Source organism: Spodoptera frugiperda, chromosome 5, assembly GCF_023101765.2.
Source record: "Spodoptera frugiperda isolate SF20-4 chromosome 5, AGI-APGP_CSIRO_Sfru_2.0, whole genome shotgun sequence".
Lineage (NCBI taxonomy): Eukaryota > Metazoa > Arthropoda > Insecta > Lepidoptera > Noctuidae > Spodoptera > Spodoptera frugiperda.
The window spans coordinates 8,254,171-8,398,349 of record NC_064216.1 but is presented as its reverse complement, the minus strand read 5'-3'; the positions used below and the strand labels follow the sequence as shown (position 1 = coordinate 8,398,349).

General features: G+C 36.8%; 9 protein-coding genes across 12 annotated transcripts; 4 read left to right on the top strand and 5 right to left on the bottom strand.

Moving 5' to 3' along the window:
- Positions 1-21,642: 21,642 nt before the first annotated feature.
- LOC118272013 (enhancer of split mbeta protein-like) lies at positions 21,643-22,695 on the top strand. The gene has a single exon (XM_035588303.2). It carries the CDS (start codon positions 21,706-21,708, stop codon positions 22,315-22,317), a length of 612 nt encoding a protein of 203 aa, XP_035444196.1. The 5' UTR covers positions 21,643-21,705; the 3' UTR covers positions 22,318-22,695.
- An 18,381-nt stretch (positions 22,696-41,076) lies between these two features.
- LOC118271814 (probable ATP-dependent RNA helicase DDX46) lies at positions 41,077-53,325 on the bottom strand. The gene is made up of 18 exons (XM_035588044.2): positions 53,165-53,325; positions 52,824-53,072; positions 52,511-52,649; positions 51,597-51,786; positions 51,108-51,220; positions 50,299-50,425; positions 49,805-49,974; positions 48,740-48,954; positions 48,053-48,287; positions 47,446-47,607; positions 46,921-47,040; positions 46,420-46,627; positions 45,349-45,511; positions 44,871-45,082; positions 44,429-44,592; positions 43,706-43,906; positions 42,958-43,125; positions 41,077-41,352 (listed from the first exon to the last, which is right to left on the bottom strand). Exons 1-18 carry the CDS (start codon positions 53,176-53,178, stop codon positions 41,110-41,112), a joined length of 3,093 nt encoding a protein of 1,030 aa, XP_035443937.1. The 5' UTR covers positions 53,179-53,325; the 3' UTR covers positions 41,077-41,109.
- Positions 53,326-53,562: 237 nt separating this feature from the next.
- On the top strand, positions 53,563-54,755 carry LOC118271869 (U6 snRNA-associated Sm-like protein LSm3). Its single transcript, XM_035588119.2, has 3 exons — positions 53,563-53,779; positions 53,960-54,067; positions 54,524-54,755. Exons 1-3 carry the CDS (start codon positions 53,759-53,761, stop codon positions 54,701-54,703), a joined length of 309 nt encoding a protein of 102 aa, XP_035444012.1. The 5' UTR covers positions 53,563-53,758; the 3' UTR covers positions 54,704-54,755.
- Positions 54,739-60,679, bottom strand: LOC118271868 (U3 small nucleolar RNA-associated protein 14 homolog A). The gene is made up of 3 exons (XM_035588118.2): positions 59,889-60,679; positions 56,492-56,684; positions 54,739-56,045 (listed from the first exon to the last, which is right to left on the bottom strand). Exons 1-3 carry the CDS (start codon positions 60,539-60,541, stop codon positions 54,762-54,764), a joined length of 2,130 nt encoding a protein of 709 aa, XP_035444011.2. The 5' UTR covers positions 60,542-60,679; the 3' UTR covers positions 54,739-54,761.
- A 2,226-nt stretch (positions 60,680-62,905) lies between these two features.
- LOC118272173 (uncharacterized) lies at positions 62,906-83,322 on the bottom strand. Its single transcript, XM_050693808.1, has 7 exons — positions 83,009-83,322; positions 82,040-82,155; positions 66,146-66,289; positions 65,199-66,053; positions 63,957-65,147; positions 63,317-63,429; positions 62,906-63,056 (listed from the first exon to the last, which is right to left on the bottom strand). Exons 1-7 carry the CDS (start codon positions 83,193-83,195, stop codon positions 62,906-62,908), a joined length of 2,757 nt encoding a protein of 918 aa, XP_050549765.1. The 5' UTR covers positions 83,196-83,322.
- A 1,775-nt stretch (positions 83,323-85,097) lies between these two features.
- On the bottom strand, positions 85,098-98,548 carry LOC118271783 (protein insensitive-like). Of its 3 annotated transcripts, none has more exons than XR_007705326.1 (6): positions 89,568-89,718; positions 88,154-88,422; positions 87,884-88,002; positions 87,670-87,813; positions 86,084-87,228; positions 85,098-85,272 (listed from the first exon to the last, which is right to left on the bottom strand). XR_007705326.1 is itself a non-coding variant. In XM_050693761.1 (6 exons), exons 1-5 carry the CDS (start codon positions 89,659-89,661, stop codon positions 87,108-87,110), a joined length of 747 nt encoding a protein of 248 aa, XP_050549718.1. In that variant the 5' UTR covers positions 89,662-89,719; the 3' UTR covers positions 86,965-87,017; positions 87,087-87,107. The 3 variants fall into 3 exon arrangements, 2 of the variants coding, with proteins under 2 accessions (XP_035443883.2, XP_050549718.1); XM_050693761.1 differs by lacking the exon at positions 85,098-85,272 and having other exon boundaries at positions 86,965-87,017; positions 87,087-87,228; positions 89,568-89,719; XM_035587990.2 differs by lacking the exons at positions 85,098-85,272; positions 89,568-89,718 and adding an exon at positions 98,405-98,548 and having other exon boundaries at positions 86,956-87,228.
- On the top strand, positions 92,665-95,332 carry LOC118267134 (piggyBac transposable element-derived protein 3-like). Its single transcript, XM_035580940.2, has 2 exons — positions 92,665-93,009; positions 93,210-95,332. Exon 2 carries the CDS (start codon positions 93,225-93,227, stop codon positions 95,007-95,009), a length of 1,785 nt encoding a protein of 594 aa, XP_035436833.1. The 5' UTR covers positions 92,665-93,009; positions 93,210-93,224; the 3' UTR covers positions 95,010-95,332.
- A 272-nt stretch (positions 98,549-98,820) lies between the features above and the next one.
- LOC118271781 (probable ribonuclease ZC3H12B) lies at positions 98,821-110,595 on the top strand. Of its 2 annotated transcripts, none has more exons than XM_035587987.2 (4): positions 98,821-99,196; positions 107,030-107,200; positions 107,583-107,815; positions 108,110-110,595. In XM_035587987.2, the coding sequence occupies exons 1-4, from the start codon at positions 98,972-98,974 to the stop codon at positions 109,290-109,292; spliced, it is 1,812 nt and encodes a 603-aa protein (XP_035443880.1). In that variant the 5' UTR covers positions 98,821-98,971; the 3' UTR covers positions 109,293-110,595. The 2 variants fall into 2 exon arrangements, with proteins under 2 accessions (XP_035443880.1, XP_035443881.1); XM_035587988.2 differs by lacking the exon at positions 98,821-99,196 and adding an exon at positions 101,191-101,505.
- Positions 110,584-111,992, bottom strand: LOC118271797 (uncharacterized). The gene is made up of 3 exons (XM_035588012.2): positions 111,747-111,992; positions 111,529-111,672; positions 110,584-111,198 (listed from the first exon to the last, which is right to left on the bottom strand). The coding sequence occupies exons 1-3, from the start codon at positions 111,845-111,847 to the stop codon at positions 110,601-110,603; spliced, it is 843 nt and encodes a 280-aa protein (XP_035443905.2). The 5' UTR covers positions 111,848-111,992; the 3' UTR covers positions 110,584-110,600.
- Positions 111,993-144,179: the final 32,187 nt, after the last annotated feature.

Genomic DNA, 144,179 nt, shown 5'->3' with positions numbered 1-144,179 from the left:
TTTCCTTCCTTCCCGAATATTTTATCCCATCAAAAACATCCTGTAAAAAACCCAAGTCTCGCAGCTCAGTCTTTCTACCGTCAAAAGTTGTGAGATCCATGTAATACCAAGTCGGTTAATCTATTTAGTGTCTACTTGAAGGACCTTCTGTCTTAAGTTATTACATAAGTTATTATCATGCCAATATTAAAAATATTTAACGTTTTAAACAAATAGATCGACTTGGACATCGCATGAAAACAAAATGAATATTACAATATTATATTAGATTCTTTAGTCTCTCGCGCCTCACGCGATTGAAACTCTCGTTCCTGTTGGTCGCTGGCCCGTCGTGCTGTGTAGTGTGATACATACTAATAATCAAATCAAGCGATGTCCAAGTCGATCTATTTGTTTAAAACGTTAAATATTTTTAATATTGGCATGATAATAACTTATGTAATAACTTAAGACAGAAGGTCCTTCAAGTAGACACTAAATAGATTAACCGACTTGGTATTACATGGATCTCACAACTTTTGACGGTAGAAAGACTGAGCTGCGAGACTTGGGTTTTTTACAGGATGTTTTTGATGGGATCTCACTTCTTTTTGTAGAGCCTTTCTTTTTGATACGATCTACTTCTAACGAATTTTGTTAAAGGTCTTATGATATTTTCTTATTTTTATATGTAGTCTTCCTCTTTTTCTTTTCCGGTACTACTTCTTGAGCTTCAGCCACAGTTTTTCTCAAAGCCCACTCCCTGTCTCTATGGGCTTTTCTCGGAGGCTTTGATGTCTCAATTTTTGACAAGTCTGGACGGTAAATACTTCTTAATCTGTTGTATTCACAAATTGATGATTCCTGCGCTTTAATACTTCCAAAGTCGACATTAATGAGATGTAAACCGCCCAGACTTGTAACTCTCGAAAGTGCCACGTAAGCTTGACCGGACGTGAACACTGCAGAACCTATATCCATCAGCGCATTACTTAGGCTTAGGCCCTGACTTTTATGTATAGTTATAGCATAGGCTATACATATGGGAAATTGTTCGCGATGAACATAAGCTCTATTAATAATTTCAAATTTAGTTTTGACCGGACCAAGCTCGTATGCATTAGGTTCATTATTAAATGTGATATATATTCTCTTAATTATTTTTGAATTTTCAGGATCAACCTTTACTTTTCGCACTATACCGATAGATCCATTAACTAAACCGAGACTCACGTCAATGTTTCGCCTTAACATGACTTTTGCGCCTATTTTTATAATTATGTTCTTTTCTAGACCTGCAGTCATAGAAGCATCGTCTTCATATTTTTTTATACATTCACGAGCTCTTTTTGTTAGGTACCTGGGACAATCAATGCTATCTATAGCTATAAGATTTATTTCAGGATGTGGGAGAGATCTTAGCATTGCAGTATTTAATTGTTGACACATATTTTTTGTAGGCAATAAGCAAACGGTATCATCAGGAAGTTTCGAGAGGTGTTTAATTATTTCAGTTAATCTGTTTTCATTTGAATCGGACTTGAGAGTTAATAATCTAGTCGAGAGTAACTCGCGTTTTGGCGTATATTTTGCTTGTCAGTCATAGAGTAAAATAGAGGCCAGTCTGTCTGTAAGGAGGCTAGTCGCGCTAACAATTTATATATAACAGATTTAAATTATAATATATTGTTTTATTAGATTTTCGTACTTCAAGACATGTCCAATCATGTGTTTTTCATTACGTCGACCATTTTACAAGTAATAATGTTGTTCAGTTTCATGGGCTAAACACACCCTTACCCACCCTATACCCCCTCCCTTGCCTCATATGGTAGGTACCTATCTACACCTATTAAATTTATAACCACCACCAACCACCAACTGCATAAATAACTTTGTAATCCCATATATTTATATGGGATTACAAAGTTATTGATGCAGTTGGTGTATTTGGAAAACTGGACCGAAATTACAAAATATTTAAGTTTTCCCATGATTAAGACACTAAACTCTATATGTATTCCAAATATGAAGCTTCTAAGTCTGCTAGAAGTGCCTTGGACTTTTGATGATCGGTGAGTCAGTGAGTGACAAAATTTAGAAACTTTAACAAGTTGTCATTCTTAAACTACTGGTTCAAATTGACTGAAATTTTAAATATTCCGTGTTTATACAATACCGGATTAGTTACTGAAGATTCAGGTTTCTTGCTTTATCCACAACCGAATTATAGGGGGTCGAAAAAGGCCCGAATTGCTTCGAGAAAAGGATGGTACGGCCGTGCCGCTTTTTTTTTGCTCGACTTGGTTTTATTTATCTACACTTTTACTAATTAATACTTAAAAACATAGCTGTCACATAGGAAAATGTATAATTTTTCTACCTATGTCATAATTTTTCCTTATAAAAATTGCAAAGCGACATTTCCAGGTATCACTTTATTATTATTTATTTTTATTTTATGGTAATACTTACCTCATCAGTATTAATTTCCTTAATAAAGTTAGAACAAAAGTGTGCATTTTATTTATACCTAATTCACAATGAGAGGCAAGGAAAATAAAGTGAATAAAGGAAAATAGAATAAAGTTATATACACATCTAGACTGCTAGATTTATAAATAAAATTGGAGTGTCTGTTTATAATATTGAAATAACAGCTTTTTCCTACATGCATAATAATATGAATATACATACCAAAAATAATATATTTTACAATTTTCGTCTGTCCGTTTGTTTGTTCAAGCTAATCTCTGAAATTACTGGAACGATTTTGACGGGACTTTTATTAGCAGGTAGGTGATGGACTAAGGAGTATCTTAGGCTAGGTTTTTATTAGTCACAAAGCCCGTAATCCACGCGAGCGAAAGCGAAGAATGAAGCATATCATCGTACGTACTACTACTTACTTATGTTGCAAGTGTCACCGCTGGAAAAGCATACTCTTATATTCAGGCTTTACTTCCTACAAGAGTACAAAGTCACGCTTACAATCACATGGCCTAATACAGCACAGTTACATAGCATATAGCAACAATAAATATCAACATTTCAAGATTATGAAACCCGATAATTGCTACAAGCTAATTAATTTTCCTGTATCGCCTTGTATCGGGTCAGAAACGAAAACAAAAACAGGATCTAGATAAGATGCGAGTCTAGACAAAATACCGGATCGTCTTTAAGGTGACTCTAGTCGTTCTTTTTTCCATAGAAATTTCGCTGGGGGTTTTCCACCAATGTATAACCAAAGACATCGTATAACCAAAATTAGACATGATATCGTTTTGTCAAAAATGAGGTAAAGTATAGATTTTCAAATTGATTTAAACGTTTGATATTGACCACAAGAGAATTTCGCGGTTGGAAAAACAGTTGTTGGGTTTTTTGAGATCATTGGTAACTAAAGGTAAAAAGATTATAATATATTTTATATTATTACCTTAATAAGTCAATATTATTCATAATATTTCGACGGGTGTTTATAAAATTATTAGCCAATATGAAACAATATTCATTCGTAAGCGTTTGATAAAATCCCCAGATGACGATTATTCGTGTCAATAGAATTTCATACATATTTCAATGCAATTTGAAATTCCAATTTAGGAGTTCTAGATTCAACGATGACTCAAACTTTTACATCTTAAATTCCAAAGAACTCTAGCATAATAATACCAGTTCACACAAAAAGATTTTTACGACGACATTCTTGAACTCCATAAATTAATTTAAGTACTGTTAATACATGGAATATATTTAGAACCACGCTAAAAGCATCTAATATGCACATTAACGTCGTATCTGTCCGTGATAATTACCTCTATAAGAACCATAAAATTGCGGTGTCCCCACAAAGTGGCCGGTCTTAAAGACCAAAGAATATAAAATCAAAATCGACCGTAAAATTTTAAATAGACACTACAATAAAATATGACTTTTAAAATCGTAAACATTGTTCTATTGAATAGGGCCTAGCGGCTCTCTGGAGGGCTCTGGAGGCTCAAGAGCTACTCACATAAAACCTTTTCAAGTATTTTATTATTTCTAACGCGTTCTTCAATTATGAGCATTAGACCCTAAACTCCGGCCGTTTGTCGGCAACTAGCACGTGGACGGTTTCGCGCACTTCACACGAAAAGGGTTTTATATTTCCCGGAATTCAAGAAACGCCTTGTCAGACCGAAAACATAAAAGCACCTTTTCATTGATATTTTCACGTATCTTTGGACAAACTATTATTTTACGGCGAAACATACAAAGTATTGTACTCAACAATGCGCTTCGGAACTCAAATCCTTCCACATGAAGGAAACCCGCAATTTCAAAGTCGAAAATTATGCGCTCCCTCGGATTGTAATGCAAGCAATTATTTGTTTCCAATAAATCCGGTAGTTTGTTGCCATTCAATATGTACAGAATAAAAGATAAGTTAATTTTACGCTGAAAATCCGTATGTTATTGCTTTTGTGTGGTACACAATAAATACAAGAGAATTACGAGAAGAAAGTACCTCCTTACATTTAAACCGGCGGCGCATAGATCATACGCCCACTGGTTATCGGTACTTGGGATGCGCAGTTCAACTGCACAGTGATAGCAGGGTCTCGAGGGGCGTTCCTATTTTCGGCATGTCATTAGCAGTCGCATTCAAGTGTCCTGTCTTCTGACACTTGACAGTTTTAATACAAAAGCCAGACATTTGCCGTCGTTTGTCCCGACACCTCCCAACCTAATCTAGTGGGTGTTTGAAAAAAGTTGGCGCCGCATTGTGTTATCTCGGCCCCCTGTGTGCAGTTACTGTCTCAAGTGTCTGTCCTTTTGTTTATTCACAAAAATGCACTTGCCTCTGTACCTGTTCCGCAGCCCATTGTCAAGTTTTTGTTTACTTCTGAGGAAAATTAGCCACGAACACGTGTTAGTTAGCCTATTGTCTCGTTTGAGTTGTTTTAAAGACGCCGCAATCGACGAGGATAATGCTATGAGGAAAGAAACTGACTTTTATTGCCTACTTCAAGTTTATGATGGAAGTACAGTTAGGTGCCTAGTATGATAAAGGGACTATTTTATAGGGGCATCCCTAAAGTCCAGTTATTTTGGAACAAAGACTGATTAAGGGGATTCCATTGTCAGTTTATTAACTTCGGTTAACTTCGGCTCTTATATAGAGTCGAAGGCGCATCTGGCTGGTAGGAAGTTGGGTATTCTCTCGAAGGTGAGACGGTACTTCACACCGAAACAACTGCTGAGCCTGTACCAAGCGCAGGTTCGGTCATGTATGGAGTACTGTTCTCACCTTTGGGACGGCTCGGCCAAATACCAGCTGGATGCGCTCGAACACATTGAAAGGCGTGCCAAGAGGCTCATCAATGACGATGCGCTTGTGGAGGCCCGGCTTCAAAGCCTTGAACACAGGCGCAAGGTCGCAAGCCTTTCCGTTTTTTACCGGATACATTTCGGAGAGTGTGCGGGGGAATTGCACAACTTGATTCCCCCTAGTCCTTTTCATCATCGAACCACAAGACAATCGGCGAGGCGTAACCGCTTCATGGTAGATATCCCACCCACTCGCACGAAGCGCTTCGCTTCAAGCTTCCTTGTGCGAACTGCTAGGGAGTGGAACTCCTTGCCGGAGTCTGTGTTTCCTGATGGGTATAACTTGGGTGTCTTCAAGGCCCGAGTGAATAGGTTGCTTATGGGCAGACGTGCTCCACCGTAGGCCGTATCATCACTTACCATCAGGTGAGATAGCGGCCAAACGTCGACCCATTAAATGTAAAAAAAAAAAAAAAAAAAAATTAAGCCTGTATTTAGACCAACAAGTTTGCCGTTGAAATAATTTCGCTTTAGCAAGATCATTTGCAGTGACGCCTCTCAACATGTCGCGCCGTTAATACCACACATCAACATACATCTGCGCGGCAATCATCGCGAACACTAAGCTTTTAAGCTTTATGGCTTCAAGTGGCAAGTGAAAAAATCACAACTTATCGCTCTTGAAATGCAAAAAAATGTTCAGCACATGTAAGTCATTAGTTAGGGCCGACATGTTGGCTCAAATATTTGGCGATGGTTGCAAATCCCGGCGCCACCGACAAGCCACCGACTGCTTACCGACCGAAGAATGCCTTTTACGAAAGCCGCCAACGTTTTCAAGGAACGGCAGCTAAAACAATATTTGTTGAGACGCCACATGAACACAAATGACCGTTGGATTAGGTATCGGATGGTGCTCATGCGCATAGCATTAGCGAAGTGCATGTTTACTTACGCACCGATATTATCTTTGACAACATTCTTCAAACTTTAGCTACAGCCTTAGATTAAAGTCCAAACCACTAATAAGTTATTATTTCGCAATTCGGGGAATTTGATCGTAATCAAGAATCAATTTGATATGTATTCAAATTAACATTTTTGACCTATTAATAATTTTAGCAGATAATTTTCCTTTGGCGATTTTTTATCGAGTCATCGTCATAGAATATTGCACAATTTCGGATAAAGTTGTACATCAGACAAGAAACTGTTAGCAATCTCCTATGTTATTGATAGATCGGCTGATCCGACTCTTGAGTGAGTGATTCATTTTAATATCGATTACACTGGTCAACAAAAAAACAGTTTTTGTGTGTAACATGAAAACTTTTGTCTAATTATGTTTCGAGCAAGAATAAGGATAATAGGAATGAAAACAAAATGTTCCAAATACGAATAGTTTTCTTGTTATTCGAATTTTAAATATTTTAGAAAATGTCAATATTTTTTGACCAAGTGAAGTTATTCCTCTATATTGCAATAATAAAATCGGGAAAACCTTAAGATTTTCTTTTATATTTTGCTTCAGGGATGTCTCGTTGTAATATCCAACAATAATCCGCCAGCATACGTGGACCCCACTTGCCTTGATATCTTTTTTCTATAGTAGAAGTATCTTGGTGAAATCTTTCACCGTGTTCATCGCCAACGGCCCAGATTTTCAGGAAAGAAGACTAAATTTGAATGTAAAAAATGTATTTTCAACGACATATTACACCCTAAAGCCTTATACATAGATAAAAGTTGCTCAACAATACTTTCATAGTCATTCGATCGGTGGTTTCCGAGAAAAGTTTTGAGTCACTTTCATGAAAGATTCCCAAGCTGATTTTTCCAAATCGCTTAGTTTTTTTTTAAATATGTTTTCTTTCATTAATTGCCTGATATGAGGCCTTAAAGATTAAGCTTTAACTTTAAGCTTTTTGGAAGTCAGGATCTGAAATTTCGTCTTCGATTGTTTCCGGTGTAGCGGACAGATCGGAACTTTTAGGTGGGTCTGGTATGGGTAGTTCCTCATTGTGAGGGACTGGTGTTTTAGCAGATGACTGGTTAGGGTACTTAATTTTACTTTTTGTTTTAGTTGTAATACCTTTTGTATCAGTTAAACAGAAATAACAATCAAATGAGTGGTTCGTTGGTTCCGTCCAAATCATCGGAATTGTAAATGGCATAAATCGAGATCGTTTTGCTCAACCAGTAAGATGACCCACACATGTAACACAACAGACATGTGGAACCCACGCTTTGTCTTGTTGTCCGATAGCAAAGCCAAAATACTGTTCATATAACTTGGTTACTAAAGGTGTCAAATTTCTTCGCTGAGTTTTAAAAGTAATGTCTCCACATATATAACAAAACTTGTCAGGATCATTTATACACTTTCTTGACATTGTATAAGAATCACTTAACTCATAAAAGAGTAAACATAACTACGCTCTTCAAATATTAAATACTCCGAATGTGAAAATAAAACTAAATCACGGTTAATCTTAAATTTTATGGGTAGTAGCTGTAACACAAAAACAAGACCTGATGGAATCAAAGTAAATATAGTTTTTATATGTGGGTAGGTAGGTAATTCAAAAATAGTAAGCACCTTTCTTGTTACAAATTTTTGTTGACCAGTGTTACAGTAATCCATCAATACTGTTTTGATTTATAGGTAAATTGTACTTCGGACTGTACGAAGTTTCGGAAACAACTGATATGAAGAGATTGACAAGCCTTATGTAATTTTGTGTTATTTTGGTAACAGCAACTTTGTTATTATAGAAGTTGTTAAATGCTAATAAAACAAAGAAATGCGAAACTTTACTGAAGATGAGATAGATTGACTTAGGAATGGAGAAGAGAGTGTGTTATATTGTTGTGTATTTAAAAAATGAGAAAGAAGAAAGAAAACGTGATTTTATGTACAAAATCTCCATTAATCCGCCACTAGCTATAAATTGTGTAGATTATGGTCTCTGCACACTCTCACTTAGAGAGACTCATCTGACATTAAACATATCAATAGAATAAGATAATTGTGAAAACAATAGAACCCTCAAGTACCATTTCTCATTGTTACACTCCTAGCGTTTGTAAACAAGTCTCTTCACACATTATCATAATTATCACACACTTCCGACACTCAGAATATGTAAATTACCTTTTGTATAAATTGATGAGCAATCTCATCAAGTGGCACGCGTTTGTAACTTTTAAATAATAGGGAAATCCCTTATTGAAAACACTTCAATTTTGTTGGGGACATTACCTTTCATTTGGCATATGGCGATAAAGAAAAGTACATATATACACAATAAATACTATATAGTATTTAATAATATTCGGTACGACTTTTTCAAGTAATCTCCCATTGAGCAAGCGTGGTGATTAATGTCCAAATCCTTCCTTCTCCGTAAGAGAAGAGACCCTTAGTCAGCAGTGACCACGGCTGTTGATGATGACAACTTCTACATGGTCCTTGTAATTTGTAGATTTCATCACATTCATGGGTTAGACGTGCTAATCATACAAGCGCTCAGCTGCTTGTAATTATTATATCAAGTGTGTTAATTAATAAAACTAATATTTTAGTATCTTCCTTGAATGTCCAATCGAATAAGGAAAAGTCAGGCGAAGGAAACGATTGCCATGACCTACAAAATCACAGAATAGAATAATACTAAAAATAATTTTAAGGAAAATCTGTTATAGTTATAGTACCACTTACGCATGAGGTTGAATGAGGCATAAGACATGAGACATATAAACGTCACAAATGAGAGAGAAAATAGCAATCACCGAACGTGACTCAAAAATGAACGTAAGCTTACATCGTACGATTAACAACCGTCATTGCAATAACTCCATAACATCTATCGCAAACTTTAATGACGTAAACTATGAGACATTGGTACGTAATACGTCATCAACAAAAAGAACATTGACCTAAGTACGAAAGTATTTCGCGTGAGTCAGTTGTCACGTCACTAGTGAAACGTGTGACGTCACGGAGCTGAGGTCGTAGTGATTAGGCCGCGCTGCGTCATTCACTCGAAGGCACGATCGATCTCGTCACCTTAGGAACCGGTTTTCGGTTCTGACTAACGTAAAGATCCGCTTGATAAACACGTCAGATTGGTCTCCGGACTTCTGTTAAAACCTGATTAGAATTTCGCGAAGTGACGCCCCGGTGTTAACATCTTTTTTCGATGACGAATCAATGTGTTTTTTTTTTTCAAATGTATTTAGAAATTCCGCATAGCTATGTAAATTTTACGTTTGTGGAATTATCTTTTGGTATGACGTATGCCAATGAACTAGACGAACTATATTAATAGATCTATTCGATCGATTAAGCAGGCAGTCATTGAGCCAAGTTTTACACAAGTTAATATCTACGCAAATATGTATTAGTAGCTGACATATGTCACCTATACGACTTTTTAGCCTTGAAATCACAATGCTAGGAAGAAATATAATACGAATTTAAATCTATAGACAATATTAATTCCTGAAATTAACAAACTGTTTGAATTTTCGGCATTCAAGGTTTTTTGTACTTCTTACAGATGACCTATATTTTTGCTTGAAACAAATCAACATCTACGCCTAACATTTTAGTTTATAATAATATGATAAACCTATTTTTTTTGAAGTATTACAAGGAAATACAGTCTACGAGATCTGTGTCCACAAATGAAGCGACACACAACTTTTAATAATATAACAATTCGTACATACACATAATATACAATAACGATATTCAATAATCAAGCTAATTTGACACTTAAATATTAAAGAAAATGATGAGAAAATGAACCAAAATTACATACTACATAAGTAATACTTTCCTTTGACAGTCTGACTGCCGACAGAAAACTTTTGAAGGCAAATGAATCGTTAACACTAGTCACCGGTGACCAGTTACCAGTAGCTAATGTGTTAAATAACAAAATGACATTATTATTACTCACAAACGACCAGTCAGTACCTACTCATACTTGTGTATTGTCGGCTTATTTACATACTAAGTATCTAACAAAGCAATACTATGTATAAGACAAGAAGGTGAATCACGGTGACCACGCAATTAAGAATGCAAACGCATATAAAACCTAAATACGTTGTGTTGACTAATGATGACCGCAAAATATGGACTTTTATTCATGAAAATAAAATATATTACCTTTAGTTACGTCAAGTAGGAGAATCAAGGTAGACCGAGATGCACACGTTTTACACACTTTTTAGATATATTACAGTCACTAGTTGTCGTAATGTCGATATCCAAACTTTAACCACGACAATTACCTGATCTGGGAATCGAACCTGAACCTCGACCTTACATGAGACTCATACGACTACTCAACCGTATAGTCATACACGTGGATAATTTATAAAAAAAGGTAATTTAAAAAACTAAAAAACCCGACTGCGTTTCTTTATAATATTAAAATGAAAAAACCCTAAAACAAGAAAGTCATCGTAAAATTAAAGCAGTCGGGACCCATTCTAAATATGAAGACTTAGTGAGACTTTCTAGAATGGGTCCCGACTGCTTTAATTTTACGATGACTTTCTTGTTTTAGGGTTTTTTCATTTTAATATTATAAAGAAACGCAGTCGGGTTTTTTAGTTTTTTAAATTACTATTTTTTATTTTATTGTTTTTTAGTTTTATTATTTTTTTATTTTGATATATCTAGTGTCACTCTCACAGTAAATACGAATCAAACGACACCTCTCAAGTCAAAATCCATCAAGCCGTTTAGGCTAGAGAGTGAGAAATATTCGAATTTCGGCGCCAAAAATCCGCCTTTTTGTTTTTTTATTATTTTGATATATCCAGTGTCACTCTCACAGTAAATACGAATCTAACGACACCTCTCAAGTAAAAATCCATCAAGCCGTTTAGGCTGCAGAGCGTGCCAAACAATTATACATACATACATACATACATACATACATACATACACTCGAAAAACATAACCCTCCTTCTGGCGCAGTCGGGTAAAAAACACCACAAATGAGGTAAAAATTAATAAAGAAGGTGTTTCCTCATGCAGACGCAACGTTCAGGTTGGCACGTGCGACGAATCGTGTCATAAGTCATGCGCCTGCGTCATTGGTAGGGCTGGCGTATTGTTGATTCATTGTACCGCGATGCCGACGCCAAGTGTTATGTCTAAGCATGTTTTGAGAATATTCTTACTGCTTTCACAATAAATGGATGGGATAATCTTTGTAATCATAACATTCTTATTTAATTACAGAAGGTGTCTGTGTGTAGTACAATCATTATGAGACTCAGTCTCAGTTCAGTGACATAATACTATACAAGTAAATCATAATTACCCTGATGTTTTCTTCGCTATAAAACATAATATTTTGTAGCATACCCCTAGTAAGTAATTTCTAAAGAAATGTACAAATTGAACCCGATTTTAACTAACGCGTATCAGTAATGACCGCTTCACCAACACAATAATCATTAACTAAGTTTGCTGTGTACACAGTCAAACATGACTATCATTGTTGACAACCCTCGCAACGCATGTCACAGTGCTGCGCGGGCGCGTGGCAACTACACACGTCGCCCACAGCACGTAGCCGTAGTAACTACCAACCACGCAGTATCGCTGTTTACAGGATAAATTGTACTGAAGCCTACGTGACTATTTTCGCGTCCCCACTACCTAAGCCATATAAATGACAATTTGAACCTTAAACTTTAAGTGCTAAACATCGTTTTAGTATACTTTAAAAAATAAACATGGGATGTCAACATCTCTGATTTTAATATCAAAAAGGTGGGATTGGGTTTTTTGGGCTTGGAAATTCTCGAAGACTTATGCAGATTCGGATTTTGTTACGATTAAAACAAGAACAATAAATCTACATCTCTTGCTGCCGCACTCAGAGACATTTAATGATTACTTAAACTATCTCTTAGTAACCATTTTGTTCCGAAAACAATTGCTAAAAACCATTAAACGACTCTGAGTACGGCGGTTAGTCTGTTAAGAAATCTCGATCAAAATAACACTTAGGGAACAACAGAATGATTCAACTTAAGAAGCACTAAGAAGCTATTATAAGCCAGCACCAGCAGATATGGTTCTAGAAATTTAAAAAAGAACACCATATAAAGGCACGTGTTGACTAGCGTGTGACTCGAATCAATCACGCGCGTGCTACAGTGTGTACACAGCACAATACAGCCTTATCAGTGCTAACGAACAATGCTCGCTGAGGTCATTGATATTCTCAATTTAAAACCACAGTTGTAGCACGCGATCCGATGACCTTCAGATATGATTGTTATCAATTACAACCCATTTACGTGATTGGCTCGTTTGGAATTGTTGCTGCATCATCGAACTGTTGTGAAGTATAAGAAAAATGTTTACAATATTGCATTAATTAGATGATGAAATTGTTTGTAAAGCTACGATATTTTGTACGTAAATATTTTTCTGAATATTTATAACCAGCGTTTACTCGCGTCTTTGGCCGCGTACATAAGCCTGTCCTTTTTTCATCTCCTTTTTTTACTCTAAGTTAATATGTATGCAAAATTTTGGTAGATAAAGCAAAAATAGGTCACAAACAAACATACTTTCGCATTTATAATATTAGTTGGTATTCGGATAACGTTTGCAGGGCATTTTTCCATTACATCAGATATAAGTGGGCTATCCGATGACTCAGCTTCGTCCACAATGTACTGGATCCGTGCTACGCCGCACGACGACGTCTTAATATACATAGGTAGGTAAGCATGTAATACTTGCGGGAAAACCGGCGCCTGCGCCGCTTGCTGGTGACATGTAGACATGAAAATATACCTACGGATGGTGGATGACGTAACATGATGTTACTATAATGATCTATTTATAAAACTGTTATGTGACCTATATTATTTTATGTGATATAGTTACTCGTAATAATTGCGGGCTGTGAAATGTGTAACCTTTTTTAAGGGGGGCAAATCATCCAATGACTTCTCTCGCCTTGGGCTAGGCGAGAGGAAGTGTCAGTCTCTTACTGACTAAAAACTATCCCGTTCTTACTCCTGCTTTTCGAGCCGGAACCTCGGTAACCCGCTAGGCAGTCTGCAACTCCATAGCTCCAACATAAATATATATTTTACTTAACTAGAGTTTTATACCACTTTAGAAAAGGTTCTTAAATGAATGTTGTATAACAAATGTATAAGTGTGTTCGTTGTTTGTCATTACAAATATGAACGACTAAACCTATATAGAAATCTGATTCATTATAGAAAACTATTTATAGTCAAATTACTAGCACAATCATCACACACATCCAGTAAAAACAGGAAATCCAATAAAGACTCGTAAAGATAAACGGTGCTCAAAAGACATAATTACTCTAAAATAAACTCTAAGATTAACGTACTACAGAGTTATAATTAAACATAGCAATTATAATAATTATAATATTATCAGACAATATAATGAACGCGTGCTTTACAAACAATAACCAACACGGGTATTTATAGGAAAATTCCTGTTATTGTAATCAAGTGCAAGATAATGACACAAACATGATTTTATCCATTAACCTGAATCGTATTATCTGTATGACAACATTGCAAATAGATATTTAATTACATCTTTCATTAGTAACTATTAAGAAAGGAAAATTTAGCAATGTAAATATTCCTACACTTTATTTTATTGGGAAACAGGAATATAGCGTGTAACATGGCAACTTTTATTCCTCTTTTTGAGGTAGGAATTCCTTCCCTTCATGAGACGCAAGGGAGTATTACTGACTAAAAACTATACCCTGTTTCAATTCCTGCTCCGTGTCAGGGTCGTGATTACTTTAAGTGATTGACCACGTTTGAACCACCCAAGAAAGAGACAGGAGTTCACATTAATTATACTATGTAACAGCCGCGTTCTACCAGTACTATGTGTAGTAAAATCCCATGGAATAGACTGTCAAGCGTAGGCAAACATCAGCTCAATTCCAGACATGATACATTCAATTCAAACCAGTAGTTGCGGAAATTAGCGTGTTCGAAAAAACAAACAAACCCTTTAGCTTTATGATACTAAAACAGGTTTTAGAGATAAAAAATGGATTTACCCAATGATACTTCGACCCTGAAACCGATTCATTCATCAAATGAGGTAGTATGGAGGAAGAGGATAAATTTTTACTCAATGAGTATCAGATGATTTCGATGATACACACGTAGGTAGCATCGTGGTAGCGCTTACGTTATTCATTAATAAACCAGTAAATTATTCAGAAAACTGACTAATATGTACTATGATACCTAAAACACAGACCAAATACACTCCAAGCAAGTTCAAGTAGGTTTTCCTTAAACTGAAATTTCCTTAAGGAAGGGTGTGTCTTTAAGTGACTCAAGTTGAGGGTGCTTAATGTCTAATATTATCCTCATCTGCATACTTATTTTGAATTATGTGTGTATTGTAAATAATGCGACTTTATTAACGACTTTTGATCCATGAAGGGATACAATACAACTCTAAGTATAGCGACTCTGTTACCAGACATTTTCACAATTCGAAATCTCTAAGTCATTATCACATCCATGATAATTATGTCATCGTTAGTAGTTCCTGGGCTGCAAAAAACTAAAAAGTTACCTGGTCTCCGCATTGAAGCAAGAGTTGGAACGGGATAGTTTCAGTAAGAGACTGACCCTACGTCTCGCCTCGCCCAGGACAAGAGGAGTTATTTGACGATTTTTTTCCCTTAAGAAAAGGTATTATGAAGAAATGAAATACACCAACACGTCTATAGTGTACACTCGTGCTGCAGCTGAGTACATTATCAAACCGCACACGTTAGGTAACGCAAACCACGGCCGACCACATCGTTACCATCGCACGATATTATGTTTATACCCTGTAACACCCATTACCTTTATATCTCTTAATATATACGTGACTACGTGTTAGAATTTCCACCATTTTATAATATAATATACAAATAATTCTTGAAAAAGAGGAGCAAGTTGGTTATTCGTAGTACTAATTAGATTTATAAGTCCCATGTTATAGGGGGTGAACCTATTGCCATATAGTGGGCACAATTGCAGACTCCGTGTTACTACTAAGAAATTTTCCGACCGAAAGGCCAGTAATACTTTGCCCGACCCGGGAATCGAACCCAAGACCCTGAGAGACATAATACTCATAATTCATGAAAAAACCCAGGTCTGTTTATTCATAGTATTAGTTTTTCTCAAAGATAAATTATTCGAAGAATTTAATTAAAAATAAAATCAATTTTACTACCAAATAGGTATCATTGCTATCAGTCTCTACTTCATAATAATATCATGACAAACTCATTCATTGAATTCGTTTTATCAAACAAACTATGCGCGTGTTTCCGGTGCAATGAATGAACTTCTTAATCATGTGATACATACATTATCTCTTTATCATTCGAACACAAAGGCGGCAAGATTACGAATGTACTAATGTCGTCATTATTTCGACACTAGTCTATACCAGTACCCAGTACCCTTAGTACGACTTGGCTTTACGTTTAAAGTAATCGAAACGAGAGCGCTTTCGGCGCTCTGAGGGCTTAGTACGAGTTGGTTTTACGTTTAACGAGATCAAACAAGAGTGCATTCGGCGCTCTGATAGGTTCGTTTTTGCGCCGGCCTATTAGAGCGCCGAATACTCTCGTTTCGTTTCTTGTTCTCTTCATTAACTTCAAATTGCATTATCATTACTAACTGACGTATATTCTTAATGAAAAATAAGCACGTGCTTAGTAATTTGTTGCCAACGAGTTACTAATATGTTTAAACTGAAACCAACCGTATGGTTAGGCGATAAAGTAAATGTTTATTTGATTACTTTTACGGTGCACACATACGGTACTTCGAATCCAATATAAAGGTTTAGAAAGCAAAAAATTAACATGGATATTTCCAGATGTTACTATACGCAACAAAACATTTTATTATAAAGATAATTTATTAAAATTAGTATTTAAGCACCTCATTAAATCTACCCAGCATTCGTCATACACCCAAGTCATCTCAAAAACCCAAATGTGTGACAAAGTTCATAGTCCTTTATATAATTTAGTATCAAGCTGGGGACACATTGGTAAATACGTCTTCCTTAAATAATACTTGAGTCATGTCTGTGTTCTTGAAGGTCAGGGCTTAGTCTATTTACCTACATAATACTGATGGTTTAATAGATACATGATGTATATTAAAATCGGTTTCCAACCTACTGGTCATCATAATTATGGCTTATAAGGATGATGGTAACGAATCCTAAAATAGAATAATAGCGTATTCCTTTTTAAAAGGCTGTCAACGCACTTGTAACTCCTCTGGTGTTGCGGGTGTCCATAGACGGCGCTGATCACTTACCATCAGGTGATCCGTCTGCTCATTTGCCCCCTATTTCATAAAAAAAAGGATTTGTCGCCCAAAATGTGTCCAACGAATGACCATCATACGGATTCATACCACCTTGGTCTCTGCACTATTACAGAACTTATGTATAAATTCTATTGTCTCACCTCACGCGTGCGTCAGATATGATGCAGGCAATGTTTTTATTACATAATATACATCCACGTACAAACAGTAGCTTGCAATATATATGACACATAGTACGAGTACATACTCACAATATGTTATAAATTGCGTGAAACCTTCTTTAAGACTTTGAACGGGTGAGTCACGACTCACGATTAAATTGGCATTTTTCATTAATGATATAAATAAGAGATTGCTCGGAAATGCTAAGATAGTGGATTTTGAATAAGATTAGCATGAGTCATAGTTTTATATCATTACTCATACAAGTGATTTGGATTGGATATTGCTCAATGGAGGGCCTTAGATAAGAAGATACATACGTAGTTAGAATGTGATAATGAAACATTTACTTCCAGCGGCGCAATTCCGTCCGTATCAAATTAAACATGGTTTATAAAGTTAAATGTACTAAATGGAGGGTTGTTCAATTTTGTTTTGTTCCTTTTGTGTTCGTGACCTTGAGTTGAAGCCCTTCGGAGCTAGGGTCCCGTTATTTATGCCCGTTTAGCGCCCCATTAAACATTTATTCACGGTCATTCCTGTCTACTTAAGAATTATGATTGAGCTTATTCGATTGCCTAATACTCATGCAAAATTTCATCATTACCTAGTATGCATTTAGACGTCATTCTGTGGTTTTAATATAGGTACTCGTATTCAGTAAATTTTAAGAGTTTTTATTGTAGAATCAAACGCTTAGGTCATCTCTTAGTAAGCAAGCATTCTTCCTTCCTGTAAAAATATTCAAGGGAGATTCTCCAAAGTATTTTTAATGACAAACGCTTCCACTCCCGCACTTTTATTACCTATATACGTTTTATATTTATGAAAACGATTAACGAAAGATATTAAGTTACGTTAAGTTTACTGAAATTAGTTTACAAAATTACGGGGGAATCCTGAGTAAACGCACACACTAGGTGTTTTTATGTGTAGGTATATGTGTAATGTAGGTTTTGCTGTACGTACAATGATGACTGTACATAATGGCGCGGCAGAAAACAAAATGTACTTTTTGCGAAATAGTTATGGTATTCGCCGAATTAATCAGCATTTACGTTTAATTAATTTTGAACATAGAATAACTTTGACTTAAAAAAACAAACATCTGAACTGAGTACCTCCACCTTTTTTTGAAGTCGGTAAAAATCTATTCGGATTCTTCTTCCGACTTTGTAATTGCCATCTTATTTTTCAGCTACATTGAAAAAAATCCAGTATAGGTTACGAATTCAATAATATTCGCATCTTTCAATGACTTGAACTGACTGCAGAAACTTTATTCACATACAAGGCCTTGGAATCTAAACGACAACCCACATTTTATAACCTACATAAAATTGTACAAACTTATAATGAAGTAACAAACATTCAAACATACTTTCATACCCATAAAAGGAGCTTCGAGAACATTCACACCAAATACAACGAGTCATCAAATATCCTGTGCTTTATATTCATACTAGCTTTTGCCCCTGGTTTCGCTACAGTTATTTTAAGGGGGCAGATTTCAGACAAACTCAATTTTTACCTATTGCTAGTCCGCAATAGGTAAAAATTGAGCAATTTTTTTTTGTATAGCATTTTAACTTTGTACTTACCTTGACAATTACAAAATGCTCCATACAAACTCCAGAAATGGCGGGTTAAAAAGACACAAAAATAAAAATAAGATAGTCTATTTCATTCTCTATCCCTTCAACTATTTCCATTTACTTGTCTCACGTCTATTCATCGCTCCGCTTTGCCGCGAAAGACGGAAAAATAAACAGACACACACATTTTCACATTTATAATATTAGTAACTATAGCAAGTATGGAATATTATGTTTTTTTATACAATTTAATAAATAATATGGCATCAAAATGCCGTTGCAATAAACGACATGCAATTACCGCATCCGCCCGCCTACGCCCGTTCCTTATATTATCGGAGTCCACGGATTTTTATGAAATCAATGCGCTTGTTATTTCATACCGATTATGTTTTATTTGTATGATATACAAAGATCAATGTAAACTAGGTTTAGGTCATGGCATTTATCAGAGTCCGTGTCTAAAATGCAAGATGTTGTCACCGAGGAGTGGCACCGAAATTCATTATAATCTGCTCAGCTTAAAAAAATGTAGTCAATTTAATACGTAGACGATTTGCTATAGGATCACATTCCTTGTCAAACAGTAGGTAATGTGAGAAGGCCTATAACATAATAATTACTTTAGTAGGTATGTCTCACGAATCTTATAATAAAAAATTTTTTGCATAACTTTTTCGTAATCTTCAATACAAACTTACAAAAACAAATTAACACGCTTATATCAGTTATATAGAGCGAAAAACCAACGTAGCTATTATCATTTTTACTAAAATTATAACTAACAGCTACGGATAAATGTTATAAATAAATACATAAAGTAAAAGATAATACTTTTTTGTTTTAAATAACACTTCAAAAGCTATTGTTAAAATATCCAACTTAAGTTTTGTACTTAAATAATATTCAAAACCTGATAACAACACAAATAGATAATAATTTTAAAATAAACAATAGGCACGTTCTTAAACAAACAATAAGCACGATAACTTAAAAAAAAAACAACAAAAGTTCCGGTTAATTACAAACTCTTAATAATCTGTACTCGAACCGATAAATCTGCAACGTTCCCCTCTCTAATTCCATCGGGTTTTTTTTTTATCTGTGGCGGCATGTTCCCGCTATTAGATGACAGGTAGCTGGGTTCCATTGTGCATACATTCGAACAGGTTGGTAATTCTGTCACACTTAAATGGTGTAATTTCCTTATAATATCTTATCATAATAATCTTTTGTTAATCAATACATTAATGCTTCTGCCAGACAAGAAAAGACAAGGGGCATTGTTAATGTCGGCGTGGATAAATAATGTGTTTACTTAGGTTTTTGATATTAGGTATTTATATTAGTTAATTACGTAGTTGTCTCTTTCGTGTCTAGATAGTCTGTTCTCTATTGTTTCGATTCTATTTTAATTAAACGAAGTTGACTGTACATCCATAGATTGCCCGATGCGAATAAATTAATACCTATAATAATTTTATGTGTTCAATGTGTTTTCCGTATAAGTTTAAAGTTCTAAATCTCGGACGCATTTTCAACACGTGTTTCGTATTCACAATGTGTAAAACATGACCAACATAACCATCAATTAACGAAAAAATCTTTCCGCTCTTTAATGTTGCTAGTAATTAATAATTATTTTAATAATGGTCATACTCATCATATCGGGTGCGAAGCGTGCCCGACTCCGTACGTTGACGATTAGTACAAATTGTCATTTTTCCGTTCACCGCATTAACTCGTGGAATATTTTGATAAGGTGACCATTAAACAACACTCCGTACCTTTTGTACACACGCAGTAGGCATTAAGTACCCATTTACTTAGAAAACATTCCTAAAAATAATAATTAGAACGACATGACTCATACGTTATACGACAACATCTTCCAAATAAATTTCGCGAGCATTACTGATAAAAATAAAACCCACACAGTCGGAGATAACGACTCGGTATCAATTATTATGTAAATGATATCTTGAGACGCATGATGTAGTTTATAAAATATGCAAATGTCATAACCTACACATCGCCACAATAAAGAACACATAAACATTTGGAGTGTAACAGTGGGTGTAGCGGGGAGAAAGCACGCACTCATGCGGTGCGATCACCGATAATGAACGCGTGTCGATACCCGGTCGACAATATCTCATCGGCGTCAAGCGTAGGCCGCCGCCCACTCGAGTGCGCGCGCGCCTCTCTGACTAATGCCACCTACGTCCCGCGGAGCAGCTACCGAGCAGCATGCGCCATGGCGCCACAACACACACCAACAACACTCGGAACCATTGCGGAACCTTCTCCCTCGATGCCACCTCATTACCCAGCTCTCTCATTTAGGGCGCTGCGGCTCGCGACTGTAATTCTGTCTGTCAATAATTATTACGGCGCGTAATCCATGATTGATGAACGGCAACAGTAGCCGAGAGCCGAACAGAGTATAATTGACGCTGCTATTGTGCTCCGCCGGCCGCCGCCTGATTGATCGCTTTACACCGACATTACGTTGCAACACTATGTGCATAAATCTGATCTTAATTAGACGCAGCTTTAATTAAATGTGTTCTGATGAAATATAAGCTCTATTTATGCAGCAATAACACTTTGATTAATTGCTGATGCAACAATCGGAGCAAAATGTAGTGACAAAATACTGTGCTACGCAGATCCCGTAGCGTAGCCGTAGCCAGGGTCTACGCGACTCTGAAATATTTTCCTGTTTACAAAAATGTTTCACTCACGAAAAACAAATTTTGGTTTTCACGAGAATTATGAACTAGAAACATAGGTACATATACTGAGATCATTTGCTACTGTTTTGATAGCTTGCATCGAATAAATTATGCTACAGTTGTCTCAATATCGTAGCTATTGAAGCAGTTAGTATCTATAAATGGCAAGTTCTAAACAGTGACAACGGCCTAGCTTAGTCAGTAGCAGCTAACATAGAATCCGTCCGCAACACCGGCAATTACCGGGGCCAGGCGTCGCGGCGTGCGCCCGCGCCGCCGATTGTTTACGGCGCGCACGCGCGGCGCGGCGCGTGTCCCCCCGCGCTCCCCGCCCCGGCGGCAGCTGCTCCGCACAGGTGGCGCGTGTGGGAACTCGACGGCTCCGTGCGTTCCCACGATCGCGCGCCCTCCGCTCCCTATATAAGCCCCCGCCAGGCGGACGTACCGCATTCCGCGTTCAACGCTCAACGCAAACGCACACCTCCACTCGCTACACACAAATGTCTAACATGTCTTACGAGATCGCGTATTCGCTCGCAGACGACGGCCCGCAGCCAGTCTCGCGTACTTATCAATATCGCAAAGTGATGAAGCCGATGCTTGAGCGCAAAAGGCGCGCTCGCATCAATCGTTGCCTCGACGAACTCAAAGAGTTGATGGTCAGCGCTCTTCAGTCTGAAGGAGAAAATGTTGCAAAATTGGAGAAAGCCGATATTTTGGAATTGACCGTTCGCCATCTTCACAAACTTCGCCGTCAGCGCCGCCTGTCGCTGAACCCCACTGTGGATGCTGACCGTTTCCGTGCTGGATTCACTCATGCTGCCAACGAAGTGTCTCGCTGCTTGGCTTCAATTCCTGGTGTGGATGTGAGGCTGGGTACTCAGCTCATGACCCACTTGGGACACCGCCTGAACGACATGCAGCGCGCTGCTGCTGCGGCTGACACTCCCCCGGCCAGCCCGCCCAGCCCTGCTCCGTCCACCACCAGCTCGACCTCCGGCTACGTCAGCCCATCACCACCCGCATCACCAGTACACATGCACACCGCTACCCCCTTGGACTGCACCACCAGCTCGTTCAGCAAGAGCCCCGCAGTGTGGCGGCCCTGGTAAGCAGAGTGCCCGGAGCTGGCGGACCCGGCTCCGCGGTCACATCTGTTCCAGCACCGTCGGAGCCGCACGCGCGCTATGTGTCCGCTAACATCCAGAAACTAGTGAAACGTGTCAAGGATATCAACATAACTTTAGATCTCACAATCAATTAGCATTAAGTTAAAATCATAGATCGTAAGTCCAAACATGAAAGCTTTAAAAAAATTAGGTTGTAAGTGTACTTGTGATATTAAAGAGTAAATATTATTGTTTAAGAAATGTTGTATCGAACATGATTCTGTTCGTATTGTTATAAATATTTTTATCGTTGCAAAGAATTCACAGAAATGTGAAAAAACATACAAGAGTAAATTAATAAAAAAAATATTATCTACCCTATTTCTGTATTTTATTACACTGACCTACGAAGCCCTGAATATTACACTAATTTAATTAAATCAATAACAAGATTATTGAATTGTTTATAAATAGATTCGACTGGAATCTGCCAAAGTATAAATGAAACATAACAAATCAGACAGTGATAATATAAGGAGGTTAAGGGCACGACTCGGACCTCTGACACGCTGGCCCGGAGCGCGTGCTCGGTAACTTTCCTGTTTACAATATTCGTACACATTCGGCGTGTCGCCGCTCGCTGGTACATGTGCGACATCGCCTGCATGTCCATACTTTCCACGGACAGTAAAGGCCGGTCAGTACTGCACATGGTCAGGCCTTGTAAACAAGCTGTCTATGAAGACGTCCGCCACCATAATTAAGATAGATGTTCGAGAGATGTAATTCCCTGAGAAAAAATGTCGTGATGCATTAATATCTTTCTTCTGCAACCTCATTTACGCAGTACAGAGAAAACTACGTCTGGTATCACTCGTCCAAGGTAGTAAAACTCATTATCCAGTGTTTTTATTCCTCATTCAATGTAGATATCGGTGAATACATTTAAACCCGTTTGCCGATCAAGGTGAAGTCGAACATTCATGAAAACAATTTACATTGACGCGTCATTGTATTTACATTGTTATTAATTAGAAAAATAATGTAAATATTCAAAATACATAGTAATCAATTCCGTAGACCGAATAAAAGTCATTAAACAACAAGTCCGATTATATTATCATCTCATTCTACGTACTATGTACGGTCACTAAGTAGAACTATCTGTCCTAGCTAAACACCGCCTAACTCCCACAACAAAAATGTTCGTAACGTCGCTAAATAAAAATGTGACTGGTAGCGCCATCTCGTAATGATCGATGGAAACTTTGATTTTTGCTCACTCGTGGCATCTGGCGGAAAGCTTCAGAACTAAGGGAACCTTTAGCATGCTATTCGAATGGAGCTTTTTGGGGTCCCTAAAGTATCCTTTACTTTGTGTAGTTTGTTGTAAGTGTTTCGTAGAAAGATTTTTCTGTTACCTTCATGTCTATTGAAATATTATGTTACACAGTACCAAATCAAGGGCCAAATACGGAACGGTTACAAAGACAGTAAATCCTTCAATAAACAGCTAGAATGAATTATGTGATGATATTGGTCATCACATATCATCATATCACACACTAACTACCCGAAAACATTGTACGCTCTGCAAAAAAGAGGTACTATAATCTCCACACTTTTTTAAGGGTGGAAAATCATCCAATGACTTTCCCCGTCTCTCGTCGAAGAAAACCACCCCGTTCCTACTCCTGCTTTACAAGCCGGAGCCCCGGCACCTGAGAGTAGAATATATTTGCTGCGGACTGCCTAGTGTCCGCAGCAAATATGTTCTACTGTACCGTCACGTTACACATCACGCCCTATCATCAGCGTCGCCTAATTGCTCAACTCCGGTCACATCCCACGTCAGACTCCATGCACTGATAACTGATAATTAACTCATTTATTCATCGAGACTTCCTATTGCATCATTATCTCAGATTAATTATTTCAATAATTACAATCTGTGGACAAATTAGTTTTATCGAAAAGGCAATGATAGTAAGTATGGAGCAAGATAAACTGTAATTTGTCTACAGAAGCCAATAAAATTTCGCAATCGATTGCCTCCCTGGTAGAATGGAAAACTGAATGGGTCTCGCATCCGACTTCGGTGTCGGACAAAGTTTAATTGGGCTTTTCTGTTTTCGATCATCCTCAGTTGGAGTATGAAGTCCGAAACTGAAACCCATAAACAGAAAAACATGGGCAGAGTAGGGGTCCCCAAAGTATAGAAAAGTTCGTATATATTGCAAAATTAGCAACATTTTTCTGTTATCTTAATATCTATTGAAATACTGTGTTACAAGCAAATTAAGCCAAGAGTCGCGGTAACCGGAATGGGTCTCGCATCCAACTTAGGTGTCGGGCAAAGTTTAATTGGGCCTTTCTGCTTTCAATCATCCTCAGAAACATGAATTTCGATACTGTTCCTTATACCCGTCTTCACCGATGTTTTACATTGGTGAAACTTCTCTTCTCTTACACTTTTCTAATACCCTTATGTCGTGTTAAATTCATCTTCAATGACGTTTCCAAATAAATACGTCATTCCCACTCAATGTACACCTTTCATTAGTCACTGAAATATCGTGGAACAGGATAATTATGTACGGCGTAAACTGTCACGTCATGTAAATTCTAGTCTGTACTCGTACAGACGCAGGAAACGACTGTGATGTTTCATAATGTTGTCACTCTCTGTGGTCTTTATTACGTTTTCAGTGATTTTGCTTCGAACAAGCGAAGTTATACCTAGTGGGATACTGCCCAAAAGTTGTATGTAGTTGGAATTTACCAACCTACCCATGTTAAAATGGTCACAAACTTTGATTTCGCTATGTAGTTACGCTACGTCATCTGTAGACTTGTCGTCCAAACTTCAATATGTATCGTAACTCGTTATAATATTTACTACCCCATCAACAAAATTCCGTGATAGACTTTGAACCTTCTCTAATAAGAGTCTATGCCATAATCTCCACCTTTTGCAGTCGGATTAGAGAGAGTTTATATTTTTTTATGGAAAAGGGGGCAAATGGACACACGGATCACCTGTGAGCAATCAGCGCCGCTCATTGACACCCGCAACACCAGAGGAGTCACAGGTGTATTGCCGGCCTTTTAAAAAGGAATACGCTCTCTTCTGCCCGATTATATATATCTAATTTATCAGAGAGAGCTGCTGATATCCGTCAAAGATTTTTCAGAAATTGTGTCAGTATTGTGCAATAGTGATGTAACGCAATAATTGATTGCAATATACAAACAATCAGCTATCATGAGTACCTGATGTATATCAAATCGTTACTAGTGAACATACGATTAACGAGATATCACAGAATCAGACCAACAGATCTAGGTATTATTTTTTATCTGACGTTACTTACTGAATGTGTAGGTACAGATAGAGCGGTTTGTCCTGACTTTACTCACGGCGAAATTCTTTAGTCTATTGACATCGATTTTTTTATTCTAGAGAATTTCTATGATGTTCTATAACTAGGAAGTTTCTATAAATGTTTCTACATCTAGGACATCTAGATCTAGGACCTAGGCTATCTAGATATTATGGATTAAGATCGTTTAAAATTCAATTTCAGCCATTAACAAATAAATAGAACATTTTTCTAACAAAAAGGCTATTGTAAAATTGTTAATAAATTATGTTTTCAGGACTTATACAGGACAGGATATTATAATCCAAGTTATGTAATGAGTTGGTATGGAGTTCGCGGTAAGTAAGAAATCAGATTCAGAAAGCCCAAGAAAAATTAAACCTTTTTAAAAATTAGCTAGTTTTTGAGACTTTTCCAACGAACAAACAGCAATTGAATAATTATTTTATACTCATGTACATATAATTAGGCTGAGTGTAGATTATATTCATTCATCCTAAGGAAACAGGGCCCACCCATTAAAACAAAGACATTCAACATTTTTCTCTTAGACGGAAGCGCTAAAATTCCTTTCTAATATTTCCTGATATCTACATTATTATGTACAACACAGCACGTGCTAATTACATAATATGTTTTTAATATTATTATCTATGTAATCACCTACCAACGAATGTTATCTGTGCTGTGTACAGCCGTTTCAACAGTGTTCGTTTAACGAATTCGTATTTTGAATTTTAATTTTTAAATGGAATAATGGAATCTTGCTGGTTGAAAAGAAAATGGCAGCAGTACCGTAGTTAATTACCTAGTTACTTCTAATGAGAAGTTTTTGTAACAGTTTGGCTCGCATTCCTTTTTAATGGATGTATATTCTGTTTAAAATGAAACTGATAACAATGATAGAAATAGGCGAAATATACTATTTTATCGCTGAAATAGATAAACAAATCTATTGCAAAAAATAGAAAACTTCCTCGTTAGTCACGCGGTTGTAAGTGCGATAATAAAACAAGTATAGGATTTTTGACAATGCAAGTGTGGGAGAGCTATGCTTCGGCACGAATTACCACCCAATCTTCCCAGTCCCCGATATCCCAACAACCCTTAAATCCCAAACCCCTAAAAGGCCGGCAACGCACATGTAACGCCTCTGGGTGTCATGTGTATGTTAACTTGTATGTTTGTAAACGCACACACGACACGACACAAATCCCGAAGGGTGAGGCGACGTATTTATAAAAGAAATTACCCACTAGCAATAAAGTGACATATTTTATTTATACACTACACGATAGTTTCTTTGTTACACCCAGCACTATCTAATACCGTGTTAGAATCACGGTTTTACGTAAGTTTGATTGATTGGGTTGCTAGGTAAATTCCGACTGGTGCTGATAACCCATTTCTCAGGTCAATCTCACCACACAAATCACGCACGCCAATTATCTGATACCCTCGGCGACTCTCACATTCCTTGAGACGTTAGTAATAGTATGTAATAAGAAAGAGACGTGATTTTCAAATGAATAAATAAACATTTTCAGTAGTTATGTTGTGAACTTGTGAATCCTGCTGGACACTGTCTCAGACTCTATGCAATTGCGTCGCCCTAAAATGGGGGAGGTGGAAGTTTGGATGAAACATTCCGCAATCTTCAAGATAGAATGCTAAAAATCGGTATGTAGACTATTTATGACTAACAAGAACTATAAGATTTTTTTTTAAATCAGACCCCAACGTACCACTTTAAAAAGCGTACGCAAAGCCGTGGACGCAAATCTAGTGTTGTGAAAAACCCTAATAATACTTGGTTTAGACTAAACTCCGGAATTAAAACCCTTGTTCGGTAAGTCAAATAAAAAGAAGACTACAGAACAAAATAAATGCAGACTTTTAAAGGCATGTGTTATTCTAGAGTCATTGAGAATTGTGTCAAATATTTTAAATATGCTTAAGTCCTTTTAGTAAACTACATACCTAAATGAAATCTCTCACAGCAACAGCAACAAGAAAAAAAAAGTATAATCGCTACAAATCATAAGCTTCATTAATCAGTATTTATGGGCATCGACACTATCTACACCCATGCACCGTGAATCACAACACGCTGGCACCCCACGTGATACAAATATCACCTCGTATCACTAGTCCTAGGTATCGATTTAATTAATCGATTGTTATCATCCCGATTAATCGATTATTATTTGTTAATGAGCCTTGCCTCCAAAGACCTATAAGGTTTTCTTTTCTTTGGATTGTTTTCATTTTATCATTCTGTAAGTACATTATTTTCAGGAATCTATATTATCTACAGTCCCAAATCAAGTACCCCAAATAAGTGAAATTCTTCAACAATCGAGAATGTCAGTATGTATTACGTAAATTAAGAAATAACCTAAGTACGCATTTGTATATTCAAATAGCTTTGAAACATTGTTAGGTGATAACCTACTACTCATATATTAAAAAAATACAAAATATAGAACGTTGTCCTATGACGTCACAGTACAACATAAATTTTGTATGAGAAATTGTTTCATCAAAACTTTAGATGCATATAATTTGGTCAGTTTTGATTGTACAACAAAACTAAGTGCACAGATCAATTTGTTACATTGTGGGCTTCATAGTTCCACACAAGTCTAAAAACGTGAACATTCTCCATTGTTAACAATTTTTATTTTGTTTTAATCGAAATCTGATTACCACCGGGCAGGGCAAAGTCCGCAAAGTGCTTATGTAGTGCTTTAATTTTCCGGAAAATTCTTAGTAATAATAACACGCACGAATTCTAGATTTTAGATAAGATAAAGTCCACCACTATCCCCACACACGGGACTCATAATGTAACTAGTGAAAAGTTGGAGTTCCATTTTTTGATGACGGATGGAAACCTTCAGTAGGCGCCTAGTTTTTAGGAGAGCAAGACTCCCTACACTTTCTGATTTATTGTACTGTGGGAGTTTTACCTCACTTAAACCACCCTGGTGGCCACCCTCAGCATCTATACGGGGCACCGAGTCCTTTAAATTAGACCTGCTATGAAGTCGCCAATGCAACACCTCTTACGCCACATCCCTCGGGTGACGTGTGTCTCCCGTACATTTTGCTATGCAAGTTACATGGTAGCATGTGACCACTGTGCTACCGTCATCCCTGAGGCCACTGGATGAACATGCACTTCTACCTACCGTTTCGGGGATTAAAATTGTGACGTTATGTTATTTATTGCATGTGTTTAAATTTCGATGCATCAACATTAACAAACGATTAAAAAATTATCATATTTGGCGTATCTTAATCACCGGCATGTGTTAAAGCTTAGAGTATTGTGTCGTGTCAGGTTTATTCCACATTTGTCCAGTTTTTTAGACGTTTTCCAGTGTGCAGTGGTTTAAACTTGATTGATATCTACTACGAGTATTTGGAATTAAGTAGCCAGTAGACACTCCTTTGTGGACTGTAGCGTATCTGGGGTTTTTTCATGGGTGTGGCTAAAATACAACTTAATATTTAGGCAAAGAAATTCAACAAACAAGCAAAATATTATGTCCCGCTATTCCCAACGCCCGGAATACCTCCCGCAACGGCTAAGCCTGAGGAGGTTCGTTCCCTCACGCTCCCCACCTCCTCCTTAGGTAACATGACTGCTTTGCAGGTCCCAGTCGTCGCCGTCCACATCCTTGAAGATACGGCGGTGCTCAGCTCATGCAAAGCACCCTGCCACAGTATGTCACCTGCTTAGTAGTCTAAAATAATACCTATCGAATGTACGGCAATAAGTTTATCCTCTGTTACATAGGATGCAATTTACTCAACTTACTAATTTCGTAGTAAATTCTACGTTTGCTATTCATACCATTTCTCGTCAGTTCTATTTTTACAAAAATCAACTTTTACTGTACAAAAATCATCGCGAAATTGAAAGGTAAAGTCATTCAAGACTGGCTTTGACTTAGGACTGAGATATCATCGTTGATAATCCTAGTAACAAACAAAGGCTCGTCTGGCATCGTATCTTCATACTGATAACGTAAAACCAATTAAACCATCGTGTTTTGGATTTTCCTTTATTTTTTCCGCATAGGATTAGATAAGGAGTGAGCCAATTGTCGGACACATTGCGAATTATTGAAGAACGTGTGCAATGTAACGACGTGGCGTTGGAAGGTATCCTACGATCGACTACAAAAAAGATTGTATTCAATGAATGAAATATACAATTTTTACCGCTTGTATATGATAATGTCTATGTGATACATATATTAAAAAACTTTATAATATCTTTAAAAAAATGTAAATACATAGAACCACATGCCTATTGAGTGCAAACGCCAGCACATCAAGCTTCCGAAAACTGTATAATTTCTTCAAAATTATACTCTAAAATTTCACTATAAAGTTCTATATATTTTAGCTTATAAACTTTTGTGACAGATAGTTCATACAAATTACGTTCTTAATTCTGTATGTAGTACCTTCATAGGTATCTAGACATTGAGAAGGCCTTTAGAGAGTAGCTAGACGTGCTGCGTCTGCACATAAAACAAGACGCAACGTAATGAACAAATGGAAAGTTTACTCCGAAGATAAGGACGGAGTAAATAAGGATATTAATCATAACATAACAGCCAGCATTTGTATGTATTATATTATAGTACGACTTTATCAGTCCCAATCTGTTCTAGCTGCTCGCAGACAAAACCGATAACTTGTGGATTTTGGAGATTCTCGCAATTGATTATACTTGTAGGTAACCTTTGCTACAAGTACGTTCAATACATATAATTACTGTACTGTTATATTAACCAGTGCAAATGTACCTACAAGTAGTGCTTAGAGCAAAAAAATATACATATGTTTAAGTATAATATGAAGCCAGTCAGGTTTGGCACTTCTGTTGAACTAGGAGATTTGGAAGTGGTTGCATTATCAAATGCTGTATAACTAGTACTAACCTATACCATACACGTATGGATAAAAAAATACGCATAAGATGTACAATAAGTTTTGAGAGACGTGTACCTAAATATACTGGGAAATTCGTGTTCCACAAAGCATCTGTAGCAGAAGTTTCCTGATGTGAGTCAACATGCTTAAATATTTAAAAGAAATTAGACGGTAGTAATTACTAACGTAGAATAAATTTTACAACATAAATATTCTGACTCATATTTACGTATTAGCAAACTTATAGGCATACCTCTGCTGACTAAAGCTATCCGTGTGACGACAAATTCGTAAAGAGGAATTTGTAATGATGATGAAATAAACTTCAATATACGTATTTAAATAAGAAATAAACAGAAACAGTTTATTTGCTCCGTTAACACTGAATACAAACAAAACAAAAATAATCGTCAATATGCCGTAAAAGACCAGTGGTGCTTAGCTAAAAATACTATGTACTTTTCATACTATGATATACGGGGTGTAAACGAAACGCACCCGAAAAACGCTATGTAGATTTTTTTGTTTTTATAATTTTATCGCTATTGTTTTCGTGTTATTAATGCAACATCAGCCTTAGCCAGTTGATTACAACTATTATTACATTAAATAAACATGAAATACTCTATTTTTTTTAAATAAAACTCATTTTTTACCATCACCAGCTTGCAGCGATTGGGAGCGTTCCATTTACACCTTATATACCTATTACCTACATACATAAATGAAAACAACAACATGGTTTAAACGAAATCTTACGTAACACAATCGTCACATATGTCACCAGCGTGTTGTAGGAAAACCATCACATTGTTGGGTTGACAACATAATATATTAACTAGGTAAATAACACAATTACAAGGTATGACGTGCTATACAACGTATGTACAGGAATCCCATGTTACGTTGCTAACTAAACGAAATGTTTCCGTCACAATAATTATCGTCTGAAATTGTACTACGTAGAGCGAGGTCATGCATTACGTCAGTTAGTTTGGCGTATCACCCTTAAAATGAGTAGAGGACAGAGTAAGACATACATAGGTACAATAATGTATTAGAAACTCTGCGTACGGTTGTTTTTCTTCTCCCGCCTTGGGCGAGGCGAGAGGGAGTATCTGACTCTTACTGACTAAAAACCACCCCGTTTCTACTCTTGCTTTTCGAGCTGGAGCCCCGGTAAACCCGCTAGGTAATTCACATCTCCGGGGGTACGTTTATCTATGAAATGGTTTGGAGTACTTTGGAGAAACTATTTTAGAGAAATTTAATTTAGCATTAGGTAATTAACTTAAATTATGTGAGCCACACCGGCTACACGCCCGACTTCTAGATCGGTCGGCTGAAATGGAAATGACCTGCAAGACCTGCAACCTAACCTAACCATAAGCGAATCGAGTAAACTACACCCATTCATGAATAGGGAAGATTCTAACTAACTAATCAAAAAGAATATTGAATAAGTTTTAGTAAAAGCCATAATTTTCTATGGATTTTTTAGAACATAAAGGTAAAAGTTTTCTTTTTATTCTGAATGAGGAACTACTCGATTGCATAATTAACATATTCATTTCAACTTTACCGCTGCCACTCTATTTCTGTCAGTGATAAAATCCGCCAATTTACTCGCATTGCGCAATAAATATACCAAATAATACCAATGTAGTAATGTACTGTATGTGTATACTTTTATCAAGAAGAAACCCAGACTATCCCTTGTCAAATGGTAAACAACTTAAAATTTCCACTATAGGGCAAGTGACCCGGTTGTGGCCATCGACCCCTTTGTGGCCACTTGGGCCTTCAAATATTTATAACTAAGGCATGGACAAAAAAATTACTCTGTTATGTACAGTATTTAAAATATTGAATACTAGCTTTTGCCCGCGACTTCGTTCGCGTGGAATAGTGACTTCCGGCAAATTTTTGGTTTTAACCACATAGTTCCCATAGCTATAGGCTGATGATGATGATGATGATGATGAGTTCCCGATCTCGCGGGATCTCTTCAAAAATGAGATGTGGAAGATATTCCAGGGAACTCTTCAAAAAATGAGCTCTGCGTTTGAATTTAATAGATGTATACTCACTTAGGGCATTGAAAAAATAGTTTAAAAACGGACTTTAACTAAAGATATATTATAATACTAGCTTTTGCCCGCGACTTCGTTCGCGTGGAATAGTGACTTCCGGCAAATTTTTGGTTTTAACCACATAGTTCCCGATCTCGTGGGATCTCTTCAAAAATGAGATGTGGAAGATATTCCAGGGAACTCTTCAAAAATCAACATAATGAGCTCTGCGTTTGATTTTAATAGATGTATACTCACTTAGGGCATTGAAAAAATAGTTTAAAAACGGACTTTAACTAAAGAAATATTATAATCTTTCCGAACTTAAGATGAAAACTAACTTAAAACTAAAGAAAGCTACGAATTACGAATTTATAACAATTAAAAAAGAAATTATATTAGAACCTATCCTTTATGCTATAATAACCAAGCTTAAACTAAATAATTTAAAAGAAACGACTTAAATCTAATCTAATTAATTTATAAATTAGACTTACAATTTTATAAAAAAAAACTAACTACAGTAACTACTAATAATCGATATCAAACTAAGCCTACGTTAAAAAGTTTAACCAGAAAACCAGGAAAACCAAAAAATACAACGAAACCACTTTAGAATATACGAAACAGCAGGACCACTACAGACAAATAATCATACGACTGATAATACACATTTTCTACAATAGTACCGAAGCGCTCGGCCGATACCCAACCAAATAATTGTAACAAAACCATAGCGCAATCTATTTCGATCCCAACGCCATCTATCGAGGATAAAGACAACTTGGATTATTTATTTATACTCCGTTCGGGCATTTTCTTTGTACTAAAAGTTTAATTATATTGATATAATTTTTTTATACCTTTTTACTATTTGTTAACTTTTTTTCGATGAATTAAAACAATAACATGAACCGAAGTCGTGTAACGATCGACATAGAATTATCTATACTCCGTTAGAGCGTTTTCTTTGTACTAAAAGTTGTATTATGTTATATTTTTCATTGCTTTTTACTATTTTGTAAAAACAAATTTCCAATGAATTAAAACAATAACATGAACTGAACAATTGTAATTACACCATTGCGCGATCAACGCCATCTATCTACGGAGTATAGGAACAGCCCGACATTGTTCAATTCCGTACTATAAGTACGAAATTGAACAATAGATGGCGCTGTATGTCCGGAATAAATTTATTTTTTATTTTATTTTTATTTTATTTTTATTTTATTTTTATTTTATTTTATTTTTATTTTATTTTTATTTTATTTTTATTTTATTTTTATTTTATTTTTATTTTATTTTTATTTTATTTTTATTTTATTTTTATTTTATTTTTATTTTATTTTTATTTTATTTTTATTTTATTTTTATTTTTATTTTTATTTTATTTTTATTTTATTTTTATTTTATTTTTATTTTATTTTTATTTTATTTTTATTTTATTTTTATTTTATTTTATTTTATTTTTATTTTTATTTTTATTTTTATTTTTATTTTTATTTTTATTTTTATTTTTATTTTTATTTTTATTTTTATTTTTATTTTTATTCTTATTTTTATTTTTATTTTTATTTTTATTTTTATTTTTATTTTTATTTTTATTTTTATTTTTATTTTTATTTTTATTTTTATTTTTATTTTTATTTTTATTTTTATTTTTATTTTTATTTTTATTTTTATTTTTATTTTATTTTTATTTTATTTTTTGATTTTTGAAATAAAAATATATCTATGTCCTTTCTAAGGTTCTAAACTATATCTGTACCAAATTTCAACCAAATCCGTCAAATAGTTGCGGAGATTAATGGTATAAGCATAGAATGTTCGACGTGATTCTTTAATTTGACATAACTTTTTTATTTATGAACCGATTGACATGAAACAAACACTAAATGTAAATTTAAGCATCCCACAATATATTCGTGAAAACCGCATCTAACTCGGATCAGCCGTTTCTGAGATTAGCGCGCACAGACGAACAGACAAACAGACAAACAGACAAACAGACAAACAGACAAACAGACAAACAGACAAACAGACAAACAGACAAAAAAAAAGTTAATTACATTTTTGGGTTCGACATCGACATAACAATAACCCCTGCTATTTTTTTTATTTTTATTTTCAATGTACAGACAGCACTTTTCTACGATTTTATTATATGTATAGATTGGAGACACTGATACCGTTGGCAGCTTTGATGTGTCAAACTTCACTTCGATGCAACAAGTCATTATTTTTAGTTGAGGGTGAAATTGTTAAGATCTTAACAAAAAGGCTAAGGCGAGCGGGTGAGGATTTGGTTTTTATTTTTTTAATCTTTGCTTATTGTTTGGATGTTTATGTTAATACTACATGAAGAATATATTGTCTAAGTGGAACTAAAGTTATTTTGTCGCCATATGTTTCTGAAGTGGGATTATTAGAAGGTGGCCACTAATGGAGACAAAATTATGAATTTCTCCATCTTTGGCCACACGGCTGGCCAAAACTTTTGTACATAAACGCCCCACTTCTAGTCATTAATCGTAATTTATTTATTATTTTTCCTTGGCTTTACATATCAACAAACACATATTTTTCATTTTCAGAGATGCAATAAATTGCCTTCACACAAAGGGAGGTCAGTTTACTTTGCAGCTTTTACCAACGTCATATAAATGTTGATCTCTTTATTTGTAAGTTAAATTCAAGTGAAGTAATAATATTTCATATTTTCCAGACTAAATGAAAACCATTGTTTCTAAAATGTCAAATTTAATTAATAAATTTTAATTACTTTTATTGTATTTTTTGATGGCCAGAACTGGCACACGACCGTGGCCAGAAATGGCACGAATCTGGCCAAAAATGGCACAAACTCCCTTTTTTTTTCTTTTTTATACAGTTATTTTTTTACTGGACGTTCTTTAAAAAAAGGGTTTTCTTAGGCAAGATTAATACATGTTAAATGACTTTTTACAAGAAATATGTTCGTGATAACAAAAACTATAAGTTAAGAAAGCCTCAAAGTCGACAAAATTCTTAAAGTGGCCACAACCGGGTCACTCACGATACACGTTAGTATTTTCAATCACTGACATAAAATATTGAAGTACCTCTAAAGTACATAGAGCCAAACAGATTAATAGACCTTGGTATTTTCCAAAACTGCAACTAGTCACCACTACCGAATCACGGACAGCATTCTCTAAAAATCTAAACCCCAAGCAGCCTGCCAAAGATAGGAGGTATTAGCAAACCTCCTCTTAAGAGAGGGGTTTATGTTGAGCAATGGACGTGGTCCAACTAATGTTAGTAAAAATAATCATACAGACCCACGGGTGAGTTTTTATCACTGTACACTATACAGTCTAATTCTAAACAGGATCAGGCGATCAGCTGCTATCCTTGGGAAGGTCATCTGCCTCGATAGATAACAATTATCACATGTTTGATAACAATTTATTGATATCCGTGAGCCTAATAGACATAATTGTATCGTCAACTGCAGAAGTGTTAGAAAAACATATTAATTATGAATTAACGCTTCACGAAGAGCCTTTTTGAAATATTCAAGTAGACCGTACATTATTTAATTTATAGCGATAGCACAAAACTGACAAAACTCATTTTAAACGTATAAACATTGCTATTAGTTCACGACGCCTTTGATTCTGTTTAATGTTGCAAAAATTCTACAAAGACTATTGTAGGAAAGCAATCGAATAGTAGATAGGTATATTACCTTACCTTACTCAACATTCATACATAGACACAGCAATAGATAAGTGTATTGCTTCTCCTTATCAAAACATGATCTGCGGCACATGTTCGAGATGAGGATTCACGCATTTTCTATCACCCACGTCCATGATCTGTGACTCGAGAGGTTTTTAAACGTAATCGGAACGTGATACCCATCCGATACCGGGTAGCACGCCTGTGCCATGCCGAAAAAATCGGCAAATTTTATCAATACATGACATGGAGGCTTGTCTCTAATATTTGTTTCCTAACCACTATCTCGCTAATGTACCGTAATCCTATTGACACAATAATGTTCCACCTGTTGATAATCCGATAAAAGATATCTATCGGACTTTTGATCCGCGTAGAATTTGGCGTGATTGCATTAAAATAATAAGATTAGATCAGGTGATCGTGGCAGTGAGTTCAACCCGTGACAATGACTCGGTTATTGTATAATTTTAGTACTTGATGCAATGTTGTATTAGGTGATTAAGATAGTACTCGCATCAAAGCAACAGTTTATCTTGCCGTGTAAATCCTAAACTATCAATGGGACGATTTATAAGCGGATTGAGGAAACTAAATTCAAGTACTGATGATATGAGATGGAACGAAAAAGCACGTGAGTTCTTTTCTGAATCACTAAAGAATTCGGTAAGTAGGTAGTGGGTACATACTTGTAACTTCGTACACGAGCACTCTATGTATCGTGAATCCGAGACTGATTCACCGATAAACAGACATTAAACAAAACTGATATTTATGAAAGAATTAAATACCTACCTTAAGAATTTAACAATAATGAAGAATTTTGAATGAAGCGTTGCTCATTGAGGAAAATGTGGTCACGTTTGTATCTGATAGGCTAAAAGACAATGTTTTCAGTTGTTACGTCGATTTACATTGACTGAATTTTGCAACTCGCTACCAGCTAATAATACTATTTGTTTTTACTAACGTAAATATAAACGTGTTCTAGAGTGGAGACCGCGTCTAAGCAAGCGTAGTGTAGGGCGCCCTCCAGCTAGGTGGAGTGACGATATCCGCAAGGTGGCTAGTAGTGGTTGGATGCGTAGAGCTGAAGATCGAGCTCAGTGGCGTACCATTAGAGAGGCCTATGTCCAGCAGTGGACAAGAACAGGCTGATGGTGATGATGATGATGATGAAGGTAAATATATAAACTTAAACAATACCTATTTACCAAAGTTTTTCAAAATTAATTAATATATTAAGTAACAGTACGTTTTCATAAATCTTACTCTCATTTACCGCTACTGCAAAAAATAAATTTAACATTAGATACCCATCTATAAAAAGCAGTAGGTAGGTAACAAAGTACCAATGCTCACATTATTTTTTTAAATGTGACAATACACGTGAAACGGCGACATGTGTAGTAATTATCGCATTTGATAAGTACGAATAATATATCATTATTTTTCTTTATTTCTAGATTCTGCGAAGCCGGGCGTCAAATGTCAGCCGCTACTGCTGTTTACAGATAATTATTCAAATGCTAAGTGCAGTGTATGCTATACTTAATTTGAATTTATTTAGATAATGCACATTTTCTTTCAATTCAATTCTTGTTACTGTTGCTAGAAACAGACTTTTCAGAATATTTTCGCGGCGTAGTCATTGCCGAATTTCAAACTTTTTTTCGTAGCCTAGTCGAGCTACGGGAATTTTTCGTAGTCACGTAAGCTACGGACTCTTCGTAGCGTCGTAGCAAACTTTGGCTATAAAAATAATAGGTATGTTTTAAGTAATGTGATAAATATACTATGGGAATTAGACGATACAAGATAGGTACTAATGTTTAGGTATTTCAAATTTATTTTGTGCTTACCACATTCAGCGAGCTTGTTTATACATTTTTAGATTACTTACTTTACTTTGTTCTAATGAGTATGAGTGTTAATCAAAACAATCACAAAGAACAAATAGGAAAAATATTTCTCGTAATTGTGTAATAACAGAAACAGGTTATTGCCACGCAATAAATATCAACAGCGAGTGTCATACTCGAGAAACAAATAAAATTTCGCAATCTTCGTTGTAAGGAGAACGAGCGATAGCATTACTTCTAGAAAAAATACGATGACTAAGCAACGCAATAATTTATTGTTAGAGATTGTTCTTTATTCTAATTGTCTACGTGCTACGTAACTACGCATTAATATACAACTAAAACGTTTGTTATATAAAAAATAACAATAAAAGTTGACGCACGCAGATTACAGCTGACGTCCACACGTTTATATTTTAACTAGCGGACCTTATATTTTATTATTTATCATTATGTAACCAGCTAGCAACAAACGGCACGCGAAAACCAGAAAAATCTGATGAACTCATGAACGATAATGTTAATTCGCTCATCGGAGATCAATAGGTGGCCTAGCGACGTTGATAACGAAAAAAAAACAACTTATCATCGATATTTTAAATTAAAATCGTGTCTGACCTTGCTATCCATAAGAAACCCTACGTTATCAAAGTAAAAGGCTCCTTATCACCACAGATAGGGCCGCAAGGGACGTAATTTTGATAAAATAGTGACAGTTAATTAAACTTTCCATACAAATTTGTGAGTGTCATAAGGTCTAAAATCGCTTGAGTGAGGAGTGGGATTGTGAGTGGTGTTGTCGTCAGTTGTTTGCCGTGGAATCTTCCCGCGCTGTCGATAACCCGCGTTATCGCGCAGGCGGCGCCCGCGCACGAGACCGCGCCTGTTCTTGCAGTTATTTATAATTTATAATCAAGAGGATGACACAATTGTGGCAAACACTGGTCCATTGGTGTGCCACGTGCTGCCTGCTGCATGTGCCGGCGTGATGGCACGCCCAGCGAGTGATCGTGCCTTATCTACACCGGTAGGATCTGATACTTATCACATACGCAAGTAATGTAGGTAGATTATTATAATAAAGATACCTGTTATATACAAGTACATAGGAACATAATATCTCAATAAAATCTTGTTGTGATAATCTACCAGGAAGTAAGAGAAATGTGTTTTATCAGTCAAGTTGAGTCTTCCACTGAGGTTCTCAGCTGTTATTGATAATAAATAGGTACTAACTACTAGGTATCTTATTTACGACACTGGTTCCTTATAAGTACATGATTCATTTAAAGACATGACTTAATGGAGCATATCTAGTACTTATACACTTAATTATTTCTAGAAAATAGATAATCGTTTTTGGATAATTTCTCACTAGTAGCACGGAATCTGGAATTGTGTATAGTATATAGCAATAGGCTAACCCACTATTACATGGAACTTATAACAGTTATAACAAAAACTGAAAAGTGAGTACACATTGTACAGTGGCATTACGTGCCGTAATGTTTACCTCTGCCTACCTCTAAGGGGATAAAAGGCGTGACAATACAAAATCTTAGATACAGTAAAATGACTAGTTTCAAATAAAATACTGGCCCTCTGGATGAAAAGTAAATCTACGGTCCCCGTAGACAAAAAAATAATAATTAAAAATGTCTACTACCCTATTTACTGTTGTGAGCCCATATACGCAACGGGTTCAGTTCAAATCTTGTATATTAGTATCGGCACACGATTTAACTGCGCGATATTAGCACATAGGTACCTACTAATCACATACTAGGCAACGCAACTGCGACTCCTCTGGTATTGCGGATGTCCATGGGCAGCGCTGATCGCTTACCATCAGGTGACCTATCTGCTCGATTCTATAAAAAAAAGGTAATTCGGAACCAGATGATGTCCTTGTGACCCGCTTAAAAAAACAATAATATAATTCTCTCGTCAAAACCATGACTTTCAAATAGAGGTAGGTACTATAAACAAGATATCAAGAGTAATGGCTTTTAATACATATTTATATATCAACACGATATTTATATAGTCCATAAAGATTATGTTGATTATAATCTTTCTATTTTAAGAATATTAAGTAAATATTCTGGCATGTTCTGGCCGTATCGCTCATGCGTGATTGTTGACAACTATCTTATCAGATAACGGGAGTGTTTCTAACCGCTAATTGTTATCACTCGCCTAGACTTTGAAATAGAAAACAGCTGTTTATCTTGCGATCACGAGGTGTGGCGTTCTATTCCCTGTTCAGTATCTATCGAAATTCTCCTTTCTTATAGACTTTTTTGTTGATTATGTGGTCGGACAGAGAGTAAACTATGTATTAAAAATAGGTTACTCAATTTTCGAAATTGACAGCATTATTTATACATTATGACGGATACATTCAATGTCTCTTTGGTTTTCTTCCTTAAAGGACGTGCTATTATTTATTCTAGGATAGTGGTCGGTATATTGCAGTAAACTCGTACAAGAAAATACCTGTAAACTACACGCATTATAATAAATGCAAGCATAAACATGCAAGTGACGTTTCTGCTATCATTAATCATGTGACATTAAAATCTAAACAACACCTTATCAAGAAGTGGCCAAACAATTTTGTAACGTTTAATAGGCCAATGTTTTAATTACGGAGTACACGGAGATAGTAAGTACGTATTAACGGGAGTACAATTGTACATTAATCGCAGACCTATCTCACAAACATTACGACACAGACGGGGTCAGCGAGGAAATAAAACAACGTTAACATAATTACGCCGGTTTTATTCCGTTCATTTACAACACTTTGTATCTAGCCTTGTTTATCATGTGATGAGCGGAGGTTTGCAGTTTGAGGAGTTCTTCCTTGATGAGGCGCGTTATTTCCGACTTGGCTTTGGCGACGGCGAGTTCCTGGGAACTTTCTATCGCGAGGTACAGCTTGCGCTCTCCCTCCGGCGGCGTCTTGCCCGGCGGGACGTACGTACCGCGCACCGTTATACCCGCCTCGGAATACTCGCTGATCAACGCTAGCGCCTCCTACAATCAAAACAACAATTGTTAGTGAACCAACACATCAGATAAACCGCAGCATGATGAAATAATTATCTTTGTGTAAAAGAACAAATCCACTAAAATCCGTTAAAAACTACGCAGTACAATTTGATTTTTACAATTACGAGTACGATAGATAGTTAGTTATTACCTCGTCTATTTATCTAATGACAGTAAAAACATTTACTGTATACCCTTTGTCTTCTAAGAAGTTTGACACAAAAAAATATGAAGGCACCAATTATGGCAAGTTTTAGCAACATGTTGACAACTAATCTCGGCGGAAAGAGAAATTGCACTGAGTACTAAGTATGCGTTATAATGCATGTACCTACACTGGGGTTATCTGCGCAAGGTTAAAACGACCCCTTCGTAAACAAATAAAGTATAAATGAGGTTATTTACTTTCAATAAAAAAACGATTGAAAGAAGGTGACAGGTCGCTTGCAATTTTATCTTGAAAAATACCAATTATTTTATTAAAACGGCATTTTATTGTTTTGTTTTGGTCAAGTGTGTACTAGTACGTGCGGTGACGTAATCAGTCATCGCGTGATTACTCTCCGAGTACAATCTGAGCACTGTTTTTGGTACAAGAGAACTGATATAAGCATGCCTTCATGTCTAAATGTCGAGGGCACACGGGTTAGGTATTGGAAAAACCAGAGACTAGCTACTAACAAAAATATGCATCTGATAACAACTCAATATCTCGCAAATCTAAAGTAATACGAATACAATTACATGAATAAAATTAATACTGTGTTGCTAACCGCAAATTCCAAGAACAGTTTCAATTTGGTGTGAAAAATATTATTGTAAAGACAAGAATAACAAAAACAGCTTCTACCAGCTGATTGAACCAAATAAACTGAAATCTATAAATAGTAACCGCAATAACAAGAAAGGATAAACAATAAAAAAAATGTAAATACCTAATACAGAGAATTAAAATGGTGTCAGTACGTCATTGTTTCGTATCTCAGTAATAACATGTATGCTATTAATTAAAATTTTAGTTAATTATCACAATCAAATTAACCACAATTGTCTTAGCGTTATCTCAAGAAATTAAAGTTAAACATTGCATCATTACCTATACATTAGGTGTGTCCATTAATGTAATTATTTCGTATATTATTATTATTAACAGCATAAGATTCGTTTATAATAAAATTCTTAACTTCTATTGCTTTTAATGTGATGAAATATCTGACAAAAGAGTAGAAGAATGCAAGTACATTATATTGTGTATCGAGTTTCATGTCAAAAAAAGTATATTTAAACAAACATAAACAAATTGCCGAACTTCGCAACTACTATTGTTTTGTTTTTAAAAATAAGTTTTATAAACAATGTTTAGAAACCTTGCGAGTTAATGTACGTAGTTCTCAGAGAAGCCAGATAGGAAATGTGTTAGCTACACAAGCTTATATTTACAGAAATTAAATGAATCATATCATTACATAACTCTAATTGTTCAAATCTACCAGAAGTTTTAAAGCCTATTCAACGCAAACTTTAAAGGTTGTCACTACATAATCTCTTTTTTAAAGTAATAATACTAGTAAAGATTATATTAAAACGTACCTTGCTGGTGACTCTCCAGCGAGCTTGTTGTGGGAAGTCATTGATCTCCAGTTCCGTCTCATATTTCCTGAACACCTCCTCAGCGGGTTCCGATGCGCTCTCATCCCGTGGTTGGTAGTTCAGTCGCGTGTTCAACTTGGCCGCAAGCTGCTCTGCTACTGTTTTAGCCTGGTAATAGGATAAAATAGGAAATGTTAGTGTTTTGAATTCATGAGTAACCATCAGCAGCCAACGAAGTGACGAGTACAGAAGCAGTAGGACGATGAACCAAGATTAATATCATAGTCCTGAATTAATTACGAAAGGCATCTTAAATAAACACCTTCAGAATAGAGCATACTCCTTAAGGCTGAGAACGTAATTGTAATGCCTGTGGTGTCCATAGGCAGCGATGACCGCTTACCATCAGGTGAAAAATCAGCTTGTTTTTTTATGAAACACGCCAACATACGTAAATGATCAGACGTATCACCTGATGGTAAGCAATCGACGCCACCCACTTGAAACACCAGAGGCGTTACAAGTGCGTTGTCGGCTTTTTAGGGGTTAGGAATTTAAGGGTTGTTATTCGGGAATTGGGGATTGGGGAGGGGGATACCTCCGGTAATCTCACTCACCCAACGAAACACAAAGCAAGCGTTGTTTCACGTCGGCTTTCAGTGAGGCCGTGGTATCACTCCGGTCGAGCTGGCCCATTCGTGCCAAAGCATGGCTCTCCCACACTTGTTTGGCATCCTATGATACTTACAGTAATAAGTGTATGTGCGGAGGGCGCGCCCTTGAGTATGGCCTCTGCGGCCTGTTGCGTGGCCCCCTTGTGCTCGGCGCCGAGTCCCTTGGCGAGGTTGATGTGCGCGGCCAGGCGCCGCGCCAGCTCCAGCTTGCGGTCGGCGCCCGCCCCGCCCGCCGCGCCGCCCGCGCCTGGGACGCCTGCCGCCGCCACTCCAGGCTATAGGCAAGCAAAACATTACTTTACTAACTCTTTCAAAGTTAAGGACTGCACGGTTGCTGCGGTGGCTAGGCAATCGGCTGCCGCGTGTAGCGTGTACGATTCCCGCACGGAGCCACTCTTTGTGTGATCTACAAATTGCTGTCTGGATGTCATGTGTATGTTTGAAAACACACCCACGACACAGGAGAAAATCCTAGTATAAAACAAAAAAGTTCTACCTAAATCAGTGATCTCCAAGTCACATCAAAGCCGGACAAGGTTACATTTTAACCTTCGCCAAGCCGAAAGTATTACAAAATAAAAATAGGTTGGCTATAATTCAAGTCGGTAATATCACAATATCGACACAAATCCAGACGCGGTATAAACAATTGGCGATTGTTTTCTATCAAAGATTATAACCAACTAATTACATAATATAAAGTAATTAAAAATTACATAAGTCGGCGGCAAAAGCTACTACAATATAAAAATAGGCATTATTGAATTTTCTTCTAATGTAAATTAAATATATCTCACCTTGATCTCTTTAACAATCTTCTTGGCAGCGAGCATGACCTCGATCTGCTGATCCAAGTCTCCCTCCACGTCTTCATCGTCAGAATCCTGGAGACCGAGGGCCGCCTTCTGATACTTCTTCTTCTCGGTAGCTGCCTGGGCTTCTGACTCGTCAAATTTGAAACCTGCGGGTCGAAATGTGAAGGTCGAAATGAAGAAACAAAGTATGTAAGGCGCTTAATTGTTTAAAAGTCAAACAATTAATCATCAATATATGTCCTAAATTGAAGATTCATGATATCGAAAAGAAGCCGTAATAACGAGGCTCCACTTGTCCGTTGCGTCGTCGCAGCGTCGTTTTCCATAATCCAATATATTCATATTTTTCTATTTTTATATCTTTACATAAAATTTTCCGATGTCTACATATTACATATTATTCTAATGTTAAACAAAACCTTACCTTTCCCACTAAAACCGCCGCCTGTATGCACTTTCTTGCCTTCCTTCTCCTGTGCGTCCTTGTACTTGTCCCAGAGCTGCCTGAGTTCGTGCGGGGGCACGGCCCCGGCGAGTTCGAAGGCCCGCACCACGTCGCCCGCGTAGCGACCCTGTTCTGGGGTTAGGAATGTCCACGCGTAGCCCTTGTTGCCCGCACGACCCGTACGACCACATCTAGACAGATTGGTTGGATTTTGGTTAGAAAAATACGATATGAAAACTGTTTACAAAAATACGAAATTTATATGTGTTTTTCATCAGCGCAGTGGATGAAACATCTCTTTAAAAAGTATATTATTCATGAAGATTTGAATACAACTGATGAATGTGAGGAAAGTTAATCAACCTAATATTATAAATGCAAAAATTGCTATGTTTTTACTCATTACGTCAAGTCGGCTGGACGATCTGAATTACAAATGTGTTATTTCACGACTCACCTGTGAACATAATCCTCGTAATGATTAGGGCAGTCGTAGTTGACGACGAGTACGAGTTGCTTGACGTCCAACCCTCGCGCCGCCACGCTGGTGGCGACCAGCAGCTTCACCTTGCCAGACTTGAAGTCCACGATAGTTGAGTCCCTGTCGAATTGATCAATCCCTGTAACAGGCCACCATTAATATATTCGTCACTCAACAAAAAGGATTTATGTCGGTAACTACAAGCATACTGACAATGTGACAAAGTATGTATAATTTACAAAAAAAAAATGTTTTAAATTGTTTGTAGGTGTTGCAGTTTGCTTATAATTAACGGCAGACTTAATTATTTTATAATCGAGGCCTCCCCAGATCCGCTTTGGTCGCTGAAATCAAAATAGTCCGTTAGTAGATCTTTCATAACTAAATTCTGATTCCAAAGTTAGAAAATTATTATTAAATTTTAACTATTATTTGAGTAATAGGAGAAAACGGGACTATTATTATATTGAAGTATTCCATTTCTCATGTAGATTATAAATATATAATACACGTAGACAGAGGCAACCTGCAAAAGAAAATTTAATAGCCTTATAGTGTTTTTGATCCATTTTGTTTTAAGCTTTTATGAAATGCATTCCTTTAGTATTTTGCAATTTTATTTTATTTTCAGCAAAGCAACTAAATGTATACTAAATCGTTTTTATGATTATAGCAGCCATATAGGTAATAAGAAAAGACGCCAATAATCGCAAATTATCATATTTGTTCAAGACATTTGCAACCTTATTACTTAGCAAAAGCGTTTAAACTAGCTTGATGAGCTGACGTCTGTACAATACCGCGTATTGTTGCATTACATTACAGAACATTTCATATTCATTGATATGACATAGTGAGAGCTCAATCTTTGGCCCATGAATGAAGCATGCGCTAACTACATACTTACTTGCGCAACTTGCGCAAACTACATAACTTATTGCGCAAAAGCGTCACAACCAGTTGAGATGTTATTAGCCCATATTTTCTTTAATAAATGCCCTTAATACAGCATAAACAAAACTAAAGAAAAACGTGTCGATGTCTCACCTCCATGCAAGCTCATGCATGAGTAGGAGGCTTTCATGAGGTCTTTGAGTAGACTGTCAGCGTTCTCCTGTTTGTCCACGAAGACTATGATGCTGCCCAGCTGGCTGTACAGTCCCAACAATTCCAGCAACTTGAAGAACTTCGCATCTTCTTCTAAGATCGCCACGTGTTGTTCCACATCTTTGCAAACTACACTTCTGCCGCCGACCTGGGAAATGAAAGCGTGTTTCGTTTTTATTTCTATTTAAGAAAAAGGCTGGATAAAATTAATGAAATGGAATTTTAAGCACTAGAAGTATTAATATGGTTACTTTTTAATTCCTAAAATAAAATGATTTGATGTAAATTACTTGAGATGAGACTTATACCTGGCGAAAAAAGATTAATTTCATATTTAATATGAAAAAAGTTCGTGGATATAGCTCGTTATGTTATGCTTTCTACAATATAAAAAGTAAAAATGGTCAATATCCAGTCAAAAGTAAGACTTAATGTTCTTACCTGTACTTCAATAGGTTTCTGCAGTATCCTCCTGGCGAGAGCTTCCATTTGTCTTGGGAATGTAGCACTGAACATCACAGTCTGACGATCAGGCCTGACGTTGTCTATAATTTTCATAACCTGCATAAATACAAATACAACTATTAAGAAAGTTTATTTGTTCTAAATATTATCTTTACCAGTAATTCAGAGGGTAACATGTTTAGAGTTCAATCCCGAACGGAATAAGTTTACATAATACTAGCTTCTGCCCACGAGTTCGTCCGCGGAAAATTAAAAAAATTAGGGTTGTACTACCCCTAACATTTAGGGGGATGAAAAATAGATGTTGACCGATTCTCATAGATACCGGATAAGCACAAAAATATCATCAAAATCGGTCAAGCCGTTTCGGAGGAGTATGGCAACGAAAACTGTGATACGAGAATTTTATATATTAGATGTGATCTACACTGTCGTTTCAAGTCTGGGTGTGAAGTTTATGTTAAAAAGTATTGTAAAATATCACCATTGCACGTTTCTTACCTGAGGTTCAAAGCCCATATCGAACATTCTGTCAGCTTCGTCGAGCACTATGTAGGTGACGCGGCGTAGGTTGGTCACTCGGCCGGAGTTAGCCGCCAACATGTCGATCATTCGGCCCGGAGTACACACTATCATTTCTGCACCACGTTTTAATTCTGCAATCTGAGTGAAAAAGGTGTTTTCAATAAATATCACTATTTGAAAATGACATTATAAAATCTTCGTAGAACATGTTTTTATGACAATGTCAGTTCACAAGTGATTGCTTAACCTATACTTGCTAGTTATATTATCATTAATGATTGCCCCTATATAATAATCAAGTACTCTCCAGTCTCCTCCCAAGTTTCAACCAGATTGGCGATATATCAAAAAAAGGTCAAATTAAAAGTAGATTTAACCAACGAGCATGCATGAAAACACTGATGACGGTTGGCGAAAGAGGTGTGTAAGAGTCGTAGAAATTGGCGTTCCATTGTCTCTGCCTACCCCTATGGAAGACAGGCGTGAGGTATGTATGTAGAACTTTCACTTTTTAAACTTATGGACAGACATGACAGAAAATCTTCTAATATTGCATTATCATAAAAAACTTATTCCAAATTACCTGTTCAGAGATTCCAGTACCACCATAAACACAGACTACTCTTAAGCCCAAGGACTTTGCGAATTTCTTGATGTCCTTGCCGATCTGCATGCAGAGTTCCCTCGTAGGAGTCATGATGAGTGCTATCGGTCCATCTGTGTCTTCCAAGGGCGGCTGATCAAGTACGTGGCGGAACATAGGTAGGATAAACGCCAAGGTTTTGCCTGACCCTGTCTTTGCAATTCCGATTAAGTCTCTGAAAAGTATAATTAAAATAGAATTATAATGCAGTTGAAAATTTTGAGGGATTTTTATGTCACTAAGGATTGGTTCTTATCTGACGCAACATGTGTCGCGTATTATCGGTCACGTAACGTTAGAACAGACAAATATATATTATGTAGAAAAATCTCGACCGTTCACACTCAACCCACGATATGTTAGTGCGACCGATACACTCGACGTATTTGACGTCAGATATGAACCAGCCCTAATAAGTACAAATTCATGACAGATAATGTGAGTAAGAACAATACCATAATATTTGAATTCGAAACATAGAATTTTCATCTTTACATTGAGGACAAATACAGATGTTAAGATTAATATGTTAAACTTTTTCAAAGAAATATTAAGCTAACTTTGTATTGACAAATAATTACCGATTACTGTTTTAAAAGAAACATCAGTTATTTAGATAAGACTCACCTGCCGGACATAATAGCAGGGATGGCCTGAGCTTGTATAGGAGTTGGCTTTTCAAAGTTAAGTTTCCTTAGTATGTCCATTTCTTTCTTACTAATACCGCAATGGGCCCAAGTCCTTATTGGTTTGGGGCAACCCTTGCCTTTCACCCTGATACCTTCTAACTCTGTTCTGTATGCTTCTACTTCTTCTGGAGTCATTCTTGATAATTCACTCACCTGTAAATGTGAAATATTAGTCAGTATTATGTATAATTAAATCTTTATATATATAATTCTTCTGTACGTGTGTATGTCACTGAACTCCTCTTAAACGACTAGACGGATTTTGATGAAACTTTTTGTGTGTGTTCAAGAGGATCTGAGAATGGTTTAGATTCACAATTTTGTCCGCTGGACAATGTTTTTTTAATTAATTTTTAATTTATTAGTAGTTGTTGATTTTGGAATGTTTTACATCGGATCCGACGGACGGCGCTACCATCGCAGTGTCAAATATTAATGACGTTAGATATTGTCATAACATTTGAATAATAATTTTCATCAAAAAGGTCCAGAATGTTTTAGCTTATTAAAAAAAGAATAAAATTTTCAAATTAACGTGTAGACAGGACAACGTCTGTCGGGTCCGCTAGTATAACTATAATAAGTAAAACTGCTGACTCTTTTATAATTAAATAAATTTAATATTAATACCTCTACGAATATAGAATATGGTACATTTACACGGGGGCGCCTTACAAGTGGCCAGGAACATCATGCAGAGATAATAAATACATAACAATTCCTCCCCTATTTATTTATTTTATATTTTGTCCCAGTTCAAACTCTCTCTCTCTCTCTCTTTCTCCCTCTCACTCTCACTCTCTCTCTCACTCTCACTCTCTCTCACTCTCACTCTCACTCTCACTCTCACTCTCTCTCTCTCTCACTCTCTCTCACTCTCTCTCACTCTCACTCTCTCTCACTCTCACTCTCTCTCACTCTCACTCACTCTCACTCTCTCTCACTCTCACTCTATTAAGAACTACAAAAAGCATGTATTATATCTTATTTTAGGAACACTCACCTCTGTATAGAAAGCTTTTCTAAAAGGCATGTAGTTGAGACTCGCGTGGTCGACCTTGGCCAGGTCCTTCCTTTGCTTCGAAGCCAGGTTCGCGGCGGCATCCTTAATGTCCTCCGTCTCCTCCTCCGAAGAATATTCAAGACCATCCTGATTCTGTTCTATTAATTCTCCTGGAGACAATAACAAACACAAATTATAACTTTGTTTTATTATTTTCGTACATTTATAGTAGAATAGGAATTATGGAATGCAGACAGAGTACTATCAGCCCCAGGTGAATTTCCAGGCTCTAGGGCATTTAGACTATAATAAAATGTATGTAACACTAGCTTTTGCCCGCGGCTTCCCGCCCCCTGTGGAAACCATAATCTATCCATGTTCCAAACATCCTGATACTTTCAGCTTTTTTGATATGATTGAGTATCACACAAACACACAAACTTACAAACTTTCGTATTTATAATATTAGTAAGAGTAATTTGAAATAATATTACCTTTATTTTTCTGTTCAGTGACTTTCTTCTTAGCTGTGCCAGTCAGCACGACGACAGTGCCGCCAGCAGTAGTCGGCACGTTTATAATACCTCGCGCCTGGTCCATTTGGTTCACTTTACGCACCTCCTGAGAATAGACAGTCAAAATGGGACTTAACATAATTATTTACGGTCCATACTATTATATAAATGTGGAAGTGTGTATGTCTGTTTATTTGTCTGTCTTTCACGGCAAAACGGAGCAACGAATTGACGTGATTTTTTACTTTTTGTCTGCCACCACTTTCTTAATATGCAGAGTGTAAGTTTGTATGGAACATTCCGCAATGTTCAAGGTAGAATGCTAAAAATTGGTTTGCCGACCACCAAGGATTGGGGGATTTTAAAGAAAAAATAAGAATTCAAATTAACCGAATATTTTATACAAGGACTAGGTTTTGCCCGCGCACTTTTAAGAGAGAGAACTAAACGTTTAGTCCGTTAGACACAACAAATAATATTTGTAATACACTTATAAATTACGAAAAGTGGCCTAAGACTGAAACAAGTACTTTAGAAACTATTTTGTAGACTATATCCTAAAGAAACATGTCACGGAGCTGGGTCTTCTAACGCATACTTTCCTTAAAAGGAGTCCACGAAAAACGATTACACAATGTTATAACAAATTGCAACAATATTTCATGATTGAGAATATCCATATTCATCATAATAGTTTAAATAAGGAAGGTAGGGAGGCCTTTGCCCTGCAGTGGGACGATCATGGCTGAAATCTAAATCTAATCATAATAGTATGAAACTACTCTGACCTGTTGCACCTCCTGCATGTAAGCATCCAGTGGATCTATTTCATCTTCTTCTTCCTCCACTTTCTTCTCATCAACCACTGGTTTCTCTTTGGTTTCCGCACCTGGGTCTTCACCTAATGACAAAAAAAAAAAAATTAATAACTTTCTGCAATAATACATATTTGATAGTGTGATGTAAAAATAAACCCCCAAACAGTAGTACACATTTCACTATTTGTATTATAAGTCCCATGTAATAGGGATAAGAATATTACCAAACACAATTCCAGACTCCATGCACAACTGAGAAATTTTCGAAAATTCGAAATAACGCCCTGCAGTACTTTGCCCGACCCGGAAATCGAACTCGAGACCTCATGCTCGCCAGTCGCACTTGCGACCGCTCAACCAATGAGGCAGTCAGTATCATATTTTATTATTGGACAGTAAAAGACTATTTCATTCATTTATATTAACTAGACTAGATAAATTAATTAGAAATAAACTTACCCTCATCGCCAGAATCATCTTCTAGTGACCATTTCTTGCTGGCTGGTACTTGTATATTGCTTACAATACTGCCTTTCTGGACCTCTTTCTTGGCAGACTCCAACTCTTTACGTTTTCTCTCAGCACGCCAGCGCTCGATACGATCGCGTCGCTTCTGCATTTCAGCTTCCAAACGACTTTGCTCTTCTTCCTGGAAAGTAACAAAAAATATTAAATTGTTTACAAACACAGAACACCTAATTAGCCCAGTGACCAGAAGAACCCATTTTTCATATAATTCTCAGGTCAAACAATATTTTCTTTTATAATTTATAAATTCCCAGATTTTCTTGTTTCATGGATGTTTTTGCAAACACAATTTTCACATACACAGAATCCCAAAGACAAATAATAATTGCACAAACATGTGCAATAAATAATTGCACAAACATGTGCAATTAAACAATTTTAATGCATTTATCGATTGATGACTGTTGGTCCAGTGAAAGAGGTATGTAAGATTCATAGCAAAAAGCAAGCGAACACAAACCTGTCTCCTACTGGGGTAAGCAATTGACTTTCTGTAGTTTCTGACTATAGAACAGATGAGGAAAAGACAGATGTGTCTATGTATGTATGCAATCTAACCTGCGATTTGTGTGAACAAATCTATACTAATATTATAAAGCTGAAGAGTTTGTTTGTTTGAATGTGCTAATCTCAGGAACTACTGGTCCGATTTGAATAATTCTTTTTGTGTTGAATAGCGCATTTATCGAGGAAGGTTATAAATCATCATGCTACGATCAATAGGAACCGAGCAGAGCGGGTGAAACCGCGCGGAAGTAGCTAGTTGTATGATAAGGGCACAGACCAAGAGTCAGTGGTTACTCAGCCACTGTGTTAAGAGAGCATTTAAATAATAATTAACTTACCTTATCAACTGTTCCTGGATCATACTCAGATTCAGTTTTAACCGCTTTCTCTTTAGACTTGGACCTTTCTTTCTCTTTATCGGGTGATTTCTTCCTTGAGGACTTTCCGGATCCATTCCTCTTGTCATCCCGCTTATCACTGAAAGAAAACATTGATTTATTAAATAAAAAGTGAAGCTATAAGTGTACCAAGATGATTAGCATAGGTTGTATAAAACAAATGAACATTTATAAAATCTACTATTGAACTAGTATCAAACCATGAACACAAAGCAGTTGTTACTACAGAAACAATGCTTGTGTAAACACATACCTCTTTCTGTCACGGTCCCGGTCACGATCTCTGTCTCGATCACGATCCCTATCACGCTCGCGTTCCCTACTACGGTCCCTACTACGTTCTCTCTTGGACTCTCTCTCCCTGCTACGGCTACGCTTTCTACTCTTCGTCGATTTAGAAGTCCTGTCTCTTGACCTAGACCTGGACCGCCTCCTCTTACGATCAGGCGTTGCCGACCGACTGTGAGACCGCCTTCGATCGCGGTCTCTATCACGATCACGCCTGTAAACATTAAATTATGTCAATTATTGAATGAACTTGCAACAACAACTTCGAAGTACACAAACCATCAGTAAACAAAATAAAGGACTTACCCACTTCTCACCATTATGCTAAACTAATATCATTAACGTTATAAGCTACTTGTATAGTTTTTTCTTATAAACACATTATTAGATTTTCCTCAAAGCGTAAAATAAAAACTATGACACACACGTTGACGCGTTGTTTGACAAATGTAGTGCTGTTCGGAATTTAAAAAAAAAGTTTTAGGCGATTAGGGTTTCTGTTAAGTTTTGGTAAAATGCACCAAAATGAATTTAAACTTTTACAATTAATTAATAATTTAAAATAAATATGGATGAAATACTTCCTCAAAAAATATTTTTGTACAAAATACTTTTGCCCTTAATATTAATTTACTTTTTAATAACTATAACTAATGATATCATAATCGAATATAGACATCACTAAGGACGTCGTTCGGCGTTTCGTCTGGCAACCCTTGCCGACGCCGCAGTCGAGTCGACCAATCATAGTATTATGTCAAATTAAATACACAAATAACCTCAAAATCAGAAACGCCGCCTGAGTGTATAAGTATAATAACATACTAACTTGAGCGTTTAGAAAATCTGAAATATAATCAATTTATTTGACGTCGTTCAGATTTCTAAACTACACTAATCATGGCTGATGATGGTGAAAATGTAAGTGGGAAATTATTTACTCATCTACCGTGTTGTTATTTATTTACAAATCAGTATCAGTATTTCGTTTCAGATTTTCTTTTTTGAATCTCCAATTTATATTCATGTTATTTAAGCTACTGATTGCTGTCGTGTGCAAACTAAACATAATTATAACTTACCTTTTTAAAACTATTTCAGGTATCTGTAATGACAGTAAAGGAGCCTCTGGACCTCATCAGACTAAGCTTGGATGAGAGGATATACGTTAAAATGCGAAATGAACGGGAGTTGAGAGGAAAATTACATGTAAGTTAAATTTTATTGTAGTGTAGTACAAAAATATTCAACTCACTGACTTATTTCAAGCTTAAGGAATGATATTAAGTTAGTTTTCCACATAATCCATGGTATTATTGGATTGGGTTTGAGAATTGTCATTGACAGTCTTAATTATCATAGTCTGGAGACACGTCTATATGTCAATAGGTGTATGCCTAATGTGTGTGTAAAACTGTTGTTTTCACAATATTTCTATAGGGTAAAGCTCTGCCTGAACCACTAATGGCAAAAGAAGAATCATATAAATGCCGACAAAAATATAATTGCCAGCATTTTGTCACTGACAAGGTGTATATCAAGTTAAATGTATACATGTCTTTACTAATCCCTCCAGGGATTTAAATAATTATGGATCAAGTATCTCTTGTCTGCATTTGAATAGTAATTCATTTGATTATTTAAAACTATCATTTTTAATTACAGGCCTATGACCAACATTTAAATATGGTACTGGGTGATGCTGAAGAAACAATAACAACTGTTGAAATTGACGAGGAAACCTATGAAGAAGTTTATAGAACCACTAAGAGGAACATTCCCATGTTATTTGTGAGAGGGGATGGAGTCATACTCGTGTCTCCCCCCGTAAGAGTTGGAGTGTAATTTAAGATTAATATAAGTTTATTTAAAATAAAATCTACATTTAAAATGAAAATCAATTTTATTTCTTTCTTCCTAAAAGCTTAATAACACTTTCATTCTTAAAATTACGATTTTTGGGCACCAATAGTTCTTCTTCGTCCATGGGTTCAATAATCTTGCCTGCTTTAGTGATGACACTAGGACGAATCAGCTTCTTATGTGCCTTTTCAGGTATAAAGGTATTTCCCAGAGGTGCTCTTATTGATGCTTCATAGTCCTTAACACTTTCGAATGGGAAAGGTACATCTTTGACTTTATGTACTGCAAGCTTAGGGTCCTTGAACTCCTTGATAATAATGTCTCCCTTGTTTTCATCCCGACGCGGCATTTTAGGTGGGGCTTTAAGAATAAACCTGTTCTTTTTACGTTTTTGTGGCTTTACACCTTTTCCTCCCCAAGCTCCCCACCCAGGTAATGTAAGATTAATGTCCTCTGGCTTATCTTTGTTTATTTCGTCTTCCTTCTCTTGCCTGAAACTTGCCACAACATCATCTTCTTCAAATACCTCTTCTATGTTTACTCTAGGCACTACCTGATCATCATCCAACTGATCATATTCATTTTCAACTTGTGAAAGAGCAGTATTCAAATATTTAGGCTTAACTTCAATGAATCTGTTTGGATCAATATTAGAATCAGCAGCAGGTTCTTGGACTGGAGTTTGGGCTGCTTTTACTAATTCAGATATGGTTTCATCTTTTTCTTTATTTGCCATTCCTTCAGCTGTTTTAGATGAAGTTTCCATTAATTCTTCATCAATTACTGCTCTTGTTTTCTGATTTTTGAGCTTAAGATATTCCAAATTATCTTTAGGTTTATTATTATCAGTGTCATCAACAATTTCTACATCCCAATTTGAAGTGGCAAGTGGCTTTTTCGCTTTAGTTTTAGCAGCAGCTTTCTTTCCTTTCTTTGATTTAGGACCTGCTAACTTTTCTTTGTTTGCTTTAGGAATAGTTATCTTTTCTTCCATTGGTTCAGGAGATGGAGACTTTTCTTTCTTAAAAAGTTTTTCATTTAAAACATCTTTCTCACTTACATCATTATCGTCACTATCACTGTCATCAGATTCTTTCTGTTTGTTCATTTTATTTTGTACAAATTTCTTATAACCAAAGTCAAATTCAGCATTAACATTAGATTTGTCCGATCTTTGTACCATCCAAGGATTGAAGGGGTCTTGTGATAAAGTAAAGGTAGGAGTTGGTTCATCATCAGCTTCATCATCTGAACTCTGATTATCTTGTAATTTTTTCGTTAGACTTCTGCCAACAGCCAGCTGGTCTGCTAATTGTTGTCTTACCTGTAAAAATATTTTATAAATGAGATCTCAAGTTCGATTCTAAGTATAGAGAGTATAATCAGGTGGTTATATTTACATTATTTACGAATTGAAATAAAAAGGAATTAATTGTTAATTTTAATGCGATATTTTTTTCAAATACTAAACTATTATATAAAAATAAGTCGGGTTTTCCTTCCTGACGTTATAACTCCAGAACGCACGAACCGATTTCCAAGGTTTTGCATTCGTTGGAAAGCGCTCGGGCTCCGTAAGGTTTATAGCAAAGAAAATTCAGGGAAAACAAGGAAAATCAGTGGTGGCGATACGGAGTTCGCCAGGTTTGCTAGTTCCTTATGAATGTTTAATTTTGTATCTGATTCTAATACTATGATGAATGTTACAGCATTACACTAAACTACTATAAATATAACATAACTGAAGTGTCCATGAATAAGTTTCATTACCTCTTTATCATACTTGGCTCGGATCAACTTGTTCTTAGCCCATTTGCCTGTGCTCTTATGCCTCAAAGTGTGTCTCTCTAAAGCTCTAGCTTTCTCAATGGCTTCCAGTTTCTTTAAAGCTTCTTCTGGATCTTTCTTTTGTAGTTCTTCAAATTCTTTTAGTTCTTGTTTTAATTTTTCTTTCTTGAGAACTCTGTAAACATTATTATAAAAGTCAAATAAGTACATAATAATGCAAATAGTCATTGATTTTTTTTTTTTTTTTTTTTTTTTTACATTTAATGGGTCGACGTTTGGCCGCTATCTCACCTGATGGTAAGTGATGATACGGCCTACGGTGGAGCACGTCTGCCCATAAGCAACCTATTCACTCGGGCCTTGAAGACACCCAAGTTATACCCATCAGGAAACACAGACTCCGGCAAGGAGTTCCACTCCCTAGCAGTTCGCACAAGGAAGCTTGAAGCGAAGCGCTTCGTGCGAGTGGGTGGGATATCTACCATGAAGCGGTTACGCCTCGCCGATTGTCTTGTGGTTCGATGATGAAAAGGACTAGGGGGAATCAAGTTGTGCAATTCCCCCGCACACTCTCCGAAATGTATCCGGTAAAAAACGGAAAGGCTTGCGACCTTGCGCCTGTGTTCAAGGCTTTGAAGCCGGGCCTCCACAAGCGCATCGTCATTGATGAGCCTCTTGGCACGCCTTTCAATGTGTTCGAGCGCATCCAGCTGGTATTTGGCCGAGCCGTCCCAAAGGTGAGAACAGTACTCCATACATGACCGAACCTGCGCTTGGTACAGGCTCAGCAGTTGTTTCGGTGTGAAGTACCGTCTCACCTTCGAGAGAATACCCAACTTCCTACCAGCCAGATGCGCCTTCGACTCTATATAAGAGCCGAAGTTAAGCGTTGGCGATAGAGTTACGCCCAGAAGCTCAAGACGATCCGCTACCGGAACGGACACATTTCGGAAAGTCGGAGCCAGCGGGAATTGACTCCGTTTGGCAGAGAATAGACACGCCTGGGTTTTGGTAGCGTTGAACTTGACCAAGTTGGCGTCACCCCAATCGGAAACCGCCTTCAAGGACGAGTTCAACCGTTCGACCATGGATTCTCTTTGAGACCGGATCTGTGTTCCGCTACTCCGCGCATCGGACACATACCTTTCAACAACTGTGCTGTCATCTGCATACCCAAAGATACCGGGCTTAAGCAGGTCGTTGATGTGCAGCAAAAAGAGCGTTGCTGAAAGTACTGACCCCTGAGGGACTCCGGCGTTGATGCCAAATTGGTCAGACGAGCAGCCATCAATGACTACTCGAATTGACCGATCCCTCAGGAAGTCTGCAATCCATCTGCACAGATCAGCGGGAAGTCCATATGCAGGAAGCTTGCCGATAAGGCTGTCGTGCCAAACCCTGTCAAAGGCCTTCGATATATCGAGTGAGACCGCTATTGCCTCCCCGTGCTTCTCGATGGCCTCGCTCCAAATGTGGGTGGCATACGCAAGAAGGTCCCCAGTGGATCGGTTGCGGCGAAACCCATACTGCTGATCACTGAGGAGGTCGTTACCTTCAAGGTATGCCAGGAGCCTGTTGTTAAGTACACGTTCCATACTCTTGCAGAGTATGGACGTGACCGAGATGGGCCGGTAATTATTAGGGTCGGCACGACTACCTTTTTTGGGCACAGGCTGCACGTTGGCTAGCTTCCATGCAACCGGCACTTGACCAGTCTCCAAAGAAAGTCGAAACAGGCGTGTCAGGATTGGAGACAACTCAGGCGCACAGATTTTTAAAACCACGGCTGGGATTCCGTCGGGGCCACTGGCCTTGTTCACGTCAAGATTACGCAACGTCTTATATACCTCCTTCTGTCGTATGCGAATTTTTGACATATTCGTCTCGCAAACTCTATGGAGAGAAGGAGGCAAAGCGCCACCAGTATCAAGACGTGAAGATTCCGCAAATAGAGAAGCAAACAGGTTCGCTTTCTCTACCGCGGTGTGTGCCAGCGTCCCGTTAGGCCCCAGGAGAGGTGGGAGTGAAGGGCGGCAGAAGTTCGATTCAACCGCCTTGGCCAGGGACCAAAACGCTTTACTACCCGCTGGGTAAGAAGCCAGTTTGTTCCCTATTCGGCCAATGTGGTTGAACCGAGCCATCCGTAATGCCTTTTTGCATGACTTGGCAGCCCGGTTATAGGCTCTCTTCCTCTGAAGAATATCGTCAGCCCTACGACGCCTGGCATCCGCCCATGCCAAGTATGCCGCATGCTTTCGCGCTTCAGCACGTCTGCAGTCGGCATCGAACCATGGACGAGTCCCACCGAAAGATGTCGCATCCGAGAATGGAATGTAGTATTCCATGCCCTGACGCAACACCCCCGTTATGGCATCCGCACAAGCTGACGGGTCCTCAGTAGAGAAGCAGACAGGCCGCCAAGGATAGGATGCAAAAAAAAGATCGCATCCCATCCCAATCTGCTGACTTGTACCGCCACATCCGCCGAGATCCTCTGGGACAAGGATCCGGTGGGGAGTACGTGGATACGGATTTCACCAGACAGTGGTCAGAGCTACCCAAGGGTGAAGAAACTGACACCGAGTAGCTGTCTGGATCAGTTGTCAGCAGAAGGTCTAAGCAGTTGGCAGTGTGCGAGTCGACATCGGGCACCCTTGTGGCCTCCTGGACCAGCTGGGTCAGGCCAAGCGTTAGCGCAAGCTTACGCATTTCCCTCCCAGCATGGTCAGTGCACTGGTATGGGAACAGCCACTCCTGGTGATGGGCGTTAAAGTCCCCCAGTAACACCAACTGGGCCGAAGGGTACCTCTGCCGAGCCGCATCCGCCGTCTCCACAAGGTGTTGAGCTAATCTGGTCGTCTCCAAATCTCCGCTGTGCGACCGGTAGACACAGGCATAGAGAATTTTCTCCATCCCTGTGTCCACCAGTATCCACAAGGTTGAAAAACTGGGGTCTTCAAAGTTTCGGAGACGCCGGTAACAGATGCCGTCTTGGACGTATAGGCATACGCCTGCGCGGGGAACGAAATTGTGCTCCAGGGAAAAGCCTGGGTAGTTCAGGTATGATACGTCCGACGGACATCTGATCTGGGTCTCCGAGAGAAACAAGAGAATGATTTCCAAATCAAATTCTTCAATATAGTAACACAATATGTAACCATTTATTCTCTGAAGGGTCAGACACTACTATTTGTGTTTGTATATTAATTGCAAGGAAAAAGGTGTCTACTAGCTTCCTGATGTTGGTACTTTTGTGTCTGAATATAGTCAGTAGACCATCTCCAAACACAAAAATCATACTAAAAAATGTTCTATTGCAACATTAAACATAAAAAACCTTTACATTCAAAATACTCTACATCTAATGTTTGGTACTAACCTGTGGAACTTTTTACTCTTAATTTTGCTTTGCCTTTTAGCTTTAGCAGCTTTGTATGACTGCTGTGCTCTCATTTTGGCGAGATGTTGCCTATATTCTACCATTTCCTCATAACTCTTGGGATAGATAGGCTCGTCTTCCTCTTCATCTTCGACCATAGGCTGGGGATCTACTTCTTCTAATTCCTTTTCAAGTTCAGATTTTAATTGAAACTTAGTCAAAAAGTCAGATGTAGGTTCAAGCTTTGCAGTTACATGTTTTATTGGGAAAGTTACATAATCCACAGTACGACTTCTTGCTACGACTGGGTCCCATCTTCCTACTTTTTTCTTCGTCTCTTCATAACCTGTCGCTCGTTTTATACGTTCCGCTTGGGGCTTCTCCAGTGGCTTACTCAAAACCTTAGCCCCACTTTGAGTCTTTTTAAGTTTTTTACTTATCTGTACATGATGTGCAGTATCCTCTAATACCTTAGCAACGTTGTCAATATTCAGTTTATTTGTTCTTTTAATTAAATTAAACTCTGAATTAAGATTTGTGGGTTCATTTCGTGTTGGCTCTGTTATGTGTTGCGTTTTGTCCAACTTCGATACAGCACTTATTAAACGGTCATGTTCCAAAGCTACCAAATCTGTATCTTCAATGTCTTCCATTTTATCAAAATTATATTAGTATGCACTTATTAAAATGAATTCAACGTGATCTTATTTTATAACCTGCAAAACACCACACATTCACTCACTGCGTCAAATTGACAACAAAACATGATAGAAAGATTGACACTTGACTTGACAGTTAAAAATTCAAGTATTGCCAAAGACAAAATACAAATAAAGTTAAGTAAAAAAGCTACCATTTTAAAATTAAAGAAAATAGTAGTTTTACGATTTATTCCTGCCATTATGACAAATTTTCCATTAAAAATTAATGTAAATGATTAATAGCTAATTTAATTTTAAACAATTAAAAGTCACAAGACGAGATTTACAAAATATTTTAGTAATTTCTGTGTCTCTGCACTCGCAACTCCGAATTTTAAGTGTCCGTGATTTCTAAACACTCATAGACTGAGATTGCTAGCTAGAATATACACCTTAATAATGTTTTTAAACTGTGTCAAATCCTTTTAAAATTATACGTACCATGCTAATATACCATACCCATTATAATACAACAATAAAAAAATGTTTGTACAGCTACAGGCTAATTTCCTAGCATTGCAGATATTATTGTTCTTAACGTTAGCATTCTATAGCTAGTTATTTAATATAAGTAGGCCAGGCCTAAAAAATGGCCAAAGTCAATCTTCTGGACTGTCTAAGTAAGGTGGCAAAAATAAGTTTTCAATAATTAAATGGATATTTCAATGAAAAATTCTATAATAGCAGAACGTAGCAACGATACGCCTACACTGTTGTCAGTACCTACTTAATATACCTATTGGTATTTATTTAGTATTAAGTTTCTGTTTTAAAAGTATGGCATTTTGATTGCACATTCTTTTGCTGAGAAAAACATCGACTTAGGATTTCATTATCATGCTATTTATACCTGACTACTAGCGCCTACGCAAAACATAATAGCTATATTAAGACTAATCGTGTTTCATCAGGCGTTTTTCGTAATTCATTCGTAGGATTTTTAGATATTATAATAGGTATATCTAACAACTTTTATAGCCATTGCTGCTCTAAAGCATGTTATAATCTTGTAATCTAGAAAATTCCATGATATTGTGGTTACCTCATGTATTGGAAAATGATTGGAACAGAACTTTGGTTCGGCAGCGGCGCATGCGATCGGTTGAAGGAGAAGACAAAAGTAGTTAAGTTTGCTATCGGTTTTATTGCTCATAGATCGGAATTAATTTGTTGATCGAATACGCATTCGCGATTGATAATACAACGGCTGAGAAAAAGAAAATAAGGCGTTTTGAATATGTACTGAATTAATTATAGTTATCTTCCTAAAGACTTTAATTAGCAGAGTTCAGACGCAAATGTAGAACATGATTAGGCTTATTTTTTTTTAAATAAAATAAACTTTTCGTACAGTACAATTTCCGAATTGGAAACTGACGTCTTTATTTGATAATAAAATAATAATTTCCGTAATAAAATTTATTTATTTTCCAATATTAATACAGACATATCTTAAAACTAAGCTTGCATAATAATTAATAATACAATAAATTTTGTAGCGTTACACGACCAGGTTTAAAACAGTTGAAAAGACAAATAATCATTTAGGAACCAAACTAGGAAAACCTGTACTTAAATAAAATATAAAAATGCATCTATAACTATAATAAAATTAATTACATAATACCTTTCTAGATATTCATAAATACTTAACGTTACATTTCAAATCCCTAAAATGATCGTCATTTTAATTATGTACCTAAGTATACACTTAGGTAAGGTAAAAAATAAAATTTAAATAATAAATATCTAATGAAATAATATTAATAACATCAACATAAACTTTGAACAAACATTGTCATATTTTATTATTTTATCATAATTATTCAGCATCTATTTCAGTAGGATTTAACTATAGTCCTAGACCAAATAGGCGATATATTGAAGAGTGATCAAATTATATTATAGCCATTCTTAATCGACGAGCATGCACAAAGAGATTAATGATGGTAGAAGAAGGGAAAGAGGTACGATAGAATCGTGATAGGCAAGACATTATTAGATATTCCTACTGTTACCTCTACCTACCCGCTACATACTTGGCAACTACATTTGTATTACAGTAATATATTTTAATCGTCATATATTTCCTCGACCACTAATTCTTCCGACGAAGATGAAGAAGTTGAGAGAAGATAGTCGTCGGATTGTTGTCTGTGCCGTCGCCTATGCTTCATTTTCCGTTCATTTTGAAAGCAAACATTAACTTAGTGGTGGTCAAGTGGATGTGACCACGGTTGTACACATGAGAAAATATAGTATAGGTATAGTATTGGGTTGCTCTACTATTTTAAAGAAAAAATAAGATAATGCAAGTTACCTCACTAAATCCTTGGGAACATTACATTTTGACGCTACTGTTCTCACAATGTCCTCAACGAGCATTGGATTTAAAACTCTCTTTGTTTCTTTCTTCATATTATAAATTGAAGGCTGCGTCCCAAGAAGCGAATACTGGGCTAGAACACTGAAAGTAAAATTGTACTTCAACTGTATTTCTTTTATATCGTTTCCCTTATGTCCCATTGGGTTAGGTAAGTAAAGACACGATTGGGGATTCGCGTGTAATAGTTCAATTTAAGGTAGGCCCTTTATATTTACAGACTTCCTGTATAACTTTATCGTGCACCGCTTTGTAGCGATCTAAAAAATCTGTATCTACCACATAATTACTTTTGAATGTTTAAATACATTTTTCAATGGTTTGAGCATTATTGAATAACATACCTTCGTGGAAATACTGATAGTAATAACTGACGAGTTGCTAAACTATGTGAACTCCAGTCAATCGAAGTCATTATACATCCTGGTACTTTAGCAACACCTGTCCCGATTTCCACCTGATGGTCAGAAAATTGAATATGGTTCAAAAAGACAAAAAAAATCATAAAAATGATTATATACATTACTAGCTTTTGCCCGCGGCTTCGCTCGCGTTAAGAAGTATTATTATTAATGGAATTTATCAAAATCCTTTCTTAAGGGATGCCTACGTCATAGTAGCTTTATGCATGCAAAGTCTCAATCCAATCGATTTAAAATTGACCAAATTTCATACAAACTTTCATCCCCTATTTGCCCCAACTTCTATCCCTCTGGGGGGTAAAATTAATGCATCCAGTTGTTTGGGCTATGCGTTGATAGATCACTATGTCAGTCAGCCAGTCAGTCAGCTTTGCTGCCGCGCAATTCATAAACGCAGTAAAAAAACAGGACTGCGAAATTTAAAAACGCAGTAAAGAGCATGTGCAGTTAGTGGTACTTACTGCGTTTATGAATTGTGCGGCCATGTTCTTTACTGCTTTTATAAATTATGCCGTATAATATATGTTTAGAAGATAGAAGATACTGCACAAATGATTCTTACCAGGTTGTGGCACTTCTTACGAATACTACTAAAAGAAATATTAGGTGAGTTTCTGCGCCGCTTGAGGTACGACCTCGAGCCGTTTGCCACTAGACCAGACAGTGAAACCTTTCGTTTCAATATTCTTCTTTGTTCGTTGTATTCTTCTCTACCTTCCACTTCTGCTTCTATTATTTCTACTACACTCTTATCGTCTTCTTCACTATGTACATTATTTAAGTTTACTTGTGGATTACTCTGGTTTCGTTCAATACCACCGATATTCTCTTGGGCATTCATCTCTTCATCAAATTCTTCAGATGACGTAGTCAGATCATCCTTTGCTTGCGTATAATTTTTCAATTCTGTATCAATAATTTTTGCTATTTTTTGCATTTTTCTTAGTCGTTTCCAGAATTTTTCTGTACAGTAGTCACCCGCTTTGTTATTTCGGGAATCGCCGGTTGTATCTATTGGTTGAGAAGCAGGGTTGTCAACTATCGGTTGGGGGCCGTTATCTACGGGTGGAGAAGCAAGGCAGTTACCTATCGGTGGGGAAGCAGGTCCACTAACCACCGGTTGAACAGCAGGGTTATCATCAATCGGTGGAGGAACAGGATCAGCAACTTCTGGTTGGGCAGCAAGGCCGTTAACTTCCAGTAGGGGAACAGGGTTATCAACTACCTGTGGGGGAACATTGTCATCAACCACATTTGGGGGAACAAGGTCATGATCTGCCGGTGGGGGAACAGGATCTTCAACCTCTAGTCGGGCAGCAGGACCGTTGACTCGTTGTTGGGGACCAGGAACAGCAACTACCGGTGGGGGAACAGGGTCAACAACTGCCTGTGGAGGAACAGGGTCATTAACTACCTGTGGGGGAACATTGTCATCAACCATATTTGGGGGATGATCATCAACCTCTAGTCGGCCAGCAGGACCGTTAACAGCAACTACCTGTGGAGGAACAGGGTCAGCAACTACCTGTGGGGGAACAGGAACAGGATCAGCAACTACCTGTGGAGGACCAGGGTTATCAACTACTTGAGGGGGAACATGGTCATCAACTACCTGTGGGGGAACAGGGTTATCAACTACCTGTGGGGGAACATTAACAGGATCAGCAGCTACTTGTAGAGGACCAGGATTATCAACTACCTGTGGGGGAACAGGGTTATCAACTACCTGTGGGGGAACAGGGTCATCAACTACCTGTGGGGGAACAGGGTTATTTACCGGTGGGGGAACAGGGACATCAACTACTGGTTGGGCAGCAGGGCCGTTGACCACTGGTGGAAGAGCTGGCTCGTTAACTATCGGAGGGGAAATAGGGTCATTAGCTGCCGGTGGTTGAGGAGGACCGTTGACGACCGGTTGGACCGGTTGAATGGCTAAACGGGGAGCTACCGGTGGGGGACCAAGGCCGTAAAATAGAGGTGGATATAACGGAAGATGTTGTTGACGCGCAGCTCCATTGTCCATTACGTGTGGTGGAGCTTGGTAGACCATTGGTTGGGGCGCATTAGGTCTGTTGAATATCTGTTGGGGCGCAGGATTTCTGTTGAATATCGGTTGTGGCGCAGCGTTGTTGACCATCGGTTGTGGCGCAGCGTTGTTGACCATCGGTTGAGGTGCAGCATGTCTGTTGCCTATCAATTGAGGCGCAGCTTGTCTGTTGTATATCATCGGCTGGGGCGCAGCATGTCTGTTGTATATTATTGGTTGAGGCGCAGCCTGTCCGTTAAACATCAGTTGGCGCGCAGCTCTGTTGGCCATCGGTTGGGGCGCGGCATATCTGTTGTAAATCGGTTGAAGCGCAGCTCCGTTTGCAATAGGGTGGGGGGCAGCTCTGTTCGCCATCAGTTGGGGCGCTGCTGCGTTCGCCATCGGGTGGGGCAAAGGTACGTTCGCCATCGGTTGAGGCGCAACTCCGTTCGCCATTGGGTGGGGCGCAGCTCCGTTCGCCAACGGCTGGGGCGCAGCTCCATTCGCCAACGGCTGGGCCCCAGCTCCGTTTGCTATCGGCTGAGGCGCAGCTCCAGAACCATTACCGACTACTTGTTGGGGCAAAAATCTGTTTGCTAATTGTCGTATCCTTTCATCGATGATTAAGTTGGACTGTAAAAATAACATCATAATTAAAGTTACTTACTAACCTTTATACTCAAGTAACAAGTACTTATAACAAGTGTATAAAGCTAAGGACTTACGGATATTCTTTGCTCATCACTACTGTCGCTAAAATCGCTGTCGCTAGTACTTGTGTATCCTGTACGCCGCGCAATCTCTAAATTAGGTAACGGTGATGCTTCGCCAGTAGTATTTGGTGGGTCGTTTACTTGCAAACAATACGTCTGAAAATAATGAAAATTATCATGAGTAGTATGACTAACTAATCTCGCTGGTCGGCTCCTATTGATCGTAGCGTGATGTTACACAAGCTTTTATTTAACGTGCACCGTGAAGAGGAAATCTTGGAACAACATTTTTAATCTTCATTCGATTAAGTTAAAAATTTGTATCTATAAACGTACTCGTATGTACTACCTATAATAAATTGACTATCCAACACAAAAATAATTAGTCTATTCAAACTAGTAGTTTCAAAGATGAACGCGGTCAAAAAACGAACTCTTACGCTTTATAACATTATACCGCATGGAGAAACCTCTTATGACTTAATTTAAACCACATATTTGTTATCATCTTGAAATAGGCCCAGTAGCAAAGCCAAAAAGTGCATTATTATCTTTGAGCTAATTTAAACACTGTTTACAAATACGGCATTATGACAGCCGCTCCCCATGTCCGTAACATTCCTAGACAACCTACAACATTACAGCTCTTCTGGGGCCATGAAACATGAAGCTGATCCCACAGAATTTAATTCTATTTGTTTGTGTATTATGTTTGACATTTTTTTTTTCAGTTTTCGTTGAAATACATATTTAGTTGTATTATACTTCTGTGGATTAGTACTATTTGTAATTAAATTTAAATCATAATATGAGTGATCTCCATATTGTTTGTTAGATGATAAGTATGATGTAACTTTTAATAATTATAAGAGCGATTACCTATTATGATGGAGTCGAGAGACAGTCGAGGGATTATCTCGATAACTTACAGCAATAACCCCGTGTATGGGCTTGTATTATTTGTACTTATTGATGAGGACTTTACATTTAAAAATGGGATGTGATTGTCACTAGGAGTCTGATGATGAAGAAGTACAATAGTTGAGGGATCTCCTAAATAGTTATCAGTAGCTGTCTTGTGTTTGGGCTTGATTAATTTGTATTGATGAGGACTTTACACCTATATGGGGTATGATTTTTTACTGCACGGATGGCGCGGTGGCCGGGCAACCGGTTGCCCCTTAACTTGTAGCGGGTTCGACTCCCGCACGGAGCAACTCTTTGTATGATCTATAAGTTGTTGTTACGGTTTTGGGTGTCATGTGTTAACTTCTATGTTTTTAAACGTACCCACGACACAGAAGAAAAAACTAGTGTAGGGCTACATTTAAAAATAAATAAAATGTCATTAGTGGCCTGATGATGAAGTGCGAAAGGTAAAGAATAAAAAACCACAAAGTAACAGATTATGTACTGAATTAATTATTATGTTATTGGCTTACTCACATAACTGTTTGACGAGGAACTCCATCTTTGAACATCTACAGCCCTTGATAAGTTTCAAGCCATGCTAGAGGCGTGAGTAAGCCGATGATATAATAATTATTTTAGTATGTCTCAAGAAAGTTATAATAAAATTATATGTACTGAATTACTGATAGGTTACCCACCCGCTGAACATAGAAATTGGTGTCACAAGCCTATAACTTAGGTAAGTAATAGTCACAGTTACAATCTGTGATACAATTTAATCTATTATATAAAAATAAGTCGGGTTTTCCTTCCTGACGCTATAACTCCAGAACGCACGAACCCATTTCCATAGCAAAGAAAATTCAGGAAAAAATCAAGAGCAGGAAAACACGGAAGATCATTGGTGGCGGCATGGAGTTCGCCGGGTTTGCTAGTGTTGTGATAAAATCAGCTGAATATAAGGTATCACCGACATAAAGTAGCACTGATTTCAACATATCAATAGGTGGGTAACCTATCAGTAGGTAGGTACCATGAATCGTCACGCCTTTTATCCCGGAGGGGTTAGGCAGAGGTGCACATTACGGCACGTACTTAATGCCGCTACACAATGTACAACCACTTTTCAACATTTCTGTTTCTGTAATAGGTGAGCACACATACATACATAATTAGGTGACTGGTGGGTGAGTACATATCATATCATATCAGTACGTAATCTTCTATAATATAAAAATAAGTCGCGTTTACCTTCCTGACGCTAAAACTCCAGAACGCACGAACCTATTTCCATGGTTTTGCATTTGTTGCAAAGGTCTTGCGTTCCGTGAGGCTTGTAGCAAAGAAAATTCAGGAAAAATTCAAGGGAAAAGCAGGAAAACAGGTAAAATCATTGGTGGTGAAACGGAGTTCGCCCGGTTTGCTAGTGACTTATGTTTGTTACGCAGTTTTTTATTTTATTAATATAATATTAGGTATATCTAATATGTTTATATAAGACAAATATTCACTATACATATATACTTGGTGGATTACATAAAAATATTATAGTAAAATGACGCCGAAATACTTTAACCGCACGGTTAACGCTGTAACTGGCCTGAGCGGGTTCGATTCCCGCGCTGTACGCTCCACAAGCGCTTATTCCAGGTTTGCGCGTGATATGCAATTGAAATTAAAGTGTTTATAAACACAATAACGACACAGGATGAAAATCTTAAGTTGGGCAATACTTTTACACAGACTATAAATATTGTCAATGGTTGGTAATTTCTCACTAGATAGAATTCAAAAGCTACAATGAAAGGTAGGGTAGCTCAGTTGCCCATCGGAACGAGTGCTGGAACAATCTTGCAGGTCCAAGTCAACCTCGTAAGTATTATTCTATTATTATTTGGTGTTTATATAGTGTTATTAATTAATTGAAAATAATGTTTTGCGGTGTAGGCTGCGCAACGTCGCCGCGCACGCTGCCCACGAAGAAGAGTGTTTCCCGAAGTGACTGTGATTTGAAACTAGTAGTGCTTATACACGCGAAATATCAAATATATTATTATGACACAATACCCCGCTAATTATAAACCTGCGTTTTATACGTGAACACTTGGATGTCGTGTGATATAAGTTTTTAAACTGACATGGTCACTAACACTAAGACGGGATATTTACCATGTAAACAGTGCCGAAATATCGGAAATCCATGGAAGTAAATAAACATGGTAAATATTCCGTCTTAAGTTCTAATGTTAGAGTCGTGTGATATGTTTGACAACACGCGCCCGCGCCCGCTTCCGCGCCCGCCTGTAACGTGGCCAAGCACGTTGATCTTTTATCAGTTACATGAGTAACATGTTATTTTCAATTAATTTTGTGTGTCTCACGATAGTTATTATGCGAAGTTAATTATAATTAAAATATTTGACACAGGTTCCGATTATGATCGTCAGTACTAGGTAGGTAGGTAGGTAATCATGCTCCAACGTCACCCATCGTGAATCTACAATAGTATTATCGTCATCATCAGCCAAGACGTTTACTGACTCACTCCTAAACATAGGCCTCCCTCAATGACTTCCAGATAGATAGGATATATTTACATGTGGTATTTTTTCGTGGTATAAGCCGGTAAACGAGCAGGCGTATCAGAGGCGTTACAAGTGCGTCGCCGTTTGGGGGTTAGGTATTAAGGGTTGTTAGGGAATCGGGAATTGGGAAGAAGGGAGGTAATTGGGCCTCCGGTAACGTCACTCTCACAACGAAACACAACGCAAGCGTTGTTTCACGTCTGCCGTCATTCTGAGAGGCCGTGGTATTTCTCCGGTCGAGCCGGCCCCGTCGTATCGTAGCACGGCGCTCCCACACTTAGGTATGTACACGAACAAATAATAATTACCTATGTTATATTTATTTTTACTTATATTGTTGTTATGTACATTGAAAACATTCAACTCATTTTCCTATATTCAAATCATAAACTTTCGACGACTATTAATTTGACATGTTACATAACATTACATATTTGTACACACACTATATACAAATACACTTGTATATCCCATACAATATATTATACACTATATGTATTGTGTGGAAGTAATACATAATTTTAAAGAAAAATCAAACCTCGAATATGAAGCACCACATGTTTGTTTACAATGAAACATGTAACAACGTAACACCGCAACCATGCAATCTCGAACAATCTAATGTAATACACATACTACCTACATATTTCGAATCATTATCAAAGAAACTTCGTTAACATCTATATTAATATTATTTACCTATTCAGGCACTTATTAATGAATTTGAAAAATAAAACACGTGTTTGTTTACATAAACATGTCACCAAGATAAACTAAGTTTCTCATCACTCTTTTTCTTCCTACTTTTTATTAAACGTTGCCCTACACTAGGGCTGTCTCCTGTGTCGTGAGTTTTTTTACAAACATACAAATACATAATTCACGTACACATGACATCCAGACCCGGAACAACAATTTGTGGGTCACACAAAAAGTTAAGTTGTTCCACGTGGGAATCGAACCCACGACACGTTGCGCAGTAGTCACAAGGTCGTTTATCTAAACTTAATTATGTTTTCTTAAAATATTGCCCTACACTAGTACGTCGTGAGTTTTTGTACAAACATACAAATACATAATTCACATACACATGACATCCAGACCCGGAACAACAATTTGTGGATCACACAAAGAGTTGAGTTGTTCCACATGGGACTTGAACTCACGACACGTTGCGCAGTAGCCACGATGTTGTTTTTATAAACTTCACTTCGTTTTTTTAAAACGTTGCCCTACACTAGGGCTGTCTCCTATGTCGTGAGTTTGTTTACAAACATACAAATACATAATTCACATACACATGACATCCAGACCCGGAACAACAATTTGTGGGTCACACAAAAAGTTGAGTTGGTCCACGTGGGAATAGAACCCACGACACGATGCACAGTAGCCACGAAGTCGTTTTTCTACACTTCACTTCATTTTCTTAAAACGTTGCCCTACACTAGGGCTGTCTCCTGTGTCGTGGGTTTGTTTACAAACATACAAATGCATAATTCATATACACATGACATCCAAACCTGGAACAACAATTTGTGGATCACACAAAGAGTTAGTTGTTCCACGTGGGATTTGAACCCACGACACGTCGCGCAGTAGTCACGAGGTCGTTTTTTTTCTAAACTTCACTTCACACTTCACACACTTCTCCTACATATTACAAACATACAAATACATAATTCACACACACATGACATCCAGACCCGGAACAACAATTTGTCGATCACACAAAGAGTTGAGTTGTTCCACGTGGGATTTGAACCCACGACACGTTGCGCAATAGCCACGAGGTCGATTTTCTAAACTTCACTTCGTTTTCTTAAAACGTTGTCCTACACTAGGGCTGTCTCCTATGTCGTGGGTATGTTTACAAACATACAAACATATAATTCACATACACATGACATCCAGACCCGGAACAATAATTTGTGGATAACACAAAGAGTTGAGTTGTTCCACGTGGGAATCGAACCCACGACACGTTGCGCAGTAGCCACGAGGTCGTTTTTCTAAACTTCACTTCGTTTTCTTAAAACATTGTCCTACACTAGGGCTGTCTCCTGTGTCGTGAGTATGTTTACAAACATATAAATACATATTTCACATACATATTAAATCCAGACCCGGAACAATAATTTGTGGATCACACAAAGAGTTGTTGAGTTGGTCCACGTGGGAATCGAACTCACGACACGTTGCGCAGTAGCCACGAGGTCGTTTTTCGAAACTTTACTTTGTTTTATGTGTCTGTTATGAATATACTATGTGTATATGTCTGACAGTTATAAGTACTAAACTTACTAATATTATAAATTCGAAAGTTTGTGTGTATGTTTGTTACTCAATCACACGAAAAGGGCTGAAGGGATCGGGATGAAATTTTAACAAAGATATAGACTGGAATAAAACGTAGGCTTTTTATTCCACGAGAACACGGGCGAAGCTGCTGACAGAAGCAAGTACGAAGATATTTAATTTTATACCATGTTATTATCCCTATTCGTTTTGAGGGATACCTACTTAAGAATAAAGATTTGTTTTGTGATGGTTGTGTACTGTAAAAATAAGTCGGGTTTTCCTTCCTGACGCTATAACGCATAACCGATTTCCACAGTTTTGCATTCGTTGGAAAGGTCTCGGGCCCCGTGAGGTTTAGAGCAAAGAAAATTCAGGAAAACAATCAAGAGGAAAGCAGAAAAACAGGAAAAAACATTGGTGGTGAAACGGAGTTCGCCGGGTTTGCTACTAATTATACAGTTTGACTGCTCGATCCTTTTGTTTTATTTTGTTGTATTCTGTTTATAGTTAAAGTTAAAATAAATATTTCTATTTATTTATTATTATATAATGAAAACATAACATATCGTCACGCCTTTAATCCCCGAAGGGGTAGGCAGAGGTGCACATTATGGCACGTAATGCCACTGTACAATGCACACCCACTTTTCACAATTTATGTTGTAAGTCCCATGTAATAGGTGGTGAGCCTATTGCCATATACCGGGCACATTTCCAGACTCCGTGCTACCACTGAGAAATTTTCGAAAATCGAAAAAAGCCCAGTAAACTATTGTAAATTATTATATAATGCTTTATTTAATAACATATATGTAGTACCTGGTTGACCGAGCTTCGCTCCGTAGCGATTTTTGAAAATTATATTTAGTATGAACTAGCTTTTGCCCGCGACTTCGTTCGCGTGGAATAGTGACTTCCGGCAAATTTTTGGTTTTAACCACATAGTTCCCATAGCTATAGGCTGATGATGATGATGATGATGATGAGTTCCCGATCTCGCGGGATCTTTTCAAAATTGAGATGTGGAAGATATTCCAGGGAACTCTTCAAAAATCAACATAATGAGCTCTGCGTTTGATTTTAATAGATGTATACTCACTTAGGGCATTGAAAAAATAGTTTAAAAACGGACTTTAACTAAAGAAATATTATAATCTTTCCGAACTTAAGATGAAAACTAACTTAAAACTAAAGAAAGCTACGAATTACGAATTTATAACAATTAAAAAAGAAATTATATTAGAACCTATCCTTTATGCTATAATAACCAAGCTTAAACTAAATAATTTAAAAGAAACGACTTAAATCTAATCTAATTAATTTATAAATTAGACTTACAATTTTATTAAAAAAACTAACTACAGTAACTACTAATAATCGATATCAAACTAAACCTACGTTAAAAAGTTTAACCAGAAAACCAGGAAAACCCAACAAATAAACTTATTAATTGACAAATACAACGAAACCAATTTAGAATATACGAAACAGCAGGACCACTACAGACAAATAATCATACGACTGATAATACACATTTTCTACAATAGTACCGAAGCGCTCGGCCGATACCCAACCAAATAATTGTAACAAAACCATAGCGCAATCTATTTCGCTCCCAACGCCATCTATCGAGGATAAAGACAACTTGGATTATTTATTTATACTCCGTTCGGGCATTTTCTTTGTACTAAAAGTTTAATTATATTGATATATTTTTTTTCATACCTTTTTACTATTTGTTAACTTTTTTTCGATGAATTAAAACAATAACATGAACCGAAGTCGTGTAACGATCGACATAGAATTATCTATACTCCGTTAGAGCGTTTTCTTTGTACTAAAAGTTGTATTATGTTATATTTTTCATTGCTTTTTACTATTTTGTAAAAACAAATTTCCAATGAATTAAAACAATAACATGAACTGAACAATTGTAATTACACCATTGCGCGATCAACGCCATCTATCTACGGAGTATAGGAACAGCCCGACATTGTTCAATTCCGTACTATAAGTACGAAATTGAACAATAGATGGCGCTGTATGTCCGGAATAAATTTATTTTTTTTTTTTTTTTTTTTTATTTTATTTTTAAAAGTGGGGAGGTCTCTCCTTCTCGGGTTTGACCCGGTGAAAATGAGCATCGCGTCCCGCGACCCGCAGGAAAAACGGTGCTCATTGCCCCCAACTAATTATTAATTTATAGCTCTCCTCCTTCCTCTTCTGCTGACTTCTTGAATATAAATACTGTTTGTGTGTTGTTCTGAATTTTGTGTGGATGTAGATTGAATGCTAGGTGTGGAATGTGAGTTTTGTGTGATAGTTGATTGCGTGGTGTGTGGTGTCTGTGTTTGGGATGGCTGTAGTTGATCGGATTCTGGAATGTTTGTGACGAAGACTGTGTCTCCTAGTACTTTGCTAAGAATGATTGTTGTGTGAATGGCGGCTTGTTTTTGTAGTATTGTAGTATCTATTGATGATTCTAGTTTGTCTGTGTATCTGCTGAGACTTTTGGCTACTACCCCTGTGGCTCCAATAACTATGGGAATAACGTGCGTTTCCGTATTCCAAAGGCGTCTAATCTCTGTCTTTAAAAGGTGGTATTTACTCAATTTCTCTATTTCTTTAGCTCCTATGTTGTAGTCGGTTGGTACTGTAATGTCAATGAGGTATGTGGTGTTGGTTGTTTTATTTGTGTATACTATGTCCGGTCTATTGTGTGCTACTGTGACGTCTGTGTGAATTGGGATTTCCCACATTATTTTGGCTGCTTCGTTTTCAACTACTTTGGGTTGGGTGAGAGTCTCTTTCCACCAAAGTTTATTAACGTCCATGCCATGCTTTCGAGCGAGACACCAGTAGACGTACTGGACAAGATTATTATGCCGTTTGACATAATAAGTTCCTGCCAGTTTTTCGCAGCCAGATATTATATGCTGCGCGGTTTCGTCCTTGACAGCGCACAGTCGGCACTTGCCGTCTACTGGCTCTTTGAGGATGTCGCGTTGGTGTTGTCGCGTCATTACCGCTTGGTCCTGTATCGCAAACACGGACGATTCTATTGATGGGGAGACCTGCTGCTTTTTAATCCACCTAAAAGACTGAACTACATCTATATTCTCTTGTCCTAAAACTTTTTTGCAAACTGTCCGTGTAGTGGTTTATTGTGCCATCTGCTAATCTGTTTTCTAATTATTGCCTCTTTAATTTCCTTGTCTGTATGTCTTTCGCCTGTTGCTAACTCTAGTTCCGATTCTATTTCTTCTGCTTCTTTAATTATTGAGTATTTATCTTTATTTATATCATGTTGAACTATTGTTTTTATTAAGTGATCCTGCTCTATTCTAAGATATTGTTTATACTTTATTATTTGTGTTTTATATATATTTTCTACATTGAGTAACCCCCTACCTCCATACATAACCGGTAAGTACAGTCGCTCTACATCTGCTTTTTGTTGGTGTGCTTTATTCATTGCAAGTAGTTTTCGCGTTTTTGTATCTATTTTCTTAAGATCACTTAGTTTGTAATTAATAATACCAATTGAATATAAAAGAATCGGAATAGCGTAAGTATTGATACCCTTTATAATATTGCGTGAATTCAAATGCGAGTTCAGTAGCTTTTTAACTCTTTTAAAATATTCCTTGGAAACCTGTTGTCTGATGGTACTATGATCTATCTTTCCTGATTCGCTTACACCTAAATACTTGTATGTGTTCCCCTGTCCTAGTTCGCTGAATTGCTCACCGCTAAGCAGAACGTGTCCCTCCCCAGTAGTGCTACTCCGATGTCCTAAATTTAAGTGTAGTACGTTGCATTTATTTAGTCCAAATTTCATACCTACGTCTATTGTAAATATTTCCAAGCTATCTAACAAAATCTTTAAATTACTTCTACTGTTTGCATAAATCTTTAGATCATCCATATATAGCAGATGGTTAATGTTATAACTGTCTCTAAGCTTGTAACCTTTAAATTTGTACTTGTTTAATATATGGGAAACTGGATTGATGGCAAGGCAGAACAGCAGGGGTGATAAAGAGTCACCCTGAAATATACCGCGTCTGACGGAAATCGGCTCAGTAGTGAGTGATTCGTGGGTACCTTTGGCTGTCATGACGACTCTCCAAGATGGCATAGTCATCTCTAAGAAACGCTTGATCATGGGTGGGCACTTGTAGATATCAAGGATTTTAAGAAGCCATTCGTGGGACACACTATCGAAGGCTTTTTGATAATCTATCCACGCCATGCTCAAGTTTTTCTGCGATGTATGTGCGTCCTCCAATATGGCCTTATTGACCATGAGATGGTCCTTACAGCCTCGGGCACCACGTCTGCATCCCCGCTGTTCTGCTGCCATTATGTTGTTGCTGCTGCAGTGGTTGTATAAAACGTTAGCCAAAACGGAAGTTAATAATTTGTACATACTGGGCAAACACGCAATTGGTCTCCAGTTTTTCGGGTTTTCGGTGTCAGCGTTTTTGGGGATAAGTATTACCTGACCTGTTGTAAACCATTCCTCTAGATTTTCAAATCCCTGAACTAATTTTGTAAACAATTTGGCAATGTATTTATGTGTGCTTGTTAAATATTTCAAGTAATAGTTTTGAATTTTATCTATTCCCGGTGTTTTCCAGTTGTGTAGCTTTTTAATTGCAAATTTAATTTCATCTATTGTTATCTCTTCCGGTTCTATTGTATTCACTTCTGACATTGATTCTTCTATTTCTTTTATCCAAATAGCATCTGTGTTATATTTAATAGGGTTTGATAAGATGGATCTCCAAAACTGCTCTACGTTTTCTTTACTAGGTATTTTAATTTCCTGCATTTCTTTTTGGTTTCCTAAGCTACTATATAGTTTATGCTCATTTTCTTTAAATAGTTTGTTTTGTTCTCTCTTACTATTTGCATCTTCATACCTTTTAATTCTACCTGCTAATGCTTTTATTTTCTGCTTTAACATTTCTGCTATATTTTTATGATCGTTTTCGCTATGTATATTGTATTTATTGTACAAGTATGCCCTACTCCTGTCCATTCTAGGTGACCTAACTCCTCTTTCGATTTCTATTAATCTAGCTAACTCTTTCCTAAACTTGTTTATCTTTTTTTGAATTCGTATTTTCCAGTTTGGGTCCCTCTTCGGTTTTATTGTGTTACTTGGTTTATATGGTGCCTGGTTATTGTTGACTATTAGGGTTTTAGCGGCTGCATAAATTATGTCGTTTATTTCTCTTAGTGTATTGTTAATCTCTAAAAGGTTCGGTAAGTATTTATTTATTTTGTGGCAGTTTTCAAAGAAATGTTTGTTAAAATTCGCTTTGGGTAGTAGTTTTCTGTCTGCTATAGGTGTTTCTCTTACCTCGGATAGTGTATTTAAAAAACTTAATATTATTGGGTCCCTGTTTTCACTGTCTAATATGTTTTGTGTGGCCTGGATTATTGTTTGAACTTCATCTGGTGTGTATGGTTGCGCGTGAGTGTTTTGTGTGTTATGTAGTGTGTCTGAGTTAAAGTTATTAATTGATTCAGTGTTTTCAGTTACCTCTACTATTCCTTCTGCTGATTGCTTTATTCGGTTGAGTAGTTCTTGTGAAATCATATTGTTTTTTATTATAGTTCGTGCTTGTGTAGATAGTGAGTAACCATTAAATCTATTGACTTTAGGGTTGTTCGGATTTCTCTCAATGTATATACGCTGCAATCTATTGATATATCCTGATCCTGCGGAACGCGCTTTATAGTAACAATACATAAGTTCTTTCATTTCCTCATCACTCCATCGTCTTCTTCTGTCATCGCTTACTATCTCAATGTTATTCGGTTGTGGTTCAGGAGCCTCTGCTGTTTCCGGTGATGGGGTTCTGGTCTGTATGTGGTGTTGTTGTACGTTAATATCAGTGTATTCCGTGTGTTGTGAAGTATGTGTAGAGTGAGTGATACTGGGTGAATTATGGGTGCTGTGAGTTTCTTCTGGGTATAGTGTGGGTTCTTCTGCTCTAATTTTTATTGCATTAAGTGTTTCTGTGGGTATTGCTTTCCGGGCTATTATACTTCTTGCCTGTGTTGATAAAGTGTTCCCAGTAAATGTGAATGCTTTGGGGTTATTGGGGTTTCTACTTCTGAATAACGTTTCTAATCGTTTGATGTATCCGGATCCTAACGCTCTTGCGCGATAGAAACAAAATATCAGTTCTTCAAGTTCTGCGTTTGACCACTTTCTGCGGGTATCTTCATTTAATGTTAACGTGGTCGAGTGGGATGTACCGGCAGAGCTAGCTGGAGACACTTCTCCGCTCCGCAAAGCATCATCCTCAGAATGGTCGGCTGTAACATTTGGGGCGCCCCTTTCTACTCCCACCCCGACTCCCGCCCGCCTGCTCAGCGGAGAGTCGCTGGCTAGCCCTACTACACGCCCGTCACCAGCACCAGACGTGTCCCGGCGATAGCCCCCGGGAAGCGGCCTTAAACGTTTATTCCTTTTTTGACTCTCCATTTTTGTTTGGGTTGCCAGAGCCCCGTTGGTCACCCGCAAAAGTAATTTCGTTTGCGAATGTCCGCCACTCACGTGAGCGTAGATGGTCAGCTCGGACGTGGGGTTGAACTTGTGAGCGGCTTATTTTATTTTATTTTATTTTATTTTATTTTATTTTATTTTATTTTATTTTATTTTATTTTATTTTATTTTATTTTATTTTATTTTATTTTATTTTATTTTATTTTTATTTTTATTTTTATTTTTATTTTATTTTTATTTTATTTTTATTTTATTTTTTGATTTTTGAAATAAAAATATATCTTTGTCCTTTCTAAGGTTCTAAACTATATCTGTACCAAATTTCAACCAAATCATAGAATGTTCGACGTGATTCTTTAATTTGACATAACTTTTTTATTTATGAACCGATTGACATGAAACAAACACTAAATGTAAATTTAAGCATCCCACAATATATTCGTGAAAACCGCATCCAACTCGGATCAGCCGTTTCTGAGATTAGCGCGCACAGACGAACAGACAAACAGACAAACAGACAAACAGACAAACAGACAAAAAAAAGTTAATTACATTTTTGGGTTCGACATCGACATAACAATAACCCCTGCTATTTTTTTTTTTTATTTTCAATGTACAGACAGCACTTTTCTACGATTTTATTATATGTATAGATATAGATGAACTGAAGAAATATGAATGAATAATGTTCGATTTTTCCGACATATAATACTAAAAGAAATTTGGTAATGGTTCTTCTATTCATCAATAGATGGCGTTAGTCGTCGGCTATGAAGAAAATTTATTATTAACTAACTATCTTAGGAACCGAGCTTTTCTTGGACCTGGAACTTAAATAAATCGATTTTTTGCCCCAAAAAAACCCTAATCTGTAACTTTCAAGAAAATCGTTGGAGCCGTTTCCGAGATCTTGATTCTATACATATGTATATGTATATATAATATATACAAGAATTGCTCGTTTAAAGGTATTAGATTAATAGAATGTACGTTTAGATATAGGTACTTTGTATATCACAGTTTGATAGCATATACCAGTGTTGATGAATATAATATTCTTAATCAATCGATTATTATGTAATACACACACAACGTCACGCCTTTTTATCCCCGAAGGGGTAGGTAGAGGTGCACATTGCGGCACGTAATGTCGCTATACAATGTACACCCACTTTTCACCATTTGTGTTATAAGTCCCATGTAATAGGAGGTGAGCCTATTGCCATATACTGGACACAATTCCAGACTCCGTGCTACTACCGAGAAATTTTCGAAAAACCGAAAAAAGCCCAGTAATACTTTGCCCGACCCGGGAATCGAACCCGAGACCCCTTGTTCGGCAGTCGCACTTGCGATCACTCGACCAACGAGGCAGTCACTATTATGTGTAATCTATTATATAAAAATAAGTCGGGTTTTCCTTCCTGACGCTATAACTCCAGATCGCACGAACCGATTTCCACGGTTTTGCATTCGATGGAAAGGTAACGGGTTCCGTGATGTTTATAGCAAAGAAAATTTAAATAATTCAAAAGCCCAAATTCTGTTACAAGTCATTATTGTACGCGGATGAAGTCGCGGGTAACAGCTAGTATGCTATATATTTATTTAAATAATTCCATACTACTAAAAATATTTAACTGAGAAAGTTGGTGCCGACAGTTAGGGTTAGTTAATAGTATCATTATCAGATATTTTAAGTATTCTAAGGACTTGTTTCACAATCTCTGGATAGCCGCTATATATTAGATAACTTTGAATTAAGAACGTCATTTGTATGAACTATCTGTCACATAAGTTTATTGGGCACTTATATGAAGGTGGTGAAACAGGCGCTTAGTGTTATTCTTCCTAAACTCTGAATCTTATTCTCTAATCAGAACGATTATCCACACACTTTTGTCTTTCTCATCAAAAGTAATATTCTTTCTGAAAGATTCGTGTCACAGAAAAAATATAGGTATTTAGGGGCTATTCAGGTAAAATGTTGAGAGGACCTTTCATACTTTCCTAGTCTTTCAGTAATCTCCTATTGTAGGATAAATATGATGAATAGCCGTCAAATATAGACGGGGTTGTAAAGTTTTACACTCTTTTGTTTAATTTGATTTTTTATGCTTACAAAAAAGTCAACGTTAAACAAAAAAGGATGGGCGGTACTACAAAGCATTGTTTAATCATAAAAATAATTTTTTTTTAAAGTAACTAAGGTATATTTATTTATTAAATATACTTTAAAATTATTTTTTTGAATATTATATTAAAACGCATCGATACGTAGTATTAACTTACTAATATAATAAATGCGTGTTAGTGAGTTTGTGTGTTTGTTACTCAATTACATCAAAACGACTGAACGGATCGGTTATTGTTTGTTTTGTTGCTAATAAAATTATCTGATATAATTAGGATTTTTATAGGCCTTATACCTTCGGCATGCATAATATTTTCCACTTTAAAAAGTTTCTTTTCAAGCCACCAGCCACAAATCGCAGATGCTCTCTCTTCAATACCTACAGGTAATATTTTGGACAATGGTCATCCGATCTTTTGTTTCAAGCCGTCCTATCTTTGTATGTGGTAAGTATGTGTGTGTATATGTGTATGTGTAGTGTATTTGAACATAGATACACACAGGCATAGGGTGAACCCAAACCCTCCTTTTTTTTTGCTTTAGTCAGGTACAACCTCAGGGGATTACCAATAAACCTTTTTTTTTTCAAGGAAGTGCAATACCACCCCCAATTGTTTTATTTATCCTCAGTACTGTATTACAGTACCTACACTAAACTCTTTTCAATAAACAAAAATGAATCCGTCACGTCTTTCAATTGTTTTTTGTACCTTCGGGTCATTTTTTCTTTGCGTAGAATTTTCTCATTGGCGAATATGCAAATACAAAAGATAACAATAAAATTGCAAATGTCACAAAAGAACAATAAATGAGGGATCTTTCTAAGCTTTTCTTTTCTTTAAATTTTTTGCGTCGTAAGCGGCTTAGTTACCCATTTCTTAGTATCCAAGATACAAGTTAAGACATGTTTGAAAGAACCGAGTTAAAAAAAATATTGTTTAAAACGGGTAATAGGCAAAGTACAGTACGCGGCCAAAAATATTGCAGCACATTGATCGTTAGAAAGAGACAACTGGAAAAGTCGAAGATCACACTGCTCACGAATAAGAGCCGCTAAAATTGGTTGAATTACAAAAAGACTGAAGAATAAAGCTTTGTACAAATAAATTATCGTAATATCACAAAAAATGTTTCTTTCCAAAATGTAATGCGCTATGTTTATTGTCGGATACTGTACAATGTTGTCTGATCTACAGCTTGGCATCGTGACAGAACAACCGTCAGCTGTGCAACGTGTAGTAGGTTCGATCCCTACACTAAATAATTATTTATTTATCCACTGTATTGAGAGTCATCTAAGGGTTACTTAACCGAGTCCTAAACAAATGTTTTCAAAACTAAATCGTTACTAAGGGAAAGTTTAAGTAATCATTAAATGACTCTGATTGCGGTAGTACGTGATACTCAAACTACACATTACTGTTCTGCTAAGCTGTTCTAGCACTTACTTGACTATTGCTTCTCAATTCTGAGACAGTACGATGACATCTATACATAATTTCCGCCATATAGCTCTCCTGCATACCCGATAGCACTTTCTTTTCATAAACTGCTCTTCTGTTTCCTGCAATCGAAACAAATATGCAATTATTTTTTAAGTTAATCTATAATATAAAAATAAGTCGAATTTTCCTTCCTGACGCTTTAACTTAAGAACTTAAGGTTGCTTTCGCTGGAAAGGTCGCGGGCTCCGTGAAGTATATATAGCAAAGAAAACTCAAGAAAAATGTCAAGAGAAAAGCAGGAATTCAGTGAAAATCATCGGTGGCGAAACGGAGTTCCCCAGGTTTGTTAGTTATGTATAAAACACCCTCGCTAATCACTTTTCTGTCTGTTAAAAAACTTCCGTCTGATATGTTACTACTCATTTTATTACTTAGTAGGATTTCAATATTATCTAATACGATTGTGATTGATACAGCGTTGGACCAAGGGCTGCCTCTATGTAAGTAAGAGGGGGTGTTGTCAGGTGGATTGGAAATCGCGCGTTGTTACCCAGTCTTGATTAAAATGTAGTGGCTTAAGACGATATATATAATACGACCTATATACATATGACTGATCTGGATCTGATTTAATCTGCTATTTAACAAAATCTCTTGAACCATCTAATTGTTTGACAGACACTCTATCACTCCATACAAGTTATGTTAGTTAGTTGGCTCTACACCCGCGGAAAGAGCAGGGGTGGTAATATTTTGTTATATGTTCTTTTTTACCATTACCTATGCGCTTTACGTGTGACCGGTGACAAATAATAAATACTTACCGGAGTGCAATCTGCAATGTCACGGCTTTTATGCTCGAAGGTGTAGGCAAAAGTGCACATTACGGCACGTAATACTACTGTACAATATACACCCACTTTTCACCATTTGTGTTATAAGTCCCATGTAATAGAGGATGAAACTACTTACCGGATACAAATAAAATTCTTGCTTTTTGGGGAGCAAACCCTTGGTCACACAAGTATACAACTTTTCCAGGCACCCAAGTAGTTTCGTCATGGCCCCTTCTAAATACCCGAACCATCACTTTTTTATGGAATAACGTATCCGGATGTCTAACGTCCACCAATTCAGCTAATATCCAAACCATGGACATTTTGTCAATGATGCACTTTACGTTTAAATTAATATAATTGCATATAATATATAGTGTAAATGGTCAACTGACTTCCTAATACTAATTGTAAAATGCTTGTAGATGTCCTACAGCAATGTCAATAAATTGATCGTTTTCTACCCACAAAATGGTAATTTAAAATCGCGACATAATTATGTGGGTTAACGCAGATTTTAACGTTATCTCATATTCTTAGCTGTCAATTTCATTTATAATGTTGAATGGAGGTATTCACACTTTTGGTCGTAAACTTGTAATAACTACAGTCAGTAGACTAACCGAAATTAATCGACAACCAATTTAAAATGTGTGGATAAAGATCGATTTTTAACATTCGTTGTATGGAGTTTTTCTTCGCAGAAATCGATATGGATTAGAATCGGTTATTAATTTCTGCCGAAAATGTAGAAGTCGTTTGCAATAAAGATCTATTTATGTTACACTTACATATTTCTCGACATCCCATTAAAAGTATAGATCATATCATTCGTAATGCAACTGGATAAAAAAATGTTTTAAAATATTTTTTTATCCAGTTTGAACTAAACAGTTTCGAGTTCAAATGACAGTGTCATTTTTGTGTTCATTCAGTAAATACTATAATACAGAAAATACTTAAAACTGCGTCGTTGGTCGAGTGTGGCAAGTGCGATACCCAGGTAATGGGTCTCAGGTTCAAATCCCGGATCGGGAAAGATTTGGAAAAATTTTCCGAAGTAGCACGGAGTCTGGTTTTGTGCCCAATATAGGGCAATGGGCTCACCCTGTCAATTAGATGAATAGAAAGAAACTTATCGGACTTAAACTTCAATAAAAAAACCCATAAAAAATGAAACACAAATTCATAGTTACATTATATTTAATTAAAGAGTAAACATTATTATCATTATCAATTCATTACAAACTTTCATTACAAGCCTTCATTACCAACTTTTTCAAGACTCTAAATGCTCAAGTTACAAACTTTAAAAATCTAATCTCACATTACATTAAATTGTATGACATCTAGACACACGGCAGTGTGTCCGCCAAGTTCGAGCAAAAAAACCGACACACCGGCCGTGGGTTATATTACACGAACCATTTCGGGCCAAGTTCGACCCACCTATAACTCAAAATCTATTTTATCTACGCATATGAAATTTCTAGTATCTATCGAGATCTACTTACTTATCTAAAATACAAAATTTCATTAATGTACCTATTGTAGATCTTGAGATATTGACGTCAGAAAATCGCTATTTTTACTATACACTCACTGACTGACTCACTCATCAAAAACCTAGACCACTTCCAATAGTCGTATTGACTTGAAATTTGGCATGGAGGTAGGTCTTTAGGTCAAGGTAAAGGAAAAAATCTGAAAATGGCCAAGTGTGAGTCGGTTTTAAAAATAATGAAGGTGTAAATTCATACCCCTAAGGAACTAAAACAAAAAAATTAACTATATCTTCCAATGGTCGTACCGACCTAAAATTCGTTACGAAGGTTTGTATTTAGTCAAAGTAAAGTAAAATAAGAAAAAAAGAAAATAAACCTTACAAAAATAAATGAAATCCCACCCAAAACATAAATGTGAAAGGATGCCAAGTTCGATAATATTGGAATGCTTCGCCTATAAAAGAAGTGAGATCTAAATAAGTACCAAGTTCCATACACAGACCTCAGTTAAAAATGATATAACTTGGCAAGTTTTAATAGAAAATTATATACTTGACTCATTGCGTTTAGTAGGTTTATAACAAAGTGTGTGAAAACTTGCCAACTTGTTATATCATTTTTAACTGAGGTCTGTGTATGGAACTTGGTACTTATTTAGATCTCACTTCTTTTATAGGCGAAGCATTCCAATATTATCGAACTTGGCATCCTTTCACATTTATGTTTTGGGTGGGATATTATTATTAAATGTAAAAATATTCAAAAAAATATATTTCGGTAGGTACAAAAATACCTAGATCATATTATACGTTCAAAACAATTTTATATGAATGAATGAAAATTTTATATAAAAAAATAGTGGATAAAAAGGCGGATCCAATAAGAACCTTTAAACCTATTACTACTTTATGCCTTAATCTAACTTAAATAATAAATTGAACCTCGTGTTTATGAACTCGGTTATAAAAGCATTTTCTCAAGTGCAAACCAGAATGTCAGGTGTTATATAGAGTGAGTGTCAGCACTGCACTACAACCCGTTAAGGGCAATAACACATTCTTGGTTAGACTGGTTGTCAGATTTTGAGCTTCTGACCAAATAACGGCTGTCACAGGTGTTCGTGTGACAACCGGGACCGACAGCTTAACGTGCTCTCCGAGGCACGGATGTTGAATACCAACAAATTTTCACACATATAAAAACACATTAGCCTTTTCACGGCTATAGCTGGACACCCAGCAGGCAGAATGTAGCTGATTAATAAAAAGATAGTGAATAAAAAGGCGGAATCAATAAGAACCTTTAAACCTATGCCTTAATCTAACTTAAACAATAAAAACCTCGTGTTTATGAACTCAGTTATAAAAGCATTTTCTCAAGTCCAAATCAGAATGTCAGGTGTTAGAGTGACTGTCAGCATTGCACTACAACCCGTTAAGGGGAATAACACATTCTTGGTTAGACTGATTGTCAGATTTTGAGCTTCTGACCAAGTAACGGCTGTCACAGGTGTTCGCATGAGAACCGGGACCGACGGCTTAACGTGCTCTCCGAGGCACGGATGTTGAATACCAACAAATTTTCACAATTATAAAAAAAAACTTTAGCCATTTTCGCGGCTATAGCTGGACACCCAGCCGGCAGGACGTACCGTATTAATAAAAAAATGTGGATAAAAAAGGCGGAACCAATAAGAACCTTCAAACCTATGCCTTAATCTAACTTAAACAATAAAAACCTCGTGTTTATGAACTCGGTTATAAAAGCATTTTGTCAAGTCTAAACCAGAATGTCAGGTGTTATATAGAGTGAGTGTCAGTAATGCACTACAACCCGTTAAGGGCAATAATACATTCTTGGTTAGACTGATGTCAGATTTTGAGCCTCTGACCAAGTATCGGTTGTCACTGGTGTTCGTATGACAACCGGGACCGACGGCTTAACGTGCTCTCCGAGGCACGCATGTGAATACTATTTATACAATTATAAAAAAAAAAATATTAGCCTTTTTTTGCGGCTATAGCTGCACACCCAGCCAGCAGAATGTACCTTATTAATATTAATTTCATCATGATAATAGACAATAGTCTCGTCAATCACTTGAATCACTTAATTATTATTCTTATATCTAATTATATGGCGTCAATTTAACTACGTAGTGTATAAGCTCAATGTTACTCCACTGTGGATTGGAATAAAAGTGCCAATATTTTCACCTCCCGAAATGAGATGGTGTGAGAAAACACGAATATTCACATATTCCAGCTCGTATTAATGTTATAAAGTAAAAGGTCTGCACAGACAAAGGATTGTTATAAAATTGACAAGTCTCAATAACATCACGAGATACTCTTACTTCACTTCATGAGTTATTCAATACAGTTTAAAGGGGTATTGAACAAAATGTACCCCCAAGACGCAGTGAAATCTAATTCTCACTCTCCTGAATCAATTTTTGTTCTCAGCGGATAATAGTCACTCGTCTGCGCTGGCCCATACAATTGACATAAAGAACATTATGTCATATTATTAACATCGTAGCAAAAGTCAATTTTAAGCTTTTATGCCATTCCGTTGTGGTATAAATTAAACTTTCGAGGTCGAATTAATAAAAATATTACGGTGGGATTGTTGTGGGATAAAACGCTCGCAACATTAGAGGAGTTATCAGTCCGTTTCTAGCCTTTGGGGAGAGGGAAGGGAGGGAATTGGAAAATAAGACGTTTTATATTATTGCTGACGAGGCGGGATATTTTCTCTATTTCGCCGGCGAAGTCTCGCCAAGCGCTGTGACTGTCGGCGCTGCCGATGTAATTTCGCCTCGTCGTTGCACTTGTGGGTAATTGTTATCCTGTAATCAGAAAAAAAATAAACAATAAAACATCGGGGGGGGGGGGGGTTGTAATGTACGAAAAATATTTACAACGTCACGCCTTTTATCCCCGAAGGAGTAGGCAGAGGTGCACATTACGACACGTAATGCCGCTATACAATGTACACCTACTTTTCACCATTTGTGTTATCAGTCCCATGTAATAGGGGGTGAGCCTATTGCCATATACTGGGCACAATTCCAGACTCCGTGCTACTACTGAGATATTTTCGAAAAGCCGAAAAAAGCCCAGTAATACATTGCCCGGCCCGGGAATCGAACCCGAGACCCTTGCCCAGCAGTCGCACTTGCGACCACTCGACCAACGAGGCAGTCAGTCAAAAGAGGAAAAATATTTACTTGAACTAAAATAGTTGTACCGTATGAAAAATGGAAATAGCATACGTTAAATGATATTACCGTACTAAACTCGGGGGAACCTTGCAGCGCTTGCACACGTATCTTACAATGTCGTTAACTACTACAGGATTAAGCACTTTCTTCGCTGGCTTGTTGGGGAAAGCCGGGGATGGCCTCCCAGAGAGATTATGCGTAGCCAATGTTCTAAAAAATAAGTTGAATTTGTTAGTTTCAATTGCTTTTATTTATAATGGTTCATGAGTTTTTTACTTACTCTCTCGTAAAAATGTATTGGAGTAGTCTTCTGGTGATTTTGGGATAGTCAATTCCAGAATCATCAATTGTATGAATAATGCGTAGAGGTACCATAGTGTTGCCGGGTCCAAGACGGCGCTAAAAACCATACAAAACAGTGTGTATAGTTACTAAAACACTGAGGTATATTTACACAGTATTAGATATTTACTTTAATTATGTAAAAATATTGTAGGTATTTTATACACATAAGAACAATTAAATACGTAAAAGTAAACATAATTAATACCATTTTTTCACGATATTTACGCCGACCGTCTCGACTGGAGGAAGGGCCAGGTTCATCCAGTCGCCTATATAGGATTTCATCGGGAAAGCAATTGTCCACTGTATCAGGCTCACACTCATTATCTACTTCAGCAAAATCTGTTTGGATCTCATCTGACGCTGATGACCCAATACTCATATCATCTGCATTGCGATTTTCTCGGTCGGATTGACTATCAGACCGACGACGGAAGATAGGCGACGACCCATTGGCGCTATCCCTACGATTTCCTGACAAAATTAAGATTAGAATTAATACATTTACTTCCTATTTGATGCACGGTTGGCGAGGTGGCTGGGCAACTGGCTGCATGCAACGTGTAGAGGGTTCGATTTGTGCACGGACCAACTCTTTGTGTAATCCACAGTATGTTGTTTCGGGTCTGGGTGTCATGTGCATGTGAACTTGTATGTTTGTAAACGCACCCATGACACATGAGAAAATCTTAGTGTGGGGAAATGTTTAAAAAAAATACACTCTGTTAGGGTCTGGCTGGCCACATCTTCATAATAAATGATAGTACTTATAATGACACATTGTTGACCAAGAAGGTTTATTATTTTTAAATCAATACAAACTTGCCACTTGTCGAGTTGTCGACATCGTATATTATTGTATCCAAAACTAACATACTGTCCCAGTATTCTGACTTTGACTGTGACCTTTGACTGTGTTTCAAAAGATTTTCCATATACGTAGCTAAATTGATGTGAACTTCATAAACTACATGGCCTTGAACTACTCTTCAAATATCTATACAAACACAGTAAAAGACTAAATTTAGCGACTTACCGATTTTTTAAAGTACAAAAATTATAAAAGTCGGTTGAAAAAAAAACTCAAGCTAAACCTTATAATTCGAGTGTAGGTTGTTTACAATACATTAATAAATAAGTGTTTGTTGTATTGTGTACCTAATACATTAAAATATGTTTATAGTTAAATGATACCAACAATTAACAACAACAAACCCGCGGCAACTGTTATTACAACTACTGTTATTTTATTAGTTGGTAGTAAAAAGCTTAAATAATAAATAAGCAAATAGAAATATAAAAATCATGTATTTATTTTGATTTCATATTATGCTGAATGCGCGCTGGATTCAGGCTACTCCAACAAAAATCCAGTTGGATTGAAAATGCTGCCGCATTGCAATCTGTACCTAATTGAGTTGAAAACGTAAAATTAATCAAGTCTACGGTTCTGTCATATACCCTTTAAATATTTGTACGTGGTAACAGAAATACTTCTTATATGAATATCTACCTATCACAGTTCATCATACACCCTGGTGATAGGCAGACAAACACTAGAGCCTTATTGTAGATAAGGTTTTAACCCTTTGGATAAGTACGGAAACCTAAAAACTAACCTCCATCTCGAATTTGCCACAGTGTCGTTAATGCCTCAGCAGCTAAAATCTCGGCTTCATTATATCGTGTCAAAAAACCGAAACCGATGTCCATACTCTATATTATTCACTTATATAAAATATTACTGTCTGTATGGAGCTCTGTATAACATGAGGAGAATGAAGATACTGAACTACTCACTCAACTAGTTAGAATATGTGGGTAACTTTGAAAGTACTGATTACAATGGATTGTAAAAATAAAGAGAAAATTGGACATACCCACCCCTACGCACACAACCACAACATCAGGTACCTACCCGACAAAAGCGTATCCTATTTTTTATAGAAATGGTCAGTTATTGTTTACGTATATACGCTTATGGTATGTAAGACAATACCTAGTCTAGTCCTACTACAAATATGTTTGTTCAAAAATTTTGATTTAGTTTCTAGTACTTTAATGAGAGGCCCTTGATTGACAATGGACTGATAATAAATAAAAAAAAAAACGCAAATATTAAGTGCGCCCTACACATCAGTTACATGACCGCTACGCAAACGCTACGTGGGTTACGCAAATGCTACGATCACTACGCAGATGCTACGTGGTCGCTACGTAGAAGCTACGTGGTTTCTAAAAGTAATATTATTCTAGGTCTGATTTTAAATTGGCGTTTTTCTGATCGATTTGCATTATATTCTACAAGGATGCAATTCAAAAGTTTGACGAGCTTTTCCTAACAAAAACCGCGTAAATGGCCGTATTGGCGTTGTAGCCATTTCAGAACAGCTGAATAACTATTCTCCATTAGATGTGTATTATTTTTTTATATACCTAAATAATTTCTTTTTTTAATCAAAATAGTCTACGGTAATCAGAAAACATGTTTTAAGGTAATTTATGGTTATAAACTATACGTATAGTTTTTTCAATTCATCAGTCCACTCGTGAATCCACAGGCGAGGAAGCAGGGATTTTATCAACATTATAACCTATTTATTAGAAGTAAAATCTTGTAAGAAGTTAAAGTTCAAGTCATCTACATACATATAGGCAACAGTTTTATCCCAAGACAATTATTATGTTAGGAAGGTAATACTTCCATGTGGTACGATCACGTGATGAATAGCCCTTACATAATGTTACCATGCAGCTTACAATTGCAAACGCACACAGCTACACATCTGTATACAGATATAAGTAATAACTATAAGCAGTAAGGTGTGTGTACGTATTTGTTTATACTATGACTAGGTGACTCGTCTGGTCGTTTGCCATCTATTCCATAACAAAAAAACGATTGTTGCTTATCGCCGCAAAGTCGGTAAATCCTTAAAGAAGGTAATCCGAAGATACAGCACGGAGCAGGTAAGTTTTAAAATAAAAAATAAACAATTGCATTATTTTTTAGTATTTATTGTACCTCGCCTTTGATGAAATTCCCGTCAAAGAGAATTTTATAACGTCTTAAAACAATTAACTTAAACCGCTGTTAAATTTTACAGCACATTGTATCTAATAAACTTGTAAAAGAATAAAATAATTGAAATAGTAATTTATTATCCTCTGGTGTTGCGGGCGTTCATGGGTGGCGCTGATCGCTTCATCAGGGGACCAGAAATATGTATTCCATAAAAAAAAATAAAAAGTGTTATTGTTGCAATGAATTTGCAACTCTTTGAATATACGGTGTTATAAGGATCGGTGCAATAGCCGTTCCTTAGGTACAATAATATTTGTAGACAATATTTGACAATTGTGAATGAAACTTTTGCCGAGTTCCGAGAATCTTTAAACAGACAGAGGACAGAATTGAACCAGATTTTTCTTTTGTTTTATTTGTGACTCTGCTCTTGAGAACCCTGGTGTTGTAAAACCAAACAACGACCTAATTGTTCGTGCAAATAACAGCAAGTTACGCGAATTTAAGTAGCGTAACAAGGAAAGGACGGACCTTTTCAAAAATAAAGAATCACACATCATTTGTCACTCTCATTTTTTTTCAAAACTCATGTACTATTATTTGCATTCCTATGCTAAATTATGCTTCGGTTTTTCTAAGAAAAAGGAGTCGCACACACACTAATAAGTAAACTAAGAGTAGAGATGTCGTTGAAAAGTATACAGGGTGTCCCTGAAGTCGACGTCCAACAGGCACCAGATGATCGGCAAGGTTCCAAATGTTATCAGAAAAATATAAAAAAAATTCTAAGTCCTACAGTTTTTAAATTACAGTGACTTATGTGTTATCCACGAAAAAGTACACCCTGTGCCAGTCTTTTGACTCTTGTTGCTACAAATCTTTATTTTTTTGTCTGCAGTCTTCCTTACATTATCCTGAATAGTGCTCCAGTAATATGGAATCATAAATTCTTAGCCAATTGCTTTAGATTGGAAAACATTGTTAGTTTTAGAGGAACCAAATACTCTGAATAAAATGTTCACCTTACTTTAAGTGACTGTACTGAATAAATTATGTATTGCGCTAGTAGTGGCAAATTTCACCAAAGTTGGCGCATTTAATAAGGATTCTAAAATGGTATAGCACTTTGCACATTATTTTTTAAATTCGACACAAAAAAAGATTTTTCAACGAAACTCGGTTTCGATGAATTTATTTGAACTTACTAAAATTTATTCTAGTACCTCGTATGCACTAGACAACACTTTGCACGCGATTTGTTATCATGATGTTGATAATCAGCGAAGATCTCTTGTCAAACAATATTGTCTGTCTACTCATGATTTCGCTTGCAGCTTTCGTCGGCAATATTAATAGACTTACTAGAGGAACTGATGTTGTGTACCATGTTTCACTAAATAATATTGAATGATTGCAATATGATGTTCATAGTGCATCAAACACAATATCAAATGTGTAGTAAAATCAAAAGGAACGGACGCGGCAGATTCATGTACACAGCATATCGACGCGGTAGTGGTATGGTGTACATGAGCCCTTACGCACAATTACTCGTCATATCCCCATCAAAAAAAAAAAGAAATGGGTGAATCCTCCGATTAAGTTACGTGTGATTCATGCCTTGTGATCAAATGCGGGATGAAGCATCAAATATTCTTTAGTTTGTCGAAAAAGAGTTATTTGCACCGTTGCAAGGAATTGCAGGTAAAGCAAAAAATAATTTAACCCCTTACCGCATCGCGGATCATATATAAACCAAGCCATATTTTCATGAATATCTTCAATTAGAAAATGAAAACAGTTAGTTTTGTGTATAGCGTATCAAATATGTTCCATTCCTCTGTCATAATAATATGAACACCGCCATCTATGAGTAACTCTACGAACTCGCCCATCATTCAACATCGACGAACAGGTTGCTACTTGAGCGCGTCGGTTTCTGTTATTTGAAAACTCCGAAAAAAATATAAAATCTCTAGTTACCGCTATTAGATAAATATTATAAAGAAGAAAAATACTTATATATTATTGATAAGGTAAGTTTTTTACATTTTATACAATTATATTAGCATTTTTGAGTATTTAATTGTATGGATCAAATTTGGTACAACATGCAAAAATATTCTTTTTCTATTGTGCCTTATTTGTACCGTTATGCAAAAATGTAAGTCGTGTTTTTATTATTAATATTTTATTAATACTTCTGTGATTGCTTATAATGTTTATTGTATTTTAGGCAACCTGATGGAATATGGATCCTAGACGATTTTACGGCGGTATCCATACGATTCTCAAGGATTTTCCGGACAGCAGTGCTGATGAGGACCTATCAGATGACGAGCAACTAACGAATAGAAGACGAAAGGTACTACCACCTCTCTGTATTCCAGAATCTGAGGAGTCTGACTCAGTTTCTGATGATAATATACCTTTATCTCATCTTGCTTCTTCGTCAACAAGGACTTCAAGGGCTGAAAAGCCTCGATGGAGGGATGGATTTTTGGAAAGAGCTGAAACTGATTTACAGTTTACTGGAGACATTTCTTTGCCTCTAGAAATCACAACGTTGAATACCCCGTACCAGTTTTTCAAATATTTATTCACGGACGACATTTTTCTATATATATCTCAAGAAACTAATAAATATGCAGTCGAAAAGCGACCAGAAAAGCCCAGTAATATTACTGTAAAAGAACTTGAACAGTTTATTGGTATTTGCCTTTACATGTCGATAGTTCAGTTACCCTCTACAAGATTTTATTGGAATGAGGATATGGGGTACCCAAAAGTTAGTACAATAATGTCTTGTAATCGTTTCGAAGAAATCAAACGTTTTATTCATTTTAACGATAATTTGACACAAATACCAAAAGGTCAGCCAGGACATAACCCACTTCACAAAATCCAACCATTATTGGAGCTTTTAAGGCAAAGAATTTTGACAGTTCCTAAAGAACAGTATATGGCTGTTGATGAACAAATTATACCTACCAAGAGCAGATCATCTATGCGGCAGTACAACCCTAAGAAACCCCACAAATGGGGCTACAAAAACTTTGTCCTTAGCGGCAGTTCAGGATTTAGTTTTGATTTTGAAATATATACTGGAGCTCAGGGACCTGTACAATCTGACACTAATTTGCCAAAAATAAGTACTAGCAGTGACGTCGTAGTTCGCCTTTCTAGGACAATACCAGAAGGACTCAATTACAAACTATTCTTTGATAACTGGTACACGTCACTACCCCTTTTGACGTACCTTAACAAAAAAGGTATTTTACCAATAGGCACCATAAAAGCTAATCGTATCCCAGGCTACAAGGTTCCAGTTGAAAAAGATTTAAAAAAAAAAGGCCGAGGAACTACTGTAGAAAAATTGACCACAATTGACAACACTGATATATCAGTAGTGACCTGGTACGACAACAGAGTTGTGAACTTAGCTTCAACTTATGTTGGCAGCAAACCATCATCTGAAGTTCGACGTTTCAATAAAAAAGAAAAAACATATCAAAATGTATCATGTCCAAAGGCAGTCACGGTTTATAATAGACATATGGGTGGCGTGGACTTATTAGACGCTCTTCTTGGCTATTATAGAATTCAGATTAGATCGAAAAAGTTCTACCACCGCATATTTTTCCATATGATTGATATGATGACAGTTAATGCGTGGTTGTTATACAGGAGAACTTTAGCGGATTCAGACCCATATTTACCTTTAGCCGACTTCAAATGCGCAGTAGCTGAAGGGTTAAGCCAGACTAATAAACCATCAACAAGTGGAAAACGAGGACGGCCTTCTTATGAACTGGAAAATGCTATTGAAGCGAAGAAATTGAGAGGACCCATTGCTATCATGCCGTCTAGAGATGTAAGACTGGATCAAATAGATCATATGCCTGTCTGGACCACTAGACAGCGGTGCAAAGTACCAGAATGTAATGGTAGGTCACATGTTGAGTGCCAAAAATGTAAAGTGAGCCTATGTCTTAATGACAAAAGAAATTGTTTTAAGTTATTTCATACAACATAAGGTGACTGTAATTTTTTTTATTTAAAATTACAACATTTCTTTTTTAGTTAACCAAAAAATTTAATATAACTATAACGTTATTTACTAACAATATCGTATAAAAATTATTGCTTAAAGTGATTGACAGGAACTGACTGCCTGCCTGCCTTTGTATTTTTTGCTCACTGGACCAAATATGTACCAAAGTGAAAAAACGGTATATTTTCTTTATTTTTCAATAAATTAAAAAATGCTGAAACACGTGTTCTTTTATTTCTTATTTACTATCACATATATTTTTATTATCGACAAAAAAAAAATCATGCGGTAAAGGGTTAAAAAAGAAATAATGAACACGGCGCAAAAAAGCCAGTGCTCAGCTAAAATGCCGAAGCCCGGGTACGATGGCTCGAGATGCACAACACCAGTTCTTCTAGCGATAATATTGCCGACGAATGCTGCAAGCGAAATCACGGGTAAACAGACAATGTTGTTTGACAAGAGATCCTCGCTGATTTTCAACATGATGATAACAAATCGCGTGCAAAGTACTGTCTAGTGCATACGAGGTTATAACGTATGATTTGAGTACACTAAAAGAATTTTTAGTAAGTTCAAATAAATTCATCGAAACGGAGTTTCGTTGAAAAATCTTTTTTTGTGTCGAATTTAAAAAATAATGTGCAAAGTGCTATACCATTTTAGAATCCTTATTAAATGCGCCAACTTTGGTGAAATTTGCCACTACTAGCGCAATACATAATTTATTCAGTACAGTCACTTAAAGTAAGGTGAACATTTTATTCAGAGTATTTGGTTCCTCTAAAACTAACAATGTTTTCCAATCTAAAGCAGTTGGCTAAGAATTTATGATTCCATATTACTGGAGCACTATTCAGGATAATGTAAGGAAGACTGCAGACGAAAAAATAAAGATTTGTAGGAATAAGAGTCAAAAGACTGGCACAGGGTGTACTTTTTCGTGGATAACACATAAGTCACTGTAATTAAAAAACTGTAGGACTTAGAATTTTTTTTATATTTTTCTGATAACATTTGGAACCTTGCCGATCATCTGGTGCCTGTTGGACGTCGACTTCAGGGACACCCTGTATAATAATATATTATATCACCTACTTAATTCCTTATTAATTGTTTATAATTTGCACGACATGTTACCAAGAAAATATAATTTGCAAACATGTTCACGAAAGATATACATATAGTGATAGATATCACGCACAACTTTCTATAAAAAATGTTACAAAAAAAGAAAAAGTATATTCCAATTTGCGCTGCGTACTCAGTGTAGACAGTTTGAGTCCTGAAAAGGCCGTGACTGTAATGCCCTTTCCTTTTAGAATATGATGTGGATATAAATATTTCTATGTGAATAAGCACATGTTAAAACAGGAATTTTCAACCAAAATAGGTCCGCCCGTAAGATAACCCACTGACCAAAATTTAGACAGTTTGACTTTAAACCGTTTCGTACCCAATATGGGTATCCTATCTGCTTGTCGTTGATAGCTAGACGATGTTATTTCCTTATGAGTCCGAGTCGCACTTAGCCGCTTATTTTTTTTAGGTAATGATTTATTTTTAAAAACAATTTGAAGCTTCGTTCAAATGACATTTTACTGCTCATTTTTTGCAATAGGTATACAGCCCCTGACCAAATTATTAGACATACGCTTTTATTTTTAGGGTTCCGTAGCCAAATGGCAAAAAACGGAACCCTTATAGATTCGTCATGTCTGTCCGTCTGTCCGTCCGTCCGTCCGTCCGTATGTCACAGCCATTTATTTCCGAAACTGTTGGGCCTACATAGTTGAAACTTTGTAAGATGGTGTATTTCGGTAACCGCTATTAGAATTTTGAATAAAAAATAATAAATTTAAAAATTAAAGGGGGGCACTCCATACATGGAACTGATTCAAAAAAAAAATTTTTTCAGCTTACATATCCGTGATGGGTGTCTATGGATAGGTCTTTAAAAAAGACATTAAGGTTCCTAAAACCACTTTTCGTCAAAATCAACCGTTTGAAAGTTAGACGCTTCCAAAGTGGAAAAATGTGTGTCCCCCCCTCTAACTTTTAAAATAAGAGAGTGTGAAAACTAAAAAAAATATATGCTGTAGATTTCAATAGAAACTAACAACGAAAATTGGTTTGAACGAGACATCATTATTTTTTTTAAGAAATAAAACATTTCAAAAAAAGCAAATGTAACTTTGTCGTTCCTACAAACACTATGTAAAACCAAGTTATTTTATAACTTTTATAATATGTCATCTACTTGCTGTTACGGAACCCTTCATGGGCGAGACCGACTCGCACTTGGCCGGTTTTTTTAATTTGTTATTCATTTACTTAGATGAGTTCATAACGTTTATATTAAGTACTTTTATATTTAAACTATGTGTACATATATTTATTGAGTTTATTATTGATACGTTTATTATCTACAAATAGAAAAAAATAACAAGAACCCCCGTTCCGAGGAAACTGCAAAAAAAATACATGCAGAACAATGGCGCGTGAACGCATCCTAAGCCAATGGAGGATAGCCCACAGGATAGACTTTTACTATAGTCTGTTTTACACATTGAGTTTAAAATTTCTCTGTACAAACGCGGTCTCTGCAAGTACCTACTTACCACATACTTTTTTTAAGAATCTAAATATAATATAATAATAAAATATTATATGACAATACCCTTCCTACAATCGGATGAAAAGTACAACTCTGAGAGCTAATTGTAGGTACCTAGTTTACTAATTGACTGATTTCTGGCTAAAATCTGTGAATCTCCATTCCGGAGGAGCCTGCTGACTGACCGCAGCAACCATTTTCTTATTTGCTTACTTATAAAAATGCTAGTATTTGTAGGTACATTAATCTTACAAATATTATAAATGCGTATGTTTGTGACTTTGTGTGTTTGTGTGTATGTTTCTTACTCAATCACGTAAAAATGGCTAAAGGGATCGGGATGATATTTGGAACGGGTGTAGATTATGGTCTGGGATAACATAGGACATTTTTTATCCCACAGGACCGCGGGCGAAGCAGCAGGCGGAAACTGGAGCTGGTATCTACATAAATCAGTCCCATTCAAATCGAACCTCATTAAATCTCCGCTGTAAGTACGAATCGGCAAAATGTTACGCTATCTCAATGTAACTATCATTCCACAGTCGAGGTGGAACAAACAGATAGTAATAATAAAAAGCTGTTTCCAAGCATGGTCAGTGGGTCATCTCAGGAAGCATCAACAAATTTCTACCCCCTACGACCATCAAATACGACCAATCTTCCACACTACTGATTGAGGCATTGAGCATAGTGAATTCAAAACGTTTAATGTATTTTCAGGTGAAGGGTGTATTGAATAAATTTTATTTGTACTTACTATGCATCTTAATTTTTTTTCTTTGATTCTCTTATTCACACAGTTCACACTCACGGCTTTACAAATAACTAAAAATGTATTATTTCTAGAATACCGCCAAAATATTTTTTTTTTATTTTTTTACATGTTTAGGGTTACCAAGTAAGTAATCAATATAATATAAGCCCATATAGAATTATCTACAGCATTAGTAATTTCTATCCACAATAACATTTAATTAAATTTCTAATAAGAATCTTGTATAACAAAGTACCCTCCGACAAATGAAACTTGTGACAAAAATTTTTTTAGGTTATATTAAGTGTACTAAATCGGCTTTATCAACAACACTATTTCTAGTCGAATCGAATAATCGACTAAATGTTTTATTATTTATCTATACACATAGATAAGCAACCTGCTGCCAGTATTGGCAATGGGCAGTGTCTGTCTGTCAAATCTGTCAAACTAAATTGAGATTGAGTTCGCAAGTGTTGGAATGGAAGGTTGTCATAGTTGTTTTGATACGAATTATGCAATAAAACTGCGATAGTCGTGTGTGATCATTGTTGCGACACACAGCAAACGATGTCTCACGAGACGGATCTTGTAATATCAGTGCCGCGTTCCCGTATCAACGAATTTTACTGCAAATATTATAATTTAGTTGAAACATTTTACTGTGTCACACTGTCTGAGAGTAAATTGTGTTCCGCGAATGAAAAACCTGATTATGTGTATTTCAACGTCACGTTCAACTTGAATCCAGCAGATGGAAGTTTCAATCCGAAGGAATTGACTGGGAGAATACAGGTAAATACTATCTAAAAGTTAAACAAAATGTCAACTTTTATTGTTCTCGAAAGAAATGTAAATGTAACAAAGGATCTATTGAATAATAAAGGCATATCGTCATCAACATTTATAGTGCAATATACATATTATTAAAATGTAGTTTCTGACAAGATTATTATTAGGCTTCAAGTCATCACATGTGGTAGAGAAATAATATTAATTTTGTGAATGACTGAATTTATTAAATATTTAAATTAGATACAATTTGCAATTTGACTCTAAATTCATTGAATGACCTCATTTCCTTGCAAGTTTCCCAATTTGTACACATTTGTAATCTGGTTATTTTACCAATTAGAATCATTTTAGTTGCTTGAATCATTATGGATTGGATTCTAAACTTGCTACCATTGCTTGGCCACTGTAAGCACATCACAGTGTTGATGTACCACATCACTAGTGTGAATCATTGTTAGTAATTAGTAATGCCATTATCAGATACACAATAAATTATTATTACTACAAACTTGACCAATAAGGAATGTTTAATATCTTTAATCTTTAGATTAAAATTGATATTATTCTCAGTATTTAAATGTTTTCTATTTCTAGTTAGTATACTGATAAGCTTATATTATCAGGGAAATGATTTTTATTAGCTGTTACCCGGGGCTTTGTCCACTTGATTGAAAGTCAAAAAGTGTTCTTAACTATCTTCAGACTTTATCATCGAAATAGCTCTTTTATTCCTTCAATTCAATAATAATGGATAGCTGGCATGCGCAGGATGTGGACCATTAACGGGCTGCACTGCGTCCGGTCTCCCAACCACTGCACTGAGCCATTCAATAAGATGTATTGTGATAACATTTATATGTTACATTATAAGAGGATCCATAGTTGGGACATATTGCTGTATTGAAGACCACACTGTACAATGTGGATGCCTTAAAGTGATTTGATTTGATATCATCTTATCTTACTTTCGAGTTACTAAATAACAAGACAATAAATACATTGGCGGTTAATTAATTCAGAATCTTGCACACCTTGGCGACTACAAGGCTAGGTGGTAGCAAAAAATGCTATTCATAAATTGAATGTTTAGTTCTGTATCTATAAATCCCATTGAAATTGTACATGTATATTTTATAATCCAATTAAATTGAATAAAAAGCAGTTTCATATAAACTATCTGAGGAGGAGGTAGGGGGTGGTTGTATGTAGATAATACCCATTACCTAAAGGGGTATCTACATAATTAGATATAGACCTGTTTGTAGATTTCAGATCAAAGAAAATCGTTTGAAAGTTTATCGATTTCTATAATAGTTATAGAAGTCGTAGTTTCATATCCAAACTTGCAGAGGTGTAAAACCTTTATTCTCAAGTTACATAATTACTTCTGTGAAACCAAATTATCAAAGAAGTTATCACTATTTTGTGGGTGTAGTTTTTCATGTCTGTTAGTAACCACAAGGTCGAGTTATTGCGGTAACTAAGTTTGACCAGTAGAATTTATAGATGGTGACATAATATTAAGGAAAAGAAGACCAAGGTAAAATTCCTTCACAGTCCATTGCAACTCTTTACTGTTCCATTACTTTCGTTGCTGCTTTGAAAGTAATAAGTGTTTAAATAACTAAAATTATTAATGAATTGTCTAATTGGATATTGACTCTTAGGCTTAGCTTTTTAATTTTGAGTAATTCCATACTGACTTTTAGCATGCTTAACTGCTTAGGCAAGAAGATGTGAATTCATTTGTAACCTTCAAAAAAGGAGTTTCTCAAGGCTATATTTCTTTCTGAAGATTAAAGCTACTATTTTTTTTTATTGTATATCTTTTTGAAAAACATCCTACATCATTTACTACGCTAATTTTCTATTTTAATAATAACCCGTCGGTGAACTGGATTGGCTTTCGGTCTAGATTACCAGTGACAACAGTTGCTTTGGATTGTATAACATTTTATGACAAAAATGGCGTTAGAAAGTTCACATGATATTGTTTCCGGGTACATTTCGTGGTAGTGTCGATGGATGCGACAAATTCAAAACGATATTGGTAGTGGCAGAGGTCAGCGGTGCGCGGTTTGTTTGGGGGCCGCCCGCCGGGTGCAGTGGGCGCACAACCCGGATCTCGCGGTGCCCCGCTTCCCCTTCACTCAGCGGGCTCGTGCGTGGAGGTGTGCATGCGCTTGCGCCACATGATACTCTAGTCAATAGTCTTGCCGCGCAACACGCCGCGCTCGCACACGCGCGTGATGCCATGCGACGCGCACTCGCTCTAATACAATATTATGTACGCGATTGACAACTCCCAGGTGAGCGCGAATCTCATATCCCCCGTTAGGACACCTGTTGCACCCGGTCCACGCAACAGGCTGACTCTGCGTATACGGATCTTATTATCGCGAGTTTCACAGTGAGACGCGACTGTGCTTACATCGTATATTATAATGATGTTCATTCACGATCGGCCGATATAACGATCCCGGAAGTAGAGCCGGTTCGTTAACGTCATGTAGGTATGCTAATTATTGTATGTATACAGTGCTCAAACACAGACGAAATGCCTAGGATTATTTTTGAGAGGATTAGTTGTGAAGAATTGTGACTTGTGTTCGTATGTTTGTGTTCATTGAGAGTAAAGTTACTTCAGACTCGGCGCACAGAAAGAAAACATTATTTTTTTGGATGTATTACAGTGAACATAATTAGTGCGGCTAGCATACCAACCAGCAAGTAGATAATGGATGTGTTGTGGTCGTCCGTCATCAGACGTTTAACAGCATCACGCTGCAATGTTGTTGTTTTTGTAGCAGTTTGTGAAAGCAATGTTTAATTAATGTGCATGTCTTCATCTGTCGCCTGTGCAAAGTGTCGCAGGTCCGGCACTGCTCGGATATCATGGCTAACTTTCACTTCGCCTCAGAGAGCACTGGTGATTTATATGCTTACGTTATCTACAACATCTGATCACGGATTTGAATTTAATAAGTGCGAGGACTTTTCTAAGAAATATGAATGCGCCTGAGCAACTTCATTGATATTTTTTGCTGGTCGTTTTTTATAATCGGATGTTTAAGTGTTTGGTTGTTAAATGTTAGCGGTACTAGTCAAGCAAAGTTTTGACATCAGGCATCGTCAATGCGTTGTCAGTACACTTGCAGGGTATCATTGATCTGTTTTCCTTTATGCTGTTGAGCTTTCTATAGATATCTACACGCGAAGGTTACGTTAACACTCACGGATGTTTCACAAGCAAACAAACTGAATACAAAAGACGTCACTTTCATTTTAGTTTAATACAATGTTAGTTTCAATTATAAATCCGAGATACGACACGTGGGAATAGGGGAAACCGAGGTTGAACTGTTCTCAATCGTTTCTAATTAAGTGGTTAAGAGACAATTACCGATTCCTAATGATTAGGAGTTTGTCGTGGTGGCAAGATTTCATTTATTCTATTTATTTTATTTTACCAAGATCCTTAAGAGTGCAGAAAATATTTGATTCGTAATAAAGAATGGCGTGGCGCAGGCAACCTTCTAATGTTGCTTGAAACTTATTAATATCCGGTATGATTATGCTCTGATGTAATAGATGTCAATAGGCAGTTAGTAATAGAAGCGACTCAATAACACTGTAGGGGCCCATTCAACAAAATACTCGATTTCTTGTAAAAGCGAATTCGGCAGACCTCGACGAATTTACCCAAGTGACGTACCATAATGCTAATTTGTGGTCAGATTAGTTTTTTAACTGCGACATTAAAGACTTATTTAAATAATATCCTGTGAAAATTTGATAAATAGGTGCGATTTAAGTATGATAAAATTTATGTGTTGCCAACTAATATATCACGTAGAATTATGGCAATACTAATTTGTCTTTATGAGATTTTTGAAGTAAATCAGTCACACTAATAGATGGTAGTTGCAGGTGAATTTTTCATAGTCAGTTAGGTAGTTAATTTTAGAAATATTTACACTTTATAGGTACGAGGATCATAAATGAACGGCAACAATCTGTTACCTGATCTCCCCCGCCCATTTAGGACATCTTCATAGAATGTTTCTGTTAAAACTTTGGTGCCATTTTTAATATTTTTAACCTTGGCCTATTTTTAGATAGTTACCTACAACCTCCCTTGTATTAAGGAAGAATTGCCATCATGGTCACAGTTTGCAGGTGATTTTGGGGATCGCAGTTAGGTCACCGATATTAAAAGTAACTAGATGTGGGTATGTTGATGTCCGTCTCTTGGTGTCTTGTCTTGGTCATAGTTTTAGGATACAACCGGGCCCAAATTTATGAGCTCTAATCAAATTGACGTTAACAAATATAAGGTTTCCTCAAGCGTCCACAGCTCAGATACTTGTAATACATTTAATTTATTCAACAGTTACCTACTTATAGTCTTTATATCTGATAAGATCAACTGACGTCATGTTCCGTTTTCATCTAATCTTGTCATTATTGTTTGAGCAAAAGTCAAAGCATCTACGTCACGAATTAATTGCAAGCTCGTGAATAACAATTAAGAACTTTATAAAAACAACTAGCTACTTATGACAGATTGCTTTATAGACAACAAGTCTATGGCTTATTGGCGTTGTTAAATATTTATCTGTACAGTATTATCAACATTGAATTTTGACTTTTGTACCTCACGTACGTATTCATATCGCGGAGCTCGCCGATCGTTGTATCTACAGACGAGACTTTTATTATGGTAACCGAATGTTTGTGTTGAATGCAGTGTGTAGTGGTACGCGCGTGTGTGTGTGTTGTACATAAAGTATGTCGCGTGCCCGCATCCTGTTCGTCGCTGACGCCACATCGTATGAGGTGGCGTGCGCCAGCGTCGCCCGAATACTCCCACCCTATTGGTCGCTGTTATCTCCACAACAAACCAACGATAAAATTTCTCCTCTACAAACGGAACTATTTGTACTCATTCACCCAGACCTTAGTTATTTATCGACATACAGTCGTTCTCAATATAGATTATGTACTCATTTAGCGTGTATTCACTACCCAGAGTGACCTAATGTTTCCTGGGAAATGGAATACGTCTGTGGATTGGTCGTTTAAGAATTATGTTTTCAAGAATTTGATAATAGTTAGCTTGCAATGTTAAATCGTTAATCTTTGGATGATTAGATGGTCGTATATTTGTACTAGTAGCGCTGAATCAATAAAGTACTTACAGTTTATAGCGAATTGATAGAAAGATAGGTGTCAGTTGGTTGTAAACAAAATTTAATGGTATCTGAATTTCTAAGATACGCAGTACGATAACCTTTGCAAACACGATTATAAAGTCCTACGTAATTAGTAGTTCCTTGATTTGCGTCTAAACGATAAAACAGTCATATTGACGTCAATACTATCTGTAGTCATTCTTTGCACGTCAATGCACAGGAAGAAGTTTTGTGACCAAAGTTCGATTTATGATAAACACGATAGGTATTTGGAAATAAAAAAATATTTCGTTCAAAAATGTAAGCAAGCATTAAAAGCTAGGACAGAGGCAATACTAGAATTCAGAAGCGAGTTAAATTATTAACATCTGCGACTAAACAACACCTGTTAATCTTCATAGTGAATTCAATAAGAACTTCTGATTCTGCATAAGAGAGAGCGATGTCTCTAAAGCAGTTGGTTAAAAGCTGTGATTGTATAACTTAGTGACCTGGCTCAATACAGAAATATAGCCATTATAATACGCAATAGGTACAAGCTACGTACAAATCTATCTCTAAGAATAATAATTATGAATTCAATGATTCGATTGATTTGTATGACCTCCACAAGCGAGCCGTTTTTTGTTCTTATGACCCGTTTAACGATGTTGTTATTGAAATATAGACTCGTTGGTGTTTCGCAAGTAGTCTAGCGTGTTTCCTTCCAGATTCTAAAAATCTAATCTGAAAAAACGTAAACAAATAGTTCGTCCAACGTAAACTAGCGTGGCTAATGCGGCGGGATAATCCAGTGGGTTTTTTGTTTTGCCTAAAATATCTACCGCTGTTACCAGAAATTGAGTTCCAATTTGGCTATCAACACATACTTTTCCGTTTATTTATTTTATACGCTCGCTATAAACTTGATGTTCTCGTATTAATAAGTACAACTCAATTGTACTAGACTACGATAATGGTGCGGGAAAAGATTAAGATATATTTATATTAATAACTTGTTTGTGTAATGAGATTCACAATTAATCATTATCACCCAAAACACGTACATCGTACGATCCATTGACGTAACACGTAGATACTATTCTAGCATTTAGGACAATTTATTATGTCACATACTCAATGAACTTTTCATTGACGGGCAACAATTTATTCGATAATACTTTTACTATGTTTCTTGAAGTTTTTATTAACACGCATTGATCATAAAAACGTAAAACGTAATGTATGATAAAACATTCATTATTATAGCAAGAACAATGCTCTTAGATCCTACAACAAATAAATCAGGTAATGATCCTAAAATAAAAGAGACAGAGAGTGCTCGTAAAATAAAATGAATGGAGATACACCGAGACTTGGCTGCATCATAATCAACATAGTTCAATATCGTTCTCTAACCGCCAACTGTAACTTGGCTCGATTTTTTTAGAAAGTCGCATCCGGCTTCGCGCTGTAGGCGGGGCGCTTCCGTACTGTGCCTAGCCCGGATGTAGGCTCCCGAGACCTACTAAACTTATCGTCTTACACGACTGTACGTTTAGCTACCGATTTTCTAACAGGAACTAGCCGCGCACTACAAAAATGAAAGCCATTATTGAAGTTAAGGGATATTGGCGTTCTGATTTTTAGTTTTGTTGCAATTATTATGTTTTCTTGTATTTTATTAACACAATTATAACGAATGTTGCGTGTTACTTTGATATTATCAAAATTACATTTAAAACAAATCGTACATTACTTTGCTTTTTTAGTAAAACGAAGCGATTGATAATATTAGATATCATAATTAATAATAATCAGCGACAAGAAAGGAATTTCCTTTAACTATATCCTGTTTGTTATTTTATCCACCTACGTGGCTTAATCTGAACCAAAATCTAGATTTGTATTTTAGTTTCTCAGCCAACTAGGTCTCGACTCGGATCTTGCGAGTATGACTAACAGCTATTTTGTACATTATTAAGTAAATTTTCTAACTGTAAGCGTGTCCAGCGTGCGATATGATCGTGGGTTATTTTTGAATTTTTAGCTGTGAAATATTTTTGTCAATTCAAGAATAATGTATTCCAACCGGTACGGCCGACGTTGCGCATACGCTAAAGGTCAATGATCATCTGTAGATCCGCTTCGGCGCCCTCGTGACCCTGTGCTGAGCCGGTGTCGGTCGCGGTTATATCAAATTTGCTTATTGATCGATAATAATCATCACTAACTTAAAGTTTTCGGGTTTGCTTGGATACCGATTCACACAGCATTATTGAAATGGCAAATAGTTTGTCGTTCTATGCTATTTTTACGCTAATAGAATGCTCTTAAAATTGTTTGATAAGTCAAAGAAGCTCAAGGTGAGCGAAACAAATAATAAAAAGAAATGTGCATTCTCGTCACATCCACATCTTGCACAAATCCGTAGATAAATAAAATACCTATATCATGTTTTATACGAAATAAAAATTTTATTTTACAATAGTTTATGGCTTTAATTTTTAAACAATCAATAGGTAATATACCTGTTCTAATATACCTCTAATATAATAAGTGGTTTGGAAAATATAGTTACATTAAAACTAGGTATAATTAAATTTATGTGTTTTGATGTCTGATGAAGGCCATGCTAAATATGTGAGTATTGTTCCAGAAATATGTGGAGTCATCAGTGGGGTGCGCAGGAGAGCGCGGCGAGGATTCCAGCTATGACTCGGAGTGTGAGGACGAGAGTGCCCACCGTGCGGCCTCTCGGACTCCCTCCGACACCCTCGCCGCCGAGTTTGCAGAGTATGTCACTCTCACACCACCACAACCCAACCAGGTAATCTTCTAGCAATTATTCTTTGCGATTAGCACAAATGAACATCCATTAGGACATGTTCTTATGTTATGTCCAATATTGAGCGAGGTCATCCGTGATTAAAGATACATTGTAACTTAGCAGCTTAAGCTCATATGAATGTAGTAGGTAATAGAATTTATCAACGTCATATCAAGCAGGCCTCGACAGGACGGTTTTTTGTACGCATTAATTAACATAGTATGACAGTCATAGAACAATGGGTTTCCCCGTTGTAAACTAGACCAACTATATTTTGTTGACCATTGTATGTTTTCAATTCAAGGAAGTTTCAATACTGAAGCTGTTTTTGAATTTTTTCCTCAAACGACTTTGTTTTCATATAGCTATTGTTTTGTTATAGGCAAAGATCGAGTTTGCTATGAAGTTGGGTTACTCGGAACGGTTGGCGCGGACAGCGATACAGCGGTTGGGCCCCGACCCGCCGTGCAACGAGCTGCTGGCGGAGCTGATCAAGCTGGCGGCCAAGCAGCCGCCGCGCGCGCTGTCGCCCACCCCGCCCGCGGAACCAGACCCGCCGCCCGACCGCGCGCCGCTCAGGCACATCGTCATTGACGGCAGCAATGTTGCTATGAGGTATGTTCCCATCTCTAGCCAAATTAATTACTAGTTCATGAAATTGATATGTTCCATTTATATTTCTATCAAAAATACTGTTTATTGTAAACAATCTGAAAGGCTCAAATATCGTACGAGCAGATATCAATCACCCACAGAGTTCCGGTTCATATTTGATAAGTCGTTTGTTATAATCTTATCAAAATGATAATGTTGTGTTTATAAAAATAGTATCTGGTATCCATTTAACCTATATTATCAGATTGGTTGTTGCGTGGCCATTTATGCTTATTTTTATTGTTTTGTCCTCAGCCATGGCAACAAAGAGGTGTTCTCGTGTCGCGGTATTGAGATCTGTGTGGAGTGGTTCCGTGCGCGCGGCCATCGGGAGATCACAGCATTTGTGCCCAAATGGCGAAAAGAATCAGCACGTCCCAATAACCCTATAGTGGACAGAGACGCGCTCGAGAGGCTGGAGCGGGACAGAGTGCTCGTGTACACTCCTAGCAGACTACTGGGCGGCAAGCGCCTCGTGTGCTACGACGACCGCTATATCCTCCGCCTGGCAGCCGAGACCGATGGCATCGTAGTATCCAACGACAACTACCGCGACCTCGCTGTTGAGAACCCAGACTTCCGGAAAGTAGTCGAAGAGCGTCTACTTATGTATTCTTTCGTGAACGACCGGTTCATGCCTCCGGATGACCCGCTCGGTCGCTCGGGACCAACACTGGACGCGTTCCTGCGCGCGCCAGTGTCCCGCGCGGAGCCCCCGCCCGCCTGTCCGTACGGCCGCAAGTGTACGTACGGCAACAAGTGCAAGTTCCACCACCCAGAACGCGCGGGCAGGCCGCAGAAGTCCGTCGCGGAGAAACTGTCCGAGCGCGCCGCCAAGACACTGCGCTCGCGCGACCTCCACACCGTCAGTCTGCCGCCCGGCGGCCGCCCGTCAGACGCCAAGCGTCAACTCGCGCGGGCGCAGTCCGCAGCACCGCGCCTCCACGACGCCACCCTCGCCACACACTTCGACCGCGCGCAGCTGCAGGTGGCAGGGCCGCCGCAGCTACAAGTTCCGGGCCCCGCGCTACAAGTGACGGGCCCAGCACAGCTACAGGTCCCTGGTCCCTCGCAGCCGCCGCCCGAGGTGAACCCGCACCGCAAGTTGGCGCGCCAGCTCACGCTGAACCCGGCGTGCGACCCGCGCCTGCAACCACACGCGCTGGCGGCCCGCGTGGCGAGCGCGCCGGGCGCGGCGGGGAGCGGGGCGGGGGGCGCGGCGGCGGCGCTGGCTCCGCTGATGTCTCCTTGCGCTTCGGACGGGGCGCTGCAGCACTGGGACGCGCGGCGCCGCATGCACTACCACCTGGCGGGGATATTCCCGGAGGCACAGGTGGCGGAGGCCATGGCGGCGTACCCCGAGGAGACGGACGCGCAGACGATGTGCGCCATCATCCTGGCCAGGTACCGGCCGAGCGAGGCGCGCGTGCCGCACTGAGCCCGGCCTGCTCCCCTTACTGCCGGTTTTTGATAAAAGCCGCTCAGTAGACATCGCCGATAGCGCTGAAGTTGATCGGTCCCTGGCCACACTCCAGCTGGCCGCGGTGGACAGGAGTTAATACATCGTGCCGAGACCTTCGCACGCCACCGGTGGACTGCCGCTATACGAACGTATCATTAACGATAAATAGGCATTTATATCTTGTACATATTCTATGATTTCTGACATTCGCTTCTAAGAAGCGCATGCTGATATTTAATAAAAATTAAATAGTTTCTAGAGATGTACAAATACATATATATTTTCAACTGTACAGTTATATAACTTGTTGCTTGACTATTCTGGCACATTTTGCTTTTTTTTCATTCCTATAACCTTCAAAGGAAGATTTTCACAAATTATTTTTGCATTTATGCGAGATATAAAAATTATGATATAAAATTAAGACAATTATTGATATTAAATAGCTAAATATGTGATCATATATAAATCATTATTGGTACCATGTATCAATTATTATTTTTATACTAATATATGACTTAATTAAATGTTATGATATTGACTAGTATATTCTTTACAAAATTGATGTGTTGAAGTTATGATGGATTTACAATGAAATGCACATAATTATGTTGAGTGTTCTATATATTATATGCACCATGGTTATGGCTCATTTATTGACTATTGAGGGAGCATCAGCAACCGTTCATGTTATTATTTACTCTTGATTTATTAAGTATGTTTAGATGTAAGCAATGGCCTGCCATGATGGGCTAGTGTAGCCGTCATGGTGGGTGTAACATTGAACCAATCTGTTGTTTGATTTTTATTAAATTGAACTGTTAAAAACTTAATGCAATGCATAAATTGAAAATGTAAGATACATATATCTACTCCCATGCAATACTTCATAGAGTGCTAGTTGTTATGTTTGTATAGATACAGTTTATGAAGTATGGCATGATATTATTAGTATAATTAGTTTATCAAGTTTTACCTGAATGTTTTGGAAACAATACATTATCTTTTGTAACTTTTTGTTTTTCATTACGACATTAATATTGTTTACGGACAAAAATAGATTTATTATTGACAGATTTCCAAATGAAAAGGTAAAACTTGATAGTTTGTAATGGAAGTGTTGGGGGATAGCTTACATTTTATTTGCTAACCTTATGAAGACATCCCGAACATTTCTGATTACAGTTTACATTCCTTGTGGAATGTTTTAACATAATATGTCTATTGTGACATTATAGTTATTAATATTTTGAAAATAAAGCATCTCTCTCATTAGAAACTCGTTTATTTCTTTTTAACCCTGTTTGGATTGTTTGACATTCGTTTCAATAACATCTTCCTATAAGTCTTGCTGTCTTGTTTCTCTGTGAATTCTATGAAGTTTTGTCCTTTGAATTGTTTACTTGTTTTTGATACATTTCCATTCTCTGCAGTAGTAGTAGTTGGCACAAATACTCTAGTACTCTTACTAGTTCTATATAAAAACTTGAATGGTGTCACTTCTGTAGCTTTAGTTGAGTCATTATTCTCTTTAATTGCTTCAATATCCATTTTTTCTTCTATAGTATCATTTCCTTTGATTTGCTCAGTTATTTTAGTAGCTGGGTAATGCTTAGCTAAGTCTGTTATTTCTTTCCTTACATCCAAAAGACAGTCTCGTTTTATCCCTAAGCAGCTAGTCGGAACTCCAAAATTGACCATGGAGACTTTTCTCAAGTTGTTTAAACAGATGTATGGGACACCCTTTGTAGTACATAATTCAACAACAGGTTGTACTATCAGTCTTGGATTGACTTTAGCTTCAATGATAATTGCCCAGCATTCACCATTTTGTACAGATTCTGTACATTCTCTTACACCAAGTAGAAGACCATCAGGTTTTCTGGAAATATTACACATGATTAGATATCAATGACAAAATATAACCATAACCTGTGATATGTTAGAGTACAGTACCATTAGTATGGTGGTTAGTGATTGGTAGGTTTAAAGCCAGCCAATCAGACTGCTGAACACTTTCTTGTTTTAATTACTTTATATGTAAAACAAACTCGTACTAAGGGTACACAGTGCCGAACGTACTTTCGTTACGATCTCCGCACTGTACTACTGTCTCTCTACTGATCTATGTAAGACACTATTATGTTTTCTATTGACTGATATTAACATAACACTATTGCTATTATACAGAAAATTCAAAGTTTAAACTTACTTTAACTTAGGTGGTTTAGGACGCTGTTCTTTAGGCAAATCTTTCAGATCTTTCCAATGTGGCTTCTTGAATTGTTCTATAGTGATTTTATGTCGTTTTAACACATTTTCTAACCTCTTACTTTCATCCTCCGTTACTTCTGGCCTGTACAATATAGAAAGTCTTAAAATTTATACATTATTTATATAGATTTAATTAAAATTAGCGTTTAATCTTACCAAAACAGTGGGTCTGGTCGACATAAAACATTTTTAATAGTTTTCTTTAATTTGCCTTTGCTGATAGTAGTTTTCTTCTTTTGTAGAGTAGCAGCTTCCATTTCATAACTTTTTAAGTTTCATTCACTTTATTTAAACGACAATTACTTTGTTTAATGTAATATTTCATAGATTCATAACCTATACATAACCTAAAAGTTTTAACTGTCAAATGTCAATGTGACGGTGTTTCTGTTTACTGTTATGACAGCGGACTTTCCGATTTTTTTGACGAGGCAAAGATAATAAGATATTGATCTAAGTTAAAAATGAAACAAAACCAAGAACAAAACAATAATATAAAAACGGCGTGAAAGTAATGGATAGTTTTATTTTAGTAAAATAGTATTTATTTATATTGAAACCTGTCATCCGGCCATTAAACGTTCATACTGGCTAAAATGGATGAAAAAAACTTAAGCATAGCCATTTATTTGCCAAAAAAATAAAATTAAGAAGAATATTTTAATGGCATCCTACTTGTTTTTTCATAAAGTAGCCAGTGGCGTACTTATACATACTTAAGTAGGTCTGTATCTTCTTCACCTAAAAAGGTTGGGCTTAAAACGTGTGCGTTATCCAGCCAGATGTTGTCGAAAATGGTATGTTCAATCTTATAGATCTTTAGTTATCCGGATTCTGTAATTATCTAATTGTTGCTCACATTATTTTTGTTGTGTTTATAGATTTTTAGATATTTTTCATAAAACTTTTTAGTGCTGTGGTAATGTTACTTTAGCAAGACTATTTTCTTTTTAATGGGAATATTTAATTAAATACTTACTAGCTAACGATTAATTTTCTGGGTGAAGTAAATGTTGCGTTTAACTTTATATTTATACCTTAAGATTTTGCTGGAGTAACGTTTTTGGTTTAGCGGATTCTTATTCCGATATATAAGAATCGGTTTATATAAATTTCTTTAGTTCTGCAATTAAAAAAAAAACAAAGTAATGCACAGTATAATAGTTATTTCAAACGCTTCAATTGATCCTAGCACTCTGAATAAGAGGTTTAAAGATTTATTTTAAACGTTATTTTGGAACTTGTAATTGACTTCAAATGTATTTGAAGTTTCATTAGTAGGCATCTTGTAAGTATTTAAAATGTTATGATGATATACCTACGAGGACGGTCGCAATGCGCGCGGAGTTATTTGCCCACCGATACTCCTACATATGAATATATTAACTAAATGTTATGTCAATCTTTAGTTAGGTAAATACTTATTTCAGTTTTATATCTGTAAAATTTCAGCGTACTACATTCGATTATTAACGAGATAATACGATTAAAATTATTAGGAAGTAAAAGACCTTGGTAACCCGACCAAAGTCTGACACTCCTCCCCCGCACCCCGCAAAAAGGAGACCATTGATTGTTCAAAAATCTACCTGTGTTGATTACAATGAATGAACTGGGCATTTGTGATTTATTACCTATGTACTTAGTAAAACTAGTTATGCACTCAAACTACTTGATAATTAAGAATACAGTGTCAAAAGTTCCCATAGATCCCATCACCCCTTTGTCTTTTATTTATCTTAAAATTGATTATCTTATCGTAATTAGTTTCCAGGAATCGCCATTTCTAAGATAATATTATAATTCTAAGAATCAGGTTTTATAAAACATCACGTACGCACTTTTTCCCAGTAGTAGGTCACGTACGCACATTTTCAGAGTAGGTTACGTTCTAAGCGCTTTTGTAACGTGGTTTCTCCTGTAAGCCTAGTCCATTAACTGTAGTGGTAATACAGTTTTGAGGGACATTCCTTTTATGTGCATGATATTAATATTGGTTCTCAGTTTCTAGTTAAAATTAAATAAAAAAATTGTTTTTCTAGAATTTTAATTTTTGTCAAAAATCTTGAAATGGCTCTTTAAACCCAGATAACTTTTACAACGCATATGAGGTTGATAAGGACTCTTGACACTTTATTCCTAATGTTGAATTCAATTTAACTCTTTCATAACTTATGTTATTTTCCTACTACTTCGATCAATGAACTTTTTGAATTTTGAACAATTACAAATCTGTGCTGCGACTTGCGCGTCAAGTAGGTACGGTACCTAAACTGCCTGAACAATGCCAAAGATAAAAAAAAATCATTTTTAAGTCAATATCCGCATTTGCATTCGCGAATATCGTCGGCAGATATTCGCGTTCCAATGTCTTAATTTTAGATGTAGTGTGATATTGAGAAATTGTTTATGAATGAACATAATTGATATCCAATGTAATGATACTCTCAAAAGCTCTTTTCATGAGGTGATCTCGTTAAAGGAGAATGCCCATTTTACTATGGAAGTTCACCCAATGAATGCATACAAATATATTATAATGTTGTTGAGTTATCATAAAAACACAATCACAAATATACTACTAAATAAAAATTATTTATTCATTTGAAAATATTTATTATCTATTTTAAAATGTTGCCCCACATGGGTGCTTTTACAAAAACACAACTTTAGGTACATACACATGACATCCTAGATTCCAAACAACAATTTGTGTATCACAGAAAGAGTTGCTACATGTGGGAATCGAACCCACTCAAAGTTGCGCGACAGTCGGTCGCCAGTCTACTTGATTACATTCTATAAACTAAATTACCTAATAAACAATTCCTTAATATCTACATAACTAACTTCTAATTAACCTAAATTGTTGACTCTATACAAATAAAAAACACAAGACACAACCTAAGTCGGCCACCATTGTGTCCCTGTACATAGTATTTATTTACCTAAAACTAATTGTATACAATAAGTTGTTACTACTGTAAGTTACTCCAGTTACATCTCCCTACATCTCTACGTGGTGTACACGTTGCAGCTCAACCTGCATATAGTCATCTAGTTCCTTGTCTGAGTCTAACAAGATGGCTCATTTAACTCCGTTCTCGGCCCTCTGCACACGCACCCTCTCCATCTTGCACTCATCGGCGCACTTGATGGTTATAATAGATCTGCAAAGAACAAAATAGAAACATTAGTATTGATCATCTCGTTATTTCTGTTCAAGAGTTACACGACTTCGGATCGTGTGGGTTTAATGACAGGAAAACTGCCAGTGGACTTTTCTATCAGAAACTGCCAATCATAGAATTCAGAGATATTTAGGCATCTAACTATATACCTAGTATTCGCAATATCTTCTTAAAAAATACACCTGTTATAATAGTTGAAGAATATGTCGACTCACTACATAAAACATTGTGTTTATTTATACATTGGGGTGCAACTTACTTTATCGTTTTTTCCGTTACAGGAAAATAACTCGTGACCTCCGCTATAATGTCGTTGACCTTCGTGGGGTCTAAACATTGTTTGGCCGGCCTGTTCTGATATGCCGGTGATTTCTTCCCCGTCAATGAGTGCGTCGCCAAGGTCCTGTAAATATTAAATGTATTAGTAAGTATTACAACAACTTAAATGCATAGCGTAATATGTCATGGTGGTCTGGAGGTTAAGATGTGCACTACTGCCTACCAATGTGACTTTCTAAGTTAAGTTCATAAACCTATTACTTCTTACGATTGGCATATGGTGAAAGAAAATGTTTTGAGGAAACCTGTCATAATTTACAATCACCAATCCGCTTCGAGCAAACGTGGTAATGATGTTCATTCCTATTCCATGTAAGAAGAGGCCCAGTAGAACATTTACAGGCATTTAATGATAACAACAAATGAATGGCTGCTATTCGGGCAGTCTATTTAAAAACTTAAAAGGGAGCCTGTCAGACCTAGTCTACCTTGTGTATAGTAGAGTAATTAGATTAATACTAAAACTCAACACCACCAATAGAGAACTGTAGCTTTATTATAATGTATGTAATTTGCTTTACTTACTCTTTACCGAAGACTGCAACCAGGAGACTCCTCGTGGCAACTGCGTGAGAACCCCATTTTACTTTTTGGAATTCGTCTCGGTGTATCGTCGTTTTTCCGGTGCCAATGCCAACCTGAAAATAATATTGTCATTTAGCTTCATTTCTAATACGAAACTTTGAAACTGAACTAGCAACACAATCAATGAAATAAATACGAGTATAAGTAACAAAGTATAAAATTACCCATTCTTCTTCTGGAGTGCTATCTTCAATTTTGACGATAACATTTTTCTTTGCAAAGTCGCCCAAACGAGAGTTTCGTCGCTTTTTATCGTTTCCACTATCTTCTTCAGTCGGTTCTCTGGGGCGGCGTTTGGCACGGCGGCTGGGGCGAGGCGCTTCTGTTGTTGTGTTTGTGTTGTTGTTTTCCCCATCGTCCCGTGACTCCGACGGTGACGCCGACGGTGACGCCGACGGTGACGCCGATGGTGACTCTGACGTCGACGCCGACGGTGACTCCGACGATGACGGCGCCGTGTTACCTTTTACACGCATCCTACCCAATGCTCTCTTACAAGCATCCAAAAACTTTTGATACAAAGCCTTCTTCTTAAGTAACCTGAGTAGTAACGTTACTTTAGCCGAAAGTCCCCGAACTTTCCGCTTCTTCCTAATGTTTCTAGTTGCTGTTGGTTTGCTAGACGAGGCACTCGAGGACACATTCTCATTGGCCTCTTCTACCATCCTGCTGGGCCCTTCTCCTGAGCTGGTTCCGTTTGTTGCAGAATCTGAAAAAAAAAGATCTTATAAACATTTTTGTCTAAAGCTTTAGATACATAACTATATGTAGCTATAGGTAAGACAATGTTTAATGACGATATGCACAATAGTAACTTTAAATCAAACTTCAATCTTACTAACCTTGAGATTCTTCGTGCTGCTCTTTAGTCTCGTTTGCTTCTGGAGGTGGAGCCAGAGCTGGGGCTGGAGACGGAGCTGGAGACGGAGCTGGAGCCGACAGGTTGCTCAGGGTAAGTAGCGCCGCAGCGACGGACATCACCTCCTCGGTACGATTCTTATTTTCCATAGTTGATTCTGAATTTGCTCTGGGGAGCTCTGTTCACGATGAAGACTCGGAAGATACTGAGCTACTCTGAACCGACTGGACTAAGTAACTTGCAAGGGGTCATGAAATATCACGTATGCATATAATCCAGGTAAACATAAATCCCGTTTTGAATAGAAAATAATTATCAGTTATTGTATATTATATTGTTTGCGAAAATAAGCTCATGATAAAGACAATAGACTTTGCTCTCACCTACGGCCTACAAGGTCATTGTCCTTTGTTTCGGCTTATCAGTTACCTGAGGGCTCTCACTGCACTCGATATTCCAAAAATCATTATGCCAATTTCAATACATATCATGTCGGTTAATAAATCTGGTTAAATTGATCTTTTACTAATTTCTTATGAGTACCTAAACTTACCTAAATGTTAGTTCCAAAGTATAAAATCCTACGGAGAATAACTAGTTTTTTTTTATCATATCTTGTGTATAACTTCTTAGGAATTTATAAAAATCTGTATAATACCTGCAAAGTTTAAAAGTTATTTCATTAAATAGTAAAATGCTTCAATTGGTCCTAGCACTTTGAATAAGAAGTTTAAAGACTCATTTTAGACGTTATATTGCAGCTTGTAATTGACTTCAAATGCATCTGAAGTTTCATTAGTATCCTGTAAGTATTCAAAATTTATGATAATATACGAGCACGGTCGCAATGTGCGCGGAGATATTTGACCACCGCTACGCCTACATATAAATATATGAACTGATTGTTATATCAATCTTTAGTTATATACATATTTCAGTTTTATATCTGTAAAATTTCAGCGTAGTATTGACAGTTTTAGTATAATAGTAGTAGAATTTAATAGTTAAAGAGATAATACGATTAAAATCATTAGGAAGTAAAAGACCCTAGTAAGTCGACCGAGTCTAAATGGTCACGAACGGCATAGCTTTTACAATTTAGTCAAATAGCAGTAGTCTGACACTCCTTCTCGCGTCCCCCCCCCATCCCGCAAAGGAGACCATTGATTGTTCAAAAATCTACCTGTGTTGATTACCTACAAAGAATGAACAGGCCACTTGTGATTTACCTATGTACTTATAGCACTAGTCGTAAACTACTAAAACTTACTAAAAGTTAAGAACACAGTGTCAAAAGTTCCCATAGATCCCATCACAACTTTGTCTTTTATTTCTCTTAAAATTGATAATCTTATCGTAATTAGTTTCCAGGAATCGCCATTTCTAAGATATTGTGATTCTAAGAATCAGGTTTTATAAAACATCACGTACGCACTTTATCCCAGTAGTAGGTCACGTACGCACATTTTCAGAGTAGGTTACCTTCTAAGCGCTTTTGTAACGTGGTTTCTCCTGTAAGCCTAGTCCATGAACTGTAGTTGTGATACAGTTTTGAGGGACATTCCTTTTAAGTGCATGATATTAATATTGGTTTTCAGTTTCTAGTTAAAATTAAATAAAATTTTTTTTTTTCCAGAATTTTAATTTTTGTCAAAAATCTTGAAATGGATCTTTATTCCAAATATCTTTTACAACGCACATGAGGTTGACACTTTATTCCAATGTTGAATTCAATTTAGCTCTCCCATAACTTATGTTATTTTTCTACTACTTTGATCAATGAACTTTTTGAACTTTGAACAATTACAAATCTGTGCTGCGACTTGCGCGTCAAGTAGGTACGGTACCTAAACTGCCTGAACAATGCCAAAGATAAAAATTGTTCATTTTTAAGTCAATATTCGCATTCGCATTCACGTATATCGTCGGCAGATATTCGCGTTCGCGAATGTCAAAATTTTAGATTTAGTGTGATAAAGAAGTGATTAAGAAATGAACATAATTGAAATCCAATGTAATGGTACCTAATCTCAAAAGCTCTTTTTATGAGATGATCGTTAAAGGAGAATGCCCATTTTGCTATGGGAGTTCACCCATGAATGCATAAAAATATAAAATGTTGTTGAGTTAATATAAAAAAAATATCACAAATATATTATAAATAAAATTTATTTATTCATTTAAAAATATTTATTATCTATTTTAAAATGTTGCCCCACACGGGTGCATTTACAAAAACACAAATTTACATACACATAACATCAAAGACTCGAAATAACAATTGGTGTATCACAGAAAGAGTTACTCCGTGCGGGAATCGAACCTGCTACAAGTTGCGCGACAGTCGGTCGTCAGTGTACTTTATTACATTCTATAAACTAAATTAATAAACAATTCCTTAACATCTAAATAACTGCCTTCTAATTAACCTAATTGATTGACTCTATACAAATAAAAAACACAAGACACATAAGTCGGCCACCATTGTGTCCCCGTACATAGTATTTATTTAACTAAAACTAATTGTATACAATAAGTTGTTACTACTGTAAGCTAGCGGCGGCGGCTGGGGCGAGGCCCTCCTGTTGTTGTGTTTGTGTTGTTGTTTTCACCATCGTCCGGTGACTCCGACGGTGACTCCGACGGTGACGGTGACTTCGACGGTGACCCGATGGTGACTCCGACGATGACGGCGCCGTGTTACCATTTACACGCATCCTACCCAATGCTCTCTTATAAGCATCCAAATACTTTTGATACAAAGCCTTCTTCTTAAGTAACCTGAGTAGTAACGTTACTTTAGCCGAAAGTCCCCGAACTTTCCGCTTCTTCCTAATGTTTCTAGTTGCTGTTGGTTTGCTAGACGAGGCACTCGAGGACACATTCTCATTGGCCTCTTCTACCATCCTGCTGGGCCCTTCTCCTGAGCTGGTTCTGTTTGTTGCAGAATCTGAAAAAAAAGATCTTATAAACATTTTTGTCTAAAGCTTTAGATACATAACTAAAGCTATAAAGACAATGTTTAATGACGATAGTAGCTATAACAGATAGTAACTTTAAATCAAACTTCAATCTTACTAACCTTGAGATTCTTCTTGCTGCTCTTTAGTCTCGTTTGCTTCTGGAGGTGGAGCCAGAGCTGGGGCTGGAGCCGGAGCTGGAGCCGGAGCTGGTGCCGACAGGTTGCTCAGGTTAAGTAGCGTCGAACCGACGGACATCTCCTCCTCGGTACGATTCTTATTTTCCATAGTTGATTCTGAATTTGCTCTGGGGACCTCTGTTCACGATGAAGACTCGGAAGATACTGAGCTACTCTGAACCGACTGGACTAAGTAACTTGCAAGGGGTCATGAAATATCACGTATGCATATAATCCAGGTAAACATAAATCCCATTTTGAATAGAAAATAGTTATCAGTTATTGTATATTATATTGTTTTCGAAAATAAGCTCATGATAAGGACAATAGACATTGCTCTCACCTACGGCCTACAAGGTCATTGTCCTTTGTTTCGGCTTATCAGTTACCTGAGGGCTCTCACTGCACTCGATATTCCAAAAATCATTATGCCAATTTCAATACATATCATGTCGGTTAATAAATCTGGTTAAATTGATCTTTTACTAATTTCTTATGAGTACCTAAAGTTACCTAAATGTCAGTTCCAAAGTATTAAATTTTATGGAGAATAACTAGTTTTTTTAATCATATCTTGTGTATAACTTCTTAGGAATTTATAAAAATCTGTATAATACATAGTTTAAAAGTTATTTCATTAAATAGTAAAATGCTTCAATTGGTCCTAGCACTTTGAATAAGAAGTTTAAAGACTCATTTTAGACGTTATATTGCAGCTTGTAATTGACTTCAAATGCATCTGAAGTTTCATTAGTATTCTGTAAGTATTCAAAATTTATGATAATATACGAGCACGGTCGCAATGTGCGCGGAGATATTTGACCACCGCTACGCCTACATATAAATATATGAACTGATTGTTATATCAATCTTTAGTTATATACATATTTCAGTTTTATATCTGTAAAATTTCAGCGTAGTATATAAATATATGAACTAATATCAATCTTTGTTTTAGTATAATAGTAGTAGCATTTAGTATAATAGTAGTAGAATTTAATAATTAAAGAGATAATACGATTAAAGTCATTAAGAAGTAAGAGACCCTAGTGAGCCGAGGTCACGAACGGCATAGCTTTTACAATTTAGTCAAAAAGCAGTAGTCTGACACTCCTTTTCGCCCCCTCCCAGCCCCCGCCCCCGCTAAAGGAGACCATTGATTGTTCAAAAATCTACCTGTATTGATTACTTACAAAGAATGAACAGGCCATTTGTGATTTACCTATGTAGGTACTTATAGCACTAGCCATAAACTACTTAAAACTTAAGAATACAGTGTCAAAAGTTCCCATAGATCCCATCACAACTTTGTCTTTTATTTCTCTTAAAATTGATAATCTTATCGTAATTAGTTTCCAGGAATCGCCATTTCTAAGATATTGTGATTCTAAGAATCAGGTTTTATAAAACATCACGTACGCACTTTATCCCAGTAGTAGGTCACGTACGCACATTTTCAGAGTAGGTTACCTTCTAAGCGCTTTTGTAACGTGGTTTCTCCTGTAAGCCTAGTCCATGAACTGTAGTTGTGATACAGTTTTGAGGGACATTCCTTTTAAGTGCATGATATTAATATTGGTTTTCAGTTTCTAGTTAAAATTAAATAAAAAAATAAATATTCTAGAATTTTAATTTTTGTCAAAAATCTTGAAATGGATCTTTAATCCCAAATAACTTTTACAACGCACATGAGGTTGATAGGGACTCTTGACACTTTATTCCTAATGTTGAATTCAATTTAGCTCTTCCATAACTTATGTTATTTTCCTACTACTTTGATCAATGAACTTTTTGAACTTTGAACAATTACAAATCTGTGCTGCGACTTGCGCGTCAAGTAGGTACCTAAACTGCCTGAACAATGCCAAAGATAAAAATTTTTCATTTTTAAGTCAATATTCGCATTTGCATTCGCGTATATCGTCGGCAGATATTCGCGTTCGCGAATGTCTAAATTTGAGATTTAGTGTGATATTGAGAAATTGTTTATGAATGAACATATCTAATTGATATCCAATATGTAATTGACTTCAGAGTATGTATGTATAATTGTTTGGCTAATGATACTCTCAAAAGCTCTTTTCATGAGGTGATCTCGTTAAAGGAGAATGCCCATTTTACTATGGAAGTTTACCCATGAATGCATAAAAATATAAAATGTTGTTGAGTTAACATAAAAAAAATAATCACAAATATACTACTAAATAAAAGTTATTTATTCATTTGAAAATATTTATTATCTATTTTAAAACGTTGCCCCACACGGGTGCTTTTACAAATATACAAGTTTACATACACATGACATCCTAAACTCGAAACAACAATTTATGGATCACACAGAGTTGCTCCGTGCGGGAATCGAACCCGCTACAAGTTGCGCGACAGTCGGTCGCCAGTCTACTTTATTACATTCTATAAACTAAATTACCTAATATACAATTCCTTAATATCTACATAACTAACTTCTAATTAACCTAATTTATTGACTCTATACAAATAAAAAATCACAAGACACATATCTAACCTAAGTCGGCCACCATTGTGTCCCTGTACATAGTATTTATTTACCTAAAACTAATTGTATACAATAAGTTGTTACTACTGTAAGTTACTCCAGTTACATCTCCCTACATCTCTACGTGGTGTACACGTTGCAGCTCAACCTGCATATAGTCATCTAGTTCCTTGTCTGAGTCTAACAAGATGGCTCATTTAACTCCGTTCTCGGCCCTCTGCACACGCACCCTCTCCATCTTGCACTCATCGGCGCACTTGATGGTTATAATAGATCTGCAAAGAACAAAATAGAAACATTAGTATTGATCATCTCGTTATTTCTGTTCAAGAGTTGCACGACTTTGGATCGTGGGGGTTTAATGTCAGGGAAAACTGCTAGTGGACTTTTCTATCAGAAACTGCCAATCATAGAATTCAGAGATATTTAGGCATTTAACTATAAACCTAGTATTCGCAATATCTTCTTAAAAATTACATATTATGTTATAAAAGTTGAAGTCAATCTACATCATTGATTTTTGATACATTGGGGTGCAACTTACTTTATCGTTTTTTCCGTTACAGGAAAATAACTCGTGACCTCCGCTATAATGTCGTTGACCTTCGTGGGGTCTAAACATTGTTTGGCCGGCCTGTTCTGATACGCCGGTGATTTCTTCCCCGTCAACGAGTGCGTCGCCAAGGTCCTGTAAATATTAAATGTATTAGTAAGTATTACAACAACTTAAATGCACAGCGTAATCTATGCCTACCAGTGTGACTCTCTAAGTTAAGTACATAAGCATATTACTTCTTACGATATGGTGAAAGAAAATGTTTTGAGGAAACCTAGTCACAATTTACACTCATCATTCCACCTTGAGCAAACGTGGCGATAATGCTCATTCCTATTCCATGTAAGAAGAGGCCCAGTAGAACATTTACAGGCATTTAATGATAACAACAAATGAATGGCTGCTATTCGGGCAGTCTATTTAAAAACTTAAAAGGGAGCCTGTCCGACCTAGTCTACCTTGTGTATAGTAGAGTAATTAGATTAATACTAAAACTCAACACCACCAATAGAGAACTGTAGCTTTATTATAATGTATGTAATTTGCTTTACTTACTCTTTACCGAAGACTGCAACCAGGAGACTCCTCGTGGCAACTGCGTGAGAATCCCATTTTACTTTTTGGAATTCGTCTCGGTGTATCGTTGTTTCTCCGGTGCCAATGCCAACCTGAAAATAATATTGTCATTTAGCTTCATTTCTAATACGAAACTTTGAAACTGAACTAGCAACACAATCAATGAAATAAATACGAGTATAAGTAACAAAGTATAAAATTACCCATTCTTCTTCTGGAGTGCTATCTTCAATTTTGACGATAACATTTTTCTTTGCAAAGTCACCCAAACGAGATTTTCGTCGCTTTTTATCATTTCCACTGTCTTCTTCAGTCGGTTCTCTGGGGCGGCGGCGGCGGCTGGGGCGAGGCGCTTCTGTTGTTGTGTTTGTGTTCTTGTTTTTACCATCGTCCGGTGACTCCGACGGTGACGCCGACGGTGACTCCGACGGTGACGCCGACCGTGAATCCGACGGTGACTCCGACGATGACGGCGCCGTGTTACCATTTACACGCATCCTACCCAATGCTCTCTTACAAGCGTCCAAACACTTTTGATACAAAGCCTTCTTCTTAAGTAACCTGAGTAGTAACGTTACTTTAGCCGAAAGTCCCCGAACTTTCCGCTTCTTCCTAATGTTTCTAGTTGCTGTTGGTTTGCTAGACGAGGCACTCGAGGACACATTCTCATTGGCCTCTTCTACCATCCTGCTGGGCCCTTCTCCTGAGCTGGTTCCGTTTGTTGCAGAATCTGAAAAAAAAAGATCTTATAAACATTTTTGTCTAAAGCTTTAGATACATAACTATATGTAGCTATAGGTAAGACAATGTTTAATGACGATAACAATAGTAACTTTAAATCAAACTTCAATCTTACTGACCTTGAGATTCTTCGTGCTGCTCTTTAGTCTCGTTTGCTTCTGGAGGTGGAGCCAGAGCTGGGGCTGGAGCCGGAGCTGGTGCCGACAGGTTGCTCAGGGTAAGTAGCGCCGCAGCGACGGACATCACCTCCTCGGTACGATTATTATTTTCCATAGTTGATTCTGAATTTGCTCTGGGGAGCTCTGTTCACGATGAAGACTCGGAAGATACTGAGCTACTCTGAATCGACTGGACCAAGTAACTTGCAAGGGGTCATGGAATATCACGTATGCATATAATCCAGGTAAACATAAATCCCGTTTTGAATAGAAAATAATTATCCGTTATTGTATATTATATTGTTTTCGAAAATAAGCTCATGATAAGGACAATAGACTTTGCTCTCACCTACGGCCTACAAGGTCATTGTCCCTTGTTTCGGCTTATCAGTTACCTGAGGGCTCTCACTGCACTCGATATTCCAAAAATCATTATGCCAATTTCAGTACATATCATGTCGGTTAATAAATCTGGTTAAATTGATCTTTTACTAATTTCTTATGAGTACCTAAAGTTACCTAAATGTCAGTTCCATAGAATAAAATCCTATGGAGAATAACTAGTTTTTTTTAATCATATCTTGTGTATGACTTCTTAGGAATTTATAAAAATCTGTATAATACAAAGTTTAAATGTTATTTCATTAAATAGTAAAATGCTTCAATTGGTCCTAGCACTCTGAATAAGAAGTTTAAAGACTCATTTTAGACGTTATATTGCAGCTTGTAATTGACTTCAAATGCATCTGAAGTTTCATTAGTATCCTGTAAGTATTTAAAATGTTATGATGATATACCTACGAGGACGGTCGCAATGCGCGCGGAGTTATTTGCCCACCGATACTCCTACATATAAATATATGAACTGATTGTTATAGCAATCTTTAGTTATATACATATTTCAGTTTTATATCTGTAAAATTTCAACGTAGTATTGACAGTTTTAGTATAATAGTAGTAGAATTTAATAGTTAAAGAGATAATACGATTAAAGTCATTAAGAAGTGAAAGACACTAGTAAGCCGAGTTTAAGCGGTCACGAACGGCATAGCTTTTACAATTTAGTGAAAAAGCAGTAGTCTGACACTCTTTTTCGCCCCCTCCCAGCCCACGCCCCGCAAAAAGGAGACCATTGATTGTTCAAAAATCTACCTGTATTGATTACCTACAAAGTATGAACAGGCCACTTGTGATTTACCTATGTAGGTACTTATAGCACTAGTTATAAACTACTTAAAAATTAAGAATACAGTGTCAAAAGTTCACATAGATCCCATCACAACTTTGTCTTTTATTTCTCTTAAAATTGATAATCTTATCGTAATTAGTTTCCAGGAATCGCCATTTCTAAGATATTGTGATTCTAAGAATCAGGTTTTATAAAACATCACGTACGCACTTTATCCCAGTAGTAGGTCACGTACGCACATTTTCAGAGTAGGTTACCTTCTAAGCGCTTTTGTAACGTGGTTTCTCCTGTAAGCCTAGTCCATGAACTGTAGTTGTGATACAGTTTTGAGGGACATTCCTTTTAAGTGCATGATATTAAAATATTGGTTTTCAGTTTCTAGTTAAAATTAAATAAAAAAAATTTTTTTCTTAATTTTTGTCAAAAATCTTGAAATGGATCTTTAATACCAAATAACTTTTACAACGCACATGAGGTTGATAGGGACTCTTGACACTTTATTCCTAATGTTGAATTCAATTTAGCTCTTCCATAACTTATGTTATTTTCCTACTAATTTGATCAATGAACTTTTTGAACTTTGAACAATTACAAATCTGTGCTGCGACTTGCGCGTCAAGTAGGTACGGTACCTAAACTGCCTGAACAATGCCAAAGATAAAAATTGTTCATTTTTAAGTCAATATTCGCATTCGCATTCACGTATATCGTCAGCAGATATTCGCGTTCGCGAATGTCTTAATTTTAGATTTAGTGTGATATTGAGAAATTGTTTATGAATGAACATATTTGATATCCAATGTAATGATACTCTCAAAAGCTCTTTTCATGAGATGATTTCGTTTAAGGAGAATGCCCATTTTACTTTGGGAGTTCACCCATGAATGCATAAAAATATAAAATGTTGTTGAGTTAACATAAAAAAAATATCACAAATATATATAAATAAAATTTATTTATTCATTTGAAAATATTTATTATCTATTTTAAAATGTTGCCCCACACGGGTGCATTTACAAAAACACAAATTTACATACACATAACATCAAAGACTCGAAATAACAATTGGTGTATCACAGAAAGAGTTACTCCGTGCGGGAATCGAACCTGCTACAAGTTGCGCGACAGTCGGTCGTCAGTGTACTTTATTACATTCTATAAACTAAATTAATAAACAATTCCTTAATATCTAAATAACTGCCTTCTAATTAACCTAATTGATTGACTCTATACAAATAAAAAACACAAGACACATAAGTCGGCCACCATTGTGTCCCCGTACATAGTATTTATTTAACTAAAACTAATTGTATACAATAAGTTGTTACTACTGTAAGCTAGCGGCGGCGGCTGGGGCGAGGCCCTCCTGTTGTTGTGTTTGTGTTGTTGTTTTCACCATCGTCCGGTGACTCCGACGGTGACTCCGACGGTGACTCTGACGTCGACGCCGACGGTGACTCCGACGATGACGGCGCCGTGTTACCATTTACACGCTTCCTACCCAATGCTCTCTTACAAGTATCCAAATACTTTTGATACAAAGCCTTCTTCTTAAGTAACCTGAGTAGTAACGTTACTTTAGCCGAAAGTCCCCGAACTTTCCGCTTCTTCCTAATGTTTCTGGTTGCTGTTGGTTTGCTAGACGAGGCACTCGAGGACACATTCTCATTGGCCTCTTCTACCTTCCTGCTGGGACCTTCTCCTGAGCTGGTTCCGTTTGTTGCAGAATCTGAAAAAAAAAGATCTTATAAACATTTTTGTCTAAAGCTTTAGATAAATAACTATATGTAGCTATACGTAAGACAATGTTTAATGACGATATGCACAATAGTAACTTTAAATCAAACTTCAATCTTACTGACCTTGAGATTCTTCTTGCTGCTCTTCAGTCTCGTTTGCTTCTGGAGGTGGAGCCAGAGCTGGGGCTGGAGCCGGAGCTGGAGCCGACAGTTCGCTCAGGTTAAGTAGCGCCGCAGCGACGGACATCACCTCCTCGGTACGATTCTTATTTTCCATAGTTGATTCTGAATTTGCTCTGGGGACCTCTGTTCACGATGAAGACTCGGAAGATACTGAGCTACTCTGAACCGACTGGACCAAGTAACTTGCAAGGGGTCATGAAATATCACGTATGCCTAATCCAGGTAAACATAAATCCCGTTTTGAATAGAAAATAGTTATCAGTTATTGTATATTATATTGTTTTCGAAAATAAGCTCATGATAAGAACAATAGACATTGCTCTCACCTACGGCCTACAAGGTCATTGTCCTTTGTTTCGACTTATCAGTTACCTGAGGGCTCTCACTGCACTCGATATTCCAAAAATCATTATGCCAATTTCAGTACATATCATGTCGGTTAATAAATCTGGTTAAATTGATATTTTACTAATTTCTTATGAGTTAAACTTACCTAACTGTTAGTTCCAAAGTATAAAATCCTACGGAGAATAACTAGTTTTTTTAATCATATCTTGTATATGACTTCTTAGGAATTTATAAAAATCAATATAATACATAGTTTAAAAGTTATTTCATTAAATAGTAAAATGCTTCAATTGGTCCTAGCACTTTGAATAAGAAGTTTAAAGACTCATTTTAGACGTTATATTGCAGCTTGTAATTGACTTCAAATGCATCTGAAGTTTCATTAGTATCCTGTAAGTATTCAAAATTTATGATAATATACGAGCACGGTCGCAATGTGCGCGGAGATATTTGACCACCGCTACGCCTACATATAAATATATGAACTGATTGTTATATCAATCTTTAGTTATATACATATTTCAGTTTTATATCTGTAAAATTTCAGCGTAGTATTGACAGTTTTAGTATAATAGTAGTAGCATTTAATAGTTAAAGAGATAATACGATTAAAGTCATTAAGAAGTAAAGACCCTAGTAAGCCGACCGTTTAAGTGGACACGAACGGCATAGCTTTTACAATTTAGTCAAAAAGCAGTAGTCTGACATTCCTTTTCGCCCCCTCCCAGCCCCCGCCCCGCAAAAAGGAGACCATTGATTGTTCAAAAATCTACCTGTATTGATTACCTACAAAGAATGAACAGGCCACTTGTGATTTACCTATGTAGGTACTTATAGCACTAGCCATAAACTACTTAAAACTTAAGAACACAGTGTCAAAAGTTCCCATAGATCCCATCACAACTTTGTCTTTTATTTCTCTTAAAATTGATAATCTTATCGTAATTAGTTTCCAGGAATCGTATTTCTAAGATATTGTGATTCTAAGAATCAGGTTTTATAAAACATCACGTACGCACTTTATCCCAGTAGTAGGTCACGTACGCACATTTTCAGAGTAGGTTACGTTCGAAGCGCTTTTGTAACGTGGTTTCTCCTGTAAGCCTAGTCCATGAACTGGGGTCCTTCTCCGGTTCTCGAATCCGAAGTTTTGTTTAATTTTCGGCCGTAGGTTTTATTGATTTACTAATGAAATTACTTAAAATAACGTTTTATTTTTTATTTCAAATCAAAACCTATTTCTTCGTTCATTTTTGTTCATAAAGGTTCGTAATAAATGAAAATGTAGTACGATATTTGCGAAGTTTCGGACGACATTTCGTTTTTCGTCGACTTAGAGTAGATCCCCTGTAGTTGTTATTCAGTTTCGAGCGACATTCCTTTTAAATGCATGATATTAATATTGGTTTTCAATTTCTAAAAGTCAAAAGTCTGAAATGGAACTTTAATCCCAAATAACTTTTACAACGCACATGAGGTTGATAGGGACTCTTGACACTTTATTCCTAATGTTGAATTCAATTTAGTTTTTCAATAACTTATGTTATTTTCCTACTACTTTGATCAATGAACTTTTTGAACTTTGAACAATTACAAATCTGTGCTGCGACTTGCGCGTCAAGTACCTACCAATACTGCCTAAACAATGCCAAAGATAAAAATTGTTAATTTTTAAGTCAATATTCGCATTCGCGTATATCGTCAGCAGATATTCGCGTTCGCGAATGTCTTAATTTTAGATTTAGTGTGATATTGAGAAATTGTTTATGAATGAACATATTTGATATCCAATGTAATGATACTCTCAAAAGCTCTTTTCATGAGGTGATCTCGTTAAAGGAGAATGTTATTTTTACTATGGAAGTTCACCCATGAATGCATAATAATATAAAATGTTGTTAACATAAAAAAATAATCACAAATATACTACTAAATAAAAGTTATTTATTCATTTGAAAATATTTATTATATATTTTAAAATGTTACCCCACACGGGTGCTTTTACAAATAGACAGTTTTACTTACACATGACATCCTAAACTCGAAAGAACAATTTGTGGATAACATAATTATAAAGCGTGCAGATTGCTCCGTGCGGGAATCGAACCCGCTACAAGTGGCGCGACCGTCGGTCGCCAGTCTACTTTATTACATTCTATAAACTAAATTACCTAATATACAATTTCTTAATATCTACAAAACTAACTTCTAATTAACCTAATTTATTGACTCTATACAAATATAAAATCACAATACACATTTCTAACCTAAGTCAGTCACCATTGTGTCCCTATACATAGTACTTATTTACCTAAAACTAATTGTATACAATAAGTTGTTACTACTGTAAGTCAGTCCAGTTACATCTCCCTACATCTCTACGCGGTGTACACGTTGCAGCTCAACCTGCATATAGTCATCTAGTTCCTTGTCTGTCTAACAAGATGTCTCATTTAACTCCGTTCTCGGCCCTCTGCACACGCACCCTCTCCATCTTGCACTCATCGGCTCATTATTTATTATTATTATTATTTATTGGCAAACTTATTTGCTCTCGGCTCTTAGGCCGGTTATAATGTCCTTTACGGGCGCGCGCCAAGTAAAGGACATATAAAGAATATTATTCGGTAGCTGCTGGTGGTCTGTGGTTATCTATTGGTTCTGTAGCTTGGGGTAGTGGTGGTGGTGGTGGTGCTGAGATTTCATTTTCGTCTATCTGCATGAATTTCCTAACTATGCGACACGTATTTAGTATAGCTGCTTTTTGTAATTTAATGTATGTGGTCTCTTTGATATTTAATAATTTTAAGCTGTGGAAAAGGTGTTTTGGGATTACTCCAGTAGTAGACAGGACAATCGGCACAATATAAACTTTATCCTGTCTCCAGATTCTAGTTACTTCATCCTTGAGGTCTGCATATTTGTGTACTTTTTCAGTTATTGTTTTTGTTAGATTGTGCGTGTTGGGGACGGCGATATCAATCAGGTAAGTGGTTTTATTTATTTTATCTTGTAGAGTGATGTCAGGTCTGTTGTAGTGGATGGTTCTGTCTGTAAGTATTGCGCGGTCGTAGTACATTTTGTGAGTGGAGTTTTCGAGGATGGTGCTAGGAGTGTATTTGTAGTATGGAGTGTGTGTGTCTGTTATGAGGTTGTGTTGGATGGCGAGTGTCTGATGAATGATGTTGGCGACTTGGTTGTGACGATGAGTGTAGTCGGTTTGTGTGAGATGGGGACAAGCTCCAGTGATGTGCTGGATTGTCTCGGAGTGGATGTGACATTTTCTGCATTTGTCATTTGTAAGTGTTGGGTCTTTGATTATGAATTTTCTATAATTTCTAGTGTTGATTATTTGATCCTGGATAGCTATTATGAAACCTTCTGTTTCCGGAAAGAGGGTACCTAATTTGAGCCATTTGTTTGATGCTTCTTTATCTATGGGTGTTTGTTCGAGGTCATTATAATGTCGCCCGTGTAGCGCTTTTTTCTGCCATGCTTCTTTCAGAACTATTTCTTGTTGGTTGGGTGTTAGGATATTTTCTTCATAAGTTTGCTGTAAGTTAAGAGGTGTGTAGCTATTGTCATTCGTTACTATTGCTTTATGGATGTTACTGGTGAGAGATTTTTGCTTAAAGAATTTATGTAATGAGTTAATTTGCTTTTTCCATAGATTAGTGATATATATAAGACCCCTACCTCCATTTTGCCGTTTAATATTAAGTCTTTCTATTGCTGATTTTGGGTGATGATGATTGTATTTTGTGAGAGTTGTACGTGTTGTCCTTTCTATAGTGTTTATATTACTTTGACTCCACTTGATGATCCCAAACGAATATGTTAGCACTGGGATAGCATATGTATTAATTGCTTTTATTAGATTTTTCCCTGTTAATCGGCTCTTACAAATTCTATTTAATCTTCTTTTGTATTCTAAAGTTAGTTTATTTTTAATATCTTTGTGGTCTAATCCTTTTGCTTGCTCATATCCCAGGTACTTATACATTTCGTTTGGTTCCATCGCTTTGATAATCTGATTTTCGTCCCCCGAGTCCTCAATCACGTAATCTCCAGCGCGTATTTTGCCTTTAAGTATGTGAATAGTTCTGCATTTATCTAAACCAAACTGCATGTTGATGTCTTTACTAAATTCTGTTGTTACTTTGATCAATTTATCCATCTCTTTATCAGTTTTAGCGTACAATTTTATATCGTCCATGTAAATTAAATGTGAAATTGTGGTTTGTGTGTTATCATGTTTAAGCTGAAATCCTGCGCGCTGGTTATTAAGCAGTTGAGACAGAGGGTTAAGGGCGAGACAAAACCATAGGGGGCTCAAGGAGTCACCCTGATATATACCTTTTCGTATTGATATTTCTCTGCTAATGATGGCATTGTGATGGTTATTAAGTAGTAAAGTAGTTTTCCATAAAGGCATTAAATTTTTGAGAAAGTCTATTATATTACTGTTAATTTTATATACTTCTAAGATGTTTATAAGCCAAGAGTGCGGTATACTATCAAATGCCTTTTTATAATCTATGAAAGTACAGTGGAGGTTACGCTTTTTTGTTGCTGTATGTTTATGTATAACTGAATCAATAATTAATTGCTCCTTACACCCCATATGGCCCCGCCTGCACCCTTTTTGTTCCTCAGCTATTATTTTGTGTGTCTCTACATGTGATCTTATTTTGTGTGCAATTACTGAAGTTAATATTTTATAAATAGTAGGTAAACAGGTGATTGGTCTGTACTGAGATGGTTGTGAGGTATGTTGGTTCTTAGGTAGCATGTAAGTAATTCCTTTAGTTAAAAATTCTGGAGGCTGTTGTTGTCCTAATAGTATATCTGTTAAATTTTTGGCCAAATATTTGTGAAAAATTATGAGCTTTTTATACCAAAAATTATGGATTTTATCTACGCCGGGGGATTTCCAATTATGAAGCCTATCTGTTATGTTAGTTATATCTTCTTTAGTTATTTCATGAAATTCCATTTCTTCTATAGTTTCCCATTTTTTCTTTTCATCTTCTATCCACTGAGCTTCCGTATTATGTGTTACTTGTGTTTCCCAGATGTTTGACCAAAAATTTTCTAATTCTTCTTTACTAGGTACTTCGTTTGTGGTTGAGTGTAATGTTGTGTTATTTTCTGGTGTTGCGTTTAATTTCCTATAGAACATCTTTTCATTATTAGCGAAAAGATTGTTATCCTGTTTTCTCTGTAGTGCTGTTTTATATCGTTTATATCTGTTAGTTTTAAGTGCTAATTTTTGTTTTAGTGTATCGAGGAATTCTTGTGGTGTTTTATTGTTAGCTTCATGTCTAGTGTGTAGTGTTGCATTCTTAAATATTGCCGTTACTCTATCTACTACTTTATCTGATCTATTATTATTTGTGATGTACTGAGTAAGTTTACCTATGTCTGAACGTAGTTTAGTTATCTGTCTTTCCAATCTTATTTGCCACGCTGGCCTATTATTTCTCGGTAGCTGTATAGGTCTGTCATTATTATATGTTTTATATCCCAACTCCTGTGAGATAACTAATGCTGTACAATATATTAGTGTATGGATATCATTGAGTTTTGAGTCGTTTGTTATGTGTTGTTCAAGTAAATTATTATTGAAGATACTAACCAATTTGAGAAGATGTTTGCTGTATTTTAATTTAGGTAATTTTGGGCGCGCTGATGGATCCATTCCGGAGTAAAGCAAAATAGCGCTGCGTAGTTTTTCGTCCAAATCTGATACTATTGGATTTTCACTTCTATTTTCTACTGTAAGGCATTCTACTTCGTTTTCTACTAATAATGTTGTATTATATGTTTGGGTGCTCATATCTGATGTTGAATGTTGTGTTAATAGTATCTGCGAGAAGTATGTGTCATTTTCTTGAGATCGATGTCGTGTATGACTGAGCGATTGTGGTGAAATAGGTATGGTCGAGTGATGATGAATGAGTGGATTGTGTGATTGTAAGTTTGTGGAGCCATGAATGATATTATGTGAAAGTGAAGGTATGTTATTTTCTTCTTCCTGTAGTTTAGCTTTTACTTCTTCTTGTATTTGATTCAGAATTTCCGTACTTAACAATTTATTCCTAACAATAACTCTTCTTTGATCAGCTATCCTTTGTTCCGTGACATTGATTTCTGGGTATTGTTGGATGAATTTTTGATGTAGGAGTGTTCGATATGTAGTCAAATCTGTTTCTAATTTGGTTACGTAATAGTATGTGCGCATGATAAATGTATTTACTTCAGGTGACCATCTCATGCGCACTCTGGGCTTCCCAGCCTTCGTGGACGCAGGTAAAAAGGTCTGAGTGACCGCCTGCGCAACAGCAAAGGTGGGGATTTCGGGTTCCCTAGTCTCTTCGTCTGTCGGAAGAGGTGAAGATGAAGGTGCATATGATGTAGTGCTAGGACTGAATGGTTCTATGATCGATGAAGATGGTGATGAAGGATGTAGTGTGTTGGCTGTAACATTTTCGGGTGACCCGGTGGGAGCCCGCCTACTCAACTCCGCACCGCCGACGGTTCGTCCACTGCCACACCCAGCGTCAGCTCCAGGTGTGCCCCGGCGATCGCCCCCGGGCAGCGGCCCTATACGTTTACTTTTTGATCTAGTCTCCATGTTTATAATGGGTTTCCATTGCCATGTTGGCCGCGCCAGTAACTTATGAATCGCGTGTCCGCCCCCACGTGAATCTGATGGTCGATTCGGACGTATGGTTGGATTTTAGGGGGCTTATTATTATTATTATTAGTATTGATTATTTCTCGATGTCTGTTCAAGAGTTGCACGACTTCGGATCGTGTGGGTTTAATGCCAGGGAAAACTGCCAGTGGACTTTTTTAATAGAAACTATCAGTTATAGAATTCAGGGATATTTAGGCATGTAACTATATACCTAGTATTCGAAATATCTTCTTTAAAATGACATAATGTTATAATGGTTGAAGAATCTGTCGACTCACTACATAAAACATTGTGTTTATTGATACATTAGGGTGTAACTTACTATATAGTTTTTTCCGTTACAGGAAAATAACTCGTAACCTCTGCTATAATGTCGTTGACCTTCGTGGGGTCTAAACATTGTTTGGCCGGCCTGTTCTGATACGCCGGTGATTTCTTCCCCGTCAACGAGTGTGTCGCCAAGGTCCTGTAAATATTAAATGTATTAGTAAGTATTACAACAACTTAAATGCACAGCGTAATATGTCATGGTGGCCGAAAGGTTAAGATGTGCACTAGTGCCTACCAATGTGACTTTTTAAGTTAAGTACATAAACCTATTACTTCTTACGATTGACATATGGTGAAAAAAAAGGGTTTTGAGGAAACCTGAACATAATTTACAATCACCAATCCGCTTCGAGCAAACGTGGTAATGATGTTCATTCCTATTCCATGTAAGAAGAGGCCCAGTAGAATATTTACAGGAATTTAATGATAACAACAAATGAATGGCTGCTATTCGGGCAGTCTATTTAAAAACTTAAAAGGGAGCCTGTTCGACCTAGTCTAACCTGTGTATAGTAGAGCAATTAGATTAATACTAAAACTCAACACCACCAATAGAGAACTGTAGCTTTTTTATAATGTATGTAATTTGCTTTACTTACTCTTTACCGAAGACTGCAACCAGGAGACTCCTCGTGGCAACTGCGTGAGAATCCCATTTTACTTTTTGGAATTCGTCTCGGTGTATCGTCGTTTTTCCGGTGCCAATGCCAACCTGTAAATAATATTGTCATTTAGCTTCATTTCTAATACGAAACTTTGAAACTGAACTAGCAACAGAATCAACGAAATAAATACGAGTATAGTATCAAAGTATAAAATTACCCATTCTTCTTCTGGAGTGCTATCTTCAATTTTGACGATAACATTTTTCTTTGCAAAGTCGCCCAAACGAGACTTTCGTCGCTTTTTATCGTTTCCACTATCCTCTTCAGTCGGTTCTCTGGGGCGGCTGGGGCGGCGGCTGGGGCGAGGCGCTTCTGTTGTTGTGTTGGTGTTCTTGTTTTCACCATCGTCCGGTGACTCCGACGGTGACGCCAACGGTGACTCCGACGGTGACGTCGATAGTGACTCCGACGATGACGGCGCCGTGTTACCATTTACACGCTTCCTACCCAATGCTCTCTTACAAGCTTCCAAACACTTTTGATACAAAGCCTTCTTCTTAAGTAACCTGAGTAGTAACGTTACTTTAGCCGAAAGTCCCCGAACTTTCCGCTTCTTCCTAATGTTTCTAGTTGCTGTTGGTTTGCTAGACGAGGCACTCGAGGACACATTCTCATTGGCCTCTTCTACCATCCTGCTGGGACCTTCTCCTGAGCTGGATCCGTTTGTTGCAGAATCTGAAAAAATAAGATCTTATAAACATTTTTGTCTAAAGCTTTAGATACATAACTATATGTAGCTATAGGTAAGACAATGTTTAATGACGATATGCACAATAGTAACTTTAAATCAAACTTCAATCTTACTGACCTTGAGATTCTTCTTGTTGCTCTTTAGTCTCGTTTGCTTCTGGAGGTGGAGCCAGAGCTGGGGCTGGAGCCGACAGGTTGCTCAGATTAAGTAGCGTCGAACCGACGGACATCACCTCCTCGGTACTATTATTATTTTCCATAGTTGATTCTGAATTTGCTCTGGGGAGCTCTGTTCACGATGAAGACTCGGAAGATACTGAGCTACTCTGAACCGACAGGACTAAGTAACTTCAAGGGGTCATGAAATATCACGTATGCCTAATCCAGGTAAACATAAATCCCGTTTTGAATAGAAAATATTATTATCCGTTATTGTATATTACATTGTTTCCGAAAATAAGCTCATGATAAAGACAATAGACTTTGCTCTCACCTACGGCCTACAAGGTCATTGTCCTTTGTTTCGGCTTATCAGTTACCTGAGGGCTCTCACTGCACTCGATATTCCAAAAATCATTATGCCAATTTCAGTACATGTCATATCGGTGAATAAATCTGGTTAAATCGATCTTTTATTAATTTCTTATGAGTACCTAGAGTTACCTAAATGTTAGTTCCAAAGTATAAAATCCTACGGAGAATAACTAGTTTTTTTTATCATATCTTGTATACGAGTTCTTAGGAATTTCTTTAAATTTGTTCTGCAATAAAAATCAATATAATACATTGTTCAAAAGTTATTTTATTAAATTAAATAGTAAAACGCTTCAATTGGTCCTAGAACCCAGAATAAGTAGTTTAAATACTTATTTTAAACTTTATTTTGAAGCTTGTAATTGACTTGAAATGTATTTGAAGCTTCATTAGTAGGTATCTTGTAAGTATTTAAAAAGTTATGACGATATATAAACACGGTCACAATGCGTACGGAGTTATTTGCCTGCCGATAGTTATATACTCATTTCAATTTTATATCTGTAAAATTTCAACGTCTATAATGAACGAGATAATACGGTTAAAGTCATTAAGAAGTAAAAGACCCTAGTAAGCCGATCGAGTTTAAGTGGACACGAACGGCATAGCTTTTACAATTTAGTCAAAAAGCAGTAGTCTGACATTCCTTTTCGCCCCCTCCCAGCCCCCGCCCCCGCAAAAAGGAGACCATTGATTGTTCAGAAATCTACCTGTATTGATTACCTACAAAGAATGAACAGGCCACTTGTGATTTACCTATGTACTTATAGCACTAGTCGTTAATTACTTAAAAATTAAGAATACAGTGTCAAAAGTTCCTATAGGTAGATCCCATCACAACTTTGTCTTTTATTTCTCTTAAAATTGATAATCTTATCGTAATTAGTTTCCAGGAATCGCCATTTCTAAGATATTGTGATTCTAAGAATCAGGTTTTATAAAACATCACGTACGCACTTTATCCCAGTAGTAGGTCACGTACGCACATTTTCAGAGTAGGTTACCTTCTAAGCGCTTTTGTAACGTGGTTTCTCCTGTAAGCCTAGTCCATGAACTGTAGTTGTGATACAGTTTTGAGGGACATTCCTTTTAAGTGCATGATATTAACCCTTCGTATCTACGCAGATCTACGTGAGACACAATGTGTTTTCTATTGTTGTCTTATATACGAGAGGTTAATATTGGTTTTCAGTTTTAAGTTAAACTGATTAAAAAAAATATTGTTTGTCAAAAATCTTGAAATGGATCTTTAATCCCAAATAACTTTTATAACGCACATGAGGTTGATAGGGACTCTTGACACTTTATTCCTAATGTAGAATTCAATTTAGCTCTTCCATAACTTTGAACAATTACAAATCTGTGCTGCGACTTGCGAGTCAAGTAGATTTGAATTGATATCCAATTTAATGATACTCTCAAAAGCTCTTTTCATGAGATGATCTCGTTAAAGGAGAATGCCCATTTTGCTAGTTGAGAGTTCACCCATGAATGCATAAAAATATAAAATGTTGTTGAGTTAACATAAAAAATATATCACAAATATACTTACTACTAAATAAAAGTTATTTATTCATTTGAAAATATTTATTATCTACTTTAAAATGTTGCCCCACACGGGTGCATTTACAAAAACACAAGTTTACTTACACATAACATCAAAGACTCGAAATAACAATTTGTGTATCACAGAAAGAGTTACTCCGTGCGGGAATCGAGCCCGCTACAAGTTGCGCGACCGTCTATTTTATTACATTCTATAAACTAAATTACAAAATATACAATTTCTTAATATCTACATAACTAACTTCTAATTAAGCTAATTCATTGACTCTATACAAATATAAAATCACAAGACACATTTCTAACCTAAGTTAGCCACCATTGTGTCCCTGTACATCTATATATTAATACGTGAAGCAAAAACTTTGGACCGCTTTTTACGAAAATTGCGCGGACGTAGGAGCATAAAATTTGGTACACTTATAGTTTATGTGTAGGAGAAGTGCAAAACGCTAATATTTTTCAAAAATAATGGTTATAAAGTACATTAAATCAATAAATAAAACATTACACACACATGCATAGTATCTGATCGTATTTGACAAAACGTCAAAATCGATAGACATTGCTATGATATTGACGTCTCATATGAATAGAGTTTTATAAAAGAGTTTGTTTGAGTTTGAGTTAAATAAAAATTATCCTTGAACGTATGTTAAGTGGTATTGTAAATTAAATCGTATATGGTTGAATTTCAACCACTAGGCGACCACTAGTAGTACTTATTTAACTAAACTAATTGTATACAATAAGTTGTTACTACTGTAAGTTACTCCAGTTACATCTCCCTACATCTCTACGCGGTGTACACGTTGCAGCTCAACCTGCATATAGTCATCTAGTTCCTTGTCTGAGTCTAACAAGATGGCTCATTGAACTCCGTTCTCGGCCCTCTGCACTCGCACCCTCTCCATCTTGCACTCATCGGCGCACTTGATGGTTATAATAGATCTGCAAAGAACAAAATAGAAACATTAGTATTGATTATTTCTCGATGTCTGTTCAAGAGTTGCACGACTTCGGATCGTGTGGGTTTAATGCCAGGGAAAACTGCCAGTGGACTTTTCTAATAGAAACTATCAGTTATAGAATTCAGGGATATTTAGGCATGTAACTATATACCTAGTATTCGAAATATCTTCTTTAAAATGACATAATGTTATAATGGTTGAAGAATCTGTCGACTCACTACATAAAACATTGTGTTTATTGATACATTAGGGTGTAACTTACTTTACAGTTTTTTCCGTTACAGGAAAATAACTCGTGACCTCCGCTATAATGTCGTTGACCTTCGTGGGGTCTAAACATTGTTTGGCCGGCCTGTTCTGATACGCCGGTGATTTCTTCCCCGTCAACGAGTGCGTCGCCAAGGTCCTGTAAATATTAAATGTATTAGTAAGTAGTACAACAACTTAAATGCATAGCGTAATATGTCATGGTGGTCTGGAGGATAAGATGTGCACTACTGCCTACCAATGTAACTTTCTAAGTTAAGTACATAAACATATTACTTCTCACGATTGACATATGGTGAAAGAAAATGTTTTGAGGAAACCTGGACATAATTTACAATCACCAATCCGCTTCGAGCAAACGTGGTAATGATGTTCATTCCTATTCCATGTAAGAAGAGGCCCAGTAGAATATTTACAGGAATTTAATGATAACAACAAATGAATGGCTGCTATTCGGGCAGTCTATTTAAAAACTTAAAAGGGAGCCTGTTCGACCTAGTCTAACCTGTGTATAGTAGAGCAATTAGATTAATACTAAAACTCAACACCACCAATAGAGAACTGTAGCTTTTTTATAATGTATGTAATTTGCTTTACTTACTCTTTACCGAAGACTGCAACCAGGAGACTCCTCGTGGCAACTGCGTGAGAATCCCAATTTACTTTTTGGAATTCATCTCGGTGTATCGTCGTTTTTCCGGTGCCAATGCCAACCTGAAAATAATATTGTCATTTAGCTTCATTTCTAATACGAAACTTTGAAACTGAACTAGCAACAGAATCACTGAAATAAATACGAGTATATGTAACAAAGTATAAAATTACCCATTCTTCTTCTGGAGTGCTATCTTCAATTTTGACGATAACATTTTTCTTTGCAAAGTCGCCCAAACGAGATTTTCGTCGCTTTTTATCGTTTCCACTATCTTCTTCAGTCGGTTCTCTGGGGCGGCGTCTGGGACGGCGGCTGGGGCGAGGCGCTTCTGTTGTTGTGTTTGTGTTCTTGTTTTTACCATCGTCCGGTGACTCCGACGGTGACGCCGACGGTGACTCCGACGGTGACGCCGATAGTGACTCCGACGGAGACGTCGACGGTGACCCCGATAGTGGCTCCGACGGCGAAGCCGACGGTGACTCCGACGATGACGGCGCCGTGTTACCATTTACACGCATCCTACCCAATGCTCTCTTACAAGCGTCCAAACACTTTTGATACAAAGCCTTCTTCTTAAGTAACCTGAGTAGTAACGTTACTTTAGCCGAAAGTCCCCGAACTTTCCGCTTCTTCCTAATGTTTCTAGTTGCTGTTGGTTTGCTAGACGAGGCACTCGAGGACACATTCTCATTGGCCTTTTCTACCATCCTGCTGGGACCTTCTCCTGAGCTGGTTCCGTTTGTTGCAGAATCTGAAAAAACAAAGATCTTATAAACATTTTTGTCTAAAGCTTTAGATACATAACTATATGTAGCTATAGGCAAGACAATGTTTAATGACGATGTGCACAATAGTAACTTTAAATCAAACTTCATTCTTACTGACCTTGAGATTCTTCGTGTTGCTCTTTAGTCTTGTTTGCTTCTGGAGGTGGAGACGGAGCTGGTGCCGACAGGTTGCTCAGGTTAAGTAGCGCCGCAGCGACGGACATCTCCTCTTCGGTACTATTTTTATTTTCCATAGTTGATTCTGAATTTGCTCTGGGGAGCTCTGTTCACGATGAAGACTCGGAAGATACTGAGCTACTCTGAACCGACTGAACTAAGTAACTTGCAAGGGGTCATGAAATATCACGTATGCATATAATCCAGGTAAACATAAATCCCGTTTTGAATAGAAAATAATTATCAGTTATTGTATATTATCTTGTTTGCGAAAATAAGCTCATGATAAGGACAATAGACTTTGCTCTCACCTACGGCCTACAAGGTCATTGTCCTTTGTTTCGACTTATCAGTTACCTGAGGGCTCTCACTGCACTCGATATTCCAAAAATCATTATGCCAATTTCAATGCATATCATGTCGGTTAATAAATCTGGTTATATTGATCTTTTACTAATTTCTTATGAGTACTTAAACTTACCTAAATGTTAGTTTCAAAGTATAAAATCCTACGGAGAATAACTAGTTTTTTTTAATCATATCTTGTATATGACTTCTTTGGAATTTATAAAAATCAATATAATACATAGTTTATAGTTATTTCATTAAATAGTAAAATGCTTCATTTGGTCCTAGCACGTTGAATAAGAAGTTTAAAGACTCATTTTAGACGTTATATTGCAGCTTGTAATTGACTTGAAATGCATCTGAAGTTTCATTAGTATTCTGTAAGTATTCAAAATTTATGATAATATACGAGCACGGTCGCAATGTGCGCGGAGATATTTGACCACCGCTACGCCTACATATAAATATATGAACTGATTGTTATATCAATCTTTGGTTATACAGGGTGACTTTGAATTCGACGTATTCCTCTCGGGAGGTGATAGTACAACTAATTTCCTATAAAATTAGCCCTGAGGTCCTTGGGCGGAAAGTGGCTAGTTTCTGAGATATTCAACATTTTTGGTTTTGGTAAAAAAATCCCGAATTGATTACAAAAACATCAATAAATAAAAAAATACTGGTTGGATTTTAGTAGTTTTAGTTTTAATCAGTTGCCAATACATCGGTTATCATTTATAAATACTAATAATGGCACAAATATCATTCGTTTTAAAATAGCAAGTAATTTCCTATCAAATTTTGTTTTGTGTCACTAATTTGGCCGATAGAAAATTGGATTTATTTCAAAAAAAATATATGACACTAAGCGTACAAACTATTAGAAAAACTTCCTTGGTTTATTAGCTACCCAGAAACATGAAATTATTTACAACATTCTCAAAAATAAATGAATTAATTGATGATAAGTAGAGTGTAAAGAGAAAAGGGCGATTTCAAAAACATCTTTATTTGCAAAAATTTGTTCAAAGTAACCTTCCCTACGACGAATACATGCCCGAACACGCTTCCTTATCTCTATGACGATCACTCTTGGACTGAATATGCGTCTAATTTCGTCATTATCTTCAAATATGTTTTGGAGAAGAATTTCGATACACGGCCTATTCCGTCTGTATAAACAAGGGACTTTATGTAAAAACAAACCGGCGTTAGGTTCTGGTCATTGTGCATGCCATGTAGTGGGACCGCCCTATCAATCCAGCGCCTGAAAACCGATGTATCCAACCACTGCCGCACAGTAGTTCGATAGTGCACTAAACAATCGTCGTGTTCGAATAAACTCATAATCTTGTTTCTAAATTCAAATTTAAAACAATAAACCTAGCTCAATCCTTAAAAAATTATCTTAATTCTCACTATTTAAATTATTGGGTAAAAAGTAGAGCCCAATCAAGTCATTATTAATGATACCTATCGAAACATTTGAATCAAAACCGTATGTGGACCTGTTGGTTTTGCTTTTTTAGATTTCGTTGACTTTTTTGGGGCTAATAATGGATATTGTGATAGTTTGATCAGAGCACTATCGATCTACTGTGCGGCAATGTCTCGGTTCCCACGTGTTATATTGACAGGGCGGTCCCGCTACATGACTACATGGCATGCACAATGACCAGAACCTAACGCCGGTTGATTTTTACATAAAGTCCCATGGTTATACAGAAGGAATAGGCCGTGTATCGAAATTCTTCTCCAAAACATACTTGAAGATAATTACGAAATTAGACGCATATTCGGTCCAAGAGTGACCGTCATAGAGATAAGGAAGCGTGTTCGGGCATGTATTCGTCACAGGGGAGGACACTTTGAACAAATTTTTGCAAATAAAGATGTTTTTGAAATTGCCCTTTTCTCTTTACACTCTACTTATCATCAATTAATTCATTTATTTTTGAGAATGTTGTAAATAATTTCATGTTTCTGGGTAGCTAATAAACCAAGGAAGTTTTTCTAATAGTTTGTACGCTTGGTGTCATATATTTTTTTTGAAATAAATCCAGTTTTCTATCGACCAAATTAGTGACACAAAACAAAATTTGATAGGAAATTACTTGCTATTTTAAAACGAATGATATTTGTGCCATTATTAGTATTTATAAATGATAACCGATGTATTGGCAACTGATTAAAACTAAAACTACTAAAATCCAACCAGTATTTTTTTATTTATTTATGTTTTTGTAATCAATTCGGGAATTTTTTACCAAAACCAAAAATGTTGAATATCTCAGAAACTAGCCACTTTCCGCCCAAGGACCTCAGGGCTAATTTTGTAGGAAATTAGTTGTACTATCACCTCCCGAGAGGAATACGTCGAATTCAAAGTCACCCTGTATACATATTTCAGTTTTATATCTGTAAAATTTCAGCGTAGTATTGACAGTTTTAGTATAATAGTAGTAGAATTTAATAGTTAAAGAGATAATACGATTAAAGTCATTAAGAAGTAAAAGACCCTAGTAAGCCGAGTTTAAGTAGTCTGACATTCCTTTTCGCCCCCTCCCAGCCCCCGCCCCGCAAAAGGAGACCATTGATTGTTCAAAATTCTACCTGTATTGATTACCTACAAAGAATGAACAGGCCACTTGTGATTTACATATGTACTTATAGCACTAGTCGAATTGCTTAAAAATTAAGAATACAGTGTCAAAAGTTCACATAGATCCCATCACAACTTTGTCTTTTATTTCTCTTAAAATTGATAATCTTATCGAAATTATTTTCCAGGAATCGCCATT

Bases quoted from the DNA above. Each gene is read 5' to 3' on its own strand.
- LOC118272173 (XM_050693808.1), bottom strand. From the start codon at position 83,195: ATGTCCATGGTTTGGATATTAGCTGAATTGGTGGACGTTAGACATCCG. The intron at 66,054-66,145 runs GTAAGTCCTTAG...TTATTTTTACAG, and splicing joins GTGATGAGCAAAGAATATCC to TCCAACTTAATCATCGATGA. The intron at 65,148-65,198 runs GTAGTTGATGTC...GTTCCCCCACAG, and splicing joins ACGGCCCTGCTGCCCAACCA to GTAGTTGATGACCCTGTTCC.
- LOC118267134 (XM_035580940.2), top strand. From the start codon at position 93,225: ATGGATCCTAGACGATTTTACGGCGGTATCCATACGATTCTCAAGGAT.
- LOC118271781 (XM_035587987.2), top strand. From the start codon at position 98,972: ATGTCTCACGAGACGGATCTTGTAATATCAGTGCCGCGTTCCCGTATC. The intron at 107,201-107,582 runs GTAATCTTCTAG...GTTTTGTTATAG, and splicing joins CACCACCACAACCCAACCAG to GCAAAGATCGAGTTTGCTAT. The intron at 107,816-108,109 runs GTATGTTCCCAT...TTTTGTCCTCAG, and splicing joins GGCAGCAATGTTGCTATGAG to CCATGGCAACAAAGAGGTGT.
- LOC118272013 (XM_035588303.2), top strand. From the start codon at position 21,706: ATGTCTAACATGTCTTACGAGATCGCGTATTCGCTCGCAGACGACGGC.
- LOC118271868 (XM_035588118.2), bottom strand. From the start codon at position 60,541: ATGGAAGACATTGAAGATACAGATTTGGTAGCTTTGGAACATGACCGT. The intron at 56,685-59,888 runs GTTAGTACCAAA...TAATGTTTACAG, and splicing joins AAGAGTAAAAAGTTCCACAG to AGTTCTCAAGAAAGAAAAAT. The intron at 56,046-56,491 runs GTAATGAAACTT...ATATTTTTACAG, and splicing joins GAGCCAAGTATGATAAAGAG to GTAAGACAACAATTAGCAGA.
- LOC118271783 (XM_050693761.1), bottom strand. From the start codon at position 89,661: ATGGACATCGGTTTCGGTTTTTTGACACGATATAATGAAGCCGAGATT. The intron at 88,423-89,567 runs GTTAGTTTTTAG...TAATTTTGTCAG, and splicing joins GTGGCAAATTCGAGATGGAG to GAAATCGTAGGGATAGCGCC. The intron at 88,003-88,153 runs GTATTAATTATG...TATGGTTTTTAG, and splicing joins GTAAATATCGTGAAAAAATG to CGCCGTCTTGGACCCGGCAA.
- LOC118271814 (XM_035588044.2), bottom strand. The intron at 51,221-51,596 runs GTAAGTTTATTT...TTTTGTCATTAG, and splicing joins AGATGATTCTGGCGATGAGG to GTGAAGACCCAGGTGCGGAA. The intron at 41,353-42,957 runs GTACGTTTTAAT...TTTTGATTGTAG, and splicing joins GCTGGAGAGTCACCAGCAAG to GAGGCGCTAGCGTTGATCAG.
- LOC118271869 (XM_035588119.2), top strand. From the start codon at position 53,759: ATGGCTGATGATGGTGAAAAT. The intron at 53,780-53,959 runs GTAAGTGGGAAA...AAACTATTTCAG, and splicing joins TGGCTGATGATGGTGAAAAT to GTATCTGTAATGACAGTAAA. The intron at 54,068-54,523 runs GTAAGTTAAATT...TTTTAATTACAG, and splicing joins AGTTGAGAGGAAAATTACAT to GCCTATGACCAACATTTAAA.
- LOC118271797 (XM_035588012.2), bottom strand. From the start codon at position 111,847: ATGGAAGCTGCTACTCTACAAAAGAAGAAAACTACTATCAGCAAAGGC. The intron at 111,673-111,746 runs GTAAGATTAAAC...TATATTGTACAG, and splicing joins CGACCAGACCCACTGTTTTG to GCCAGAAGTAACGGAGGATG. The intron at 111,199-111,528 runs GTAAGTTTAAAC...TAATATTTCCAG, and splicing joins CCTAAACCACCTAAGTTAAA to AAAACCTGATGGTCTTCTAC.